Below are 121,896 nucleotides of genomic sequence, written 5' to 3'. Positions count from 1 at the left end.
AACATATCGTACGAAATGGATGATGGACGTCCACAAATGAATACATTCCAAACCAAACTTAACATACAGTACCATACTAATTGGAGTGTGCCTGATTTACTATGTTACGTCTAGAGCAGTCCTCTTAAACTTTACCCTGTCTCCCTCTCTCTCACACACACACACACACACACGCACACAGTATAATTGCAGTACACTAGTATAACTGCAGTATGCTGCAAACACTTCGTTCAAAAGAACACAGTTTTTTTTACTGCAGTAATTTAGCTGTGTAACTGCAGTACACTGCAGTTATTCTGCAATAACTGCGTCCAAAATACCACAGTCGACTGCAGTTACTGCACTTTTACTGTAGTTTCAAAACTGCAATCTTTTTTTGTAAAGGACACACACAGAGAGAGCGAGAGAAGCCAAGAAAAATGGTAAAAATGTAAAGATCGTTAGGTGTGGATACATACAAAAACTATCTTCTTGGCTAATGTAGAACTTAACATACCCAGTGATAGGCTATTCAATTGGGCAAACACTGAGCATCAGCTGAGAGGATTGGTTAGTTGTTGTTAGGCACTGTAGTGATTCGTTTTTATTATTCCAATAAATGTTCCATTTGACTTTAATTTTCTTTTGAGGATGCCTTGTCTTGCTCTTTTGGAGAACAATTTGATTTGCTTATTTGTCAGATCCTTCCCAACTGAAATTATAGGCTATAGACTAAACATAAAAGGGAAATCAATTAGCCTATAGTCAATCAAGGAAATATATACAAAATTGGTACATTTCATTGTATCTGAGAAAGGTATGCATTGAATGAGGAAAATCAGCAATTTAAATCAAATGTTTACTATAATAGAATGAAAGGTTAACCCAACCCCCACTCTACTCAGTCATTCCGTACACCCTCATTTGCATAAACATGAGTAATTTATGAATAATAAATATGTACTTGCCTTCAGTGAGAGCCAACCATTTGCATATCACCATGGCACTACAGTTGTATATACTGTGTGCGGTGTTATCATGAAGCCTTAAAGCCTGCATAAACCAAATCAAAGGAAATGCTTTAACAGGTAGGCCTATGTGAGACTCACTTTTCTACCTTTATCACTCTTGCACGCGCTCTCAAACAGCGGTAAATATTCAAACTTTAACGTTTGAGCGTTTTATTTACAGATATGGTTTTAGTATGGCGTGATATGTAGGTAGCTTGTATCTACTATACCCACTGCTCGTTTCCCCCCCCTGTGTATTGCATAAACATGAAGTGTAATGCATTATTGATGAGCCCGTAGCAGCGTTTTATAGTCTATTGTGTGTTTGCGCGTATGTCCGTGCATGTGTGTGCGCCCGCGCAAGCGTGTGTCCGTGTTCACTTCTAGGTGGTTATTCTGCTTTTGATAACATGCAACTATGCGTTTAGGTTGCATTACCCCTATTCAAGCACGATTCAGCAGTGAGAAATTAGAGGGACATTTTGATTGAATTCTGAGACATTTTAGCAGACTTAACAAAAACGATGAGCTTACTCTTTGTTTTGTGTCAAGTCATATAGCGTACATCTATACAGTTTCCTATTGCTAACATCGTGATGTAGCCTAGTTTCCCTATTTGTATTATAATTGTGTGTAACTTATTTTTGTGCAACAAAATCATTAATACACACATTGACTGACAGGAGGGTGTGTGTGTGTGTGTGTGAGAGAGAGAGTGTGTGTGTGAGCTATCACAGGGATTAATTGACATATTTTTATTATACAATTAAACTGTGTGTGTCTGTGTCTGTGTGTGAGAGAGACAGAGAGCGAGCGAGAGTCTTCTACATATTACTGTCTGTGTGACTAAAGGCAGTGTCTATGCGTTCTGACAGACTGTGTGTGTGTCTGTGTGACTAAAGGCAGTGTCTATGCGTTCTGACAGACTGTGTGTGTGTCTGTGTGACTAAAGGCAGTGTCTATGCGTTCTGACAGACTGTGTGTGTGTCTGTGTGACTAAAGGCAGTGTCTATGCGTTCTGACAGACTGTGTGTGTGTCTGTGTGACTAAAGGCAGTGTCTATGCGTTCTGACAGACTGTGTGTGTGTCTGTGTGACTAAAGGCAGTGTCTATGCGTTCTGACAGACTGTGTGTGTGTCTGTGTGACTAAAGGCAGTGTCTATGCGTTCTGACAGACTGTGTGTGTGTCTGTGTGACTAAAGGCAGTGTCTATGCGTTCTGACAGACTGGTGGGAAATCACGCAGGGTTGCTTTGGCATCACCAAATCAGCCAAATGATCTGAGCAACACCCTGATTGAGTTACTCTCATTTTGTCCGAAATGAACTGCGTTTGCTCTAGCCTGTGCTGCATGATGTAAAAATATTGTTTCATATAAAAAGCTTGAGGCAGTGACTGCTAGTTCCAGAGTCTTACATAGAGAATGAGATAGTCTTTTAGCACAAATTTGTGTATCAACTGACGACATAGCAATGATAGTGGGGAATGGGTAGTGCCTTGTTGGCTGTACTTTAGTGTGATGCTGCTTTTTGTGATCTTCTCATCGTGATTTAATTGTAGTGTATATTGCTATCCGAATGATTGATTGACATGTATTTTACTAGCATTATATATACCACAATACTGAATACCAGAGCCTAAAGGATATCTATTTAAATGTATGTTTTATATGATTGAAATGAGCACGTCAACTACTAGCCTACTGTTTTTTATTCTTTATGCATGGAGAAGCTCTAAGTGTTCTCGAAACAAGCTGCATGTCCTCTGTAAGGTGGTTACCATGCTCAAAGGGTCCACTAGCTACCTATACTCGACCAATCAGCCTCATGTTGTGGACCCAGTCAGTATTAGGGTTATTATGAGGAAACATATTACAGGAATGATGGTGGTGGTGATGATGGTGGTGGTAATGATGGTTATGGTGGTGGAGGTGGTGATGATGGTTATGGTGGTGATGGTTGTGGTGATGATGGTGGTTATGATGGTTGTGGTGGTGGCCGTGATGAATTCTGCATTTATTATGAGGATGAAGACCAGGATTTGACCAGGGTGATGATGATAATGATGATGAGAGTGCAGATGGAAAGGATGAGTTCCTATCTTCGGGTTTGTTGTTGTTGTTTACATGGTTGTCCTTCATTTTCCTCAGAATTATTGGATGCCATTCAATTATTTGCAGTGGTCATTGAGGCAGAATATGATATACAATTTTGTTTGAGATTGGTATGAAATTATGCTTTGTGTATAGTATGTATCAATTCCTAATCCTTAGACACACTCAGTTAATTCCTTAATTTCCTTATTTAAATTCCCTTCATGTGAATATTAATTTTTGCTCCCCATGATACCCACCCCTTTTTAATTTCCACACCCACCATTGATGCAGTAGTTGCCATGGTGACCATGAGGGGCTGTGGTGATGTCAGAAGCTCCCCTAAGGACAGGTGTTGTGTCAGGTGACTATTGGCATACAGCACCCCCAAGAGCAGAACTGACCACCACTAGAGTGTTTGTATGGAATTACACTGGCACAGTGTAAGCACCTGTGCTTGATCAATCATGAAACCCATTTGGGTGGATAAAATGTTTAATTTAGTTGTTTTATCCCACATACATTGTCTCCAATCTCATTGGTCTGAGAATGTACACACTATGTTGAATATCAGATTAACTTTGAGTTATTGTCAACATTGTGAGTATGCCTGTGTGTGTGTGTGTGTGTCTGTGTGTATCTGTGTGATGGTGCGTAATGCATATGTGTGTCTCTGTGTCTGAGTGTGTATGTTTCTCCAGCCAGCCAGTTTGGCATTAAACCCCCTCTCTCCCCTCCCCCTCTCCCTCAGACAGCCACCGCTCCCCCTCCACCCCTCTCCCTAATTGAGCTTTGTGTCTACCTCCTCTCCATTCAAATCAAGAGACATTTGCATACGCTGTGTGCCAGCTCCCCAGCTGTACAGTAACTAAATGAGGAACACAGACCGACTTTGTGTGAGGTGCATAGTAAATAGGCAGGAGACCAGCCCTACTCCTCTCTCCTGGAAACACATGCATTCATCCATCCATCCATTCATTCATACCTCCATCCAAAATAGCAGAATTAAATAGCTGGCTATTAATTTCTTTAAATGTATTGCGATACAGAACACGCACACAGGATGTACACACACACACACACACACACACACACACACACACACACACACACACACACACACACACACACACACACACACACACACACACACACACACACACAGAGAGAGAGTGAAGTCAGAGTCAGGAATTCTGGCTGCAGTAAGTGTTTATACAAGTACATTATTACTTTATTACAGAACTGGTCCTGAATTAAATTACAACCTCAATGCACCCTCTAACTATACATGAAATATGCATGCACATCCTTAAAGGGAATGTTAAGAACCCCTAGGCCAGCCTTTTATTTTCACATCCTAAAGGGAATGTTAAGAACCCCTAGGCCAGTCTTTTATTTTCACATCCTAAAGGGAATGTTAAGAACCCCTAGGCCAGTCTTTTATTTTCACATCCTTAAAGGGAATGTTAAGAACCCCTAGGCCAGTCTTTTATTTTCACATCCTTAAAGGGAATGTTAAGAACCCCTAGGCCAGTCTTTTATTTTCACATCCTAAAGGGAATGTTAAGAACCCCTAGGCCAGCCTTTTATTTTCACATCCTAAAGGGAATGTTAAGAACCCCTAGGCCAGCCTTTTATTTTCACATCCTAAAGGGAATGTTAAGAACCCCTAGGCCAGCCTTTTATTTTCACATCCTAAAGGGAATGTTAAGAACCCCTAGGCCAGCCTTTTCTTGTCCACCTATTGGCAGGATATTTCACACATTTCAACTCATTTCAGGATTCAATCAAAAGACTGACTTGAGGGTTTGCTGAAGTCACATGGTCCACAGTCTAATAGAAGTCTAATAGAGCCGTCCTTGGTTGACAATGGTTTGGTGTGCACTCAAGAATCCCCTCCCAGATGTACAAATGGAGAATTTATTGGATGGAATTTTTCAACACATTCACCCGGAAGACTAATTTGCTATGGCAATGTTTCTGCCTTTATTCTTGAATGGAGCCATAAGTGTGTGAATGTTAGCTGTAGACCTACTAGAAATGTTTGCGTAAGAGACCGTGGTTCAAGGTTGTATGTCTTTGTGTGTGTGTGTGTGTGTGTGTGTGTGTGTGTGTGTGTGTGTGTGTGTGTGTGTGTGTGTGTGTGTGTGTGTGTGTGTGTGTGTGTGTGTGTGTGTGTGTGTGTGTGTGTGTGTGTGTGTGTGTGTGTGTGTGTGTGTGTGTGTGTGTGTTGGCTGAAGACCCATATTGTGTTCTGTCACTCAGACTGTCTCCATCCCGAGTGAAAAGCGGAGAAAGATGCAATCCAATCCTTCACAGTACACAGCCCCTGCAGTCCAATCCTTCACAAAACACAGCCCCTTCAGTCCAATCCTTCACAGTACACAGCCCCTGCAGTCCAATCCTTCACAGTACACAGCCCCTTCAGTCCAATCTTTCACAGTACACAGCCCCTGCAGTCTAATCCTTTATAGTACACAGCCCCTACAGTCTCCCACATTACCCTTTATATCAAAGTGCCATGTCCGTACCTTTCCAAATAGCCAGCCCATTTCACAACATGGATGCATGTAGGCTGTTGCTTGATAGGATTGGGCGGTATCCGCAAGTTAGCAAACCAAATGCATAGCTGAAGCCCTGAGCTGGAGCAAACTTATAGTTAAAAGATATTTAGCTGGCACACATTAGTTGTGAATTTCAAGAGTAACTTAATCATCTCTCCTGTGCTGCTCAACAGTGGATCGCCACCATGTTTGCACCATGTGGTCTTTGTAAACATACTCAAAACAATGTTTGTGAAAAAATTTCAAGGTGGTACACCGCCCAAGTCTACTGCTTGAGTAATGTACGACCTGCTTGTGCAGTGCTCTTTGTGTGTGTGTGTGTGTGTGTGTGCGTGCGTGCGTGCGTGCGTGCGTGCGTGCGTGCGTGAGATAGAGAGATGGAGAGGATCCATTGGGAAGAGCCACAAGGTTGACTGAATGAAGATAGGTTGCATAGCCTACCTCTACTCTATGCCCTTTTCCTTGTGGTTTTGTTTGGAGGTTTTCTTCCCTATTTTGATTCAAAATAAATATAGGCATCTTGATTGGGATCCTCTTGTAGATGAGTAGCTACTACTGGAATGGAGATTGAGTCGGGATATAGGCTACTTGGCTTGCGCCATGAAGACAATAGGAATAGCCAAACCGTGAAGGGCATATCCAAGTGCAGAGAAAATCTATTCATAAATATATTATTTGAAAACCTCGGTATGCAAGTGTTCGAATAGAGCAGTTTCTGTGTTAAGAGATTGTTTGGTTAATTAATTACCTGATTAGCCTATTAATAACGCATAGCGATGATTGATCCCCCACCTATGCCAGGTAGAGTAGGCCTGCTGCAGGCTTATCCTGACATCATCCTTATCTGCATATCTACATGCATATTAATATAAAGCAAAACCTTTTGTTAGGGCTACATTTTGTTATCCTTATTTGAATTGTCATGAGAATAATTTGTATAGCCTTATTGCTATGACATATCAATGCTGCAAATTCCAGGCAATAACCAAGCCATATGTGTTCCATGTGTCTGTAGCAGTGGAGGCTGGTGGGAGGAGCTATAGGAGGATGGCCTCATTGTACTGACAGGAATGTAATTAATGGAACGGATTCAAACATGTGGTTTCCAATTGTTTGATCTGTTTGATACCGTTCCATTAATACCATTCCAGCCATTACAAAGAGCCCGTTCTCCTATAGCATCTCCCATTAGCCTCCACTGGTCTGTAGTGTAGGGTACTTCTGTCTGATATTGTAATTGTTGTATTCCATGTGGTGAAGCTTAGATTTATTTTTGTAAAAAATAAAAGACTAGTATTAGGCGTGTTCTAATACTATCAGTTTTAAATAGTTAGGCTAATCTAAGACATGACATGTATGCATTTGTTTTCAATATTTAGGTTACAGTATTTTCTAATATTGTATATGGAGGGTATACACTACCCCGAGTCTCTTCACGTTTTTTATTCTAGGTTTAGAAGCTGGGTGTTGATTGGCTAAAGTGCTGCACTATAATCACATAATTGTTTTTCACTCACATCTGAAAATAACCTCTCCCTCACATCTGAAAATAACCTCTCCCTCACATCTGAAAGCATTAAATGGTCAGTGTGTCATGTTTTGTCTTTGATCATCATGTCTTGTCCCTGTGCTTCCCTCTGCTGGTCTTATTAGGTTCTTTCCCTCTTTCTATCCCTCTCTCTCCTCCTCCCTCTCTCGCTCTCTCTCTCTATCGTTCCGTTCCTGCTCCCAGCTGTTTCTCATTCTCCTAACGACCTCATTTACTCTTTCACACCTGTCCCCTATTTTGCCCTCTGATTAGAGTCCCTATTTCTCCCTCTGTTTTCCGCTTCTGTCCTTGTCGGATTCTTGTTTGATGTTTGCTGTTCTGTGTCCTTGTTCCGCCCTGTCGTGTTTTTGCCTTCTTCAGATGCTGCGTGTGAGCAGGTGTCTATGTCAGCTACGGCCAGTGCCTTCCTGAAGCGACCTGCAGTCTGTGGTCGCGTCTCCAGTCGTTCCTCTCTACTGACGAGAGGATTTCAGTTTCCTGTTTTGGATTTACCTTTGATAATATCCAGGAGAATCATTGTTTGTTTAAGACTGGAATAAAGACTCTGTTTCTATTACGTCGCTTTTGGGTCCTCATTCACCAGCATAACACAGTGACGATTCCCCACTGAACACGTATGAAGGCTTCCAGGGACTTCAACAAAAAGGATCAGCCATCAAAGTCACCAGTTCCCTGTTTCACCTGACAAATGCTACGTTTAAAGAACACTTGAATTGTTTTAAAAACACTAGAAGTTTGGCAATTTTATTCGATAAATGTTGCAAATGCAAGTCCTAACCTTTTAGTGAACACCTAAAAAGATCGGAGTTTGACGTGACTGAGACGAGAACAGCATATGACATCCTGGACCAAGTTAAGCATATGGCCTTATAAACTGGCATATAATACAATGCATATTTTATTAAATCCGTTTTTAATTGAATGCTTCTATCTGAGGTCTGTTGCTCATGCAGGGATTTAGAATGATATTAATTTCCAAAAAGAGCACACTGAAGCATAATTCTCATAATTTTTCTTCCGATCATCTGGGAACGAAGGAATAAATGAAGGATTTAAATAAAATAAGGTATGTGCATATGCCATATTATTGTAGGCTTTGCAAGTAGGCCTATCCCTTTCACTAACTACAAAGACAATTTGATTTAACTTATGACACTAATGTCATAGGTTAAATTTAACCTATGACACCACCAATTCTCTAGAATGTCCTCTTAAAGTTCAATTCAACAATGCTCTGCTTAATTGCTTGATTTGGTTCAAACAATTCCAAGGTATCACAGATTGATTTGACCATATTTGAGACAATTCGGTTGTCCTGACTGGCCTACTACTACATTTAAAAATGTATGTTACACATTATTTCTGCATTTTGTAGGCTACATTGATACATGAAGTTAGGCAGTACTCATTCTCACACCACGTGCATGCTGTGTTTCTGCTTATTGAGGAGTGCTTATCCCTTAAATGGTATGCTATTTGATTCTGTAAGTAGTGCCCGCCCATTGGGACACCGCCACACTTGTGATTGGTGAATTGTTTTAAGATGGTCATACCAAAGACATTTAGCTATTTGATTTAGAATCGTACGACCCCATTACGGGATAAAAAATAACAAATAAATTATTTGATGAAATATTGAATTTGGCCTTACTGCTATTAGCCTATATGAACTATGTTTTGAAGTGTCTGTACTATATCTAATTCCCTGAAATATCAGGGAATTAGAATTATAATTATTTTTTACAAATATTGAACACATTTTTTTCACACTAAACTATTTCCATATATACTTACATCTTTTTTAAAACTGGTACCGGATAGTATTGTGAAGCTTGAGCGTCCTAGATCAAAACAACCGGCATGTACGTTTTCGTGAGAGTCTCATCTTTCAATATAGTGGTCATACATAGTTTGTAGGCCAAACCGTTCGGACACAACATACGTTTTCGTGAGAAGACCGAATTTCGGGAAGTCTCATGGTCTGACATCGGCGGATGCGGTGGATTGAGCAGCCAGAAATTGAGCCCTTACGGATACAGTATTTCTATTTTAAACAGACGATTTCAATGTGGATTTTTTTATTATGCTAATTCGATTTTCTCTGAGGCGGACATCGACACTATGGTGTTAAAATATATATATACAGTACCAATCAAAAGTTTGGACACACCTACTCATTCAAGGGTTTTTCTTTATTTTTCACTATTTTCTACATTTTAGAATAACAGTGAAGACATCAAAACTATGAAATACCACATGGAATCATGTAGTAACCAAAGAAGTGTTAAACAAATCAAAATGTATTTTATATTTGAGATTCTTCCAAGTAGCCACCCTCTGTCTTGATGACAGCTTTGCACACTCTTGGCATTCTCTCAACCAGCTTCATGAGGTACACACCTGGAATGCATTTCAAATGACAGGTGTGCCTTGTTAATTTGTGGAATTTCTTTCCTTCTTAATGTGTTTCAGCCAATCAGTTGTGTTGTGACAAGGTAGGGGTGGTATACAGAAGTTTGCACTATTTGGTAAAAGACCAAGTCCATATTATGGCAAGAACAGCTCAAATAAGCACTGAGAAACAACAGTCCATCATTACTTTAAGACATGAAGGTCAATCAATCCAGAAAATGTCAAGAACTTTGGAAGTTTCTTCAAATGCAGTCGCAAAAACCATCAAGCGCTATGATGAAACTGTCTCTATTGAGGACCGCCACAGGAAAGGAAGACCCAGAGTTACCTCTGCTGCAAAGGATAAGTGCATTAGAGTTAACTGCACCTCAGATTGCAGCCCAAATAAATGCTTCACAGAGTTCAAGTAACAGACACATCTCAACATCAACTGTTAAGAAGAGACTGCGTGAATCAGGCTTTCATGGTCGACTTGCTGCAAAAAAAACACTACTAAAGGACACCAATAAGAAGAAGAGACTTGCTTGGGCCAAGAAACACGAGCAATGGACATTAGACCGGTGGAAGTCTGTCCTTTGGTCTGATGGTGTGAGGATGGTTTGCTGGTGACACTGTCTGTGATTTATTTAGAATTCAAAGCACACTTAACCAGCACAGACATCCAGGCTGAAGAAGGAGAGTGATGAATCAAATCAAATCAAATCAAATCAAATTTTATTAGTCACATACACATGGTTAGCAGATGTTAATGCGAGTGTAGCGAAATGCTTGTGCTTCTAGTTCCGACAATGCAGTAATAACCAACAAGTAATCTAACCTAACAATTCCACAACTACTACCTTATACACACACACAAGTGTAAAGGGATAAAGAATATGTACATAAAGATATATGAATGAGTGGTGGTACAGAACGGCATAGCAAGATGCAGTAGATGGTATAGAGTACGGTATATACATATGAGATGAGTACTGTAGGGTATGTAAACATAAAGTGGCATAGTTTAAAGTGGCTAGTGGTACATGTATTACATAAAGATGGCAAGATGCAGTAGATGATATAGAGTACAGTATATACATATGAGATGGGTAATGTAGGGTATGTAAACATTATATTAAGTGGCATTGTTTAAAGTGGCTAGTGGTACATTTTTACATAATTTCCATCAATTCCCATTTTTAAAGTGGCTGGAGTTGAGTCAGTATGTTGGCAGCGGCCGCTAAATGTTAGTGGTGGCTGTTTAACAGTCTGATGGCCTTGAGATAGAAGCTGTTTTTCAGTCTCTCGGTCCCTGCTTTGATGCACCTGTACTGACCTCGCCTTCTGGATGATAGCGGGGTGAACAGGCAGTGGCTTGGGTGGTTGTTGTCCTTGATGATCTTTATGGCCTTCCTGTGACATCGGGTGGTGTAGGTGTCCTGGAGGGCAGGTAGTTTGCCCCCGGTGATGCGTTCTGCAGACCTCACTACCCTCTGGAGAGCCTTACGGTTGTGGGCGGAGCAGTTGCCGTACCAGGCGGTGATACAGCCCGACAGGATGCTCTCGATTGTGCATCTGTAGAAGTTTGTGAGTGCTTTTGGTGACAAGCCGAATTTCTTCAGCCTCCTGAGGTTGAAGAGGCGCTGCTGCGCCTTCTTCACGACGCTGTCTGTGTGGGTGGACCAATTCAGTTTGTCCGTGATGTGTACACCGAGGAACTTAAAACTTTCCACCTTCTCCACTACTGACCCGTCGATGTGGATAGGGGGGTGCTCCCTCTGCTGTTTCCTGAAGTCCACAATCATCTCCTTTGTTTTGTTGACGTTGAGTGTGAGGTTATTTTCCTGACACCACACTCCGAGGGCCCTCACCTCCTCCCTGTAGGCCGTCTCGTCGTTGTTGGTAATCAAGCCTACCACTGTAGTGTCATCCGCAAACTTGATGATTGAGTTGGAGGCGTGCATGGCCACGCAGTCGTGGGTGAACAGGGAGTACAGGAGAGGGCTCAGAACGCACCCTTGTGGGGCCCCAGTGTTGAGGATCAGCGGGGTGGAGATGTTGTTACCTACCCTCACCACCTGGGGGCGGCCCGTCAGGAAGTCCAGGACCCAGTTGCACAGGGCGGGGTCGAGACCCAGGGTCTCGAGCTTGATGACGAGTTTGGAGGGTACTATGGTGTTAAATGCTGAGCTGTAATCGATGAACAGCATTCTCACATGGGTATTCCTCTTGTCCAGATGGGTTAGGGCAGTGTGCAGTGTGGTTGCGATTGCGTCGTCTGTGGACCTATTGGGTCGGTAAGCAAATTGGAGTGGGTCTAGGGTGTCCGGTAGGGTGGAGGTGATATGGTCCTTGACTAGTCTCTCAAAGCACTTCATGATGACGGAAGTGAGTGCTACGGGGCGGTAGTCGTTTAGCTCAGTTACCTTAGCTTTCTTGGGAACAGGAACAATGGTGGCCCTCTTGAAGCATGTGGGAACAGCAGACTGGGATAAGGATTGATTGAATATGTCCGTAAACACACCAGCCAGCTGGTCTGCGCATGCTCTGAGGACGCGGCTGGGAATGCCGTCTGGGCCTGCAGCCTTGCGAGGGTTAACACGTTTAAATGTTTTACTCACCTCGGCTGCAGTGAAGGAGAGCCCGCAGGTTTTGGTAGGGGGCCGTGTCAGTGGCACTGTATTGTCCTCAAAGCGGGCAAAAAAGTTGTTTAGCCTGTCTGGGAGCAAGACATCCTGGTCCGCGACGGGGCTGGTTTTCTTTTTGTAATCCGTGATTGACTGTAGACCCTGCCACATACCTCTTGTGTCTGAGCTGTTGAATTGCGACTCGATTTTGTCTCTGTACTGGGACTTAGCCTGTTTGATTGCCTTGCGGAGAGAATAGCTACACTGTTTGTATTCGGTCATGCTTCCGGTCACCTTGCCCTGGTTAAAAGCAGTGGTTCGCGCTTTCAGTTTCACGCGAATGCTGCCGTCAATCCACGGTTTCTGGTTTGGGAATGTTTTAATCGTTGCTGTGGGTACGACATCGTCAATGCACTTCCTAATGAACTCGCTCACCGAATCAGCATATTCGTCAATATTGTTGTTGGACGCAATGCGGAACATATTCCAATCCGCGTGATCGAAGCAGTCTTGAAGCGTGGATTCAGATTGGTCGGACCAGCGTTGAACAGACCTGAGCGCGGGAGCTTGTTGTTTTAGTTTCTGTTTGTAGGCTGGAATCAACAAAATGGAGTCGTGGTCAGCTTTTCCGAAAGGGGGGCGGGGGAGGGCCTTATATGCGTCGCGGAAATTAGTATAACAATGATCTAGGGTTTTTCCAGCCCTGGTAGCACAATCGATATGCTGATAGAATTTAGGGAGTTTTGTTTTTAGATTAGCCTTGTTAAAATCCCCAGCTACGATGAATGCAGCCTCAGGGTGTGTGGTTTCCAGTTTACAAAGAGTCAGATAAAGTTCGTTCAGGGCCATCGATGTGTCTGCTTGGGGGGGAATATATACGGCTGTGATTATGATTGAAGAGAATTCCCTTGGTAGATAATGCGGTCGACATTTGATTGTGAGGAGTTCTAGATCAGGTGAACAGAATGACTTGAGTTCCTGTGTGTTGTTATGATGATCACACCACGTCTCGTTAATCATAAGGCATACCCCCCCGCCCCTCTTCTTACCAGAAAGATGTTTGTTTCTGTCGGCGCGATGCATGAAGAAACCAGCTGGCTGCACCGACTCCGTTAGCGTCTCTTGAGTTAGCCATGTTTCCGTGAAGCAGAGCACGTTGCAATCCCTGATGTCTCTCTGGAATGCTACCCGTGCTCGGATTTCATCAACCTTATTGTCAAGAGACTGGACATTGGCGAGTAGTATGCTAGGGAGTGGAGCGCGATGTGCCCGTCTCCGAAGCCTGACCAGGAGACCGCCTCGTTTGCCCCTTTTACGGCGTCGCACAGGGTCGCCGGCTGGGATCAGATCCATTGTATTGGGTGGAAGGCAAAACACTGGATCCGTTTCGGGAAAGTCATATTCCTGGTAGGAACGATGATGAGTTGACGTTAATCGTATATTCAGTAGTTCCTCCCGACTGTATGTAATGAAACCTAAGATTACCTGGGGTACCGATGTAAGAAATAACACATAAAAAAACAAAATACTGCATATTTTCCAAGGAACGCGAAGCGAGGCGGCCATCTCTTTTTCGGCGCCGGAAATTACAACATCAACTGTTAAGAAGAGACTGCATCAGATTAGCTGGCCTCCACAATCACCCGACTTCAACCCAATTTAGATGGTTTAGGATGACTTGGACCGCAAAGGGAAGGAAAAGCAGCCAACAAGTGCTCAGCATATGTGGGAACTCCTTCAAGACTGTTGGAAAAGCATTCCAGGTGAAGCTGGTTGAGAGAATGCCAAGACTGTGCAAAGCTGTCATCAAGGCAAAGGGTGGCTACTTTGAAGAATAACAAATATATTTTGATTTGTTTAACACTTTTTTGGTTAGTACATGTATGTAATTCATAGATTATGTTTTAAATGCTCATGTGTGGTAAATGTGGTATATGTGTACAATTTCCCGTTAAAAAAAATATTTGTTCAAAACAAGCTGTTTGGTTACTACTCTGCCCGTCAGTGACAGTCAGCAGCAGCAACTCTGCCTCTGTGGGTGCATAGCATATCTTGCGAACATTGCTTGGATTGTTTTGCCAGCTATTTGCTATGAGGAGGAACTGCCCCAATGAAATCGCAGGATTTCATAGTATAGATTATAACAGCACAAAGTAAATGGATCATCCTTGGGTGCTCAATTGTGCGTCCATTCAGTCAGAACTTCTGGGTCTGCTCTAGTCTCCCTCCCAATGAGTGTCTTGCGCCAGACGCCACGTCCTCATGTTAGACTAGATCAGCTCTATTAGATACAGATGGCGTGAAAGCAAAAAACGTATTGTAATTCACTTGTAAATAAATAATCATAACAGTCATGGGAGCCTGAGACCTGATAAACCAGACAACTACACGGAACAAAAATATAAACACAACATGCAACAATTTCAGATTTTACTGAGTTACAGTTCATATAAGGAAATCAGTCAATGTAAATAAATTCATTAGGCCCTAGTCTATGGATTTCACGACTGGGAGTAGCGACATGCATCTGTTGGTCACAGATATGCATAGTCACTTTAACTATACATTCATGTACATACTACCTCAATTGGGCCGACCAAACAGTGCTCCCGCACATTAGCTAACCGGGCTATCTGCATTGTGTCCCGCCACCCGCCACCCACCACCTGCCAACCCCTCTTTTACGCTACTGCTACTCTCTGTTCATCATATATGCATAGTCACTTTAACCATATCTACATGTACATACTTCCTCAATCAGCCTGACTAACCGGTGTCTGTATGTAGCCTCGCTACTTTTATAGCCTCGCTACTGTATATAGCCTGTCTTTTTACTGTTGTTTTATTTCTTTACTTACCTATTGTTCACCTAACACCTTTTTTACACTATTGGTTAGAGCCTGTAAGTAAGCATTTCACTGTTGTATCCGGCGCACGTGACAAATAAACTTTGATTTGATTTGATTTGAGATACCTTAAAAAAGGTATGGGCATGGATCAGAAAACTAGTCAGTATATGGAGTGACCACCATTTGCCCCATATAGTGCGACACATCTCCTTCGCATAGAGATGATCAGGCTGTTGATTGTGGTCTGTGGAAGGTTGTCCCACTCCTCTTCAGTGGCTGTGTGAAGTTGCTGGATATTGGAACTGGAACACGCTGTCGTACACGTTCATCCAGAGCATCCCAAACATGCTCAATGGGTGACATGTCTGGTGAGTATGCAGGCGAAGGAAGAACTGGAAAATGTTCAGCTTCTAGGAATTGTTTACAGATCCTTGCAACATTGGGCCATGCATTATCATGCTGACACATGAAGTGATGATGGCAGATGAATGGATCTCGTCACGGTATCGCTGTGCATTCAAATTGCCATCGATAAAATGCAACTGTGTTCGTTTTCTGTAGCTCATGCCTGCCCATATCATAACCCTACAACCACCCAGGGGCACTCTGATCACAATGGTGACATCAGCAAACCGCTCGCCCACACGATGCCATGATTAACCACAGTAAATTCATGATTTAACAAGGGGGGGCAATTACTTTTTCACATAGGGTCATGAAGGTTTGGATAGCTTTTTTCCCTTAATAAATAAAATGATCACTTAAAAACTGCATTTTTTGTTTACTTGGGTTATCTTTGTGTAATATTAAAATTTGTTTGATGATCTGAAACATTTAAGTGTGACAAATGTGCAACAAAAATAAGAAATCAGGAAGGGGGCAAATACTTTTTCACAGCACTGTATATAAGTTAGATCATGTGTTTTCACGTCTTGCATCTGCATACTTGTTGCGTCTCTCAAGTGCACTAGTTCTTTCATGACGAATCTGTTCAAAAATGAAATAGGTGTATTTATGGTGTTGTTCAAATGCACAGATCGCTTTATATATCTTCTCAAAGAAACTGCCGGCAGTTTGAAAACTTGGCATCATATTTCTGTCATGCTGCTTTGTTGACAACTCCAACCACCTCGTGCCACGGGTATTCAGCCAGTCAGTGACCACCACTGGATTCTGTAGAGTAATTCATTCAAATTGTGTGTGTGTTTGTGTCAGTGGAGGCTGCTGAGGGGAGGACCACTCATAATAATGGCTGGAATGGAGCAAATGGAATGACATCAAACAGACGAAACCATGTGTTTGATGTATTTGATACCATTCCACCACATTCCACTGCAGCCATTACCACAAGCCTGTCTTCCCCAATTAAGGTGCCACCAACCTCCTGTTGTGTGTGTGTGTGTGCATGTGTGATAATGCACCTCCACAAAGGCAAATGTCACCCAGCAATAGTGATAACTACATTACATTTAATAACCACTAGATGGTGTCACAGTACTATTGTGTGGGTGCCTGATGCTTTGGACAATACTCTTTGTAAAGGAATGCAAGGACGCATTTGTCAACTTTTACTAGAACATTTCTCCAGTGTGGGGTATATATGGTTATGGATCACATAGAAGTTAATAATGACCATCCAGTTAGTAGGAAGCTTATAGCTTACATCGATCCATATGTCTGCTATGAATGTCATGAAAACCCCAAAATATTTATGTTAAAGAATCATAGTGTGATAAGAATAGGTTTTACGCTTTTGATCAGAAATATGTCTTTCTATTTGTCAATTCACCATTGATCTCTCTCTCACTGCCCCTAGACGCCCCCCCCCCCCCCCCCCACTCTCTCTCTCACTCTCTCTCTCTTCCACACATTAGAGTAGCATATCATTAGCTCATAGTTATGTTATGGGCAGCCCTGTTGGTCTTGTCTCAGGTCCTCTGTGGGTCTGAATAGCCATGGGAAAGAGAGAGGGAAGCTTTCATAGATGTACAAACAGCCAGCACTGTGAGCCACTATGGAGATTACAAGTAGCCCTTCATTAAACCACAGTCCCGTCTAACGGACCCTTTTGCCTGTGGTCTTTATTCATTTCCCCTGTCCCTTTCTCTCCGAATAGGGCCCAGCAGGTGAATGTAAAGAAACGCCAGAGGACGGCCCTCCGACCAGCCTTTCACATGTGGACAATACTCCGGCCCACCTCTTGTACCGCCACATTAAAAACCTGATTAATGCTCTTCCTGTTAGGTATTGATTGAGGGTGAAAAACTAAAACCAACAAAAACCCTGTGCCAGAACCCCCCAAACAAGAATTACCCCCACCCCCCGCTCAGGAAAAGAGGAATTAACGATCTGTAGTTTCTTTCTTTTAGATATATATATTATTATTTTTTCATTATTATGTAGATTATTTCTCACAATCCAATGTCACACACAATGATTCTAAAGACAACGGGGTGTATATACCCTGAAAAATAAAATAACAAATTCACAGGAAGACCTTAATTTGTCTGTAAATAAAAAAAATGAATCCGTCGGCTCAGTTAGTATTTTGTAATCCTGTGTTTTTATGCAACACTCTCAAATGCACACGTTCATTGTTTGCTGGATACCAAGAGAAAGTGCAAGTTTAGGAAATAGCCATTAATAAGTGAAGCCAAGGATGAAAGATTGCTGAGCTTTAATTTGATAAGGTTTACCATAGGGGTTGTCATTGGTTGCCATATATAGGCATATATCTAAAAAGTGATTTCACATTTAATTTATACATTAATCAGCTTCTGTAATTAATGATTTCTGAAGCGAGCGGCTCTCCAGTTGGGCTGATCCTGTAAAATTAGCAACATTTGCAAATTGTCATTCATCTAACTCAACTGAAGACTGTTCAGGTTCTGGTGTGTTTTTCTCTCTTTGCCACTAAAGGGAATAGAGAAGGATCTGAATCTGAATACATACTGAAGATTATATTCAGTGGCTGCATCCTTTCAATTTAATTTCAGGGAAATGTGTGATATTTTGTATTTGCCTCCATTAGGATCAGAATTAGGATGATCTTAGACACCATATGGTGTTGCTTTGATGAAACTCACATTATGAGGAGATTACTTTAGAGGACTCTTGTCATTGTTATGCAAACAAGCATTTTTATATGTTAATACATTTATGCAGGACCATAGCTGTATGAAGACATGGAAAATGCAGTGGGGTAAAAGAGGAAAAAGTGGGAACATTTGCATTTTGCATATTTGTGAATATGTGAATCCAAATCAAATAACATTTTATTTGTCACATGCACCGAATACAACAGTAAAACAGTAAAATGCTTACTTAGAAGCTCTTAACCAACAAATAAACATTTGCTAAATAAACCAAAGGAAAAGCAGTTACACAATAAAATAACAATAATGTGGCTATTAACAATGATGTGTGTGTGTGTGTGTGTGTGTGTGTGTGTGTGTGTGTGTGTGTGTGTGTGTGTGTGTGTGTGTGTGTGTGTGTGTGTGTGTGTGTGTGTGTGTGTGTGTGTGTGTGTGTGTGTGTGTGTGTGTGTGTGTGTGTGTGTGTGTGTGTGTGTGTGTGTGTGTATTTATGTCTGTCTAGAGAGAGATTCCTCAAAAAGCCATAAATATTGCATTTCTTTGTTTGATGGAGGTTTGACAGATATTCATGTTTCCCCAACAAATACCAGTGTCAAATTTTTCCTTTTGTCAGTCGTCTTCCAAACAGTGAATCCTGACAATTATCCCAGGGAAATTCCTGATCAAAACCACCTTATTCTGTCTGCTGATCACATCCATCACATTCTGTGCTATAGCAGACCTCTCCCTTTATTGCACACAATCTTTGTTTTTGTATTTTATGTTGCATCACTCATCAATTTAAATGCTAAAATAGCTTTTACAAAATGATTAAATGATACCATTTATTTCATGCATTACTACAATGTGTCTCTGGATTGATAATATGCAGAGTTAAAATGCCATTCTGAAAACCTCGTAATTTGTGCTGTAGCCTACGAGTGAACATTTTCAACAATTAAATAGCTCCTTCCCTATTCCAACAACAGAATCCGATGTGCATTGACCTAACATTGGCCTACATCTCAATTGCTGGACCAATATGAATAATGTGAATTATAATCAACACATGTAATGGGACTATGATTTGTCTGTGTATGCTTTTGTAATAGTTTGATCACATTATTACTAATTATTAACCAACATCGTAATTATGCTGTTAGGAAATACATTGAAGTTAGTTTCATTTCACTAGACATTATTTGGATGGACATCTTATAAATAATTGGATATTAACTAGACAATCCCACTAGAGGATGTTTCCTCCTTTTAGTGGATTCATGTATTTTTCACAATGGCACTAGGCTGCAAAGGAATGCAACATACTGTATTGCAAAATAAAGTAAGGAAAGGAAAGATGTACTATTGAAAGGGGTTAGGCATCCTCCTTCTAAGGAAATGTACGTGTTTGAAAATGAGGTGAAGGAGGGAGAGAGATGGGGGGAGAGTCAGAAAGAGGCCCCTCAGGCTAAATCTTGTATGGTAAAGTGGCTGTGGGATGTGGCTGAAGTGTATTTAACACAACCTACGCAGTTATCAGAGAAGAGTTAGGGTACCACGCCTACACTCAGACCCTGCAGCTCGCTTAATTCAACACACACACACGCACGCACGCACGCACCCACGCACCCACACACACACACACACACACACACGCTCAGAGACATACACCTACACCAAGGCCTTGGAGCCTTTGTCTTACATCCTGTTCATTGAGTAAACAGAAGTAGCCCCAACCTGAATCAATGCAAATACCACAATCAATTATAGTCTTTAAAATAACTTGAGGCTACTGAAGCTGCAGGTGTGAGTCATGCATGCAGAGAGACAGCGTCAGGTGGCCTATGAGTCTCAACAACATGAGTGGGAGGAAGAGGAGCAGAGGGTAGATAGTTACAGTGTCAGGGAGGCTCCAAGGCCTTGGTGTAGGTGTATGTCTCTGAGCTGAACAGGATGTAAGACAATGTGTGTTAGCATTATGGTTGCAAAATTCCGGGAACTTTCAATAAATTCCCAATTTTTTCAATAAATTCTGTTAATCCTTCAACCAGGATTTCGGGAATTTATTGAATGTTCCCCGAATTCTACAACCCTAGTTACCATTATTTGTGGTGGTATGCTTGAATTAATCACCATTGATCACATACGTGCATGTACACATTTACACATCTTTACACATAGGTGTTATACAAATATCCACCCACCCACAATGTATTTATAAAGAGGAGTAGAACAATACAGCATTAAGCGACAGATACACATCCAACTAGCTCTCACACTCATGTCAAATTTGGACGTTCATCCGTGCTTCTTAAACGTTCAATTTCAAAGTTTTTACAAATGTCAAATTTCAAAGTGTTTCAAGTTAAGTTTAGGCAATAACTCAGAATTTTTAAGGTTAGGGTTAAGTTTAGGCATTAACTACGAAATCTTAAGGTTAGGGTTAAGTTTAGGCTTAAAATAAAAATCTCAAAAACAACTTTCTGTCACTGGATTCAAACATGCAACCTTTGGCACAAGAGACAGAAATACATTACACTAGCTCTCACAGTCTCACATCAGAATTAGACGTTCATCCATGTTTCTCAAACTTCAAATTTAGAAGTTCTTCCAAACGTCAAATTTTGAAATGTGTAAGGCTAAGTTTAAGCATTAACCAGAGGCAGATGCTTACACCCATCCGCCATGCCCGTCCACAACGCCCTAGCAAAACAGAAACCTACTTGAAGGTAACAACGCTCACTGTTGCCCCTAGTGACCCGTTTCCACGTCATCTCCCACTGTCCTCAGACATGGAAGGATGTCGAATACTGACTTGTATCGCGGGTGACCTGGCTGACACAGCTGTGCCTGTGTCTTTATCACAGTAATTAGCAAAATATGAAACAGGAAAATCTAGATGAATCAGAAATACATTAATTTCCCTCTCACTAATTAAGTGTAAATAAAGCTCCAATGTGTACATCCTATACGCACATGCTTTAACAATTATCAGCCAAATCAGCTCAGGTTTAGTGTTGTGAGTGACTTTTGCATCGGTCATGTCTCAAAGGAATTTACAGAATGCTGAGGCAAGATATTCTTCTTCATTCTAAAGCCATTGTGGTGGATGTGAAGTTAATTTGTATACATATACATACAGTATGGAAGCCATCCCTGTATCAAAAGAATGTTGTATGAGTTGTAGGCTGTAGGTTTGACAGTAGTAGTGCTTGTTGTGTGTCACGGTGAGTTAAACCAGTGCTTATTGCATAGCCTTAAAGCCTTATATGAGCCCCTTTATGCTTTGATTTGCTATTAGTCCCTGTTGAGGTGAAGGTGCCCTAAGGCAACAGTAGAGAGAGTATCAACATCAGAGAGAATAAGTATCTCTCCTTCATGTGCTCCCTGAATGTATCTCACTACGACATTCTTCTCCAATGGAAATGGACTGGTGCGGTAGCCAACAGGCTTTCGGTGAGATAACGGTGTGCGCGCGCGCTCGTGCGCTTGTGTATGTCCGTCCTTGTTGTCTTCGGGCACGTGTCTGGTCATGCACATATTTGGCCACCAGCTGAGGTGGACTTTGAGTAATGGGAGAGCCAGAGAGTAGGCCTATCACGGAGTGACTTGGGGCAGGAGGGGAGGTGGTGAAGAGAGGATGATGTGGTGGAGGTGGGGGAGTGTGTGTGTTTCCATCAGGCCCAACCCTGTATGGAGTGACTGGCAGCCAGGACATGGCCCCTGCCACCCCCTCCACCCCACTCCATGGGAGCACAAACAGGGACACACTCCACCCCCAGTGACAGCCGACGTGACACAGAGGGGGACGACAGGGTGTGGGGACCTCTGAACACACATGTCACAGTGAAGGAGTGTCAGGAGTGTCAGTGACTCCTCTCCTCATCACATACCCACATCCTATGGCCCAAAAACTGGGCCGGTATCCTGATCCGGGCTGACCCTGCCAGATACGGATCAGTGGCGCGGTCAGGAACGTCAGTGTTGGCATGCCGACACATCCGGGCATGGTGCTGATGAAATGAGGCTCTGAATTAAAAGTGTGGTCGACGCTAAAGAGGGGTTAACCAGATTTGACTAGCTAACTCGATTTGACTGGGCTCTGATAGTTAGCAAGAGAGAGAGGGAGAGAGCTATGACGAGAGAGATGGATTCTTGCCAGGTTTAAGCCGTTGATGGCAGCAAATGCAGCCAAATGAACCAAAGGTTTAGCATTAAGCTAATCTGTTATGTTAACGTGTGTGCATGTATTCAAACTCTGCCAAAGGTTATCATTATGATCATCCACTCCCATTAAGCTAACTGCACTACAGTGTGCAAAAGGTTTAGCATTGCAATCATTGTAAGCATATCCAAGGCCATTTTCAGTCATGTCTTATTAGGCCTACTGCTGACCATCAATTCCAATGAGGAATAAAATATCTAGCCTACATTTGACATTTTAAAGATAGTAACTTTTAAGATATGAGTTGAATGCATCTGCCATGCCATATTTATTTATTTTTTATTAATTCTTGAAATAGCTAGCATAACCCATATCGGCAAATTTTGTCATGAGAAATGCTTTTAACGATACTGAATTCCCGAAGTGTTTGGAAAGGTGAGGTAGTGTCAAGAAAGACGGTGGTGATATGCAAAACACACAAGCAACTGATTGAGCCCAGGTGGTTGGCGATGGATTGGGAGAGAAAAGACTTGACCATTAGGGGGCCATTTACGGCCATTAATATGAACTGCCACCAAGGCAATTTTCTTCCATGGCATTACTGTTTTTATAGAAAACAGGGTTTCTTTGCTTTGTCTGTAAAGTGTTGTTGCCTCTCTCCTGTCCTCAAAGAGCATTAATCAATGGCGCTCAAAGACACCAGCCTCTCTAAGGAGCCGTTGCTCACTTCGCAACGACGAGACACATGAACACCAGCGAGGGGTTTTAAAGATAAGATATAGAGAGAGCACCTGTTGAGAAAAAGGGGGCGGGGGAAGAGAAATTCCCCTCTCATTAAAGATCAACCGCTCAGTGCTCGACTAACGAGCCCTTTTTCTTGGAAGTGAACAAACACTCGGAGGTAACCAACCATAAGACACAGGCACAGGATTCTAGACATTAGCAGAGACGGCCCCAAAATGGACGCTTTGAAAAAGGTGTGACTGGCCGTCAGTCTTGTGGGGCTGTGGTGGGTAGTGTATTAGAGGTCAGAGGTCACAGGTGGGCTCAGGAGAGGGGGAAGATGGCTGAGCACCTCTGTCCCTTTTGAAGGTCCTGTCTGTAGTCTTCAGTATGGTGTATCTGTGGTCTCCGGCGTGAGTCCTGGCTCCTGAAGACCCCCCCCTGCTGGGCCTGTAATCCTGTTTTAAGAACCAGGAGGATGGCATTCTCTGCTCCGCCTTGACCTCTGGGTCTGCACGTGTGTGAGGGGATTAGCAGAGTAGGTCCCAAGAATCCCCACCGTCACAGTGTGTAGCTGACCCAGTGACTCTGTACCCTGTGAGGCCGGGTGTAGCTCCACTATGGGTGGGCACCGAAGGCTGTATTAGCCCCTCTGTTCCCCCTTAATGAGGTGTGCTGACAGGCACCAGGTAAGGGAGGTCGCCAGGGTCAAGGACCCCCGCGGTGCCACACAAAAAGAGCCGGAGGATCACCTGCCACTCTCCAGATCAAATGAGGTCTTAGAGAGGAGGCTCCCCTCTCACCAAATCTCCCCATGAATACTCAGACAGGCCAGGCATGGGCTACCGGGTGACCTCCCTCAGCTAAAGCTCCTGTCAGAGACCCTACACTGCTACACTGCTACACAGACCCACACTCCCTCCAGCACCAAGCCCCTCCCTGCTCCCATCAAGCTCTTAATTCCTACTCTCAGCCTGTCACTAAATACAATGGTGCATAATGGCCCTATAATCAACCCCATGGCCACTAGGCCTTTTCTCTACTTGCAGTCCCCATGTTGAGCAGGCCTGGTGAGCAGCAATGAGATGTTAATTAGCCCTCATATCCAGAGGGATAATCAGTGGGCACATTCAGGTGCACTTAGTCCTCTCAGCATAAAATCTCTAGGCACAACATGTTTTTTAGAAAAAGGTTGAAATACAGTACAAACTCTAGGTTTTGTATGAATAAATTAGACATTTAGAACACAAAACAAAGTCCTCAGACATGATGGAGGTAGCTTTGCGTTCCTGTTCTTTTATTATTCGTCTCGCACTGTTGGCGGTAGGTGCACCCGATTCAGCTGCCCTGTCTGACTGGTAGGAGAAGTGTTCCCGTTTTGAACCGTTTCATGTGTCTGAAGGTACAAACTTTGCCTTCCCGGCGGGCCCGGAGAGCAAATCAAGTGCATTATAAGCCTACCGCTGGCCAATCGGATGTCTCAGATTACCGTGTCTGCAGTAACATAGCAGGCGTACAAGAAAGCAAAGTTCATACTGTGAGATTTCAAAATGTTTAAAACCATGACTAGAGAGAATGTCAACGAAAACAGCAAAGAGCTGCTGTTTTTATGAGCGAGTTTAAGTTTTTACTCAGAACTGTCAACACTTTGTATTCAACACTTTTATAAGCCATAAAATGTGCGTTCTTCCTATTTCCACTCAGCGCTACGACAAGCACTGCAGCAGTAATGAATGAGTAGGAAAGTGTATCTACAGGCTTGCATTGTTATTATTAGCGGCTTGTTTAGTTTTTAATATCAAGGAATATTTCACTTTCTCTGTTCATAGGAGTAACAACATGAATTTGTCCAATAATGTGGTGCGACTCGAGTTTCGCCATCAGCTGGAAGACGGTGTACCTTTTTGGTCAATGTCAGTGGAGGAAAGAGAGAGCGGAGGGATGTTGAGGCGGACCCTCAGTCTGCTGCTCTCTCCCTACGCTGAGACTGACCATCAGATGCACCATCAGCCATCAGCCCAGTACCAACAGCCCAGTAAAATAAAAATTAAAAGTTAATTATTTAAATGTATGCTCACATCTGATCATATAGCCTACCTCAAATTGGGGAATATGTATCTTTTTTTAATTGGTCCCGAACAACAATGCATTGGCAAGGCAATTCAAGCAAAGCCAATTTGCAGTGATAATGTGTTGGGCCAATAGCCAACTACACAAACCTCATTGCTACAGTACTGTTTTTAATAGGTTAATGTTGCATAGGCTTACATTTTTTAAGTAATATTAAAAGTACATCTGAGCGGTAGCTCTCGACTTGCATTTTGGCTCAGAAAGTAATCTTGACTCAGAAAAGGTCGGTGACCACTGATGTAGATGGTTGGTCAGAACCAGGTTTCTCCTCCAAATAACCTCATCAAACAGGAGCATGTGACAGGGTAAGTAAGGGTTGGGACAAGCTGGGTACCTCACACAATGTCCCCTGTCAGTCAACCCCACTCCTGGGGGTGACGAGGGTTTAGGAGGGGGGCCCTTAGGGCTCTGGGATTGCCTTTAATCCGCAAGCTAATAAATTCAGAGCGGGGCCATATGCTCCTATGCCGTGTGAGAGAGGGGAGTGTGCCCCATGCTACTTACACCAGGCCAGTGCTTTCTCAGGTACCGCCCCCCCCCACGGCCAGACCCTTTGTACTGCAGGATCAGCCCTCTCCACACTGTGAATGGGCCCAATTGATTAAACCCCACCGTATAATTGTCAGCTAATCCCACCAAATCATTTACCATCCATTTGAAAAGCACAATGCACGCTTCTCCTTTTCTCTCTTTTCTCTCTCCTTCTCCACCCCTGATTCTCCTCCTCCTCCTCCTCCTCCTCCTCTTTTCACGGCGCCAGGTTTGTCCCCGCGCGCCTCAGCTCTCTATCCTCTCTGTGTGAGCAGAGGTAGAGGGAGGAGGAGGATGGGGTGAGAAAAAATCTAGAAAGCTGATCTGTCTCATGTCTGTGCTCTGCTGGAGAGCTGGCCGTAGATGAAAGCGGGCTGCAGGGGGACGTGTTCTAATCTGCCTGCTGAGAGAGCGGTGCGCTGCGCTAACCTGGCCTGGCCTGAGCCCCTACCTGCCTGGACACAGACAGGGCCTTGACATAGCACCAGCACCACGCAGCACCAACACCAGTCTGGGCTGACAACACTTAGGTAGGGGAGTGGCTACAAGACAGGGATTATTCAGTTTTTAATATTGCTTGCTTATATTACCACATTTAAATGATATTGCATTCAATTCTGAAAACAAACATATTGTTGGTGTCCTGTATTTATCAAAATAACCACTCAATAATTAGGACTTCCAACATATTCAGGTTTGATTAGCACAGCAATTGTCCACGTTCACAGCTCACCCGATGGCCAAACTCCCCCCGAAAAAAACCTACACTTGTCTCTATCCCAATTCGTCTCCCATTCTGAGTACACATGTTCAACACCCTTTCAGTGATCTAAGGGATCCCCAGACAGGGGGTCATGACCCTCTGACCTCAGCCATTTAAGCCTTGACCTCTGGATCCCCCCTGGCCACTCCTCTCCCTCATAGGTTGCTTAATGTCTTTCATACTTCTCATCCTCCTCTTTCATATGGGATAGATGTTACCTAAAGTCCATTTTATAGTTGTGTGCAAGGCCTCTCTACATTGTTTGCTAGTTCAAGTTCAAGTTTTATGGTCACATGCACAAGTACAGTGAAATGCTTAACTTGCGTGAGAAATAAGAAATAAATGAAGAAGCTGTTTACAGGGTCAGTGTTCAGTACCACATTTTAATGTGGAGGTATACTAGAGTAATTTGAGGTAGATATGTACATGTAGGCGGGGGATTAGGATAGAGTGACTGGTAGCAGGATAAATAATTATAATAGTAAACAGTATGGCAGCAGCACAAGTGGTGTGTGTGTGTGTGTGTGTGTGTGTGTGTGTGTGTGTGTGTGTGTGTGTGTGTGTGTGTGTGTGTGTGTGTGTGTGTGTGTGTGTGTGTGTGTGTGTGTGTGTGTGTGTGTGTGTGTGTGTGTGTGTGTGTGTGTGTGTGTGTGTGTGTGTGTGTGTGTTAGAGAGAGAGACTGTCAGTGTAGGAGTGATAGGTGGATATTATGTAAACAAGGCCGAAAAGTGACTGGTAGTAGGAATATATTAATACTTATGGTAACTAATATACTAGTGGTAATATATAAATGTGAACAGTAGTAATAGTGATCGGTAGCAAGATAAATAGATAGATACTAATGGTAATGGCAATCAATAATCAATGAACAGCAGCATAGTGGTAATAGTACATCTAATCAATAATAATTTTAGCAGCAGCGTTGGTTTGAGTGGGAGAAATAGTTGTTAGCCATTTAACACTCTTATGGCAAGGGGATAGAAGCTGTTTTAGGAGTCTGTTGGTCTGAGCCTTGATGCACCAGTACCGTCTGCCGGACGGGAGCATGGAGAGCAGGCCATGTCTCGGGTGGCTGGAGTCTTTGGTCATTTTTCTGGCCTTTCTCAGACACTGCATGGGATGTACGTTTGAGATGACTGGGCCGTCCGCATCACCCTCTGCAGGGCCTTCTGGTCGATGGCGGTGTAGTTGCCATACCAGGCGGTGATACAACCAGTCAGGATGCTCTCCATGGAGAAGCTGTAAAAGGTCCTAAGGATCTGAGGGGCCATGCCAAATTGTTTCAGCCTCTTGAGGAAGAAGAGGCACTGCTATGCCTTCTTCACAACTGTGATGGTTTGAGAGGACCATGTTTAGTCCTCAGTGATGTGGACACCCGAGAAACTTGAAGCTCTTGACCCTCCTCCCTGTAGGCTGTCTCATCATGTTGTTGCTCCTTAGTGGTGCAGTGGTCTAAGGCACTGCATCTCAGTGTTAGAGGCAGTCCCTAGTTCGAATCCAGGCTGTATCACATCCGGCTGTGGTTGGGAGTCCCGTAGGGTGGTGCAAAATTGACCCAGCCTCATCTGGGTTTGGCCAGGGTAGGCTGTCATTGTATATAAGAATTTGTTCTTAACAGGCTTGCCTAGTTAAATAAAGGTTACATATATAATAAAATACAGATTCCTGGAACATTTTCCAGTCAGTGCTAGCAAAACAGGCCTGCAGCATAGCCTTTGCTTTGTCTGATCATTTATCTGAACATCTACTTCTATAAATCGAACTCTGACATCACACATCTCATAATCTGACATTGGTCTTTAACCTGAACACTTAGGTTGGGTGACTGGATGAAGGGCGTTGTTTGCAAGATGGATCTTCATGTGAAATTCTTGTAAAGTCCCATATATATAGATTTCTGTCCATGGAGGTTCTAAGGCGACATAAGGCAACAAACCATCTGTGCTCGAGTCACTTCAACTGGGCACATCATAGGATGGTTTGGGGCATGTGATGATGATGGTGATGGGGATGATGATGATGATCCATAGGACCAGATTTTGTTCAACATGATGATGTGAGAGGGTGTTCCTCTTAATATAACGTTTTCCCATATCCAATCCTGTACAATAGGGTTCCTAACATATAACATGGTCTGAAATGTAGTGCCTTCAGCCCCTATTTACACCTGGCATCTTTAACCTTCTTTGAGATTAAAGTGTATTAACATTCACAAATAATACACTGTATTGTTAATGACTGTCCATCCATACCCTCTTCATTCCCCTCTACACAATGTTTTTAATATTCATGTTGTGGTGAAATCATACAACCAGCCATCAGCAATGCCTTGGGGGGATTTCTCCTCATCCTTGTCTGGGCTGAATGGTTTAATGATGTCCACAAACTGACCATGGAGTCCATAGCCGTGACACCCTGGGAACCAGGTCATGGTGGAAAGGTCACGACCTCTGACCCCCAGCCACCACAGTGACCTGACCCCGACATGTGCTGATGTCCAGATGAGGTTACCAATGGGATGTTGTCTGGGGCCGTGAGCAAACAGGCAAGGCCATTGTGTGTAAATGGGACAGCCAACCGTCATGCTGTCCAACACCATAATGGGCTGACCTCTGAACCTGGGTAGCTGACACGTGGCCTGCTTTATTGGGGTCTCAAGCCACGCTACTGGTGATAATACCACCATTAAGGGTCAATGGTTAAGATGCCTGTCTGTCAAATGCTCAACAAGAGGTGGGATACACGGCAGCGGGTAGCCTAGTGGTTAGAGCGTTGGGCCAGTAACCAAAAGGTTGCTAGATAAAATCCCCGAGCTGACAAGGTAAAAATCTGTCGTTCTGCCCCTGAACAAGGCAGTTAACCCACTGTTCCTAGGCTGTCATTGTAAATAAGAATGTGTTCTTAACTGACTTGCCTAGTTAAATAAAATACAGTTGATCATAACCACAATTTTCTTCAAGTTTTTTCATAAATTTCAGTACACAAAAAATGTGTATTGAAAGATTCCAACAAAAACCACCAACAGTACAAGTAATCAGTTAAACATTGCTAGATTTATTTTCAATTCAGTTAATATGAATAGTAGGACATATCTAGCCAAGCAGCACAGTAGTATGAAGGCTCCAACGACACGCCACTAAAACCACTATGACATCATACAATTGACCCGATATGAAGCTCTCACTTGAGCTTACCCCATCAACAAGACACAAGGTCAGAGGTCAATGAGGAAAGTGACCACCGCGCTTTCTGTTGACTGTTCAACCGTCGCACACCCCGGAGGCATGTCTATCGGTGTTACATCTTCCTCCTCCTCCTCCCCAACCCAACTGACTGTCCGGCCATCCCCATTTGACCTACATCTCTATCTCCCATATGGAAAGGGCAGTGGTCTGAATTAGTGAGGACATCCCCAAAGGTCAAAGGTTAAATGACCAGGACTGTTTAGAAGGAAATTAGATTGTAAACACCACACTGCTTTTGAGCTGTTCTCCCTCTATTAAATAGTACTTTCTTCAATATTGTAATTTGAATCCCTGCTGTTGACTAAAGCCTTGTTTTACCCAAATGAAGACTTCTCAGTTTTGATTACTTTTGATAGCAAATTAGTGTGTATAACTTTTATGTGTCAATAGGAAACATATTTGGCTCAGGGTTGCCAAGATCACTCTCTTATCGATAAATGGTCTGCAATTAGTGGAGTCTTCCACAGACTGGTATAAGGACATTCTGTGGTACATTCAGAACAGCTCTCTATCATGAGCTAGTAGGTGGTCCATACACAGCCTCACTCACCTCCTCAGCTCTACAGCTCCTCACAAGGGTTATGAATCTAATTAACACAGAGGCATGCTTTTGTTTGGCCAACCTCTGTTTACATAAAGGACCCACATGGGACCAGGCCTGGGGGTCAGGGGGTCGCACCGTCGCTGTCAGAGAGGCCTATGACATTTCTTTCCCACGTTCCCCAGCCCCCATTGTCCTGGGCGGGGAGCCCGCTGTAGCATTTGGCCCTGGGAGGTGGTGTGGCTTGAGAGGAGGGCCTGGGGGGTGCTGGCCCCTTTGCGGATCCCTGGGAAACAGGCGTAACCAGGCGCGGCCCAGCAGGGACAGCATGGGGTCATTTTACGGCTTGCTGCCTCTCTAAAGGGGTCTGGAGCATGGAATAGGCCCCAAGAGGAGAGCTGATGTGGAAGAGAGCACAAAGGGCTTTGTGTGTGTGTGTGTGTTTGTGTTTGTGTTTGTGTGTGTGTGTGTGCGTGTGTGCGTGTGTGCGTGTGTGCGTGCGTGCGTGCGCACGTGTGTTAGTGGAGTGGGGGGACTGAGTTTGTATGAGTAAGAGTATTTGTGTGTGGTCAGATGGTTATTTTATGTATGTGGGTGTTTGTGTGTCTACAGACATATGACTGAAAATAAATAAGTTGTGTGTAGGCGATAGAGAGAGAGAGAGAGACGGGGAGAAACCAGTGAAAAAACATGGAATAACTGCCAAGGCCCTAGAGATGTATGCTGATGACACTGCTGTGGTGATGTCATTGCTATTGTGAGGCATGGATCCGGATTAGTCTGGCACATCTTCAAGTAACCAATGGAAAACTGAGGGTCATGTTCATAGGAAAATCCATTTTGAAGAGGAGTCTTGGATTCAAGAATCTTGCCAATACTATTACAACAAAAACCAAGTGAGGGTTTCACGATCTTTGTATTATTTTATATTTGGATAATAATGAATCACTTGTGACTTACGATATGCTGTAGATTAAAACACAACTTTCGGTAACACTTTACTTGACACCCAGCGTCATAGCGATCATAACCATGTCATAATATGTCATAACAGCTGCCATAACCTGTCATAACCTATTATAATATGGTCATAACACTGTCATAACACATATATTTACACCTGTTGTGACATATATTGCATTATTCTATGGCTGGTAATGACCCCTACATAAGAGTGTCAAAACCCACAAAACCTACCACACAAGGCAAAACATTCCATTACACCATAGCCTACTTGTCAACAGTATGTTTATGCTGTATATTTTTGTGTGAAATTGACCATATTAAATTATCATTGTAGTTATGCTTACATTGATGTCAGACATGCACCTAGCCCAGTGCTCTGTTGCTGATGACTGGGATGAATGCAGGAGCAGGACTAGACACCCTCTTTTTGACTGATGACTGACATAAGGGCATGTATGTGATAGGCCTATCTGGCTTATATGATTATGATGGTCATAATGCTTCTTGACAGTGTCATAAAGTGTATTTTCTCAGTCCGACTAAAGGTGTATTTTCTACAAGTTATTTAAAATATGATGAAAAAAACATGATTGTAAAGAATTCATTACAACAACAACAAAGGATTTAAGAAACAGACTTTCAAACAAAAGGAAACTTCTTGGCAAGAAAAAAACTAATTTGAATAAATGTGAGTTTTGACACTATTTTTTATTTAACTAGGCTAGTCAGTTAAGAACAAATTCTTATTTACAATGACGGCCTACCGGGGAACAGTGGGTTAACTGCCTTGTTCAGGGGTAAAACGACAGATTTTTACCTTGTCTAACCATTAGGCTACCTACAGGATTCATAACCAGCTGTAAAATAATACAATATACAGCATGTCATGTGTAAATATATGGGTCATGACAGTGTAATGACCATATTATGACAAGTTATATCATATGTTATGATACATTATGACATTGTTATGATCATGTCATAATGTGTTATGACACTGGGTGTCATGTAAAGTGTTACCCATCTTTCAGTTTGGTGAAAGTAATACACTATTCTAATATGTGTGGTTGTGATTTGAAAAGAGGAACATGACTGAGACACGTTGCCTTTTTCAAGCTTATACTGTTTAGTTGTTTTGTCTGACATTTTGTTTACTAGCTGCCGGTCATAGCTCTATGACTCTGGTGAAACCACAAACTAAAAGAGTACATTGTTAGATTATTCTCACAATGTTTTATGCTATTATTTTTGCTGTGGAGTTATATTTATGTAAATATTATGCAACATGTCGATTGCTACTATACAGGAGAACATGATCTTGAAATATTAACATTGTGAGTTGCTTCTTTGTTATATTCAACCCTGATAAGTAGATGGGTATTTGCATTATGCCGCGTGTAATCTTGTAGGACATCATTTGAAGCTAACACAGTGAGATATTGAATTATGAATAGACATCAACAAATTAATAAAGAATTTTTTTTATCCTGCCATTACCACCTTTCATCTGTCTACATATCAGAAGAACATAACAGTTTTTTTTCTACCTCATGATAAGGTCATCCTTTTTTAATTTACTCGCATCTTTAGGGTCTCTGAGGTTTGCAGAGCCACGTAGAGCCGACACATAATACAGTATGCGACTGAGGCTTTGTTGATCTGAGAGCAGAGCGCACTCGCTAGCGTTGAGAGATGACAGCAGAAAACCTTGCTTCCTGCCTGCCTTCCACCCTCTCGCATTCCCATGGAGAGGAAAAAGGAAAAAGGAGTACAGTACTTGAGTGCGAGACACATTCCCATGGAGAGGAAAAAGGAAAAAGGAGTACAGTACTTGAGTGCGAGACACATTCCCATGTGTGTAAGGAGAGGTTCCTTGCCACGCCATCAGCCATTTCCCTTTAGAGCAGTAGTGCTTATTTCAACTGAAGAATGGAAGCCATTTTGTTTTTATGCATTAAAGATACTAGGATCTCACTACTCCCTCCAGTAAAAAGAGGTGTGAAAAATGTTTCACTGGAATATTACAAGTAAGCATTGCTCTGTATCCCAGGACGATCATGTTTTATCACTTTTTGCTGTCCTATTTCATTGGTAACATGTTGTATAATGTATCAGGCTACTGTATTAGTGAATCATAGGAAGTTGGAGGGTTGGGGAAATTGGGAATCTTCATTTGAATGACTGGACTATGATGTATCAGACTGAAGTTTGATGAAACTTTTGATGTAGGCTACAGTTTGTTTATCTCCAAGACCATGCTGACTTCTGAGTGTCATTTTATAAACCCCTAAAATGTGTTTTACATTTCCAATGTATCAGGCAATAAAGAACTGACTTGATAGAATGTTCCCACTCATCCAAATCGCAGACAAAACATTCAATCTGCTGATCTATTGCAGCTATTTACTTGGCTCTCTCTTCAGCTGAATTGTGGTCTTTCCAAAGTAAAACGAGTCGACTTAACAGGTCACAACTTTTACAAAAGTCAAAACAAAACTTTGTTTCAATTTTAAGTTCAGAAAATTACTCAAAACCATTGCTTCCTGTTCAACCCCCCATCCCCCCTGCCATAGCCCTTATCTCCCTTACGCGTGGGAGCGAGAGTATGAAAATAAAATTATGCTGACACCATCTAAAATATAATTTCCACCTCCAGAAATCGGCCCAATAACATATTCTTAAAAATGATGTACAAATACTAGTAAGATATTAGACCATGCATGGTCTATATGATCAGATATGCTATTAACAATAAGCATTATCACCTATAGTCAAACTGATGAAGCACAGTGGCTATAAAATGTACATAGGCTGAAGCATGGGGTTACCACATTGGACACAACATCCTGATTGTTATTATAATTATTATTATTAGAAACATGTACTGTATATAAATCATTGTATATAAATGTATATAAAATGTACATGTATTACAAAGTACGTCATTGCCCCTTAAGAGCTCTGTTGCGCAGCTGCACCTATACCATGCTTGAAACTCCGATTGTAATACTGCGTTTGTAAAAGCATGCCACAATTGAAGGAGTAGAACAAACGTGGTAGTAATGTAAAACTGGGATCGCCGTCCAAAAAAAGCTTTCAAAATACATTTTCCAAAACTGCTTTCAAAAGTGTTTTCCCGTGATTGCATTAAGAATAGCTGTGCATTGACTGCTTGTCAGAATACGTTTCCTACTATGGCTCTCTCAACTTGAATGCGCCTAGAGAGGAATATTTATCTCGCATGGAACACACAACAACAAGCCGACTAGGTGAATAGGTCAACTATTCTACTATGGGGTTGTCTGATATTATTTTAATAACAACATTACTTGGCAAAAACAGTAGCACTGGGAAGTTCCATCCTGAGTGATACAATAGAGGTTTTGAATGACTTTACCAGCAGCTACAGTAGACTACACAACTTTGTCTGAGTTGAGTGCTGCTGGCTGTGGTGCGCATTACTGACTATTAAATTCCCTTCATCTAAACATCGAGTGTCATCAACAGTTGTGCATGTCAGTTCAGTGCACACAGTGTAACAGAGAAATTAAAATACATTTATTTGGGAATATACTGTACTGTAATATAGTGTACTGTAATATACTGTCCTGTAATATACTGTACTGTAATATAATGTACTGTAATATACTGTACTGTATTTCATAGAACGGACATGTCATCTCCAAACCAGGATCCTGTTGGTTCCAGACTTGGTGCATCGGTACCGCTTGCCTTGCGGTAGCAGAGAGAACATGTGACTTAGGTGGCTGGAGTCTTTGACAATTTTTAGGGCCTTCCTCTGACACCGCCTGGTATAGAGGTCCTGGATGGCTGGGAGCTCGGCCCCAGTGATGTACTGGGTCGTACGCACTACCCTCTGGTAGAAATGAGGTAAAATGGATTTCAGTTTTCTTGCATTAAAGTCACCTCTGGGTGTCACGCCCTGACCATAGAGAGCCTTTTAATTCTCTATTTTGGTTAGGTCAGGGTGTGACTAGGGTGGGTGATCTAGTGTGTTTATTTCTATGTTGGCCTGGTATGGTTCCCAATCAGAGGCAGCTGTTTAGCGTTGTCTCTGATTGTGGATCATATTTAGACAGCCATTTCCCTACTGTGTTTTGTGGGATCTTGTTTTTGTGTTGTTGCCTGTGAGCACTCCAGTACGTCACGTTTCGTTTATTCTTTGTTGTTTTTGTGCGGTTCACTGATAATAAATATGTGGAACCCAGATCACTTTGGTCCGAGTATGCTTCCAACGACGATCATGACAGAAGATCCCACCACACCAGGACCAAGCGGCATGCCCAGGAGGAGAAGGTATCCTGGACTTGGGAGGAGATCTTGGATAGGAAGGGATCCTGGACTTGGGAGGAAATCCTGGCAGGACAGGATCGCCTTCCGTGGCGGCAGACGCAAGGAGAGAAGGGAGGACAGCGATGATGCCGGGGTTCGCGGCCACATAGAAAGCCCAAAAGACAGCCCGACATTTTTTTGGGGGGGGGGGACACAGGGTTGTCGGCAGAGCCGAAGAGTGAACCAGAGCCAGTCTGGGAGAAGAGGGAGAAATTGGAGGAGAGTGAACGGAGAGAGTCAGAGACCGTCAGTGAGTTGATGGAGAAATTGGAGGAGAGAGAAATGAGAGAGTTGTTGTGTTGGTGTATGATGCACGACATTCGCCCTAAGGAGTGGGTTATCTGTTTGATGCCACCTGAGTCAGCTCTCCATACTCGTCCTGAGGAGCGTAGCGTGCTAGCAGTCTGGTAAAAACTGCTCCACGCACCAGGTCTCCAGTACGCCTCCACAGCCCTGTACGTCCTGTGCCAGCTCTCCGCACTCGCCTTGAGGAGCGTGTCATTTGTCCGGTACCATGTGTGCCGGCTCTACGCACCAAGTCTCCAGTACGCCTTCACAGCCCAGTACGTCCTGTGCCAGCTCTCCGCACTCGCCGTGCGAAGTGTGTCATCGTTCCGGTACAATGTGTGCCGGCTCTACGCACCAGGTCTCCAGTGCGCCTCCACAGCCCAGTACGTCCTGTGCCAGCTCCTCGCACTTGCCCTGAAGTGTGTGTCACCAGTCCGGTACCACCTGTGCTGGCTCCACGCACTAGGCCTCCAGTGCGCCTTCCCAGTCTGGTACATCCTGTGTCTCCTCCTCGCACTTGCCCTGAAGTGTGTGTCCCCAGTCCGGTGCCACCTGTGCCGGCTCCACGCACTAGGCCTCCAGTGCGCCTTCCCAGTCTGGTACGTCCTGTGCCTGCTCCTCGCACTCGCACTGGGGTGCGTGTCACCAGTCCAGAGCTTCCGGCGACGGTTCACGGTCCAGAGCTTCCGGCGACGGTCCCCGGTCCAGAGCTTCCGGCGACGGTCCCCGGTCCAGAGCTTCCGGCGACGGTCCCCGGTCCAGAGCTTCCGGCGACGGTTCACAGTCCAGAGCTTCCGGCGACGGTCCCCGGTCCAGAGCTTCCGGCGACGGTCCCCGGTCCAGAGCTTCCGGCGACGGTCCCCGGTCCAGAGCTTCCGGCGACGGTCCCCGGTCCAGAGCTTCCGGCGACGGTTCACAGTCCAGAGCTTCCGGCGACGGTTCACAGTCCAGAGCTTCCGGCGACGGTTCACAGTCCGGAACCTCCTGCGACGGTCCACAGTCCTGAACCTCCTATGACATCCAGTCCCGCTCCATGGCAGGAGCCTTCCTCTGCGCCGGTGCCCAGTCCAGGCACGGTGTCCAGTCCCGCTCCATGGCCGGACCCGTGGTCTGGGCTGGGGCAAAGTCCCGCAAAGTCCCGTTTTGTGGGATCTTGTTTTGTGTTGTTGCCTGTGAACACTTGTCACAAGAAATTATGTTCTCAATGTTCATAAACCCAATTCAATTAACTACTCAGCCTGAAACCCAGAACTTGTAAGAAACTGGTTGAAATGAAACAGACGGAGGCCCAGCTACGATAGTCAGAAAGTTTATTTACGAGAGCGCTAGTTCGTTGTACAAAACCATTCATTTTATACTGGCTTCTCACGCACATACTTTTGCACACAAACAGTAGGTATCCTACGCACATACTGTATCAATACCCAGCCGACAAAGATTAGGGACCGTGAGAAGCACTCCCTGTCCTCCCTCAAATCTCTCAGTGGCCTCTAGCCAAGGTCGGCAGCGAATCTTGCTCAGACAGTTTGTGTTTTAGATACTATAGAGACACATTGTACAGATATATTGTTTTACCCTAATTCTGACTAAAACTACACACATCATATATTATAATTTTACTGACTAAGACTACACACATCATTAATAATAATTTGATGATTCTAATGTATTTCATTGATGATTCTAATCAATTACATACAATTATATAGTTTCAAGGTGGAATATTCTAATCGTTCATTTAAACATATAAATTCCATCGACAATCCACCATTAATGACTAAATAATACACCCTGATACATCAGGGAGCAGAGGGAGGATAATCCAAACCAATACATGTATGTACATTCGATATTCATCAATGACTGTTATAGGACTACATCCAATCATAACGCTTCCTGTTAGGATTTTTATTACAATCTTCATAAAAAAACAGTCTTAAACATTAAAAACAGCCTCATCCAACATTGGCTCCTCGTAGTAAAAAAAAACGGAGCCCTCTTTTGTAAGAGAATTATTCACCCCAGAGTTCTCTGCTAGGTCATGAGCTAATGTGGTTAAACCAGCCAGGGCCTTGGTCACTGATCCTTCTGGAGCTGTGTTATTAAAAAATAAACATACAGCAATAAACCCCAATCATTCTACATACCCTGCCCTTTTCTGCCAATTAACATATCGAGAGTCAGTCTATTCTACCAGGTCATGATGGAGGTGGCGGATAATTTGTCAGAGAACCCCTTTACTGCATCCCCAGTATCATTCACGAATCTCTGTTGATTATAATAGATGTCATTAATCCAATCAACATTTTTATTTATTGTCAACCACCAAAAGAACGTAGTGGCAAAGTCTTCACCAATTTGATTCATAGCTTTGTATTAATCTGTAACTTCCCTGAGGATGCCAATAGTATCCATCTAGACAAAGCTACTCCCATCCTGGTCAAAACTCCTCCTGTGCCTACTTTAGCCTCCTATAACTGGCCTCTGATGACTAACTCGAACTGGTTGGACCAATAACCCCGGGGCGCAAGTGCCTAACCACCCTTTCTGGTAGTTTCTGTCGTATGCGTCCTTTGCTGGTACGAGCCCACCCTACATCAGATATAGGTGCTGTGAGGTTAAGAATTGTCTCCTGTACTTCCAAACCTAAGTCAGTCACATTAACGATGACCTTTCAGCCATTAAAATCATCTAAGTTCTCAGTGCCATTCTTGTGTCTATAACCCTGGTACTCATCAGGAGTTAAAGTGAACCGAGGTGGGTTGGCCGAGTACTTCAATCTGGCCATCCCAATCCCAGTACAGTTATTTGCTTTCCTAAGGAATTGTTTAATGTATGTTTACCTTAAATCCTCCATCTTGATCTTCTTTGACTCCTTATTCTGTAAGACACTCATCAGTGTATTCTATAGTTTATCTTTACTTCTTATCCATGACAATGGCGTCATATAATTAGTACCGGCAGGTGGTGGATCTGGATGTATCAGAAAGGTTACCAAGACTATGATGCAGCTCAGAGCCCCTACTCTTCCCAAAAACCACCAACCCTCTCCTGCCCGTAGTCGGTCTACTAGGTACCACCCCATACTCACACTTCTAGGATCACCCACAGTGATGAAGGGTCGGGATAGGAAATCTTCGTTTAACTTCTTGAAGCACGGATCCCTTTAGCGGGATAATTTTCATTAACAACCGCTGAATTGCAGAGCGCCAAATTCAAAAAAATTGCTAAAAATATTTATATGAATGAAATCACAAGTGCAAAATAGCAAAACACAGCTTAGCTTGTTGTTAATCCTCCTGTCGTGTCAGATTTTGAAAATATTCTTTACAGCAAAAGCAATCCAAGCGTTTGTGTGAGTTTATCGATCACTAGACAAAACATTAAGAACACCTAGCAGCAATGTAGATTGGTCACGAAAGCCAGAAAAGCAATAAAATTAATCGCTTACCTTTGATGATCTTCGGATGTTTGCACTCACGAGACTCCCAGTTACACATAAATGTTCCTTTTGTTCGATAAAGATGATTTTTATATAAAAAAAACTCAATTTGTTTGGCGCGTTATGTTCAGTATTCCACAGCCTTAGGCAGGTCATCAAGGCTTGACGAAAATTCTAAATAGTATCCCTAAAGTTCGTAGAAACATGTAAAACGTTTTTAATAATCAATCCTCAGGTTGTTTTTAACATCAATAATCGATAATATTTCAACCGGACTGTAAACTATTCAAGAAAGGAGAGAAAGAAAATGTTGAGCAACGTTCCCAATGTAAGCTGCCTATTTCTCAGGTCCAGATGCTAGAATATGCATATAATTGACAGAGTAGGATAGAAAACACTCTAAAGTTTTCAAAACTGTCAAAATATTGTCTGAGTATAACAGAACTGATTTTGCAGGTGAAAACCTGAGAAAATCCAACCCGGAAGTGACTCTTATTTTGAAAAATCACTGTTCCATTGCCTGCCTTTCGTCCATTTAAAGGGATATAACCAGATTCCTTAAACTAATGGAAGGACATCCGTCTATCCACTGACGCGTTTTGATAAATCTCGCTAATTTTTCAGAATAAAATCTTGAAACTATGTCTAAAAACTGTTCACACCCTGAGGAAGCCATTGGAAAAGGAATCTGGTTATATCCCTTTAAATGGACGAAAGGCAGGCAATGGAACAGTGATTTTTCAAAATAAGAGTCACTTCCGGGTTGGATTTTCTCAGGTTTTCACCTGCAAAATCAGTTCTGTTATACTCAGACAATATTTTGACAGTTTTGAAAACTTTAGAGTGTTTTCTATCCTACTCTGTCAATTATATGCATATTCTAGCATCTGGACCTGAGAAATAGGCAGCTTACATTGGGAACGTTATTTTTCCAAACATAAAAATTCTGCCCCTTAGCTTCAAGAGGTTAATTAAGGAGGTAACCGCCGGACCCTGTTGGTACTCGGTTCTTCTCCTAACTCTGTGTGTGATCAGCAGTGCTTATATGGGTACATACCTTCTGGCAGTGGGTAATGTGGACCCAAGTGACTCTCTCAGCTGTTTTAACGGCAAAGGCGGTGGTTTAACAGAACCTGGTATGGGGCTTCCCAACGGGGCTGCTTCCAGTCTATTCTCCTCAGGGACTCGATTCACCCCCCGTCTCCTGGTTGGATTGAGTGAATCACCTTCTCCTGTAATTCACCTGTTGGACACAAAATCTTGGACATACGGGTTTGGTTAACAAACAGTCTTCTCATGTGTTCTGCTAGTATATCTTCAACTTCTATGTCTACCTGTTCTGGTCCCTAACTCTGGCCTTCTATTTGTTCTACCTGATTAGCTAAACTGTCATCCATTATTTAAAGAAATAGATCCTAGTAACCCAACTCTAGGGATAATATCTTGACCTAATATTTTAGTTACCATAATCGTGTCTGCCAAGTATGTTGGGAACGCTTCTACCCATTTGCTATATTAATCTATTATTTAAAAAAATGTTTTTTTAATTATCCAATAGGCCACAAAGTGTCCTAACCTATCCCCCCTATTGATACATGGATGTGCCCATGTATCAATAATGTCGCATATCTAAACAATGACAGGTAAGATTAGTAAATTATCCTTAGGTCGGACATTATCTTGTAGGATTGCCCTTTTCATTTTCCACATGTCCAATTCTCCCTGGGGCGTTAGTCCATGGCTATCCTGTAACAATTATCTGGCAAGTGTCTTATCTTCTTTAAGATTTATCTGTGCTGCCTTGTATGGTTTTAAATGCCTATGTGCCTGTCGGTGTAAATAGTAACCCTTCTCTCCTTTCTTATTTCGCAGGCCCTAGTCAATGCTACTATTTCGGCCTGTTGTGCAGAATAATTTCTATGCAATGGTTCAGTGTCTAACACCTTAGTTCCTGAAACGAACTACATAAGCTTTCATTCCCCTTTTATTTTCACTCAGTATCTGTTATCTACCCATTCTGTGTCCCTTCTATCTTCTCTCCTCATGCTACTCCCCAACCAACAAGGTCTCAGCAGTGCGGGGAGGGCTTCTCCGTCTGCCCTTACATTTACATTTACATTTAAGTCATTTAGCAGACGCTCTTATCCAGAGCGACTTACAAATTGGTGCATTCACCTTATGATATCCAGTGGAACAACCACTTTACAATAGTGCATCTCAGTCTTTTAAGGGGGAGGGGGGGTTAGAAGGATTACTTTATCCTATCCTAGGTATTCCTTAAAGAGGTGGGGTTTCAGGTGTCTCCGGAAGGTGGTGATTGACTCCGCTGACCTGGCGTCGTGAGGGAGTTTGTTCCACCATTGGGGTGCCAGAGCAGCGAACAGTTTTGACTGGGCTGAGCGGGAACTGTACTTCCTCAGAGGTAGGGAGGCGAGCAGGCCAGAGGTGGATGAACGCAGTGCCCTTGTTTGGGTGTAGGGCCTGATCAGAGCCTGAAGGTACGGAGGTGCCGTTCCCCTCACAGCTCCGTAGGCAAGCACCATGGTCTTGTAGCGGATGCGAGCTTCAACTGGAAGCCAGTGGAGAGAGCGGAGGAGCGGGGTGACGTGAGAGAACTTGGGAAGGTTGAACACCAGACGGGCTGCGGCGTTCTGGATGAGTTGTAGGGGTTTAATGGCACAGGCAGGGAGCCCAGCCAACAGCGAGTTGCAGTAATCCAGACGGGAGATGACAAGTGCCTGGATTAGGACCTGCGCCGCTTCCTGTGTGAGGCAGGGTCGTACTCTGCGAATGTTGTAGAGCATGAACCTACAGGAACGGGTCACCGCCTTGATGTGAGTTGAGAACGACAGGGTGTTGTCCAGGATCACGCCAAGGTTCTTAGCACTCTGGGAGGAGGACACAATGGAGTTGTCAACCGTGATGGCGAGATCATGGAACGGGCAGTCCTTCCCCGGGAGGAAGAGCAGCTCCGTCTTGCCGAGGTTCAGCTTGAGGTGGTGATCCGTCATCCACACTGATATGTCTGCCAGACATGCAGAGATGCGATTCGCCACCTGGTTATCAGAGGGGGGAAAGGAGAAGATTAATTGTGTGTCGTCTGCATAGCAATGATAGGAGAGACCATGTGAGGATATGACAGAGCCAAGTGACTTGGTGTATAGCGAGAATAGGAGAGGGCCTAGAACAGAGCCCTGGGGGACACCAGTGGTGAGAGCACGTGGTGCGGAGACAGATTCTCGCCACGCCACCTGGTAGGAGCGACCTGTCAGGTAGGACGCAATCCAAGCGTGGGCCGCGCCGGAGATGCCCAGCTCGGAGAGGGTGGAGAGGAGGATCTGATGGTTCACAGTATCAAAGGCAGCCGATAGGTCTAGAAGGATGAGAGCAGAGGAGAGAGAGTTAGCTTTAGCAGTGCGGAGCGCCTCCGTGACACAGAGAAGAGCCGTCTCAGTTGAATGACTATCTTGAAACCTGACTGATTTGGATCAAGAAGGTCATTCTGAGAGAGATAGCAGGAGAGCTGGCCAAGTACGGCACGTTCAAGAGTTTTGGAGAGAAAAGAAAGAAGGGATACTGGTCTGTAGTTGTTGACATCGGAGGGATCGAGTGTAGGTTTTTTCAGAAGGGGTGCAACTCTCGCTCTCTTGAAGACGGAAGGGACGTAGCCAGCGGTCAAGGATGAGTTGATGAGCGAGGTGAGGTAAGGGAGAAGGTCTCCGGAAATGGTCTGGAGAAGAGAGGAGGGGATAGGGTCAAGCGGGCAGGTTGTTGGGCGGCCGGCCGTCACAAGACGCGAGATTTCATCTGGAGAGAGAGGGGAGAAAGAGGTCAAAGCACAGGGTAGGGCAGTGTGAGCAGAACCAGCGGTGTCGTTTGACTTAGCAAACGAGGATCGGATGTCGTCGACCTTCTTTTCAAAATGGTTGACGAAGTCATCCGCAGAGAGGGAGGAGGGGGGAGGAGGGGGAGGAGGATTCAGGAGGGAGGAGAAGGTGGCAAAGAGCTTCCTAGGGTTAGAGGCAGATGCTTGGAATTTAGAGTGGTAGAAAGTGGCTTTAGCAGCAGAGACAGAAGAGGAGAATGTAGAGAGGAGGGAGTGAAAGGATGCCAGGTCCGCAGGGAGGCGAGTTTTCCTCCATTTCCGCTCGGGTGCCCGGAGCCCTGTTCTGTGAGCTCGCAGTGAGTCGTCGAGCCACGGAGCAGGAGGGGAGGACCGAGCCGGCCTGGAGGATAGGGGACATAGAGAGTCAAAGGATGCAGAAAGGGAGGAGAGGAGGGTTGAGGAGGCAGAATCAGGAGATAGGTTGGAGAAGGTTTGAGCAGAGGGAAGAGATGATAGGATGGAAGAGGAGAGAGTAGCGGGGGAGAGAGAGCGAAGGTTGGGACGGCGCGATACCATCCGAGTAGGGGCAGTGTGGGAAGTGTTAGATGAGAGCGAGAGGGAAAAGGATACAAGGTAGTGGTCGGAGACTTGGAGGGGAGTTGCAGTGAGATTAGTGGAAGAACAACATCTAGTAAAGATGAGGTCAAGCGTATTGCCTGCCTTGTGAGTAGGGGGGGAAGGTGAGAGGGTGAGGTCAAAAGAGGAGAGGAGTGGAAAGAAGGAGGCAGAGAGGAATGAGTCAAAGGTAGACGTGGGGAGGTTAAAGTCACCCAGAACTGTGAGAGGTGAGCCATCCTCAGGAAAGGAACTTATCAGGGCGTCAAGCTCATTGATGAACTCTCCAAGGGAACCTGGAGGGCGATAAATGATAAGGATGTTAAGCTTGAAAGGGCTGGTAACTGTGACAGCATGAAATTCAAAGGAGGCGATAGACAGATGGGTCAGGGGAGAAAGAGAGAATGTCCACTTGGGAGAGATGAGGATCCCAGTGCCACCGCCCCGCTGACCAGAAGCTCTCGGGGTGTGCGAGAACACGTGGGCAGACGAGGCGAGAGCAGTAGGAGTAGCAGTGTTGTCAGTGGTAATCCATGTTTCCGTCAGTGCCAAGAAGTCGAGGGACTGGAGGGACGCATAGGCTGAGATGAACTCTGCCTTGTTGGCCGCAGATCGGCAGTTCCAGAGGCTGCCGGAGACCTGGAACTCCACGTGGGTCGTGCGCGCTGGAACCACCAGGTTAGAATGGCAGCGGCCACGCGGTGTGAAGCGTTTGTATGGTCTGTGCAGAGAGGAGAGAAGAGGGATAGACAGACACATAGTTGACAGGCTACAGAAGAGGCTACGCTAATGCAAAGGAGATTAGAATGACAAGTGGACTACACGTCTCGAATGTTCAGAAAGTTAAGCTTACGTTGCAAAAATAAAATAAAATCTTATTGACTAAAATGATATAGTACTGCTGGCGGTGAAGTAGGCTGGCTAGCAGTGGCTGCGTTGTTGACTTTGTTTGAACATGTAGCTGGCTAGGTAACCTCGAAAATTTCTCAAAACTACACAATTATCTTGGATACAAGGACAGCAAAGACAACTATGTAGCTAGCTAACACTACGCTAATCAAGTCGTTCCGTTGTAATGTAAGTTGTAATGTGAGTTTCTACAGTGCTGCTATTCGGTAGAAGTTGGCTAGCTAGCAGTGTTAGCTAGCAGTGTTGACTAGGTAGGAGACGGCAGCGCGGCGCGGCGGACGAAAATAGCTGGCTAGTTAACCGAATACTCTAACCAACTCTAAGCTACACAATTATCTTAGATAGAAAGATAGCAAAGACAACTATGTAGCCAGCTAACACTACACTAATCAAGTCGTTCCGTTGTAATTCCGTTGTAATGTAATCGTTCTATCTTCCTTCTATCTGTCTGTTGCTCTCTCTTATAACAGTCAGTATCAAATATGGGTTGTTTCCAAATATTTACTAAATGTCTCACTGTCTCCCTGTCTGAACTCATGGATTTTAGAAAAATCACCTGTCTATGGTGGCAATCTCTAAGGTTATTACATAGTTTGATTAAGGTTACCTCGATGCTCTCAATGATCCTGAATCACCACAGCTGTCATATATCCCTGTCCGGTTGGCTTAGATTAGGTTCTAAATACTTAACATAAGTCTACCATTAATCCAAGGCTATGCCATTTCTTTCTTATCATTGATTGAAATTACAAATATGTCAAAGAACGTCACGTTTCGTTTATTCTTTGTTGTTTTTGTGCGGTTCACTGATAATAAATATGTGGAACCCAGATCACGCTGCGCTTTGGTCTGAGTATGCTTCCAACGACAATCGTGACACTGGGTGAGAATTTTCTTGTTTGCATATAGCCCTATACAGCTCATTGAGTGCGTTCCTAGTGCCAAAATCAGTTTCTGGTGGTAAATAGACAGCACAAATCTATCAGCACAATCCTATCATTGTGTTTCCCCATTACAAGATGAAAAGATAAGACAGTTTCTAGCTTTAAGCCAAATTTGCTCTATATTGTTGTTATATTATCTCTTACAATAATTTTACTTCACCTGCGATAACATCTGCAAATCTGTGTACGTGACCAATACATTTTGATTTGATTTGATTAGTGCTCCCTCCTACACCCATCTAGCTGGCTGTGCTTCTCTGAGTAATCTCTCCTCCATAGACAGCCATTGCCAGTTCATCCTTTCCTCCATCCTCCCTCCTCTCCTCTCCCTTCCCTAAAGCCTGATCCTGATTCTCCAAACCCGGGTGGAGATTTATATGTATGCTCCTTCTTTGATGACAGGTCAATATTCACACAGACAGCCAAGGTTCCCCTGCCATTACTGAAGCACTTGATGTTTTCCCACCAGTTAAATTCTTAGGGGATTGTTTGGTGAAATGAATGGGGTCTGAGTGCTGAAGGACATCTCCAAGTTTGGCAAACAAACTTATCGTGATTGGCTCAGCAACAGCTCGGTCCAATGAACATGTTGGGGGGGAATAGTCATCCTGGAGTTTTGCCTGTCAATTAAGGCAGTTGTGAAATCCAGTCAGGTGGAGAGTGTCAGGTTGTACTTACCGCCTCTCTGCCCACTTTGGATCTGCCGAGATAGCTGAGCTTGCGCTCACCTCGAATAGGAGAGATCCTGTCAATATTCATATATTTAATAACCCTGAATGTGCTTCTTAGTGTACCTTTTGAAGACTGTGGGGTCTGCATCCCCCTTTGATGTACATTCATTGTCTGCCTCTATCTGAGATCTTCGGGTATGAAATTGTTGACATTTTCATTTTTCATTCATTCAATCCAATCCCAGCTGTATTTCTCTGGCCCAAGATGCTTTGGTGTAAGCTAGAAGGGGCCGTTGAAGTTGGATGTAGTTACCCAGTAGGATATCTATCACACAGTAATGGAACACCAGTAGAATTGAGTAAGGATCTAACCCTAAACAGCATATACTTTTTACCCCCATCTTTGCACAGTATAACCAGATATCTACAGTGTACATACACACACACACACACACACACACACACACACACACACACACACACACACACACACACACACACACACACACACACACACACACACACACACACACACACGCACACACAAGCACACACACACACACACCCACATCACACACACACACACACACGCACACATGCACACCACACATTAATCTCCTTTGTGGAAAAAGTATTGGAAGTCCTAGGCTTTATTTACGAGGGCACATAAAGTTGTTCAGGTGGCTGTTTAATTTCCACTCTGAATATAAACGAATGACTGAGGGCCTTAAAAGCCTCACAAAGGACGCAGTGGTGTGCCTGACTTCCACCAAAGGTCATCACAAGGTTGTTCACTCAAACCCTTTTTCATAACGTTATCATGCCAATTAAGAAGGAATGTCAACATAATTTGCAGATAAAACCACCTGTTCTGAGCGAATGTATCTATTGTGCTCTACTGCACCTAAAGTCTGTTTGAACCGTTTTCCAGTGCACTTGTCACCATTATTTTTTGATCCGCATAAAACCATGATGTTGCCGAAAATGCCATCTTATCAATCAATCAATCAAATGTATTTCTAAAGCTCTTTTTACATCGGCAGATGTCACAAAGTGCTTATTCAGAAACCCAGCCTAAAACCCCAAAGAGCAAGCAATGCAGATGTAGAAGCACGGTGGCTAGGAAAAACTCCCTAGAAAGGCAGGAACTTAGGAAGACACCTAGAGAGGAACCAGGCTGTTCTGGCTGTGCCGGTGGAGATTATAAGAGTACATGGCCATTAAAGGTAGATAGTTCTTAAAGATGTTCATACGTCCATAGATGACGAGCTGGGTCAAATAATAATCACAGTGGTTACAGAGGGTGGAACAGGTCAGCACCTCAGGAGTAAATGTCAAAGAGAGAGTGGAAACAGCCGGTCCGGGATAAGGTAGCAGGTCCGATAAACAGGTCAGGGTTCCGAAGCCGCAGGCAGAACAGCAGAAACTGGATCAGCTAAAGACACCAAGCATATAACTAAATCTAACATCGAACTGATACTGTACAGACTCCAACTGAAATGACCTGGTTCCACTACAGTACCATAACATTATAAAGTCTCTCTCCGGGTCTGTCTGAAGAAGGAGCAACATGGACAGAGACAGGTAGAACTGAACGCTCCGACTCGCCAAGCACAGAGCTGTGATGTTGGGCCTCTAACAACTCACTGGAACTCTCCTTCCTAATATTCAGCTAATTTGGCTCTTCCGCTGTGTCCTCGGGTAGGTGCAATACATCCTCCCCCATCATTCATTTCCACCTTCCCTGTGCTCCCTCTCACCCTGGAGGATCTATACAGTGGGAGATAAGAGGAGATGGAGTCTCGTTGGCTTGATTTGAAGCCTTGCTTTGAAGCTGGATGTGGAATAGAAGCGGCACTGCTCTGACTGCTGGAATAGGGGCCCCCTCATAAAAAGCACTTTACCTGTGCTCTCTCTGTGGATCATTGCAATCATTAAAAGAGATTCTGGGTTACTTTCAAATCACAGCTACTCTGAGCCCCTCACTGTAAATGGGCAGAACTGTTGAAAGAGAGTGAGAGAAATGTTTCTGTCGTTTATTTGATATCTCTCTTTGAATAAGAGTGATGACACATCAGAAGGAGTAAAGCAAGGCATACACAATGTTAAAGTTAAGTACAATTAAGACTTGAAATGTATTCACAGATTTGAAAAAACCATGCCCTAAACTGTAAACTGTAATCTTACAATAAGGTCAATCAGTTTAGGTCCCTCTTTGAGTCTTAACTCCTACCCTACCATAACGATGTCATAACCGGTTATATTGCCCAGTGAGGGAATTTCATAGTTATAGTTATAGTTACTACCTGAAAACTGCAGATGTTTTTGAGCCAGTCTCCTACAGCAGGAAAATAATCCTGCAGCAACAGGAAAAGTGAATCATTATGTGGATTATAATTAGTTTACATTTTTGTAGGGGTTGATTCATTTTTGTAAGGGAAAATAAAGTCTGAAATTTAAAATTGGAAATTAGAAACCTTTTTAAACCTCAAATATACTCCAAGTTTTAAATCCCCTGCGTTGCAGTAAAGTTCTCCTGCAACAGGGTGATCAAATGAAGATCGTACATCTGTAGTGCACTGACGTGATCTTTGTGGGCTCATTGTAAGGCAGACTGTACTGTGTCTGTTTCTGTTTCCTGCTGGGAGACCCCCTGGGTCTTACTGTATAACGCCAGGGACACTGCAGCTGGCCTGCTTTCACGTCCTCAGACATGCCACGGGGAGCGTGCAGAGTGCGTGTGTGTATACTGTGTGTATATACTGTATATATATGGTTGGATAGGAGGAGCTCACTGAGTTGTTTTTCTTAAACCATATAAACAACTACAGTACATACATATACAGTATATATAATGACATAGTATGCACTTGGCCTATATATCAATACCTTTAAATCATCAGGTAAAGTAGGCCTATATCATAATATATCTAAATCATTAGTACCTCTAATAAAGCTGATTCTAACTATTATTACCCCACACAGCTTCAACATATCCTCCCGGAATCACCATCTGGCAATCTGCTTTCAAACTCAGTCCAACCCGACAGAGGAAAGACTCAGTGAGTTCTGTGTGGGTTTTCCCTGCTAATTTGCGTTTGTGTGTGTGTGTATGTGTGTGTGAGCAGCTGTGTGCCTCTGGTAGCAACTGCCTACGGCGAGAGCACAGGATGCTAATCCTGTATCTGCCTCCCGGTGTCTTGGCAGATGTGGGGGAACCTTTCAACCCTTGCAGTGTGCCGTGGGGCACAAACACTTGCCCGCCCGCACCGCTACCTCGGTCATGTTCTACAGTTCCTCCATACTATAACCTATTAGCTTTCATCTGTGTCAGTCTTTCTGTAGAGGGTGTCCATGAGGTAGCTTTCAATTGGCAGCAATGAGAGGTGGCGTAAGGGGAGAAAATAGCCTTTGACTGCCATTAGGGTTGAGCATGCATACTTCTACAAATGTACATCAATGTCTAGGGTGAAGAGAATTATTTCTCTATTATCTGCTTCATGTATGTGTTCATCATGATAGGCACTTGGTTATAGAATGGATTAAGCACATAGTTACCAAAACATCACTACATTTCCAAAAGTATGTGTACACCCCTTCAAATGAGTGGATTCGGCTATTTCAGCATAAAATCGAGCACACCGCCATGCAATCTCCATAGACAAACATGATTGGTACTTGGTTACAGAATGGATTAAGTATATAGTTACATATACTGACATCGGAAATAGCCCAAATATTGAAAAGAAAAATAGAGTTTATATGTACCGAAATCAATCTCTATGACTGCTAATCAAAATGAAATCAATTAATGAATAACCGGCAATACTTGCATACATCTATTCAGTGAGAGGATATACATCAAATCACATCGAAGTACGTCAGGAACATTTTCCAGGCTGTTACCTGTTAAAATGACTGATTCATCACAGGTAAAGTGAGATAGCTACCCCTCTTCAACAAACTGCTACATTGTATGGGAAGACTGAAAATACTAAATGGATTATGAAAGAAATATAAACGCATGTCAGATAGAAAAGTAAAATCTACAACCAAGACTGTCCACCACCATAAACATTTCATTTCAACAGTCTGGTCCCATTCATCTGAGGTCGGTGTCTGGCAAAGACAAGGTCTTAATCCTTGGTTTCATGACCACCAGTCCTGGGCCCCTGAAGTGTTTATTAAGGAGTCTGCTGAGGGGGAGTGGTGGGGTGACAGGTGGTCAATACTCCTATCCACCTCAACAACAGAGGGGTGGCCATAGAGCAAACAGCAGGCCAGTCACTACCACAATCCATCTGTGAGTACAGGAGGTCTTTACACTGTATGGTCTGTAACAATTGACTGGTATACCATTTGGACTTGTCAATTCTTCTGGTTACGCCTCTTTCTTTTGACTGCATCACAGCTGTGGCAATAATCCTATTAACACACCCCCTCTTCTGCTTTATTAGATGTAGGACATTCACCATGGAACCAGCGGGCCACCAAGACTCCCTCTCCTCAGTGGTTTCTGTAGCATCAGCTAATCACAGTTATTAGCTGATTTGGAGGGCTAGAATGAGAAATGTCTCTCTTGCTGTGGTGTTGTTTGACCTCCCTGGCCCTCCCACCTCTGACCACCCTCTCTCTGAGAATGTCCTTGTTAGGAGAGACCCAGTTCCCCCCTGCTGTATTCCAGGCACAGTCGTCCGCATCATTAGAGACAGGTAGAGACAGAGGTAAAGGACTGCCATGGCTACAATGCCACTGCTCATGGCTAGGAGATGTGCTGGAGAGTTTCAGACCAGCAGTCTTGAAGACAATTATGAACTGGAACAGGTCCTAACCTCCCCACCCGCCCATAGACTGGAGGTTGTTCCAAAGCAAACCCCAATCAGTTCAGATCTATGCTGCCACTATGGCACTGAGCTAGTATCAAGTATGTCTGGGCACAGTACTCTGTAGGGGCTGGGGGAAGGTTGAGTGGGTAAAGGCGATTCCACTTTCCTGCTTGTGAAAACAGGGCAGAGAGGTGTATGGCTGTGATGGTGTTTTGACCAGCTAGAGAGCTAGAGTACCATGGGTCCCAGACACAGTCCTCGTACATTGATCAATGAATCATTGATCTGCTGCTTCTCTGCTACAGGAAGGGTGAATAGAACAAGGAGGGATTATTATACTGTCAGACCAATAATTGTTTGTTCATAGTCTTCTGCTTTGCTCTTTGAGCGTAGAGATTATAGAAAGTTTAGCTGAAAATGTCACCCCCACACAATTAAAGCCATTACAGACAATTGCTTAAAATGATTGTGGATTCAATTCACTCAGTCCATAACATTCAACACATATTACAATTTCTCACTATGCTTAGACCTTTCAATTTCAAGTAGAAATACTATGTGGCATGGGAAGCCTACCACATTTTCATCTCTCAAAAGCTTTATTGTCCAGGAACTCCTCACAGAAACCCCATTAGAATGTCTCCTGCCCAAGGTGACTATGATGGCATGAAATTACTGTAGTCTCAGAAGACTCTCTCTCTCTTTCTCTGCGTCGAGTCCATCTCTCTCTTTCTCTCCTCCGTTCTCCTTTACCCCCCATTCAAACAGAATGTGTAACTGAATTTGAAATGCAGTGCCACGTCTTTCAAGGGCACCAGCTAATGAGACGTTATGCTCTGAATGGGGAGACCCTGTTGGGAAGAGCCTAAAGATGGAATCTGGGACAGGTACACCTGTCCAAATCCCCAAGACAGATGCATCCTGAGAGAAAAAGAGTACGAGAGAGAGAGAGAGAGAGAGAGTGTGTCAGCCAGCCAGCCAGCCAGCCAGTCAGTCAGCCAGTCAGCCAGCTGATCTTTGGAATGATCATCTTAAAGCAATTCCATTTATCTTCGTAGAACCCCCCCCCCCCCCCCCCCCAGCAGAGACAGGTCTTAGACTGTTTAGTGCCCACAAAAAAGGTGGATAAATAGAGTTGAAGTCGGAAGCTTACATGCACTTAGGTTGGAGTCATTAAAACTCGTTTTCCAACCACTCCACAAATTTCTTGTTAACAAACTATGGTTTTGGCAAGTCGGTTAGGACATCTACTTTGTGCATGACACAAGTAATTTTTCCAACAATTGTTACAGACAGATTATTTCACTTATAATTCACTGTGGCCTGCTGGAGGTCATTTCATTTGTGGCCTGCTGGAGGTCATTTTGCAGGGCTCTGGCAGTGCTCCTCCTTGCACAAAGGCGGAGGTAGCGGTCCTGCTGCTGGGTTGTTGCCCTCCTACGGTCTCCTCCACGTCTCCTGATGTACTGGCCTGTCTCCTGGTAGCGCCTCCATGCTCTGGACACTACGCTGACAGACACAGCAAACCTTCTTGCCACAGCTCGCATTGATGTGCCATCCTGGATGAGCTGCACTACCTGAGCCACTTGTGTGGGTTGTAGACTCCGTCTCATGCTACCACTAGAGTGAAATCACCGCCAGCATTCAAAAGTGACCAGAACATCAGCCAGGAAGCATAGGAACTGAGAAGTGGTCTGTGGTCACCACCTGCAGAATCACTCCTTTATTGGGGGTGTCTTGCTAATTGCCTATAATTTCCACCTTTTGTCTATTCCATTTGCACAACAGCATGTGAAATTTATTGTCAATCAGTGTTGCTTCCTAAGTGGACAGTTTGATTTCACAGAAGTGTGATTGACTTGGAGTTACATTGTGTTGTTTAAGTGTTCCCTTTATTTTTTTGAGCAGTGTAACTCCAAGTAACTCCAAGTCAATCACACTTCTGTGAAATCAAACTGTCCACTTAGGAAGCAACACTGATTGACAATATATATATATATATATACTTCAAGGGGTCTTACAATTCTAAATCAAATAGCTAAGTGATCCGTATTATGAACCTCTTAAAACAATTAAAACATTTCTTAAAACAATTCTTAGTAGACCCCCCCCCCCCTGTGTAACCACGTGTAATCACGCCAGCCCAGGACCTCCACATCCAGATTCTTCACCTGTGGGATTGTCTGACACCCGGACAGCTGATGAAACTTTGGATTTGCACAGCCAAAGGATTTCTGCACAAAATGTCAGAAACCGTCTCAGGGAAGCTCACCTGCTTGCTCATCATCCTCAACAGGGTATTTACCTGACTGCAGTTCAGCGTTGTGACTGACTTCAGTGGGCAAATACTCACCTTCGATGGCCACTGGCACACTGGAGAAGTGTGCTCTTCACGGATGAACCCCGATTTAAACTGTACCGGGCAGATGGCAGACAGCGTGCAACGGGGTTATGGTATGGGCAGGCATAAGCTACAGACAATGAACACAATTTCATTTTATTGATGGCAATTTGAATGCACACAGATACCGTGACAAGATACTGAGGTCCGTTGTCGTTCCATTCATCTTCCGCCATCACCTCATGTTTCAGCATGATATTATATGGCCCCATGTCGCAAGGATCTGTACACAATTCCTGGAAGCTGAAAATGTCCCAGTTCTTCCATGGACTGCATACTCACCAGACATGTCACCCATTGAGCATGTTTGGGATGCTCTGAATTGATGTGTACAACAGCGTGTTCCAGTTCTCGCCAATATCCACCAACTTTGCACAGCCATTGAAGAGGATCGAACAACATTCCACAGGCCACAATCAACAGCCTGAGGCTAATGGTGGTCACACCAGATACTGACTGGTTTTCTGATCAATGCCCCTACCTTATTAAAAAACGTACCAACAGATGCATATCTGTATTCCCAGTCATGTAAAATCTATAGATTAGGGCCTAGTTTTTTTTTCTTCAATTGACTGATTTCCTTATATGAACTGTAACTCAGTAAAACCTTTGAAATTGTTGGATGTTGCGTTTTAATTTTTGTTCGGTGTACATTAGGGCTTAAACTGAAAATAAAAACCACAAGGGTCTAGTGGGGAATATAAAGTGACAATTAGATTGAGCAGGAGGTGGTGGGCTGGATTAGACTGGCGTGAGGTGAGAGGGATGGAGGCTAGAGAGGACAGAGATGGGATGGGGGTGGAGCCCGTGGAAACAGGTACACTTGACAGTTGGCGGTCTGGTCAAGGGATCATCTGAGGGGCAGAGATGATGAAAGGAGTCGAAAGGTTTGTGTCCGAGGGGTTCTCCTTTTAATCAGGGACCCTGAGGAGAGAGCACTGCAGCCTGTGGGCCTTCAGCCGCTGTTAACCACTGTCAGACTAATGGTAAGGGGCTCTGGGTTTGAATAAATGGAGCTAGCTTGTTACCAGAGTGCTAATTAATGTATGCGGCAGGGGTGTGAGGGGTTCTGCATTTTAATGAGGGATATGAGAGTGTGCGTGTATGCGGGTGGTGAAAGGGTTTTGAAGCATGGGGCTGAGTGGGATGAGAGGATTGGGTAGGCAATAGTGTCCCAAGTGCACAGGGTGATAAACTAATATTTCTGTCTGATGTGACAGTTGTTTGTGTAATTGTTGACAAGCCGAGACACAACTTGCCACCAAAAACAGAACTTTTGACCATCTCTCCTCTCTTCTCTTCTCCTCTCCTTTTTTTTCCTCTCCATGCTGTTATGTCTGGGTCTCTGAAAGATTCCCCCTGGAGCTCTGAGCTAGGCCTCACCTTAGTCCTGGTCTAGGGTGGTCTAGTACTCAGCATTATTTTCTGCAAAGACACCATGAATGTCATACCACAACATGATTGATGAACAATCTCTTGTTAGTAACAATCTCATGTTAGTACAATCTCTTGTTAGTATCACATATCATGTGAATGATCATGTGAAATAGTCAATAATCAGGATAACTTGTTCTGAAACATTAAATGGATAAACATGCAAAACATTTGTGCTGTCAACGGTTTACCCAACTGCATATCAAAGCACTTTCAACCTCACAATACTCAACCTTTGGGCAGAGGACACATCTCTAGCTGCAAGCACAGCATATGGTCCGTAGGCCACAACATTGTCTGAGCCAGTCGTGTTAGGTTTGTGGAGTGGAGAGACAGCATTGTTGCATGTGTCATCAAGACTAGACGTGTGTCAAAGTAAAGAGATGGCCAATGGGGGGCGGGACCTTCCAAACTGCCCAAGCTCTCTCCCACATACCTCTGTGTCGCCTGTAAACACCCACTCCACAAATACATGAGTGTTTTTATCAATAGAATTGACAGGTATTATTATTATATATTTTTTTTTTTACAAAGCTTGATATTGATCTCATTATCATGGTCATCAAGTAAGTGTAAATAGTGTGCATAAACATTGTTCTAATATAGGTAGAATTACTTGGGCTAAAATGGGCTAAATGCTTTGATTCTTTGGTCTGTCATGGGACATTTTGTTTGAAATTTGAAATTGCTGACTTTGATCAATGGAAATTCTTTTTAAAGGTTGAAGCTCTGCCACATCAAAATGAATATCTCTCAGAGACTTACCCAGTGTGCTGATGTTCTGTGCTAACAAATTCTGTTCCTCTTCTGCAGTCCATACCTGTAAACTGTTGCAATCTATTTAGAAAATTTGACTTCTGCCTATTGTGTCACGAATTTAGACTGAACAACCATACCATAAAAATATACCTGGTAGAGCTCTCCGCAGAATTAACTAGACACTACTTCTAGTTTTGACATCACCTACAGTAACAGTCAAAAGTTTGAACACACCTACTGTACTCATTCAAGGGTTATTCTTTATTTTTACTATCTTCTACATTGTTTAATAATAGTGAAGACATCAACACTATGAAATAACACATATGGAATCATGTAGTAACCAAAAAAGTGTTAAACAAATCAAAATATTTTTATATTTGAGATTCTTCAATGTAGCCACCCTTTGCCTTGATGACAGCTTTGCACACTATTGGTATTCTATCAACCAGCTTCATGAGGTAGTCACCTGGAATGCATTTCAATTAACAGGTGTGCCTTGTTAAAAGTTACATTTCTGGAATTTCTTTCCTTCTTAATACGTTTGATCCAATCAGTTGTGTTTTGACAAGGTAGGGGTGATATACAGAAGATAGCCCTATTTGGTAAAAGACCAAGTCCATATTATGTCAAGAACAGCTCAAATAAGCAAAGAGAAATGACAGTTCATCATTACTTTTAGACATGGTCAATCAATCTGGAAAATTTCAAGAACTTTGAACATTTCTTCAAGTGCAGTCGCAACAACCCTGAAGCGCTATGATAAAACTGGCTCTCAAGAGGACCACCACAGGAAAGGAAGACCCAGAGTTACCTCTGCTACAGAGGATAAGTTCATTAGAGTTACTAGCCTCAGAAATTGCAGCCCAAATAAATGCTTCATAGAGTTCAAGTAACAGACACAACTCAACATCAACTTTTCAGAGAACAGTGCGTGAATCAGGCCTTCATAGTCGAATTGCTGCAAAGAAACCACTACTAAAGGACACAAATAATAAGAAGAGACTTGCTTGGGCCAAGAAACACGACCAATGGACATGAGACGTGGAAATCTGTCCTTTGGTCTGATGAGTCAAAATTTGAGATTTTTGGTTCCAACCGCCGTGTCTTTGTGAGACGCAGAGTAAGTGAACAGAAACCAAGCCTTGGTTTCATGCATGTTAACATCAGAAGCCTCCTCCCTAAGTTTGTTTTAGTCACTGCTTTAGCACACTCTGCAAACCCGGATGTCCTAGCCGTGTCTAAATCCTGGCTTAGGAAGTCCACCAAAAACCCTGAAACTTCCATCCCTAACTATAACATTTTCTGACAAGATAGAACTGCCAAAGGGGGCGGTGTTGCAATCTACTGCAGAGATAGCCTGCAGAGTTCTGTCTTACTATTCAGGTCTGTACCTAAACAATTCGAACTTCTACTTTTAAAAATTCATCTTTCAATAAGTATTGTAGTATTTGGGGGAAAATAAGACACACATCCTCAATATATATAAAATCATAATATATGATGTTACATCATCATGACCTACTATATTTATTTGCACTGTGACACAACAAGGGACAAATGGCAAAAACATTTCACATGACATTTGCCTTGATGTTGCGTATTATAATGCATTTATTTTTTTAATCAATTGAATTGTGTATTTGTATTGTGTGTCAAAATAGCAATAGTATATTGGTGTGTAATTCTAATGACAACGGTCAACAATAATAATCTATGATGCTATTTGTTATTTTCAAATCAATTAAAAGCCTACATGTATTATGATGCTCTGAGGGACAGAACTCAAATGTTACCTCAGAACAGATTTTCTACGCCTGTGTAATGAGTGTTTTATTGCGTAATTAATGGATGTGTGTGTGTGTGTGATTGTGTTTGTCTGCGCTCGCTTATGTGTTTGTGTGTTCGTGATTGTGTGTGTGCGTGATTGCGTGTGTATGTTTGCGTGATTGTGTGTGTGTGTGTGTGTGTGTGTATGTGTGCGTGATTGTGTTTGTGTGTGCGTGATTGTGTGTGTGCGTGATTGCGTGTGTATGTTTGCGTGATTGTGTGTGTGTGTATGTGTGCGTGATTGTGTGTGTGTGTGTGTGATTGCGTGTGTGCGTGATTGTGTTTGTGCGTGTGTGATATTTTGTGTGCGTGATTGTGTGTGTGTGTGTGTGTGTGTGTGTGTGTGTGTGTGTGTGTGTGTGTGTGTGTGTGTGTGTGTGTGTGTGTGTGTGTGTGTGTGTGTGTGTGTGTGTGTATGAATCAGAGAGAGTGAGAATGACAACGGTAATCAGGAGTAAACAAAAATCGCTACACAATTACAAAGCGTGTCCATTGTCCTTACTGTACAATTATACAAGCAACCAGAGACAAGCAGTATATCCGTCATACACAAGTCAGAGCCATGTCTCCCCTGCTTTTTGAATATGCTTCACTTTAACATGATTTTCATCCATTGATACCAGCTCTCAGAAATATCACACTAAATAGACATGTCCTTGCATGGACTTAACCTCTGAATTTGGTTTTTAAAAGATTTTCACAGAGCATACTAGATATAAAAGCATTACGTAGCTTTATCCCTTACAATTCTTAAACTCTCTCCGTTTTCATTGGCCTGAAGTGTCTGTGTTTGAATCAAAATGTCTGAATAGGTTTTGAGGTAAAATTGGAAGCAGGGCGAGTGTGGGAGGAGGTGAGAGTGGGAAACACAGTAAGAGGGAAGATTAGACTGTGGAGAAGGTAGAAGGTGGGCGTGAACCTGGAGAGCAGGTCAACCCCATAATATACCAATTTGGAGGGAGCATCATTAGAGCCATTTACCATGACTTTTCCCTACACTCTAGTAATCACACTGTAGGTTCCTCTCAAGTGCTTCGAAGAAAATGGTGTAAATCCTACAAAAGCACACTTACAATACAGTACTTTCAGAGAGAAAGCCTGGGCTGTTATTACATCACTATGGAATGCATAGGCGTCTCCATTATATCTGTAGGCTCTATGGGCTCTGTAGAGAAGAAGGGAAAATATGGAGATGTTCACGCTGGCAGCCCTGAGCCACATTTTCCCCCATTGTTTTATTTCTCTGAATAGAAGTGGTGGATGCTGTTTGAATGACATCACGGGCGATGAACGGCGAAGTGAGGACCTGCTTTACATTTCTACTTTTTGCTCCGCCCTGCTCGAGCCTGGCACATTCGTAGAAGGTGGTGAAAGGCATTACTTTTTAGGGTCAAGTGAGATGGCACAGTGATTTGGCATGCAGAGAAAGCGCGCGAGAGAGAGAGAAAGAGAGATAGAGGTAAAAGAGGTGCCTCATTGCTCTTGATATACGCAAGTAAAGGAAAGAGAGGTGAAGGCCTTGTTTGTAGTTCTCTGTGGCTCAAAGTCCTACACACACCGTTAAAGCCTCCTGCACCACTAACGTGCTGTTGGTGTGGGTATGACATCATCTGCATTCAATCAGATAGGCCTGTCAATGACGCAAGTATAGAGAGACGGTGGAAGAACTGTGGCCATGTTAGAATGGCAAAGGTAAAACAAAGCAACAAATATGGCAGGGAATATGAACGGTATTATACAGTTGCGGACGTGTCACGGTTTTGATTCACGTTGTGATGAAAAGCCCTGAGATTGGAGGAAATCCTGGGCTTGGAAGAAAAAAAAGCCCTATCCTTGCTGATGCTATTTTAATTAAATAGTTGCTAGGTTACACAGAGAAAGACGGCAGGGGTGAGTGGTGGCAGAGGCGCATGGCGAGGGGGGTGGTAGTGGTGGGTAATGGGGAGGGGTTTGTTTGAGCAGGGGACGTGTCCCAGAACATTGAACGCACATCCCTTTTTACAAACCCAATCTATAATATTAATTTCAAATGAGACGTATTGACATGTAATACAGTGCTCTCTTTCTCTCCCTCCTTCCACCCTTTCTTTCTCTCCCCATCTCTCTCTCTCTCTCTCTCTCTCTCTCTCTCTCTCTCTCTCTCTCTCTCTCTCTCTCTCTCACCCCCCATCTCTCTCTCTCTCTCCATCTCTCTCTTTCCCATCTCTCTCTCTCTCTCCATCTCACTCTCTCTCTCACCCTCTTTCCCATCTCTCTCTCTCTCCATCTCTCTCTCACAGATCAGAGGAAGGGGAAGTCCCCTTTCATCTTGGTGACACTGCTTTTCCACTGGTGACTTACTGGGGGCCCGTGCTCCTGTTGCACCCTGGGATACCAGATGATGGAGGATGCCTCTAGCCCACGTACCCTGGCAACCGTTCATGGAGCCTACAGCTCCACTCTCCAAACCTCCACCCCCTAACCCCTCCACTCCCCCAGCCCTCAACCCTCCATCCCTTCACCCAGCGTCCCCAGTCCAGGGCTCTGGCCACACATAAACCCCAGACAGGCCTCTGATGGATGGGGCTGGAGAGAGAAGAGAAGCCCTTGATGTTGGAAATAAATCTGACAGGCCTTACTGGAAAGGGCCAGGCCTAATCTTTCCCAGACTAAGGCTTTTTCCTTTTCTTATTTTTTATATCCTTCTCTCTCTTTATTTCCAACACCACTCTTTTCTCTTCGTCCATGTCTACAGAGATAATGCTGTAATTTACAGCCAAGCATTATGGAAGATGAATGATAGTTGCTTTTAGACTTAATACACATTAGCCTTTAACAGATAATAGCCTACTGGTAAGAGGAAAACAAAGAAATACCTTCAAAAGGAATTCGTTATTTGGTCATATTCTTCCCCTAATGTTCTGAAAGTTATATAATTCCTATTCTTTCATAAGACTCAAAGTTGCTACTGATCAAAGTACACTGATCAATCTTCTTTTCAAAGGTACCTTGCTTTTATTTTTCATATTCATGGTTAAAGTATGGTTGAGAATAGACAATAAAGCAATGCTTTTCCCATTTCTGTGACTGTTTGTGATTCTCCTGAGTGTATCCATGTGTGAAACTGGCTGTAAAGAAACACTGTGGATATCATTTGAAACACACACACGAACACACACACAGGTCAACAGCAGATCCACAACAGTGGTTTCAGGGCCACTGACAGTCACTCAATTAGCTAACCATTTTTAGATTGGTAAATTAGTCTAGCCAGCTATCTAAACTTGTAGTAGTCATGGCCGAATAGGGACCGGGCACGCAAGGCACGTGCCCAGGGACCCTGACCTCCAAGGGGCCACCCCATGGCAAAATGGGTAGAACTGCAGAAAACTTGCTTTAAACTGCAACAACAACAAAAAAATTCTCTACCCCATGGCAAAATGTGTAGAATTGGAAATTAACTTTAAACGTACATTTTTCTCTACCCAGTCAAGAAGTGGGCCACTAAAAATGTTTGCTCGCTTGTTTAGTGCCCCCAAAATGCTAGAGTGGTTTGGTTGTGCATGCATCAGCCAGCTCCGTGCAATAGCAGAGGATCAGCCTTGCGGACAGTGGAGTGTGGAGTGCAGGAATCCCAGTGTCTGTCCTCTGGCCAGTCTCCACAGTCTCCCCTGGGAACCTCCATTGACTCTTCTGAATGGCCCTAATGACCTGAGCTGCTCCCAGGCCGCCGGCCAACGCTATAACAGGTGGCATGCAGGGGTGAAAGATCAAGTCAATGTGTGTGTCAATATGTTCCCTAACACAGAGACACAATCAAAGCCGTAAATGGACTCTAAAACACGACCTTATTCATTTTAGTCAAACGGACTAATTTCAAGTTGTATTTTAAATTACATGAATTACCTCTGCAGAAATGACATTCGTATGTGTTTATTTTGGTTCGTTAGGTCAAGTCAACCTTATTGAAAATGAATGGATAAAACCAAACAAATACAGTAATCAGAATAAGAGCTCAACCATGCTGTACACGGAGCATGAGATTTGGACCCCACGTGTTTTTTTACATTATAGTGTAGAAATGAAAGCCTAGATTCAATCAGATCAGGCGTTAGCTGAAGATAGCCGACACCCGCATAGCTGATGTTTAGGTGGTGTCGGAGGTGGAAATGTGTTGGAGTTGAGCAGCTGCTATTGGGATCATTGTCACGCAGCCACATCCGTCTCACTCGTGTTAGAAGTTCATAACGAGAAAGTGTATCCTATATAGAAATAATGACGCTCAAATTTAAAAATCCTTAAACAAAATCATTATGATTTCTATCAGCCTAATGGAGGTGTAGATTACATCTCACATCCCAGAGTTCGAACTTGTAAACAAGGCTGCATTGGATTTCTCTTTTTGCGAATCCGTGCAACCAATGGCAATACTCGCTTTAGGTACAATGCCAGGAGCTGTTTGTGCATTTGACAGCTCTAACACAGTTCCACCTCCGACACCGTCAAAACAACCGCTATGTGGATGTCGGCTAAAGCGGATCTGATTGAATAGAGCTATAAATATGGACACATACTGTAAGAATTCTGTGTGTTCAGCATAATTGCCCAGATTAATAACTTCATAACGAAACATGAAAGAGTTGATGTGTGTGTACAATCCTCTGTATGATGACATTCTATTGTTCTCACTCTAATCAGAATTGAAATGACATTTCCTGAATGTATAGTACAGTGTTAAATTGCCGTCATGAGGAACATTGGTTGATCTTCAGGAACTGTGTGAAAGGACTGGGCATGTAGCACTCCAGGAATGTATTGTTCATTGTCAGCCTTAATGAAATACAGTGCTGCAAATTAACCCTTAAGGCATGCAGGAAACGTACCCTGTAGCACAATAATGCAGGCATCGGTCGGCTGTGTGTGTGTGTGCATGTGAGCGTGTGCGTGCGTGTATGTGTGTGTGTGGGTGTGTGTGTGTGTGTGCACGTATGTGTGTGTGTGTGGAGGAGGAGGGAATGCACAGAGGCCCAGGGTTCTGGATGTTCAAGTATTGGTGTTACACACTATATCAATCTATGACAGAGTCTAAATCCTATCCAACCAAAATGCAATCCAGGGACCGATATTTAATTGAGTTAGGACAGATTACTCATTGGGTAGACTTTTTTTCCCCCACTCTTCGATGCAATGTAATGATAGCACACAATAGGCTTATGGATGAGGACAGCAGCACTATTTCCGTGATCACAATAACAATCTGTCAATCATCCTGCTGTTCCATGTGGAACACTAATATCTCATGACAAATACACCCTCATTGCCCATCCTTAAATAGCTGAATTTCAGGGTATTCCAAACGTTCTTGTTATTATCATGATTGGAACTTGAAAGAAATAGAAGTGCCCCTACCATTGCCAAGGAGAAACCTTGATCTTATTCTTAGGCTGAAAAAAAGATGTACTTGCATTCTTCACCTGGTTCCATTGGATATGAACACTTTAATAAGCTGCTTTCTCATTGGACATTCTGAAGGTTGAGGATTCTGCTGCTGATTTTCAGGCTTACAGTGCAGTTCTGCCCAAAGACCACTAGGGGGAAGTCAACCCTGTTTATTCACCTCAGTGAGGCGATCCCTAGAAGTGATCAAATCTAAATGTATAAAAAAAAAATATATGTTTAAAATGATCAGTTGATTGGCATTGACTTTTATGATGTTTTCCTACATGTTGTAACAATTCAAGTACATTTCCCGATTTGTTCCTTTTCAGTGTAGAAGTCTCATGAAAGCCCTGTTTTTGTCCTTCTGTACTTCAATGATTTTTTAGAATATGTCCTACAGAAGGGTCAACTACCAAATCAAACAGCTATTTTGTTTTCATTTTAAAATCACATTTACTGTAGTTGTGTTTTATAAACTACTATGAATGATCATTATATTACTTGACTGATTACACACACATGTGCTCACACACGCACACGCACGCACGCGCACACACACACACACACACACACACACACACACACACACACACACACACACACACACACACACACACACACACACACACACACACACACACACACACACACACACACACACACACACACACACACACACACACACACACACACACACACACACACACACACACACACACACAGAGCTCAGACTATCAGGAAGCTTCTAATTAAAGGCCATGCTAGAATGCACCGTAGAGACCCCAGACGAGCCATGTTCATCTCAATGTGAATGAATGTAAGAGTACTGGTGATTACGAGGAGGGCAGCAAGACATTTCATATGGCTATGAAGAGCAAGCACACCCCAATTTGTCCATGAATAGATGTTACTATGAGCACTGTTCAAGATCATGTTTGGGCTCCCTAGTGGTGCAGCGGTCTAAGGCACTGCATCTCAGTGTTAGAGGTGTCACTACAGACACCCTGGTTTGAGTCCAGGCTGTATCACAACTGGCTGTGATTGGGAGGCCCATAGAGCAGTGCACAATTGGCCCAGTGTCGTCTGGGTTTGGCCGGTGTAGGCCGTCATTGTAAATAAGAATTTGTTCTTAACTGACTTGCCTAGTTAAATAAACATGTTTATCATGGCTTGTTGTAAGTACTGATGTTGCCATAGCTGCTGACTGTAGTATTCATATTTCCATATTTAATCATACAACATTTTTCAGGAATCTTTTCTGAAGCACTGTAATTATTCTAGCCAAAATATTTAGTCTATATTTAGTCAAATGTGATTGACTGAAATATTAAAGGTTGTACAAATACAATGTGGGTCCCTTTGCTGTACAGAACTTAGGTAAGATGAGATGGTGCGGTACATTTATGTCGACCAATGATATCATGAACATTTGGTAGAGAAACACTGCCACTAACTAAAACTTTGTTTTCTTGTTTATTCATAACAATAAAATGCTTAAATGTCTCCATTGTCATAATCAATGAATATGTCAATATTCAGCCACAATGGACCTGTAATGTTAATCCGACAAGCATTGTAACATGACTGAAAATAGCATAACAAGTCCTTCTATTTCAGGTGACTTCTGGCGGTAGGGGAGGGGTCTTGACTGGAGATGTTCATAAACCAAGTAAAAAACTTCTGACATGTTCTGACAGTGATGATGAAGGGATGGCAAATGGTGGCATAGCAAGAACCTTGGAATGCTGTGAACTGTGAGGTTGTGAGTTCATATCCCAGGTGCAGACATGTTGAATACTAATAACTGTACAAACTAACATGCCCAATGTCATCTAGTGTGTCAAAAGGTTGAAAACATAGTATGATAAAAGCACTGTGTGTGTATAACTAGTTCCGTATACTTGTTTTTGTTGTCAAATTGAGCAAACACATCATCTTAAGTTGATGGTAGTTGATGCCAACGTTTTCTCGTGTTGGAGCTAAGTTTTGTCACCAACAAAAAAATGTAAACTTCAGGTAGCACAAAAAAAAGGGCTGTGGAACCAGTTCCGTAATTATATTTAGTTGAAACAACTCGATTTTTTATATTTTTTATTACAGTTTACCCTTGTTCAACTGATAAAGATTTTGAAAATAGATTTCATGTTTGAGGAAAAAGCTATTGCTGGACTACAGCTATTAGAATGGTGCATACGATTTACCGTTTTTTTCTCTCAAAAGTACACTACCGGTCAAAAGTTTTAGAACACCTACTCATTCAATGTTTTTTCTTTATTTTTAATATTTTCTACATTGTAGAATAGTAGTGAAGACATCAAAACTATGAAATAACACGTATCATGTAGTAACCAAAAAAGTGTTAAACAAATCAAAATATATTTATATTTGAGATTGTTCAAATAGTCACCCTTTGCCTTGATGACAGCTTTGCACACTCTTGGCATTCTCTCAACCAGCTTCATGAGGTAGTTACCTGGTATGTATTCCAATTAACAGGTATGCCTTCTTAAAAGTTAATCTGTGGAATTTCTTTCCTTCTTAATGTGTTTGAGCCAATCAGTTGTGTTGTGACAAGGTAGGGGTGGTATACAGAAGATAGCCCTATTTGGTAAAAGACCAAGTCCATATTATAGCAAGAACAGCTCAAATAAGCAAAGAGAAACGAGAGTCCATCATTACTTTAAGACATGAAGCTCATTCAATACGGAAATATTCAAGAAATTTTAGCGTTTCTTTAAGCGCAGTCATAAAAACCATCAAGTGCTATGATGAAACTGGCTCTCATGAGGACCGCCACAGGAATAGAAGACCCAGAGTTACCTCTGCTGCAGAGGGTAAGTTCATTAGAGTTAACTGCAACTCAGATTGCAGCCCAAATAAATGCTTCACAGAGTTCAAGTAACAGACACATCTCAACATCAACTTTTCATAGGAGACTGCATGAATCAGGCCTTCATGGTCGAATTGCTGAAAAGAAACCACTACTAAAGGACACCAATAATAATCAGAGACTTGCTTGGGCCAAGAAACACGAGCAATGGACATTAGACCGGTGGAAATCTGTCCTTTGGTCTGATGAGTCCAAATTCACGATTTTTGGTTCCAACCGCTGTGTCTTTGTGAGATGCAGAGTGGGTGAACGGATTATCTCTGCATGTGTGGTTCCCACTGTGAAGCATGGAGGAGATGTGATGGTGTGGGGGTGCTTTGCTGGTGACACTGAATGTGATTTATTTGAATGTGAATGTGATTCAAGGCACACTTGAATGTGATTCAAGGCACACTTAACCAGCATGGATACCACAGCATTCTGCAGCGATACGCTATCCCATCTGGTTTGCGCTTATGACCTAAAATGACCTCAAATACACCTCCAGGTTGTGTAAGGGCTATTTGACCAAGGAGAGTGATGGAGTACTGCATCAGATGACCTGGCCTCCACAATCACCCAACCTCAACCCAATTGAGATGGTTTGGGGATGAGTTGGACCACAGAGTGATGGGAAAGCAGCCAGCAAGTGCTCAGCATATGTGGGAACTCCTTCAAGACTGTTGGAAAAGCATTTCTCATGAAGCTGGTTGAGAGAATGCCAAGAGTGTGCAAAGCTGTCATCAAGGCAAAGGGTGGCTACTTTGAAGAATCTAAAATATAAAACATGTAAAAAGTAACCACTTTTTTGTTATTTCATAGTTTTGATGTCTTCACTATTATTGTACAATGTGGAAAATAGTAAAAATAAAGATAAACCCTTGAATGAGTAGGTGTGTCGAAACTTTTGACTGGTACTGTATATATTTGGCATTAATGATTGTAGAGGATGTCTTCATTAATCACAGCTTTCATTACACATTGGATATATATTATGGAAATTATAGATTTCCTGTACATTTTGTTGGGTAATGTAAGTGTATTGCCTAATGTGAAAATTGAGTAATCTACTGTAATTTACAGTACTGTAGCATATTACTTTTAGCACTTCTAAAGGAGATATGAAACACGCATCTTGCATTGTTTACTATTGGCTTGACTGGTAGTTAAAATGACTCAATTGAAAACATGTATGTTGTGCTTTGGTGATTAAACCAATGTTCTCAATACATTTCACAAACGTAGATTTTGAATAAATGGTTGTGTGGTGAAACATGTTTACAATCCAAATGAATGTACAGTGACAGGTTTTGAATGAAAGGCATTACAAGTGTGACCAGTTTGTAGTTTTGTACTAAGAGTTGTGAAAATGTACCACATACTTGCAGTATGTGAGTAAAATCTCTTGGGAAGCAAAGCCCCCCCCCAAAACAAAGCCATATTACAACCTATGTGTTGTGATAATTGTGTTGTTTGCTCTATAACCTGTTAGTTCATATGAATTGCCACAGTGATATATAGTCCTAAGGCCGAGACAATAAGAAGACACAGTGGCAGAATAAATTCAACCACACCTTGTTTTTATCACCAAACCGGATAGCAACCTCTGTCCAGTGAAGTCCACAAAGCATATTGCATGTAACAAACAGTTACATGACCTACAGTATGGTCAAGCAAGTTAATGTTTCCGACATTTTCAAATCACTAAACAACTATTGATTTAGAAGTCGCCAAGAAAACAGAAGCTGCCTCCGCTATTCCAGCACCATTTCAACTTCAACATCATCAAATCACCTCTGCTTAATCTAATACAGTAAAAACTAAAAGATGCAAAAAACACTTTTTTTTGGTGCGCCAGAACCATTTACAGTTGAGCTCGCAAAGTTTAGCTCAACACTGATTGGCTAATACCTTTTATGTCAAGGGAGGCCAAATATTGCTGGCTTCCCTTGCCTTCAATGCTATGGGCGGCAACATTGTCATACTCATTTGGACCAAACAGCATCAGATAGATGGCCTACACGTAGAGAGACAGAGGGATGCTGTTTCACCAGCTCGGATGCTTTCTCCTGTGAGATACATGTATCCTCTTGTGAATTGAAGGAAAATTATGAAACACAGAGAGACGAAAGATAAAATGTATGTTTTTCAAATGATTTATTGGTACATTTTTGGGGGAAGCCTGGCTTCTCTTGGCATCCATGAATACACGCCACCGCATACTTGAGAAAATAGTACCAAAGCAGGCCACGTTTTTCCTTTTCTCAAATCTGAAGTAGAATTGCAAAAATTATCTACATGTATAAAAACAGGTCAGAGGTGTCCAGGAGAACCGAAGTGTCCTCTTTTGAGCCATTCATTCTACAAGGTCAGGTCATTCAGGGAGTAGCTCCTCTTTATAGCTACTTCTCCCAGTCCCAATAACACAATGGTTGAATTCCTATTCTCCCTCAGAGACCTAGTGATTAAAGGGACACCTCTCCAGAAGATTCCATCATTCTTGATGTGAGATGGGGGTCTGGAGGGGTACGCCAACCCCCCAAAGGGGTGCTCTGTGGCCCTCTGTGGTGAACAGACTGGTCTGAATGGGCCCCTTTCAAGGGAAAGAAAAGAGCCTCACCAGAGGTTGGTTTTGGGATCTGTCTCATTGATCCAGCTGCCTTTGAAATGAATGTATTGGCCCAGTTTCCCCTGTTCATATGGAGTATGGACAATGGCACTCAGCCTTTATTATAGCGCTGTACTATTCAAGGAATGCCTCATAATGCCTGAGTTTGAGTATGACTCCCCTGTCGTACAACTCATCACCTCACTCCAACATACAAGGACATCAGAGGACAGGCAAAGCAAATCAATAGAGAATGGCTAAATTATTTTCAGTCGGTACAAGGACTTCCATTTAGTCTAAAGTGTCACTCGAGGCTAAATAAAAAGATATGACGACAAAACAATATTGAATGCTATCTCGAGCCTCTGGTTTACAATGAAGCCGAAAATGTGTCCTCAAAAGTGACTAGATGGAGGCCTTGGAAAGCCAAAATGAACACAAGTTATTTACAGTGAGGGGCTTATCAGAGCAATTACATTATCAGTGTACTTGACAGGCTGATGCTAAGCCACACCCTGTTAGGAGCACAACCAGGACAGAGCCAAATGTGAGGAAGACATCAGGAATGAAAAGGCCAGTTACTAAAGTGAATTTCCTTATTTGTTTCTGTTTAACTTTGGAACTGTAAAATGCTGTTGCCTGTAGCCAGTTTACACATGCTACTGTAACTCCTGAAATAAATAAAAGCAGTGGTGTAGTGTCATAATGTAAACAAACAGCAATGCTATGTATTACATTCAAGCAGCACTTTTCACTGAGGTCTTAAAACACTCAAAATTGCATGGGGTTAATTCATCCCATCCACTGACAATATGTAGCATCCACCTGGGTGATGCACAGCAGCCATTTTGGATTGTAAATAACATGGTGGGCTTTTCAACACATGGGTCGTGTTCCCCTGCTCAGACGTTACATGCATCCACCAATGATTGTGTGCCACATCATCAACTGTGCCCTCGGGGACCAGATTGCTATAACACGATGTGGTTAGCTGATACAACACCTGGATAGGTATTTTATGTAAGATCTGGCATGCGTCAGCATGACTGACTGACTGTCATCAGATTCCTGCTTACCATATCAGAGAGTGAGTCTAACTTTCCTCCACATTAAACCAAATAAGTTAAACATAGGTTGTAATAATACATGACAAAGAAAATTACAAAACAAATGCCACTTTATTTAAATTCAAGACTCAGACAATGTATAAAAATCAGTCGGTTTTTCCTCTCAGTAAAAATAAGTAATTACTTGCCTGTTATAGTCTACAGAGAACTGTTAAATCATTGAGAATAATTTCACTATACACACACACAGCGTGCCAAACAGTATAAACTCACTGTTGTCAAAACCACATTCAAACAGGAAAGAATGGTTCTCCTGTTATGATTTTAAGAAAAGAGCACAGAGAGGTGTCGATACCGAGAGAGGGACAATATAGGGACACATGGTTGTGTTCCCCTGCTCAGGTGTTGTTGATGCATGCCAATCTTACAGTTCCTGGATTGGTATTTTACGTATCAGCTAACCATGTTATAGAAATCTGGTGCTAGACTCCACAGTCGATGTCATGGCACTTAAAGGAAAAATCCATTCAAAAACTATAATTTGGTATTTTTTTCCTTAGTCCACTTTTGATACAGTCCCAAAGAGTTTTGCATGTCAGCAGTAAAGTTTTCAAGATATTGGACTTTCAAGAAGCAAAGTTGTCACTTGAAACTTCATGATGAAGTGACACTTGGCTTCTTAAAAGTCCAATATCTTGAAAACTTTACTGCTGACATGCAAAACACTTTGGGACTGTATCAACAGTGGACTAAGGGAAAAAAAATACCAAATTATAGTTTTTGAGTGGATGCAACATCCACTCAGGGTAACTCAGCCCTTTACACAGGGAGTGAACACACATATCAGACAATACTGAATCACTAGGAAATAATTCAAATTGAAACTAATGTTTTTCACTGGTAACATATGGATTAATGAGTCTGGACACTATTCTCACATGGCCTAACTCTTTCTAATCATCATCCAACAGCTGCCTGAAGGTATGATCAATTTAGTTATAAAGTCAAATACTACAACAGATGCCATCGTAATAATAATGCTGATTATGGTTTGGATTTATATAGAGCCTTTCTACCGAGGTACTGAAAGCACTTTACATAGTAAGTGGGAAACTCACCTCATCCACAACCAATGATGACTCACTATATTAACACTTGTCCATTGGAAAATTGCTGCATTATTGAGTCAGAAACTGGCAACATTATCAGAGCTTTCGAGAAGAGGTACATACATGTATGCCATGCCTCTAGTGGCACTCTTCATTCCCTCCTACAGTGGGTCATTCCTACAGCGGGTCATTCCTGCAGCGGGTCATTCCTACAGTGGGTTATTCCTGCAGCGGGTCATTCCTACAGTGGGTCCCTCCTACAGTGGGTCATTCCTGCAGTGGGTCCCTCCTGCAGTGGGTCCCTCCTACAGTGGGTCATTCCTGCAGTGGGTCCCTCCTACAGTGGGTCATTCCTGCAGTGGGTCATTCCTGCAGTGGGTCCCTCCTACAGTGGGTCATTCCTACAGTGGGTCCCTCCTACAGCGGGTCATTCCTGCAGTGGGTCCCTCCTACAGTGGGTCATTCCTGCAGTGGGTCCCCTCTACAGTGGGTCATTCCTGCAGTGGGTCCCTCCTACAGTGGGTCCCTCCTACAGTGGGTCCCTCCTACAGCGGGTCATTCCTGCAGTGGGTCCCTCCTACAGTGGGTCATTCCCACATTTGCTTTTCCTTGTGCTGCGCTACAACTTGGCCAATTAGCAACCAGTAAGTCAGTAAATGGAAATTCTTGAGATCGAAAACAAATTCTAAAAAACACAAAATTATTTTAATTTAAAGACAAACTAAACCAGAAATAATAAACACATGGAAATGTAGAAACACTTTTGAACCCCAAAAAATATATATAAAAAATAAAATAAAAGAAATCGCAAATGGTGACAGACGAGACAAACAATGCATTTTTGGCCAATGCATTGTAAAAGTATCTCAGCTAATCCTTGATTGACATGTCATGGAACAAATTAAAGATACAATTTGCAATTGATTTGTCTTGAAAACATTTCTGAACTGAAACATTGTACAGTCCAATAACACATTGTTTGGTGTTAAGATGAGAAATTATTAGCTACAGGCCCTCAAATACTGTATATACTGAACAGAAATATAAACACAACATGCAACAATTTCAGTGAGTTTCCAGAGTTACAGTTCATAAGAGGAAATCAGTCAATTGAAATAAATGAATTAGGCCCAGCCATTGGTGGGCACAGGGCCACCCACTGGGGAGACAGCTTTTCCCCACAAAAGGGCTTTATTACAGACAGGAATACTCCTCAGTTTCATCAGCTGTCTGGATGGCTGGCCTCAGACAATCCCACAGGTGAAGATGCCGGATGTGGAGGTTCTGGGCTGGTGTGGTTAAAAGTGGTCTGCGGTTGTGAGGCCGGTTGGACGTACAGCCAAATTCTCTAAAACGTAATTGGAGGCGGTTTATGGTAGAGAAATGGACTTTAAATTCTCTGGCAACAGCTCTGGTGGACATTCCTGCAGTCTGCATGCCAATTGCACGCTCCCTCAAAACTTGACACATCTGTGGAATTGTGTTGTGTGACAAAACCGCACATTTTAGAGTAGCCTTTTATTATCCCCAGCACAAGGTGCACCTGTGTAATGATCATGCTGTTTAATCAGCTTCTTGTTATGGCACACCTGTCTGGTGGATGGATTATCTTGGCAAAGGAGAAATGCTCACTAACAGGGACGTAAACAAATTTGTGCATATGGAACATTTCTGGGATTTTTTTATTTCAGCTCATGAAATCAACACTTTACATGTTGCATTTATATTTTTGTTCAGTATACAATAAATGCATTTAAAAAAATTTTTTTTTTACTTCAAACGTGGTGTTCGTAGAGGTTCAATAAATCTTCTGTTGAACTAGTCACGAGGCATAGGGCTGGTAATAAGAGCCATGTGCAGCCGTTAACCGTTGAAGGTAACAATTTAAATCACGGACACCAAACACTTTCATCATAAGAACAAGCTGAAATGAGGCAGGATTGATACATTCATGGTGTGCACACTCCCCACCTTTCAAGAGAGGAACATGTTAAGGAAAGACTGACAGAAAGCCTTCACAGGAAACAAAACAATGATTTTGTCATCCGATATAATGCTGTGTAAACATGTTAAAGGTTGACTCAGCGAAATGACTTTGCCACGAGCAGCACCGCAGATATTGAGATGAGCGAGATGCAAGATTTCACTGTCACACAGTATCTGTGCATGTGTTCGCTTCACGCTGTTCACAGTTTGGTAGCCAGGGCACCAAAACAGCGAAGAAGTTGAGCTTCGCGCTTCAATGCTCTTAGTTGTTGTGGAAATTGACCAACTATGCTGTTTACTTTCTGCATCTACGTCACATCGCTGAGTCTACATATCAATACGGAGTTAGTGTTACGATAACCATTGACCAAAACAACCTCTCTGAACTCTGATGGGTATACTACAAAGATCAAGGGGGCTCCCGAGTGGTGCAGCGGTCTAAGGCACTGCATCTCACTACAGACACCCTGGTTCGAATCCAGGCTGTATCACAACCAGCCGTAATTGGGAGTTCCATAGGGCGTCGCACAATTGGCCCAGCCTCGTCCGGGTTTGTAAATAAGAATTTGTTCTTAACTGACTTGCCTAGTTAAAGGTTAATAAGATCAAAGAGTTAGCTAGCTTACTTGCCTAAATATTCTGAAATACATTTTTAGTTTTTTAGAAAGATATGCTTGAAATGGGCATAGTCTAACTGACCAAAAATACATATCTACATATAGCGTTCTTAATGATCCAGAAAATTGATTGTTGTTTATCAGTTAGCAGGCTAACTCATTGATCCTGCTTTGTAGTATACCCCTCTGGACTTCAAGTAGACATAGGCCTACAATCAGAGTAGTGTCCAGACACAACTGTCTTTTATCCCTGAACGGGCTGGACAATCATCCCTGTGTTCAAGCACATGACTCTGTGTGTGTGTGCATGCATGTCAGTAAGCCTGTGAAAGTCTTGCTGTACATAAAATATATGCACAAGCGTATGAGTACACACTTGTGCTCCATCGAGTCCTCATTGGGACTCTGAAGACAGAAGGCCGCAGAGTTGCTGTATGTTCAAAACTAGCAGACATCAAATCTAAAGCCCACTGGAAGGGTCAGTCTTACTTGGCATCTCTTTCAAAAAAAATATTCATAAATTCACAGATAATCATAGTTTCTCTACTGGCTCTACAATGGGTGGAGGAGGGGAGAAGAGAGTTGAGGAGGGGAGAGTGGAGAAGGGCCGAGGAGAGTGGAGGAGGGTCGAGGGTGGAGTTGGGTCGAGGGTGGAGGGGAGAGTGGAGGAAAAGAGTCTGTGGCTTATAAGTGGCAGTTGATTTAAATCTTCTCTTGATCAAAAGGCCCTTTTAGTTTTTAACCGCTAGGCTACCTACTGCCCACGGGCATAATGTATGCCAACATGACAGCAGGGATCTTACTCACATCACATAGATACATACACATGACACATACACACATGCCAATCTTAGTTAATCCAGAACTAAAGTCTTGTGTAATTGGTAAAATGCTCATTTAAGTTCTGGTTCCACACGTTAAGAGAAGATATCGAAAAAGGATCGGACCCGGAACGAAGACCTCCACCTTCTCTCTCTCTCTGCAGGTTACGGGCAAGTCTATGGGCCAAATGTCCTCTCTCCTTCCGAAACACCTGCGAAATCGTGATTTGTCCAAAGTACCGGAACTAATGCCGCTGGTTATTTCACGCATCCCATTGCATCATTACAGATCTACGATACATTTGTTTACTTTAGTCTGCACACACGAGTATTAATCTACAGGGCTCACCTGTAAAAGAGACATTGGTCTCCGTGTGATTTCCCTGTCAAACTAAAAGATTAAATAAAACATCTACAGATGCTATTCCCTTGAACAGGCCCTGTGTGCTGCCCTACCTGACTGCTGTCACAACTTGTCAGAAGGGGCACAAGTTTCTCTCAGCAGTTCCAATATGGCTCAGTTTGTACCAGGGTCAGTAAAATGGGGGGGGGTAATATACCTCACAAATCATAAGTACACATTGCACAGTTTGAAGTGATGGGATCTCAGCAGGGAATGTCCCAGTGAGGTTCCCCTCCTCCTCCAGCAGGAATAGCATTGCCTCCAGCTGTCCCTTCTCAAACCGTGACTTGCGAGCAGCGGTTTAGCTCTCATGTCCCATCACACAATCCACAGGTCCCAAGCCCCACCACAGTATGCAGAGACAAGGTCGTTTCTGCTGCTCTGTTTAAGACTGTACGCACACTGAGTGTACAAAGTATTATGAACACCTGCTCTTTCCATGACAGACTGACCAAGGAAATCAAGGTGAAAGCTACTGTATGATCCCTTACTGATGACACTTGTTAAATCCACTTCAAAATCAGTGTAGATGAAGGGGAGATGACAGGTTAAAGGACTTTTAAGCTTTGAGACATGGATGGTGTATGTGTGCCATTCAGAGGGTGAATGGGCAAGACCAAATATTTAAGTGCCTTTGAACGGGGTATGGTAGTAGGTGCCAGGCACACTGGTTTGAGTGTGTCAAGAACTGCAACGCTGCTGGGTTTTTCATTAACAGTTTTCCATCTGTATCAAGAATGGTCCACCCCCCAAAGGACATCCAGCCAACTTGATATAAATTTGGGAAGCACTGGATTCAACATGGGCCAGCATCCCTGTGGAACACTTTCGACACCATGCCCCGACGAATTGAGGCAACTCAATATTAGGAAGGTGTAGGGCTGTGGCGGTAATGAAATTTTGTCAGCCGGTGAAAATAACTGCCGGTCTTACTGTATTTGACCGTCAATTTACATAAACACGTTTAGCATCTCCTGGCATCCACGCATAGTCTACAAGCCACTGATGGAGAACTTTGGAACATCTACATTTTAAAAAGTCTAATAAATCTATGTAATATAGCCTACACCATCACGATAAATCCATTACAGGTCTAAAGAAACATGATATGAAGAATAGGTAGCCTATTTCAGAAGAGCAGAATCTGGCTATGCCATATGGCTCTGGGCGTACATAAGATTTGCTTAGAATTCCGTGGTATTATGAAGTATGAAGAATACAATTGAACATAGCTGAATAAAACACAAAGGACATTTTCTTCAAACGATTTCTGTGGGAGAGCGCACACATGGCTATTCTGTGTTAAGAGGTTAACAAAGAAACAAGTTCTCCTATATGCTTCATTTAGTTATTTCTGCAACCTTAGTTGTGATAAACGTTGGGCTATATGTTTAGATTTTTAATACATTCTAAGCCTGCATGATGCAACTAATGAGGATTTGAAAAGAATTGCATGAAAGGCATGACCTCTGCTTTGTTTCTTGTGTAGGCTGCACACACTTCATCAGTCTCTCGTTCACAATTTGACAAGCACTTGATAAAATGTATCACCAGGCCTCGAATTTCCCAGCGGCATCCCCCTTGTGTGGACGTAATGCCCCCTAAAAAAACCATGCCTTTTGCAGCCAAAGTGGACGTTATGCCCTTGGGCTGAATATAATAATTATAATTCCCTTCTCCCGGCTGCCAATCACCTTGCTCCAAAGTACCTCTCACTCACATGGCTCTCTCAGATATCTCAATTATTTTTAACCAGTGCCCGTCATGTAATCGTGTCCTTCTCACAGGCATCTCAGCTAAGTAGGCTACAAGTGAAGACAGATATATCGGGGACGCAACTGCGCTCGTCCCGCTTATCGAATTCCGAGGCGCATATTGAAGATGTTAGAAGAACTGTCCACATTTACTTTTCGTCAGCCAACAAGATGAGTAGGCCAAACGAAGGGCAAAAACACTAGCCTATGTCAATCTGCTATCCACCGTACCACAAAAGTTTACCTATTCTATTGGTCAACTTGCCCTTCTGTGCATAAATATTCTAAACATAGTCTGGGACAGTTGTGGGATGCGATAGATCCCAAATTAATACAACCACTCACATCAACATTTATTTTAAAAGCAATGAGGCTGATGCAACAGATCAGAACGTTTAACTTAAAATGTTGATAAATTAGGCTATTTCTTCACATTATAAGCTGAGCAATGTGCACACGGCAGTAGCCTATCAGCGCACATGTTCCTAAATATAATCAATTAGCGGGAAAACACTGTTCTCAAAAGTGACCGCAAATGTGATTATGCATGTAATGCTTTATTATAAAGTTTTATTTTTATGGTGAAAATGATCTTCCCCAAACTTAGGCTCTACACTGGTTGTAAAGAGGATTAACATGCTTCATTTGAAGAAGTTATCTGGCCACTCTAGATGTGATAAAACATACAGGCCTATGGGCTAGGCGACATGAGCAGTGCGACTATAATCTGAAAAAGTCGCAAAACCCCCCCGCATGTGCTATTTGCCTTACTGCATACACTTGGCATCATTCACAAGTTATAATACATCATTCACAAGTGATAGGCTAATATTGTCACCTATCAGACTATTCTTGATTTAATCTTGTCTTTACATATACGTGAAATTTGTTTTGATTTAGAATGGACCATTATAATGCACCTGTCACAGAACAGTGGCAGGGGGAAAAAACTACATGTCATCTATGCACTTAAATGCTTTTCCCGTGGTTAATTAATAAATAAATAATAAAGAGATACATGGACATGGTGGTGAATCGCATCTCTGCATGTCTGGCAGACATATCAGTGTGGATGACGGATCACCACCTCAAGCTGAACCTCGGCAAGACGGAGCTGCTCTTCCTCCCGGGGAAGGACTGCCCGTTCCATGATCTCGCCATCACGGTTGACAACTCCATTGTGTCCTCCTCCCAGAGTGCTAAGAACCTTGGCGTGATCCTGGACAACACCCTGTCGTTCTCAACTAACATCAAGGCGGTGACCCGTTCCTGTAGGTTCATGCTCTACAACATTCGCAGAGTACGACCCTGCCTCACGCAGGAAGCGGCGCAGGTCCTAATCCAGGCACTTGTCATCTCCCGTCTGGATTACTGCAACTCGCTGTTGGCTGGGCTCCCTGCCTGTGCCATTAAACCCCTACAACTCATCCAGAACGCCGCAGCCCGTCTGGTGTTCAACTTTCCCAAGTTCTCTCACGTCACCCCGCTCCTCCGCTCTCTCCACTGGCTTCCAGTTGAAGCTCGCATCCGCTACAAGACCATGGTGCTTGCCTACGGAGCTGTGAGGGGAACGGCACCTCCGTACCTTCAGGCTCTGATCAGGCCCTACACCCAAACAAGGGCACTGCGTTCATCCACCTCTGGCCTGCTCGCCTCCCTACCTCTGAGGAAGTACAGTTCCCGCTCAGCCCAGTCAAAACTGTTCGCTGCTCTGGCACCCCAATGGTGGAACAAACTCCCTCACGACGCCAGGTCAGCGGAGTCAATCACCACCTTCCGGAGACACCTGAAACCCCACCTCTTTAAGGAATACCTAGGATAGGATAAAGTAATCCTTCTACCCCCCCCCCCCCTTAAAAGAGTTAGATGCACTATTGTAAAGTGGTTGTTCCACTGGATATCATAAGGTGAATGCACCAATTTGTAAGTCGCTCTGGATAAGAGCGTCTGCTAAATGACTTAAATGTAAATGTAATGTAATTTTCATGCCAGCCAGGTAGGCTATACTCCTGTTGTAAAGAGAAGCAATGTACTTTATATTAGAAAAGTTGAGAAATAAATATAGCATGCATAGCCTATAGAAAAAGCTGATGGAATTCTCCTATTTTTAATAGAATAGGATGGTGCAATTCTAAGATGCCGTAGCAGTAGGACGTGTGTGTTTGTCTTATCCCGTGTCTTATCCAGTGTAAATAGCCGCTCTTTTTCGTATACATCTTAATCTCACTTTCTATCTACGAACTAAATATACTTTCCTGCAACCTGCCTCACCCAATGTGGTACGGATCTGCTATTTTTATTCCTTATAACTGGAACTTCCATCAGGAGGTAGCCAGCTAACTAGCTAATAGTCTTTGTTAGCCATGGCTAGCGGTCTTCACCTTTTTCTCAGTCACCAGCCAGCCAGCCAGCCTTAGCTCGGACAACACCTGCCTGTCTGCTAAGCACGATATGAGCCCAGAGCATACCGGACTGCTTCTCTCTACCAATCACCGGATTCCTGCCGCTCTGGATCATTACACCGGATCATCGTGGTTAGCTAGTTGCAAACGAGTGGCTACTGTTAGCTAACGCCTCTGTCCCGAAGCAAGCACCAGCTAGCCTCGATCTAGGCCCATATACCAGCTAATTCTAGGGCTACAACACCTCCTTTGTCAATTGGTCTGGACCCTTTATTGTCGACACGGAGCCTGCTCTTAAATACAAGTAAAACTAAATGCATGCTCTTCAACCGATTGCTGCCCGCACCCGCCCGCCTGTCTAGCATCACGACACTGGACAGTTCTGACTTAGAATATGTGGACAACTACAAATACCTAGGTGTCTGGTTAGACTGTAAACTCTCCCTCCAGACTCACATGAACTTCTTATGGCTGCAGGGGCAGTATTGAGAAGCTTGGATGAAAGGTGCACAGAGTTGCCCATAGTAAACTGCCTGCTCCTCAGTCCCAGTTGCTAATATATGCATATTATTATTCGTATTGGATAGAAAACACTCTGAAGTTTCTAAAACTGTTTGAATGATGTCTGTGAGCATAACATAACTCATATGGCAGGCAAAAACCTGAGAAAAAATCCAAACAGGAAGAAGGAATTCTGAGGTTGATCGATTTTCAACCAAGACCCTATTGAATACACAGTGGGATATGGATGAGTTTGCACTTCCTACGGTTTCCACTAGATGTCAACAGTCTGTAGAACCTTGTCTGATGCCTCTACTGTGAAGTGGGGCCGAAGGAGACAGGTCTATCATGACCTGACCATGCTCTGACCATGCGCGTTCACATGATGGAGCTCTGTTCCATCGCACATCTGAAGTCAATGTAATTCTCCGGTTGGAACGTTACTGAAGATTTATGTTAAAAACATTCTAAAGATTGATTTAATACATCATTTGACATGTTTCTGACTGTTACGGAACTTTTTGACATTTTGTCTGCTTTTAGTGAACGAGCTTCCTGACTTTGGATTTGTTGACCAAAAACGCTAACAAAAATAGCTATTTGGACATAAATGATGGACATTACCGAACAAAACAAACATTTCTTGTTGAAGTGGGAGTCCTGGGAGTGCATTCCGACGAAGATCAGCAAAGGTCAGTGAAGATTTATAATGCTTTTTATGAGTTTTGTTGACTGCACAATTTGGCGGGTAACTGTGGCTTCCTTTTGTGGCTGAACGCTGTTCTCAGATTATTGAATATTGTGCTTTTGCCGTAAAGCTTTTGAAATCTGACAGAGGTTGCATTAAGAACAAGTGTATCTTTAATTCTATGTAAAACATGTATCTTTCATCAAAGTTTATGATGAGTATTTATGTTATTTGACGTGGCTCTGCAATTTCTCCGGATATTTTGGAGGCATTTCTGAACATGGCGCCAATGTAAACTGAGGTTTTTGGATATAAATATTAACTTTATCGAACAAAACATATATGTATTGTGTAACATGAAGTCCTATGAGTGTCATCTGACGAAGATCATCAAAGGTTAGTGATTCATTTTATCTCTATTTCTGATTTTTGTGACTTGTTTTTGGCTGGGAAAATGACTGTTTGTCTGTGATTTTGCAGTGACCTAACATAATCGTTTGTGGTGCTTTCGCTGTAAAGCCTATTTGAAATCGGACACTTTGGTGGGATTAACAACAAGATTACATTTAAAATGGTATAAGATACATGTATGTTTGAGGAATTTTAATTATGAGATTTCTGTTGTTTGAATTTGGCGCCCTGCACTTTCACTGGCTAATGTCATATCATCCCGTTAACGGGATTGCAGCCATAAGAAGTTAAGCATCTCCAATCCAAAATTACATCTAGAATCGGCTTCCTATTTCGCAACAAAGCATCCTTCACTCATGCTATCTTACAGAACCTTGACTTCGGCGATGTAATTTACAAAATAGCCCCCAACACTACTCAGCAAACTGGATGTAGTCTATCACAGTGCCATCCATCTTGTCACCAAAGCCCCATATACTACCCATCACTGCAACTTGTATGCTCTCATTGGCTGGCCCTCGCTTCATATTTGTTGCCAAACCCACTGGCTCCAGGTCATATATAAGTCTTGCTAGTTAAAGCCCCACCTTATCTCAGCTCACCGGTCACCACAGCAGCACCCACCTGTAGCACGTGCTCCAGCAGGTATATTTCACTGGTCATCTCCAAAGCCAACTCCTCCTTTGGCCACCTTTCCTTCCAGTTCTCTGCTGCCAATGACTGGAACGAATTGCAAAAAATAACTGAAGTTGGAGTCTTATATCTCCCCCACTAACTTTAAGCATCAGCTGTCAGAGCAGCTTACCGATCATTGCACCTGTACACAGCCCATCTGTAAATAGCCCACCGAACTACTTCATCCCCATATTTGTTTTGTTTTTTTATTGCTTCTTTGCACCCCAGTACCTCTACTTGCACATTCATCTTCTCCACATCTATCACTCCAGTGTTAATGCTCAATTTTAATTACTTCACCACTTTGGTCTATTTATTGCCTTACCTCCCTAATCTTACTACATTTGCACACACTGTATATTTATTTTTCTATAGTGTTATTGACTGTACGTTTGTTTATCCCATGTGTAACTCTGTTGTTTGTGTCGCACTGCTTTGCTCCATCTTGGACTGGTCGCATTTCTAAATGAGAAGTTGTTCTCAACTGGCCTACCTGGTTAAATAAAGGTGAAATAAAAAATTAAAATAGAGGCCATCAAAACTGTTTTCTCACGCAATTGCATAGCATATAGAAATGTTGCACATGAGCTCACATGGAGTGTTTGATTTTCGATTTCTTTGCATTGATGTCAGAGTGACTAGAGGGACAATAGAGTGCTGAGTACCAGGCAGTAAGCAAGTTTGGTAGGCTACTAATGACCATCAGCAGCAGAGCTTGGAGAAGTCTAGTTACCGTGACTAAATGGTCACATGGAATTTGACTGCTGTCATGAACGCCAGTGTGGCGGTAATACGGTCACCATAACAGCCCCTAGGAAGGTGTTCTTAATGTTTTGTACACTCAGTGTATATTATCATTACTCTCATTTACATTAGTCTCTTGGTAAGGATTTGTGAATCCTGCTCTCAAAAATAAGGTTATAAAAAAAAGATTTAGAGTCATCCATGGAGGAAGCACTGGGGGTGAACGAGGAGCTCTGCTGATGAACGAGGAGCTCTGCTGATAGGATCATGAGTGACAAGGCTGTGGCAGGGGAGTTGTCATTAGGGCACCTGCCCCACACAGTCACTTCTGAAAGGGCCTGGAACAGAGCCTTGTGGGACACCACACTGACCCTGGGGCAATGCTGCTATGCCGCCATAAGATACTGATGATAGAAGAGGCCGAATATTGATGTGGAGAAGAGGCAGGCAGCGATCCACCAGGTGAAGAAGGAGAGGAGGCCGCGGAAAAGCAGGGGGGTGAACACTGTCCGCAGGCCCCCGAGAGCCACTGACAGGTGGGCCTCCACCTCCGGCCCTGGAGCTGCAGCTGGTGCTGCCACCATGGCAGGGTCAGAGTCCAGCGGACAAGGGAAGTCTTCCTCAGGGTACACCCCCCAGGAGTGTCCACCTATAACACAGAGTAGGGGGGTACGTTAGCAGAGTGGTGGGCTAAAGACTGCTGTTAAAACATTCAATATACTGTACAGATAATCATTTCTGATGATGGTACCAAACTCACCTAAGGTTTTTAGCAGCAAGGTTGTATGCAGCAACATCACCAAGGGTGCCACATACTGCAGTGCGATTACACATAGGTAGTAGAAAATACGGGCCACCTGGAAAGCACAAGAAAAGAGTAAAGACGGAGTCATCAAACCCAGCGATTTTTGTGCCATTGAAATCCTTGGGCGGGGCTCTTAAGTATTTTGTTTCCTAAAACACAAGGCCACATCTACACTGGAGTTACTTGCAAGAAGGCAGTGAATGTTCCTGTGTGGCCGAGTCACAGGTTTGATCAGCCAAGACCTCAGAAAAATAATTGTAGACTTCCACAAGTCTGGTTCATCCTTGGGAGCAATTTCCAAACGCCTGAAGGTACAACGTTCATCTGTACAAACAATAGTACGCAAGTATAAACACCATGGGACCACGCAGCCATCATACCGCTCAGGAAGGAGACGTGTTCTGTCTGTTCGAAAAGTGCAAATCAATCCCAGAACAGCAGCAAAGGACCTTGTGAAGATGCTGGAGGAAACAGGTACAAAAGTATCTATATCCACAGTAAAACGAGTCCTATAATCGACATAACCTAAAAGGCCACTCAGCAATGAAGAAGCCACTGCTCCACAACCGCCATAAAAAAGCCAGACTACGGTTTGCAACTGCACATGGGGACAAAGATCGTACTTTTTGGAGAAATGTCCTCTGGTCTGATGAAACAAAAATAGAACTGTTTGGCCATAATGACCATCGTTATGTTTGGAGGAAAAAGGGGGAGGCTTGCAAGCCAAAGAACACCATCCCAACCGTGAAGCACAGGGGTGGCATGTTGTGGGGGTGCTTTGCTGCAGGAGAGACTGGTGCACTTCACAAAATAGATGGCATCATGAGGACACCAAGCATACTTCCAACATTGTGGTTAAAATGGCTTAAGGACAACAAAGTCAAGGTATTGGGAGTGGCCATCACAAAGCCCTGACCTCAATCCTATAGAAAATGTGTGGGCAGAACTGAAAAAGCGTGTGCGAGCAAGGAGGCCAACAAACGTGACTCAGGTACACCAGCTCTGTCAGGAAGAATGGGCCAAAATTCACCCAACTTATTGTGGGAAGCTCGTGGAAGGCTACCCAAAACGTTTGTCCAAAGTTAAACAATTTAAAGGCAATGCTACCAAATACTTATTGAGTGTATGTAAACTTCTGACCCACTGGGAATGTGATGAAAGAAATAAAAGCTGAAATAAATCATTCTCTCTACTATTCTGACATTTCACATTCTTAAAATAAAGTGGTGATCCTAACTGACCTAAGACAGAAATTCTTACTTGGATTAAATGTCAGGAATTGTGAAAAACTGAGTTTAAATGTATTTGGCTAAGGTGTATGTAAACCTCCGACTTCAACTGTACACTACCGTTCAAACGTTTGGGGTTAATTAGAAATGTCCTTGTTTTTTAAAGCACATTTTTTTGTCCATTAAAATAACATCAAATTGATCAGAAAAAACCTGCCGTTTCCAGTTACAATAGTCATTTTCAACATTAACAACGTGTACACTGTATTTCAGATCAATTTGATGTTATTTTAAATGGACAAAAAAAAAAAAAGTGCTTTTCTTTCAAAAACAAGGACATTTCTAAGTGACCCCAAACTTTTGAACGGTACTGTATATAAATCGCAGGAAATTGGCTTAAAAATAAATCTTTTTTTTTTTTAATACAGAGATTCAACTGCGCAGACAGGCCGACCGCGCCATTACCACACCCCTGCTACACCCACCACTTAAGCCACTTTTAGATCCAGAAAAACAATGGGGTTTTAGAGTTCTCATACTCTGCCCATCTGTCAAGGCCAAATTATTGTCCAATTCAAGGTGCTAGACTTGGGACGATAAACCGAAAATTACAGACACCGACATTGCCTCCATTGTTACCGAAGCATTTTTCTTACGTCTGTAATTTTGCTACATAACGTTCCTGTAGATTGTTCTAAAACCATTATTTGGTCAACATTAATAGCCTATGCACAAAGATGTCGGCATTTCTCTGAAGAGCCAAAAATAAATCTGATCATTCTGGATCCTATTTTGACAGGTTGCACATTGTATTTTTTTGTTATTGGGCCAAATAGTTACATTTATCATGATATTACTTTTTGTCCATATTGCCCAAATCTAACAATTCCCCCCCAAAAACTTTAGCATAATGTATCGCTGATTTGTTATCGAAGAACATTGGTCAATTTAATTGCAAATTTTTTCCTCTCCATTTTGCTCAGATCTGCAACCTATCTCTCACCATCTTCTGCAGGTCGACAGTGCTGATGCGTCCCGCCTCCTTCTTCATCTGCTCCACGCCCTTCTGGGCCAGGCTGAGGTAGGCCTGGAGGTGGTGCCTCATCATAGCCAGGCGCAGCACACACAGCAGCAGGATGGTCCATAAACGCAACGTATCGTACGTCTCCTCAGTCATCCTGGTGGGGAGAGGAGAAACAGAGAGAGTCAATGTGCGAGAGAGAAAGAAAGAGTGTGTGAGTCAGTGTGAGGGAAAATGATTGGCTAAGTCAAGTCAACCCAAGTCAATAGCGTGAGAGGAAGAGAGAAAAGGTGAAGGTAGGAAAGAAGAGAAGTGGGGTGGGGTGACAGGGAGAGGTGGAAAGAGAGGAGATGGGAAGCTGCTTTACATGATGCAACTTATTACAAATATGTCAAACATTGGAAAGGCCTGGTCCTTTGACCTTGGATGTGCCGTGTCAACACCATACATGTGGTTGAAAAGCACTGGGAAAACATGAAATGACAAACGAAGCAACCCAGAGGTGAACTTACAAAGGCACACTCTCCTTCCCCAGGGTAGGGTTCAGGATGTAGTCCTTGGTTATGGGCTTGACCCACAACAATACCATAATAAGAGGGGCCAGGAAGTTGATATGAAGCAAGGTCCTGGGAGACAGGAATAACATAAATACGTCACACATTTTTGTCAGCAAAAGCCTTGCCCTATCCAAGAGTCCTTGAGAAAAGTGAATGAGTCCTCATAGGATGTCTCCCCACTCCAATATGTGTTAACTGCACTGATCTAAAAACAACATAACACTCACACAACTACTGCAGCAAACTCATAGATGAATGGGAAAACAGCAGCTGTTGAACTGTGGTCTGGTTGAGGAGGAAGGAAGACAAAGGAAGAGAGGAACTCACTGTGTGACTTTAGCTGTGGTCAGGTTGAGGGCGTCCAGGTGCATTTGGGCCAATCGTAGGCCAGGGAAGGTGAGAAATGCACCAATCAGAGAGCAGAGCAGGGCCAGGATCAGCTTAAAGGTGAGTTTAGATATGGGACCCCTACAGAAAAGAACAGAGACACAGTCATAATGGGTTAAAGTCTACTTTACATTCATGTGTCAAAACACACAGTCCAGGAGTCATTTAGATTCATGACACCATGCATACTGATAGAAGAAGCTCTTACTTACTGGGACTCCAACCCCTGGTTCTCTAAAAAATGTGTGGCACTTTCAGAGAAATTTGCAAAACCTAGAATGAAATAAAAACATCTCTATATTTTAATTTGTCCTACCAATACCAGAAAATCAACAATTACAGTATATTAGAAAAATGGATTCAACTATGGTCCTGGGGAACCACAGGGTTTGCATACTATTCTATCCTATCACTAACACACCTAGCTTGGGGAGTTTAATTGTATGTGTTAGCACTGGGCTGGAACAACAGCCAGACCAGCCTGTGAGTCCTAAGGGTTATATTCATATGGAAGCAACGTTTTGCACTAATGAATAGGTTCCAGGAGCAGAACCGAAGAAGTGCTATCTAGCCGTACTGACAGACGGTTCATGGCCCACTCACTTGTCTCCAGGCCAAACTCCAGGTAGTTCTCGGTGACGATGAGGATGGCCATGGCTTTGACGAAGAAGAAGAAAGCGAAGGTGATGCAGAGTGAGCGCTCACCGCCCTCCTCCAGCTTGAAGTAGAAGGCCGTCAGGGAGAACAGAGTCTTACTGTGGGGCACGGGAGTTAAGGAACACACCAGCAGAAACACACAACTCATGAAATATAGCCTACAAATCATACTTCTGAGCGCCAAGGCTGTGCAGAGATCAAAAATCAAAATCAAACTTTGTCACATGTGCTGAATACAACATGTGTAAACCTTACGGTGAAATACTTACTTACAAGCCCTTAACCAACAGTGCAGTTCAAGAAAGAGTTAAGAAAATATTTATCAAATAAACTCAAGTAAACAATTATAAAAAGTAACAAAATAAAACAACAACGAGGCTATATACAGGGGGTACTGGAACCGAGTCAATGTGCGGAGATACAGGTTAGTCAAGGTCATTTGTACATGTAGGTAGGGGTGAAGTGACTATGCATCCTACACATGTTTCTGGAGTAATGGTGGTGGCTCATTAACATAATATACCAGATGTATCAGAAGCACTACTGCATTGTGACCCGCAACACACACACAGTCTAGCGTCTGTCTCCCTCCTCAACAGTAGCTGTCATACATTACCCTGGGGTTCAATGGGCCAGGCTTCCTCAGACCTAGAATGGTATTTTTTTGCTGTGTCTGGCTGTAGTGATTCTAGTGGGCTAAGTAAAGACACATCGTGTTTCTAGAGCTGGCCTGGCTCTCCACGGAGAGGGAGCTCAGCCTTTATTTCACAAACCAATGTCTCAGGGCATTCTGAATGGGGGAATCCAATGGACTTTTTCTGTGGGGTCACAACCGGGATACTAAAGGCTGCATTTTAAAAAGTTACTTGACAATTTTGAGCTAGCCTCTCAAAAGAGCAATGCAGCCCCATTGACAGAGCTGTCAGTGAAGCTGCTGCTAACGTACCCCTAAACACGATCTGGGAAGCAGCCACAGAAAGTAAGGTGCAAATATTGCAGCAGCATTTCTGTAAGAGTAGCTTTTGCCCATTCCAGTTATACCATCACTGATTGTCTTGATAAGTCCAGGCTAACCAACGTCTACTTGATGTGTATTAGTTTGGATATTCAACGTTTATCAACATTTATAGAAACCCTTTCTGTTAGGTGCAAACTCAGAGCTCAGGAACAATCATGAGTTCTAATACTGAGCCACTGCCAACTGTGTGTTATTCCTAACTTGCACGAAAAAAATTTGATCTGCTAAATACATTCAAAGTTAGCCGTTTTAAGATTCCATTCCATGGCTGAGTTGCGTCAAGTCGAGGTTAACACAGCAGGTGCCTGGCTGCAGCCTCTGGCTCTTTACCACACCAAGAGGGTTGCTGGAGATGGGAATCTGAAATCAAGTGTGGCATTAACACACAGACCATCGCATCCCCATCATCATCTTCATCATCTTCATCATCCATCCAGCCGTGCTCCCCCCTCCTCCCACCACCTCAAAGTCTCTTATTTTCCCAGGCAAATCAATCTGGTGGGCTGTGAAAATTGGGCATCCAATCTTCCTCAGCAGGTAGGCAGGAAATGACATGCCTTCCAACCGCACTCAGCCAGTTCCGACAGGGAGTGTGGGAAAGATTGACTGTGGCGAAGGATAACGCGTATGATATAGTGACGTGTCAGTGGAAGAAAGTAACAGGTAGGGGGAGACAGGTGGTGGCAGGCAGTGGTTGGAGCCGTGTCTGTCAGTTTATGGCCACTAACTGCCTGCTCTCCTGATGCTCCCTGACTACTGAAATGGAGCCTGGAAACAATCAAGGCTCTCACTCAGGTTTTTTTCTGTTAACCAGCAACAGAAGGGATGATTCTCAGTGTGTGTGTGGGATACTACTGAAACGCTTTTACTACCGGTAGGTCTTTAACTCAGAAATGTTTGATTTGGCTTGACGGTGCTACTAGGTGAGATCAAATTGAACCTTCAACATCCTCTAGACAAATGTCAAATTGATTTGATATAAAAAGAGTGATTGAAAGAGAGAAGGATGTATTGACTGAAGGATACATGACAAAGGCAAGGACCAGCAGGCACCACACCACGCTGATGTTCATCTCTCCTGAGGGCTGGGCCACAGTGTAGTACAGCTCTGTGATCAGATACACCACTGTGGATGCCACCGTGAAGTCCACCAGCCACTGGAACTCTGGGAAGTAGTGCAACGCTGCAGAGACCAGGAGCAGGGGGAAGAGGAGGAGCAGGGGGAAGAGGAGGAGCAGGGGGAAGAGGAGGAGCAGGTGGAAGAGGATTAGTTTGTTAATTCATGACAGTAGTTCTGGATTGGGATGTTGATATTTTGGGGAAAATGTAGATGTGCACAAATACTGAATTATGAAGATTTGTTGAGGTTCAAGAGACAAAACAAAGGTCATAAAGATAAGATGATAATTGAATAGTGTTTGTAGATATGGCCTCATACCTAACGTATCCACTTCTGTGATGCACTTGGTCTCCAGCTGCAGGTCTATGTCCTTGGGAATGGTCAGAGGCTTGTAATCTATGTGGCCATTGTTCCTCCTGGGACAAAAGACAGTGCCAAATCATTACCAGACAGACATGTCCCATGTTGCAGGCAGGTGTACTCATGTTTTTCGTGGTCATTGTTCCACCTCTAATCAAGTGCACAGCAAAGACTGCTTCATACAAATATACTGCTATCATGTCAATTTACTGGCTGCCCTAAAGAACAATACATTAAACCCTGGACTAAATCAAACTAGATTTGTGTACAAGGTAGTGATGGGGTTTGAAATAATTCCACTATTCAAATAGTATCATTTTGCCAGATATCGGGATACATGTATTTAACCTGAGCACTGCTGCATGATATCATCTAACGTTAGCGACTTCCAGCGACAAATGATCAACCAACAGATAACGGTACTTTCCTTGAAAAATAGTTAGGCAACACTGAGCAGACGGAGGGAGAGATGCCAAGGCAACTCGGCTACAGCCAAGACTAGATAACTTGAAACAGCCACGTTATTTATCATCCCATAACATTAACAGTGCTTGTCTTGATTGGAGTAGCCTAGTAGTAGAGAAGATAGTAGTTTGCTAAACTAGCCAGCTATAGCTTGCTAGACTAATTGAGGCCACATGCTGTGCTTTCTGCCCAACCCCATTCAAATAAAAATCAGTCTACCTGTTGGTTACTCCTCAATTAACACACTTTAAATTACGTAATTTATTCCATCTGGCATTGCATTAGTGAACTCTCACTCCACTTGCAACACATTGAGCCTCTTTGCCACTGATTGGCCAACATAAACACATGAAGGCTAGTGGTCAGCTACCGGTATTTTTAAAATGGGGCTCACGTGCATGTCATTAAAAAAAAATACATTGACAATTTTGTTTTATTAAATTAATAATTTGAAATGTCATGGTATATTCTTGTATGTAACAATGTCACATGGATATTTTAATTTAGAAAAAGCATTTTCAACGTTAAAATAGGCCTATATACATTTTAATACTCGCATAAACAAATACTCACAAGTATTGAAATACTAATGTTCATTCAGATATTCAAATAACTGCACATCCCAAGTACAAGGTCATTTGGGCATCTGCTAGCATCAAACTGGCTAGCGTCATGGAGGGAGTCATCCTGAACTTAGTCTCTATTGTCAACATAACCAAGGGGTACTGAGCACTGATACTTTCTCTTTTGTAGTGCGGATTAGGGACCATATAATTCATAAATCCAATATTTTGTCATAGGGCTAAAGGGGGCGACGTGCAGGACAGGCTGCAAGAGCAGCACACGGCAGGGATTGGGCCAGCTGTTCCTGGGACCAACTGACCTTTCTAGTGGGCCTTCGGGACACAGGGCAGTGTTTGCTCAGCTCTGTGTGTGCTGGATTCAGAAGACAATACCTCGGCAAGACACTGGAGCCAAACATGCCCTGGACACATTTCAATTCTGTGGCACCTGACTGGAGAAAAGGGCTTCACAACAAAAGGAATGGACATGTGTGGAAAAAGCAGGCAAAAGGACAGTGATCCGTCTTTTGAAGCATAAGCAAATGTGTGGCGTTGTGCTACGACCTGCCTCATGGAAGCTTAAAGAATGGTCTAGGACTAACTCATGGCTCCCAGCGTGAATCTAGATAGCATCAACTTCATACACTTCAATTCTCAAATGTTCCAGAACATTTCACATTGCCACACCTTGCTTTCTGTGAGGCTAAAAGGCAGTAACACAGAATGTAGATATGGAATATGATCATTTATCACTGATGGCCATACAGATTATGAATAAAGACATTACATGGCATGCCTACTTTCAGAACTCGCCATAGCATCGCCATGACCCCTGACGTGTGGGGTTACAGCTTGTTTTGTTGGAGTCTGAAAAAAACTGCTGTTCATATACTACTGAGTTGATTGGTGACTTCAAGAAGCAGAGGAGGCAACATGCCCCAATCCACATCTAACAGCTGGCCCAATCCCTGCCGTGTGCTGCTCTTGCAGCCGGTCCTGCACGTCGCCCCCTTTAGCCCTATGACAAAATATTGGATTTATGAATTACATGGGCCCTAATCCGCACTACAAAAGAGAAAGCATCTGTAGTAGAGAGTCACAAGTTAAGTTCCTCTGTGTCCATGCTAGTAGATAACCATAGACTTCCTGTCAACACTAGTTAGCATTGGCTCGCAAAAATACCTCTAAAAACGTGTATTTTTCCATATATAGACACATCATATGTGTTTAAATCAAATCAACAATATGCACTGAGCTTGTATGATGCTTTAAGCGAACTGTTTGATTAAATAATTAAGACAAATGACTAGGAGTCCAACGCAATTGATTTCATTGTGCTGGGCATGGCTCAGATTACCTGCGCTGTGTTAAGAAATAAATAATAATCTCTCTCCTCCCTCCTGCAGCGACCACCACAGAATATCAACAGTGTGTATCACGCTGGCCGTGTTGCTGAAGCGGCAACATACAGTACCAGTCAAAAGTTTGGACACACCTACTCATTCAAGGGTTTTTCTTTATTTTTCCTATCTTCTACATTGTAGAATAATAGTGAAGACATCAAAACAATGGAAGAACACATGGAATCAGGTAGTAAGCAAAAAAGTATATTTGAGATTCTTCAAAGTAGCCACCCTTTGCCTTGATGACAGCTTTGCGCACTCTTGGCATTCTCTCTCAAACAGCTTCATGAGGTAGTCACCTCGAAAGCATTTCAATTTCAAGTGTGCCTTGTTAAAAGTTAATTTGTGTAATTTGTTTCTTCTTAATCTGTTTGAGCCAATCAGTTATGTTGTGACAAGGTAGGTGTGGTAAACAGAAGAAAGCCCTATTTGGTAAAAGACCAAGTCCTTAATATTGCAAAAACAGCTCAAATAAGCAAAGAGAAATTACAGTCCATCCTTAATTTAAGACATGAAGGTCAGTCAATCCGGAACATTTTATACAAAAATGTACAATTTCAGTAGCAACTGTCTTAGACTGATGGAATGTGCCATCCCCACAGCCTCCACAAAGGATTAGTGCACTCAGACGAATCAGACAGGTGTTTGCTACTGCTCGACTAAAGAAATCTCGGTCGACCATCAGCTTATTGACCAAACAATCGACCGGTCGACTAAATGGGGTCAACCCTAACAGAGACATAAAAATGGTATCCACGAGTTCAACGGACTCTGGGGCAGTAGATAAAGGGTCTCATTGCCAAAATCCTGAAGTATCCCTTTAACTCACTAGCACAAGATAGTCAGAGCCCATTCTAATAAGCAAAGGCTAGCTTTGATCACGGGCAAAAACAAACAACAGAAATACTTCAGGCCTTAAATAAGCCTCCTAAACACATCTGCTTCATCTCTCCGTTGTCGCACCTGTGTTCTCCACCCTTCCCAAATGTCTGCCACTCCTCTTTAAATTCCTGCCTGATCCAAAAGGCACCACTCGCTCCCCTCTGTGCCACTGCCGTCCCCACCCCTACCCTCCTCACCCCTACCCTCCTCAGTCTGCCTTCTTACCGGTCCTTCTTGCTCTTTGTTTTTTGTTGTTTTCCAGCAAGGCTCCTCAACTCATCTTCCGTAGGGTGCTGGTACCACCGAAGACTGGAGAAGGAGAGAGGAGACAAGTGAGTAATCTAGGTAGCTTTAGAACTACACCTGTGGTCCCCAGTCCTGGTTCAGGAGGGATACAGGGTAGGCAGGCTTTTACTCTGAAGCCTAGCAAGGAAACTCCTCAATCTATTAACCAATTAATAGCAGAGAGTCCTACATTTAGATTTTTTATCCCAGCCCCCGTAGGAGGCATTTTGCCTCTTGGTAGGCCGTCATTGTAAATAAGATTTTTTTCTTAATTGATTTAATTCCCTAGTTAAATAAAGGGTCAATAAAATAATCATCAATGACAGTAGTAATGTGGATTGGAGGATTTAGTGCTGTGCAATAACAATATAGGCCATTCTACATAGGCTGTGACCCTCCAGGAGCCAGTATTGGTGACATAATCCATCATCATACTCAAAAAAGGAAAATGCCTTCAAAAAGTAGGCGTTTATGATTTATAGGACAATGGTTTGTCGTTCCAGGCCTACATGATTGAACATGATTAGGACCATCACTTAGCAAATGAGCTGGATTTTGAGATCCTTTACCTAACAAAATACACACATAGGACAAAGACAACCCTCAAATCATCTTAACATATTCAAATCAACTAATACACTCCTGACAGCAAAGAGGCTAGTTATTGTGTTCCTTGAGGACCGGACTTAAAAATAAAAGAGCCAATTTAAGTGCAGCCTTTTGAAGACTAAGATTTCACACAACCTCTAACTTTGTTTAGAAACCCACTTGTCACAAGCTCTGAGAGGCATAATGGAAGGAGGGGTGGAGGGCTTGGATTTCATTTTGTGAACTGACTGTGGATCGGTCTCCGTATGTCCGTCCATCCATTTGTCTGTTCGTACATTCATACGTTAGTCACAAACGATATATCAAACACTACTGTCCTGATTTTCAGAAAACTTGGTGAATTTTTTTATTTAACCTTTATTTATCTAGGCAAGTCAGTTAAGAACAAATTCTTATTTACAATGACGGCCTACCCCGGCCAAACCCTAACGATGCTGGGCTAATTGTGCGCCACCCTATGGGAGTCCCAATCACGGCTGGTTGGGATACAGCCTGGAATCGAGCCAAGGTCTGTAGTGACGCCTCTAGCACTGAGATGCAGTGCCTTAGACCGCTGCACCACTCGGGAGCCCTAATGATGCATCTTGCCATAGAGATCCGGCATTTATAAAATTACACTGATTGGCCCAAGGCACGAGCTATAGTGATTAACTGAAATGTTTGAGTCACACCAGAGAGGAAGAGGCGAAGATAGAAAGGGATAACTGAGCCCAAAATATGTCTTATCCAGCATGGAGCGTTTTTCCACAAACACAGATCAATGAGCGTGTCGAATTTGGCTATCAAAACATTGAATGGCTTATTTCCTACGTATGGCTTATTTGATTGAATAGAAGTTTCGTAGTACTTAGGTTGTTACGAGTGTACTGATAAGTAAGACATCACATTCCGGCAACTTTTTGAAAAAATATGTTATATCGGAGTTGTGCCTGTTGTTCGCACACGTATCTGCCCCTCATTGGCTAGAATGGTCCTACCTGATCTTGCCTCCTCCCAGTCTCTTTTGCTAACATTCCAGTCCTTGTCACTGCCGACATCTCAACATTTAATATGCACTGGATTTATGGTGGAGTTGCTCATTGGTTGTTGGAAATAACATATGTTCCATGACCACATGTGGAGACTTGAAAATTGAATTGGAATTTATAACAAAAGTCAAAAAGGCTAAATGTATTTTGAGTCTTAAAACTAAGACATTTTGTGGTTGGAATTGCAGGATGTATTTACTTAGAAAATTTAGACTTGAGCTAGCAACTTTTGAGACTGGTGTTATCTGGACAAACAAAAAATGGTTGCTTAGCAACCATATACAACGTGTTCTGTGGAGAAAGTGATGAGTTCCAATATTTGCATAAGTGTTGTGATTGGAGGATAGCTGTGAGGATGATCGAATCAGGATCAAAGCCTCTGTTCTCCCTGAGCACAGTAATGATAGAATGTTCATATTTGAAGATGGCAGAAAGGCCAGCAGTCTCTTTGGCACATCACATGGCGTAAAGGGAGAGGATTAGCTAAAGCGACTTGTACCAAGGCTAACTGCCTTCCATTTTTGGAGACATTTATTTTCATTGTTAGAATGGCCACTTGAGTATCTGGTCAAAATAATGGATAATCTGTGGTTACACACGATAACTGAAATGTTTAAGTCACACAGGATACCTCAATTGGCCCAAGGGGGTTGCTGCATCATTTGTGGGGCACAACATGTTTACTGCTGCCTTGTTTATTAGGGGAAACTTAATTGCGGATCTCTCTGGAGGGACACTATGGGCCTCCAGCTTGCGTCAAAGTTTTTTCAAAGCCCCCTGAAAAAAGCACTGATGAATTATTAAGTGTTCTGAGGAGCTGTTTACTCAAAAACACATCTGGCGCTAATTATAGGAAACGAGGCGGGCGCTTTATTTTAATTCCCAGTCCTCTTGGGTCGTCCCAATAGCTGATGATGCCCTTTGGTCTATGCAATACGACAATTATGTTGTTTTTTAATGCTTTTTGTGTTTTCAGAAAATTTGCTTTCAGCAGACAACTTGTAAACAGAGAGACTGTTTATAAGTTGAGCAAACACTCTGTTCCACATTGTTAAGCATCCTTTTAAATGAATTGTTCTGAAGGGTAAACCAGTGAGGAGATGAAATCATGGCTCTTAAAGACACAGAAACAGCAGGTACAGACTTCTACATTACCCTCCGCTGCAGAGCAGCCATCTTGCGAAGGAATAATGAGGTATGATCTTCTGAATGACACTGGCCATTACCATGGTAACCACCAGCTGCAGACCGATCACACCCTAAGGGAGGGAAAACAAATCAAGTTATATTCTAATATGTACAAAACATTAGGAACACCTGCTCTTTCCATGACAGACTGACTAGGTTAATCCAGGTGAAAGCCGTGATCCATTATTGATGGCACCTGTTAAATCCACTTCAAATCAGTGTAGATGAAGCAGACAGGTTAAAGAAGGACTTTTAAGCCTTGAGACAATTGGGACATGGATTGTGTATGTGTGCCATTAAGAGGGTGAATGGACAAGACAAAATATTTAAGTGCCTTTGAACGGGGTATGGTAGAAGGTGCCAGGCACACCAGTTTGAGTGTGTCAAGAACTCCAACACCGCTGGGTTTTTCATGCTCAACAGTTTCCTGTGTGTATCAAGAATGGTCCACCACCCAAAGGACATCCAGCCAATATGACAACTGTGGGAAGCATTGGAGTCAACATGTGCCAGCATCCCTGTGGAAAGCTTTCAACACTTGTAGAGTCATTGCCATGATGAATTGAGGCTGTTCTGAGGGCAAAAGGGGGTGCAACTCAATATTAGGACGGTGTTCCTCATGTTTGGTATACTCAGTATATAGCACACATATACACTCTTCCAAATGGAAACGAGTCATTAAATCATGGTTATAATTAAGTCTATGATTTGATATTTGATAGAACAGTCTGACTGTGCGGTGGTAGGCAGCAGCATGCTCGTAAGCATTCATTCAAACAGCACTTTCCTGCATTTGCCAGCAGCTCTTCGCTGTGCTTCAAGCATTGAGCTGTTTATGACTTCAAGCCTATCAATTACCGAGATTAGGCTGGTGTAACCGATGTGAAATGGCTAGCTAGTTAGCGGAGTGCGAGCTAATAGCGTTTAAATCGGTGACGTCACTCGCTCTGAGACCTTGAAGTAGTTGTTCCCCTTGCCCTGCAAGGGCCACGGCTTTTGTGGAGGAACCACCAGCTTTCATATGTTCTGAACAAGGAACTTAAACGTTAGCTTTTTTACATGACACATATTGCACTTTTACTTTCTTCTCCAACACTTTGTTTTTGTATTATTTAAACCAACTTGAACATGTTTCATTATTTATTTGAGGCTAAATTGATTTTAACAGTCACTGACATTCACAGCCATTCAGACCATGAGTATGTGATCCAACCTGTGGCCTTCTCTTCTGATGAGCGCATCATTCACTTGGCTTAGTATGCATGTTCTCTTCCAGTATTGGCACAGCATGGATGATTTGGGCTTAATTATAGCCTAGCCAAAGCTACACAGGATGGAAGTGGTGGGCATAAGTAGGCCTACATGGAATAATACCCTTTTTGCAGTGTACCATTAACAAAACAGGGTGGTACTACTGGGCCCAGAGTTCCCACAATTTGGAGATAGTGGTGTGGCTGTTCATATTAAGAACACAATAGCCTATTATTCTTCTGTAACATGCAATATGTCTGATTAAAAGTGTTCACTGCAAAGCAAAGAATGGGAACACGTCTTTTGTTGACCTTTTGATTAGATTATATCAATTTGGGAAGGGTAGGCCGACTTCTACAGTGACCTTCAATTGAGTTGACACAGGGAGAGGGAAAAAGTGCTAGCTAGGTTACTTGTTCATCTGAATGTCAATTCACCTTCCTCATGACCACAACATGACAGTAAAGGTAAGATTTTTTTCCTAAAACCCCAGATATTGTAGTTCATAATGTTGCGCTTTCTGCTATGTATTGTGGAGGAGAGTTGTTGAACATTTCAAAAGGCTTTAGTAATTGTGCTTTGAGAGTATTCACTTCATCTATTGCCAGGACAGAGAAGACCTTGAACTGGGCTGAGTGGGAGCTGCCCTCCTGTAGGGGTGGGAGGGCCAAAAGACCAGTATGTGGCAGAACAGAGTGCTCGGGTTGGGGTGAAGGGTTTGAGCATAGCCTGAAGGTGGGAGGGCAGTTCCTCTTGCTGCTCTGTAGGCAAGCAACATGGTCTTGAAGTGGATGCGAGCTTCAACTGGAAGTCAGTGGAGTGGGCAGAGGAGCGGGGTGATATGGGAAGGTTGAAAACCAGGCAGGCTGCAGTGTTCTGGATAAGTTGCAGGGGTTTGATGGCACAAGTGGGGAGCCCAGCCAACAGTGAGATGCAGTAGTCCAGAAGGGAGATAACAAGTTCCTGGATTAGGACCTGCGCTGCTTTCTGTGTGAGGTAGGGTCGTACTCTACGGATATTGCAAAGCATGAACCTGCACGAGCGAGTCACTGCTTTGAGGTTTGCAGAGAACGACAGTGTGTTGTCCAGGGTCATGCCAAGGTTCTTTGCACTCTGGGAGGGCAAAACTGTGGAGTTGTCAACCATGATGAAGAGGTCTTTGAGCGTGCAGGCCTTCCCCGGGAGGACGAGCAGCTCGATCTTGTCGAGGTTGAGTTTGAGGTGGTGGGCCGACATCCAAGCTGAGATACAGTGGCAAGAAAAAGTATGTGAACCCTTTGGAATTACTTGGATTTCTGCATAAATTGGTCATCAAATTTGATCTGATCATCTAAGTCACAACAATAGACAAACATAGTTTAAGCACCCTAATAACACACAAATAATTTTATTTTTCTTGTCTATAGTCGTGGCCAAAAGTTTTGAGAATGGCACAAATATTAATTTCCACTAAGTCTGCTGCCTCAGTTTGTATGATGGCAATTTGCATATACTCCAGAATGTTATGGAGAGTGATCAGATGAATTGCAATTAATTGCAAAGTCCCTCTTTGCCATGTAAATGAAATGAATCCCCAAAAAACATTTCCACTGCATTTCAGCCCTGCCACAAAAGGACCAGCTGACATCATGTCAGTGATTCTCTTGTTAACACAGGTGTGAGTGTTGACGAGGACAAGGCTAGAGATCACTCTGTCATGCTGATTGAGTTCGAAAAACAGACTGGAAGCTTCAAAAGGAGGGTGGTGCTTGGAATCATTGTTCTTCCTCTGTCAAACATGGTTACCTGCAAGGAAACACGTGCCGTCATCATTGCTTTGCACAAAAAGTGCTTCACATGCAAGGACATTGCTGCCAGTAAGATTGCACCTAAATAAACCATTTATCGGAACATCAAGAATTTCAAGGAGAGCGGTTCAATTGTTGTGAAGAAGGCTTCAGGGCGCCCAAGAAAGTCCAGCAAGCGCCAGGCCCGACTCCTAAAGTTGATTCAGCTGCGGGATCGGGGCACCACCAGTACAGAGCTTGCTCAGGAATGGCAGCAGGCAGGCGTGAGTGCATCTGCACGCACAGTGAGGCGAAGACTTTTGGAGGATGGTCTGGTGTCAAGAAGAGCAGCAAAGAAGCCACTTCTCTCCAGGAAAAACATCAGGGACAGACTCATATTCTGCAAAAGGTACAGGGATTGGACTGCTGAGGTACAGGGATTGGACTGCTGAGGACTGGGGTAAAGTCATTTTCTCTGATGAATTCCCTTTCTGATTGTTTGGGGCATCCAGAAAAAAGCTGAGCGCTACCAAGGTGAGCGCTACCATCAGTCCTGTGTCACGCCAACAGTAAAGCATCCTGAGACCATTCATGTGTGGGGTTGCTTCTCAGCCAAGGGAGTGGGCTCACTCACAATTTTGCCTAAGAACACAGCCATGAATAAAGAATGGTACCAACACATCCTCCGAGAGCAACTTCTCCCAACCATCCAGGAACAGTTTGGTGACGAACAATGGCTTTTCCAGCATGATGGAGCACCTTGCAATAAGGCAAAAGTGATAACTAAGTGGCTCGGGGAACAAAACATTGATATTTTAGGTCCATGGGCAGGAAACTCCCCAGACCTTAATCCCATTGGGAACTTGTGATCAATCCTCAAGAGGCGGGTGGACAAACAAAAACCCACAAATTCTGACAAACTCCAAGCATTGTTTATGCAAGAATGGGCTGCCATCAGTCAGGATGTGGCCCAGAAGTTAATTGACAGCATGCCAGGGTGGATTGCAGAGGTCTTGAAAAAGAAGGGTCAACACTGCAAATATTGACTCTTTGCATCAACTTCATGTAATTGTCAATAAAAGCCTTTCACACTTATGAAATGCTTGCAATTATACGGCAGTATTCCATAGTAACATCTGACAAAAACTCTAAAGACACTGAAGCAGCAAACTTTGTGGAAATTAATATTTGTGTCATTCTCAAAACATTTGGCCACGACTGTATATTGAATACATAATTTTACATTTTTCACAGTGTAGGTTGGAAAAAGCATGTGAACCCCTAGGCTAATGACTTTTCCAAAATCTAATTGGAGTCAGCTAACCTGGGGTCCAATCATTGAGACAAGATTGGAGATGTTGGTTAGAGCTGCCTTGTCGTTTAAAAAACACTCACAAAATATGAGTTTGCTATTCACAAGAAGCATTGCCTGATGTGAACCATGCCTCGAACAAATTAGATCTCAGAAGACCTACGATTAAGAATTGTTGATTTGCATAAAGCTGAAAAGAGTTACAAAAGTATCTCTAAAAGCCTTGATGTTCATTTGTCCACAGTAAGACAAATTGTCTATAAATGGAGAAAGTTCAGCACTGTTGCTACTCTCCCTAGGAGTGGCTGTCCTGCAAAGATGACTGCAAGAGCACAGCGCAGAATGCTCAATGAGGTTAAGAAGAAACCTAGAGTGTCAGCTAAAGACTTACAGAAATATCTGGAACATGCCAACATCTCGGTTGACGAGTCTATGATATGTACAACACTAAACAAGAATGTTGTTCATGGGAGGACACCACAGAAGAAGCCACTGCTGTCCAAAAAAAACATTGCTGCACGTCTGAGGTTTGCAAAAGTGCACCTGGATGTTCCACAGCGCTACTGGCAAAATATTCTTTGGACAGATGAAACTACAGTTGATTTGTTTGGAAGGAACACACAACACTGTGTGGAGAAACAAAGGCACAGCACACCAACATCAAAACCTTATCCCAACTGTAAAGTATGGTGGAGGGAACATTATGGTTTGGGGCTCCTTTGCTGCCTCAGGGCCTGGACAGCTTGCCATCAGACGGAAAAATGAATTCCCATGTTTATCAAGACATTTTGCAGGAGAATGTTAGGCTATCTGTCTGCCAATTGAAGCTCAACAGAAATTGGGTGATGCAACAGGACAACGATCCAAAACACAGAAGTAAATCAACAACAGAATGGCTTCAACAGAAGAGTCCTGACCTCAACCCGATTGAGATGCTGTGGCATGACCTCAAGAGACATCCCAAGAATATTGCTGAACTGAAACAGTTTTGTAAAGACGAATGGTCCAAAATTCCTCCTGACCGTTATGCAAGTCTGATCCGCAACTACAGAAAATGCTTGGTTGAGGTTATTGCTGCCAAAGGAGGGTCAAACAGTTATTAAATCCAAGGGTTCACATACTTTTTCCACCCTGCACTGTGAATGTTTACACGGTGTGTTCAATAAAGACATGAAAACGTATACTTGTTTGTGTGTTATTAGTTTAAGCAGACTGCGTTTGTCTATTTTTGTGACCTAAATGAAGATTAAGCAAATTTTATGACCAATTTATGCAGAAATCCAGGTATTTCCAAAGAGTTTACATGTTTTTTCTTGCCACTGTATCTGCCAGGCACGCAGAGATGCGTGTCACCACCTGATGCGTTTTATACCGTTCCATTAATGCCCTTCTAACCATTCCAATGAGCCCGTCCTCCAATAGCACCTTCCACCAGCCTCCTCTGATTTATACATTGTACAATACAGAAGAGCACACTCCCCCCAAAGTCCGAAAATTCATCCATGTATACCATCGTTCAAAGGAGCAGTCTTCTCTTTACAGCAATAACTATTTGCTTTCCAAACTATTGCGATATGCCTGGCTTGGCCTCTACTTTTCACAGACAGTCACAACTCAACAATAATCTACCCATATTGAGCGTGCTGCTTTCCTTCCGACTGTAGGTAATACAATTGAAAACAATCCACAACTTATTTATTTTTAAAACAGGTAATGATCCTCTGTGGCCAAATCATGCTTAGTATTTTTAATTATTACCGTGTAGACAGGAGTAGGCTATATCATTTTGGCACCTAACCTCAATTCAATTGCAGCCTACGGATGAATTGTTTTTTTGTGGTTCATTCTAAATAAAAAATTATTCCACTCATTAGGCTATATGTAAAGCCCAGATTAAATTATGAATAGTCTAATGGGTGGGATTATCATCAAGTGCTTGTCAAATTATTGTGAATGAGACTTATAGTGTGCAGGCTGCGCAAGAAACAGAGCATGGTGCTATTTTCAAGTCATCATGCAGCCTTAGAATGTTTTAAAAATCAAAACATATAGCCTAAGGTTTGTATCACAAGTAAAGTTGCATAAATAACTCTAAATTAAACATCTAGGAGGACATTTTTCTTTGTTAACCGCTCAACACAGAATAGCCGCATGTGCACACTTCCTCAAATCTATGAGAAAATATCCTTTCTATTTTATTCAGCCATGTTCAATTGTATTCTTCATACTATAAAATAATGCCACGGAATTCTAAACAAATCTTGTCTGCTTAATGAACTAGTGTAGCCCACAGCCATATGGCATAGCCAGATCAGGGCCTAACAAGGACAACTCAGGATATGCTATTCTGTTTTTCTGAAATAGGCTACCTATTCTTCATATCATGCTTCTTTAGACCTGTCTAAAATAAATCATGTATTTATTGTGAAGGTTTAGGCTATATTAAATGGATTTATTAGATTTTTTAAATGTTCCAACTGTCTCCATCAGTGGATTGTACGCTATGCATGGAAGTCAGGAGATGCTAAACGTGTTTATGTTAATTAAAAGGTAAATTACCGTGACAGCCACAGCCCTACTTCTTCCCTTATGATATACAACTGCAGTAACAAAGACATGAGAGCATTTTATTGGCACGTTTGAGGCACTTGCACAAAATGCCCTCAGTGCAATACAAAAAGGAGTGTCTGACTCTCAGCACCCATGATGCTCAGCTGAGAACAAGCAGCAGTCAACAGTGGAGAGCTGACAGTGATAGCCAGCTTTAGCACAGGGGGTTCAATTTCAACCCTTACAGATCAATATTCCCTTAACAGGTTGGCTAGAATTGTGCTGCTACTTTATCCCTCACTGTAGGGTAGTCCAACTTTTACCCTAGTAAGTGGGCTTAGTGATATCAGCACAGGTGTGTTGGTGAAAATAGGCCTTTGAATAGCACACTTCAGAGTTTTTTGTTGGGCATATTACACAGGCAATAATCAAATGTATTTATAATGCCCTTCTTACATCAGCTGATGTCAAAGCGCTGTACAGAAACCCATAACATATTGCATAGCAGCTATAACTCTCCAATATGATTATAATTATCACCTCCAAAAGCAGAGCCAGACACCAAATGCCACCAAGATCCATCTTCTCTCTCCGTTCACCTAGCTGTCTGGCTCTGATTACACACGGGAGATAACCAACACCTCAGAGCTCAAACACCCAATTGAAGGCCAGCAGCATACCACCCTGCATACCACTGCTGGCTTGCTTCTGAAGCTAAGCAGGGTTGGTCCTGGTCAGTCCCTGGATGGGAGACCAGATGCTGCTGGAAGTGGTGTTGGAGGGCCAGTAGGAGGCACTCTTTCCTCTGGTCTAAAAATAATATCCCAATGCCCCAGGGCAGTGATTGGGGACACTGCCCTGTGTAGGGTGCTGTCTTTCGGATGGGACGTTAAACGGGTGTCCTGACTCTCTGAGGTCATTAAAGATCCCATGGCACTTATCGTAAGAGTAGGGGTGTTAACCCCGGTGTCCTGGCTAAATTCCCAATCTGGCCCTCAAACAATCATGGTCACCTAATAATCCCCAGTTTACAATTGGCTCATTCATCCCCCTCCTCTCCCCTGTAACTATTCCCCAGGTCGTTGCTGCAAATGAGAACGTGTTCTCAGTCAACTTACCTGGTAAAATAACGGTAAAATAAATAAAATTTAAAAAAAAAAGGCCTGCCATCTTGCCCCTGAAAACAACAAGAGCTCAGAGAGGGAAGCCCTGGGTGCCCCCTGCTCTCTAGTTAAGCTGGCAGTTGTGGGAAGCTTAAAGGTTCTCCTCACAGAATTTTTTTCTCACTACTAGCAATATGGATTCAAAGAGACAACATACAATCTCATCAAAAGTGGTCAAGGAATTCTGTGTAGGCCTACAGTGCATCTACAGTGCATTCAGAAAGTATTCAGACCCCTTCTTTATCCAAACTGTGTTACTTTACAGGTTTATTCAAAAATGTATTATATATATTTTTTCCTTCTCAACAATCCACACACACGATACCCCATAATGACAAAGCAAAAAACAGATGTTTAGACATTTTTGCAAATGTATTAAAAAAAAATATAAAAACTGAAATGTCACATTTACATACAGTACTAGTCAAAAGTTTGGACACCTACTCATTCAAGGATTGAAATGTTGTTGTTTTTTTTTTTTTTTTTTTTTACATTGTAGAATAATAGTGAAGACAACAAAAACAATTGAAGAACACATATGGAATCAGGTAGTAACCAGAAAAAGTGTTCAACAAATCAAAAAATATCTTATATTTGAGATTCTTCAAAGTAGCCACCCTTTGCCTTGATGAAAGCTTTGTACACTCTTGGCATTCTCTCAACCAGCTTCATGAGGTAGTCATGATGGATTTGATCCAATCAGTTGTGTTGTGACAAGGTGGGGTGGTATACAGAAGATAGCCTTATTTGGTAAAAGACCAAGTAAGCAAAGAGAAACGACAGTCCATCATTACTTTAAGACATGAAGGTCAGTCAATCTGGAAAATGTCAAGAACTTAAAAAGTTTCTTCAAGTGGAGTTGCAAAAACCAACAAGCACTATGATGAAACTGGCTCTCATGAGGACCACAACAGGAAAGGAAGACCCAGAGTTACCTCTGCTGCAGAGGATAAGTTCAATAGAGTTACCAGCCTCAGAAATTGCAGCCCAAATAAATGTAAAAGAGACATCTCAACATCAACTGCTCAGAGGAGACTGTGTGAATCAGGCCTTTGTGGTCAAATTGCTGCAAAGAAACCACTACTAAAAGGACACCAATAAGAATAAGATATTTGCTTGGGCCAAGAAACACGAGCAATGGACATTAGACCGGTGGAAATCTGTCCTGGTCTGATGAGTCCAAATTTTTGGTTCTAACTGCTGTGACTTTGTGAGATGCAGAGTAGGTGAACGGATGATCTCTGCATGTGTGGTTCCCACCGTGAAGCATGGAGGACAAGGGTGATGTGGGGGTGCTTTGCTGGTGACACTGTCTGTGATTTATTTAGAATTCAAAGCACACTTAATCAGAATGGCTACCACAGCATTCTGCACCGATACGCCATCCCATCTGGTTTGCACTTAGCGGGACTATCATTTGTTTTACAACAGGACAATGACCCAACACACCTCCAGGCTGTGTAAGGGCTATTTGACCAAGAAGGAGAGTGATGGAGTGCTGCATCAGATAACCTGGCCTCCACAATCACCCGACCTCAACCCAATTGAGATGGTTTGGATGAGTTGGACCTCAGAGGGAAGGAAAAGCAGCCAACATGTGTGGGAAATCCTTCAAGACTGTTGGAAAATCATTCCAGGTGAAGCTGGTTGAAAGAATGCAAAGAGTGTGCAAAGCTGTCATCAAGGCAAAGGGTGGCTACTTTGAAGAATCTCAAATATAAAAAACATTTTGATTTGTATATTTTCCAAAGGCACTGTATGCCACTTTTGAACAACACAATCATGGTGTGCTACACGTACATTGATTGATTATTATTAGGCTATTATCCATATTATTTACTACTGTGCAGCCATAGTGCATCCCGTTAAAACAGCTTACTACAGCAAACTTGAGAGCGAGCTCACAAAAGGCAAATCAGTGACTTTGAGTCAGTCCCACTGACTATCACAGCTTACAATTTAGCTTAATAGTTAATCTAAATGTCCAATGTGAAAAGCCTAGGCGTCATAACACACAAATTGCATTAGAAATGGTATCTCCATGACAATCTGTGTTATAAACCTCTTATAACTGGCATATTAACCACCAAATTTAGTGAGTGAGTTCATCCTTAGTGACACTGAACAGGTTTCCTATATCTCACACCTGTGCTTCCATTACACAAAAACATGAGTGCTTTCCTCCGAGTCCCTTTCTTAAATTGTCATGAATTACTTGCCTGGCTAACTACGCCACGCCCACGGACGTTAGTTTCTTCTCTGCAATGAGTCTGGATCGGAGTTCATCCCCGACAAATTCTAACCATTCTGATTGGTCCAGAAATCGATGTGTTGGGCCAGAACACATATGGGTGAAGCAGTATTTTGAAAATGTGTCATTTGCTTTGATATTATGATTGGTTAGAAATGATCCAATCGCTTATGACTTTGTGTTGTACAACAATGCTCATTTTGACATTATCACAAACGACTTCAATGATTGCAGTCTCAGAGTGATGTATGTAGCGAATCGTAGAGCAGCAGAAGAATTTCCGCTTGAGTCGTCAGGCAAATTAATTACAGACATTTCTGAAAAAAATTAAGGCCGCTTTGGTGTAGCCTACTAAATTAGGAATCTAATCTCTTTCAGCAAACCTAGGCCTATAGTCTAGGAGACCATATGATAACACCCAATTCACCTAAACATTAAATGGACATCAAGAGTCCATTTACATTTAAACCGGAGAGGGTAGGCCCATCTTCCCCTTCAAAATGTTTTAAATTGTACTGTTTTAGTCTTTGGTTGTGCATTTTACTTTTATAACATGCCAAGGGATGCTATGGCATCTGCTCCTGCTTTTATGTTGCATCTTTTGAACATCCAGTGCCAAACGTTCTTCTTAACAGGTTGCCCTGGCGATTTTGCAAACATTAGCAGTACCCTAACATTATAAGATACAAGAATGCGGGACAGTGTATGGCTCATCAAAAAGCAGTTTTACAGTGTATACATTTTGCTCTGAATAGATAGAAAATAACCCTAAAGCATACCACCTCACGGAGGGCAATCTGAGGTCAAAACGAGTCGTCTAGATGTGAGAAAAACACCTTTCCCTACTTGAACGTTCTCAATGAGCGACATAAACAAAGTGAAACTAGCAAACCAGCACGTTTCTATTTGCTGCGCATCACAAGCGCCAAATTAGCAATCTAAGCTGTTGTCAGAAAACGATGGATAAAAACATTGGTTAGTGATATTAGGTCATTTGCTTTACTACCTGTCGGTAGCTACCTACAGTAGCTAACGTTAGCTACTAACTAGCAAGGCAGATGCCAAGCTAACTTAGCTAACACAGGGACTGCACATTTAGCTAATATTACAACTGGTTGTGAAACACTATTATCATGTTCTACCTATATCAAGATGCGAACCATTGCTGAATTGCAGCTGTATTAGTTCTGATATCAAGCTAACGGCTAATAGCTAGCTACTGTAGCCATAGCAGGACACTCACCATGTTGATGCAGTGGTGCTGAAAAGGACTCAACGCCGACAAATGTTACATTAAGTTCCCAGAGTCGAAAATCGAGCGTCGCGGAGCCCATAAGCCTTTTCTGAAGTTAGTAATATTTAAGAGTAATGAATTTGTATAACAAACTGCTTCCCGGTTGCTGCAATTATATTTAAATGATCCATTCATTCAACCTCGGTTCCCGAGTGTTTTGAACGGTCGTCACCACGTGACACAGCCACAAAGTAATAAACCCCGACTATTTCTACAATTTATCTTCTTAAAATGTGATCTTAACCCTTACCTTGACCAGACTGCTAATCTCAAGCCTAACCCTAAAATTAAAACCAAAAAGCAAATGGTTATTTTCATACATTTTTACGATAAAGCCAATTTAGATTTTGTGGCTCGGGTAACTAGTGGAAACCGTTTTCAATTGGAGTAGAGGTTATGCTAATAGGCGTCACTGGATATGCCAGTTTACAGTATGACCGATGTGAGCGTTATTTTCCTTTAAACAAAACACTTGCGCATTGTATTTAAAACCGTATTCAAGAACAGTGAGATATTGCATACTTTCTACTGTATTGTATTGATTTTATTACGGCATTATGGACCCTAAAACGGAAAACGTAAAGGTACACGTTACTTTTATTTTAGAGCTGGGAGATGGTGTTGCCAATTTAGCAACTTTGTCGCTAGATTTAGCGATTTTTCAGACGCCTCTAGCGAATTTTATTGGTTACAGTCTATAGCGACAAATGTAGCAAATTTATAAGGCTGCCCCAGTGACTTTTGCTTGATTTAGCGACTTCCCTGTTTGTGTATGTGCCCGCTCTGCTGTGCTGCTCGCAGCTCCATCGGCTGCTGCTGAGTGTGTATGTGCATCCGTCACTTGCGCGCCTTTCCCCCGTATCTCTGTCTTCTATGGAATCAATATCATATCATATGTATTGTAACGATCCTGTGTTTATAAGCGCGGAAATCGACCATGCCGGTTGAGCATGCTTTTGCGACCTAGTCGATAGCGCGCCGGACTTCGGGCTAGAAGGTCGAGGGTTCGAGACCTGCTCCCTGCTGTTTCATCACAGTATTCACAAATGTAAATCACCAATTCTGAAAAGATTTTTCATTGGTCCCCAGATCCTCAAAAGGTTCTACAGCTGCACCATCGAGAGCATCCTGACCGGTTGCATCACTGCCTGCTATGGCAACTGCTCAGCATCTGACCGTAAGGTGGCTTCCTGCCATCCAGGACCTCCGAGGAAAGCCCATAAAATTGTCAGAGACTCCAGTCACCCAAGTTATAGACTGTTTTCTCTGCTACCGCACGGCAAGTGGTACCGGAGCGCCAAGTCTAGGACCAAGAGGCTCCTCAACAGCTTCTACCCCCAAGCCATAAGAGCCACCGGACAATTTACATTGACCACCCTTCCCCTCCCTTTTGTACACTGCTGCCACTCGCTGTTTATTATCTATACATAGTCACTTTACCCCCACCTACATGTACAAATTACTTCAACTAACCTGTACCCCCACACACTGACTCGGTACCGGTGCCCCCTGTATATAACCTCATTATTGTTATTCTTATTGTGTTACTTTTTAATTATAACATTTTATTATAGTCTACTTGGTAAATATTTTTTAAACTGTTCTTGAACTGCACTCTTGGTTATGTGTTTGTAAGTAAGCATTTCACAGTAAAGTCTACACTTGTTGTATTCAGAGCATGTGACAAATAAAGTTTGATTTGAATCCACAAATGTAAAACACTTTCCATAAATGCAATTCACTATCCACAAACAAACACCTTTTGAGTTGTATTTTTAAATTGATATATTGCATTACATTTTTTTTATAACTGCAGATATGCAGGTCATTTCCAAGGGCCTTAAGTAAAATGACTGCCATACAGATTTGCACGTAGGAGAGATATGCGCAAGCATGACAGATATGGCAAACCTGCAACTCCATATTTGGAAGCGCTTAGGTCACCTGACTTTTGACAGGGATTTGAGGACAAGAAAAAGACAAGAAGTTATCACGCATAGAAAGCGATTTGTATTCATAGAAAAAAGGTTTGTACCCATAGAAAGCGATTTATATAAATCGCTGGCAGCCTCTCGTTTGGTCATGTTGATCAGCCTGCCTTTCAAGGCTGCAGAAATTATAGTATGGTAACCATAATATGTTAACCATATGTGTAACCATAGTATGTCCAACGTCAATAATCGAAACCCTAGCCCTAGATTACTCCATATTTCGCCACACGATGAGCATTAAGATAAATATGTCCGAGGCCTCTAACCGTTTTCCCAGGAGAGGCATGCAAAAGGTAGAAGGAAGATGTGGGGGATATGGGATCAGACTTTGTAACAGTATTTATTCCACCCTTCTCCTCGCTCCAACCTTGGCTTGAATCAGGGATTCTCTGCACAGATTGATAACCGTCACCCTCGAAGCATTGTTACCCATCGCTCCACAAAAGCCACGGCCCTTGCAATGCAAGGGAAACAACTACTTCAAGTGCTTAGAGCGAGTGATGTCACCGATTTAAACGCTATTAGCGGTCACCGTTAACTAGTTAGCCATTTCACACCGGTTACGCTCAACCCCTTTGACCGCCTCCTTTTCCGCAGTGATACGGGTCAACAAAAGCATTAATGGGATCAACTTTTTTCTACGACTACAAATTGCTTTCTATGCGTGAGAACTTTTTTGTCTTTATGGCAGTCATTTTACTTAAGGCCCTTGGAAATGACCTGCATATCTGCAGTTATAAAAACAATTATATCGATTTACAAATACAACTCAAAAGGTGTTTGTTTGTGGATAGTGAATTGTATTTGTGGAAAGTGATTTACATGTGTGGATTGCTGATTTACATTTGTGGAAAGTGATTTACCTTTGTGGATTGGTGATTTACAATTGTGAATACATTCTGCATGATACTGATCCCACGTTCTCCCTGCAGCTGCAGCAGCAAATGAAGTGCATTTATTAAATCGGTTCCTTGTTGTTAAATGACACCACAGCTTTCCAAGGCATAAATATGAATAATAATACTCTGTTTTGTCTTTTCTGTTTCATTATTCAATCATTTTTGTTCTCCTTCAAACATCCTAGTGTAACCGATGTGAAATGGCTAGCTAGTTAGCGGTGGTGCGCGCTAATAGCGTTTCAATCGATGACGTCACTCGCTTTGAGACCTTGAAGTAGTGGTTCCCCTTGCTCTGCAAGGGCTGCGGCTTTTGTGGAGCGATGGGGAACGATACTTCGTGGGTGACTGTTGTTGATTTGTGCAGAGGGTCCCTGGTTCGCGCGAGGGGACGGACTAAAGTTATACTGTTACACTATTTAGTTTTGCTTTGGGGAATGTATCTTTCATCATGGAGTTAAGATGGGAAACTGGGATGCTAGCAAAGCCGGGAGAAGATTAGTTCTGGGACATGGATACGGAAAGTTGGATTTCAGAGAGGGAAGGATGAAAAAGAGGAAGAAGGGGAAGAAGAGAGTGAGGAAAGCAGAGGTTGATTTAGAATCTGGTGGGGATGATGATAGCGGGGGAGCTGGTGTGTCGAAGAAGAATGAGGTTAAGTACAAACATAGAGGGCCGTGTGCCAAACCCGAGTTCTGGAGGTGAAATGGAATTAAGGGACATTTAAGTGAGGTGGAAGGTGTGGTGAGGAGCTTGGAGCCCGAGCCTTGCATCGATAGACATAGTTATGATAAAGATGAGTTTGGTCCAGTGGGAATGAGATTATTGGAGAAAGTGGATCCAGACCTTTTGGCTGATCCATATGTGGCATCAGGTTGGGTGGAAAAGATGTTGGGCGCTGTTGAGTTGATGAAGGTAACCCGAAGTGGACTTGTGATGTTAGTTTGTGTTTCCTCTGTCCAGAGGGAGTGGGCACTCTGTGTGACACAACTTGATCTGTATCTTGCTTTTAGGAACAGTGCACCATTGAAGGGAGTGATTTCTGGGGTAGCGTTAAGTCTGGAGGTGGAGCAATTGAAGATTAAGATTCCTGGTGTTTGTGACGCTTGTGGGGAGCGTGGTGAAACAGAAGTGACACAGTCTGTTCTTTGGAGCATTGAATCAGTCTTTACCCAACAAAGTCATGTTAGGATATTTGAGTTATGCTGTTAAAGTTTTCGTTCTGAAACCACTGCGGTGTTACAGGTGCCACATTTATGTTCATGTCACAGCAGTGTGTAGGAGGGAGATTTCAGAATGTGGGAAATGTGCAGGAGGACATGGGACAGAGGAATGTGTAGTTTCGGGGGGAAAAGTTGTGTGTGTCAACTGTTGGGGTGCCCATGTTGCTGGGGATCGGAGGTGTCCGGTGCAGGAGAGGAAGGTTGAGGTGACAATAAGTTGTCGTATGCTGAAGCAATGAAGAAAGTAGAGAAGGATGGATGAAAGGGGAGGGATTCTAATAGGATCCCTGTGAGTAGTAGATCTATGCCAGCACAGAGGGATAGGCCAACTAGTGATATATGCTTCAGTAAGGTTGGCTTGTTAGCGTTCATAGCAATGGTTATCAAATGTACCATAGAGATGGAATGTTAGTCACATAAAAATAGATGTTGTGGTCAATGTGGTGGCAGCTGCAGCAAAGTACTTTTTTCCCTTTTCCCATTTTGAATCACAAAGTATAATGGATTTATACTATAGTTGCTTTTATTTTTTATTTCACCTTTGTTTAATCAGGTAGGCCAGTTGAGAACAAGTTCTCGTTTACAACTGCAACCTGGCCAAGATAAAGCAAAGCAGTGGGACAAAAACATCAACACAGAGTTACACATAAACAAACGTACAGTCAATAACACAGAATAAAATAAAAATAGAAACATCTATGTACAGTGTGTACAAATGTAGAAGAGTAGGGAGGTCGGCAATAAATAGGCCCAAAGGGCGAAAATAATTAAAATGTAGCATTAATACTGAAGTGGTAGATGTGCAGATGATGTTGTATAAGTAGAAACACTGGGGTGCAAAAGAGCAAGAGGGTAAGTAATAATATGGGGATAAGGCTGTGTACAGGTACATTGATTGGTAAGCTGCTCAGACAGCTGATGCTTAAAGTTAGAGAGGCAGATATAAGACTCCAGCTTCAGAGATTTTTGCAATTCGTTCCGGTCATTGGCAGAACTGGAGAACTGGAAGGAAAGGCGGCCAAAGGAGGTGTTGGCTTTGGGGATGACCAGTGCAATAACCTGCTGGAGCGCGTGCTACGGGTGGGTGTTGCTATGGTGACCAGTGAGCTGAGATTAGGCGGGGCTTTACCTAGCAAAGACTTATAGATGACCTGGAGCCAGTGGGTTTGGCGACAGATATGTAATGATGGCCAGCCAACGAGAGCATACAGATCGCAGTGGTGGGTAGTATATGGGGCTTTGGTGATTAAACTAATGGCACTGTGATAGACTACATCCAGTTTGCTGAGTAGAGTGTTGGGGACTATTTTGTAAATGACATTGCCGAAGTCAAGGATGCCGAAGTCAAGGATCGGTATGATAGTCAGTTTTACGAGGGTATGTTTGGCAGCATGAGTGAAGGAGGCTTTGTTGCGAAATAGGACGCAGATTCTAGATTAAATTTTGGATTGGAGATGCTTAATGTGAGTCTGGAAGGAGAGTTTACTGTCTAACCAGACACCTATGTATTTGTAGTTGTCCACATATTCTAAGTCAGAACCGTCCAGAGTAGTGATGCTAGTTGGGCGGGAGGGTGTGGGCAGCAATCGGTTGAAGAGCATGCACTTAGTTTTACTAGCATTTAAAGGTAGTTGGAGGCCACGGAAGGAGTGTTGTATGGCGTTGAAGCTCGTTTCGAGGTTTGTTAGCACAGTGTCCAAGGAAGGGCCAGATGTGTACAGAATGGTGTCGTCTGCTTAGAGGTGGATCAGAGAATCACCAGCAGCAAGAGCGACATCATTGATATATACAGAGAAAAGTGTCGGCCTGAGAATTGATCCCTGTGGCACCCCCATAGAGACTGCCAGAGGTCCGGACAACAGGCCCTCCGATTTGGCACACTGAACTCTATCTGAGAAGTAGTTGGTGAACCAGGCGAGGCAGTCATTTGAGAAACCAAGGCTATTGAGTCTGCCGATAAGAATGCGGTGATTGACAGAGTCGAAAGCCTTGTCCAGGTCAATGAAGACAGCTGCACAGTACTGACTTTTATCGATGGCATTTATGATATTGTTTAGGACCTTGAGCGTGGCTGAGGTGCACCCATGACCAGCTCGGAAACCGGATTGCATAGTAGAGAAGGTACGGTGGGATTCGAAGTGGTCGGTGATCTGTTTATTAGCTTAGCTTTCAAAGATTTTATAAAGGCAGGGCAGGTTGGATATAAGTCTATAACAGTTTGGGTCTAGAGTGTCTCCCCCTTTGAAGAGGGGGATGACCGCGGCAGCTTTCCAATCTTAGCAAGGTGGAAAGCATGGCCAGCCGTGGAAAAATGCTTATTGAAATGATTGATTATCGTAGATTTATCGGTGGTGACAGTGTTTCCTATCCTCAGTGCAGTGGGCAGCTGGGAGGAGGTGCTCTTATTCTCCATGGACTTTACAGTGTACCAAAACTTTTGGGAATTAGTGCTACAGGAAGCAAATTTCTGTTTGAAAAAGCTAGCCTAATTCATTTGGAGGCAGTATTGCAACATATTGGATGCCATCCGCCGTTAAACCCCACCAAAGAAGAAGAAGAAGCTCTTTTCACAGGTCTGTCAACAGTTAAGAAACCCAGTAGGATTGACATGTTATAACTACAGTTGTAGAATGTGCAGTGTTTTTGTACAATTTTGTTCATGAGGTGAACATTGTTTGGTATTTGCCAATTACAGATGTGAAATTGTCTTATGCGCTACAGTGGGTTGTACCGTATTCTGAGGCCTGATGGACTATGGATGCAACATTTCAATCAATGGTTGGAAAGAAAACCAGAGTATTCATATTGATTCTGTAGTACGTGTGACCTGATATTGGGGATTCTACTGTACCACCTCATAAGTTAGCCTATTAGTTCTGATATTTTAGTTGAGCTAATATGAAGGCATAGCCATTGTAAACACTAGGTCTAAGTCATTCTAAGACAAGTGCTGCCCGTAGTACAATTAAAATTAGAATAGTAATTTCATAGGATCTCTATGGTGGTGCCACAGTACAGATTACATAAAACATGACTGTTCAATTAATTTATTCATCTTGAGCTACTTGAGCCATTTAACAGACTGCTAAACTCACCCCCTTGCACCTTTTCCTTCTCTCACAGCCACCCCAGCAGACTGCGGATCCCAACTGTGTGATCCGGGTCACGGCAACCTTATACCAATGTAGCTACTTTCCATGTCTGCCCTGAACTGGGCTTGAACCAGGTACTCTCTGCACACATCACTCGCAATCTAACGCCAACCATTGTAGCTGGAAGATCAAGAGAATAATGTGGTCTGGCACTCTGTGGGAGACAGTTGACTTTTATAATGGGAGGTGACTTCACTAGCCAGTGGCTCTGCTTCCAATTCACCACAGCTAACTACCTAGACATTTTAGATCAGCTACACTTTCACCAGTGTCAACACTATGCTGGTATAGCGTAAGCTTTGACTTTGATTCTGAATGTCCGCAGAAATGGTTGCCATAACAAGTCATTGTTACTACAAGGCTATTCTTAAACAATGTTTTTAGCAACCACATTGTCCACTCCACATTGTGTTTACCTTTCACCACTTTTTGAGTTGTGCATAGCTATGGTGAGTCTTTCCATTGTCCCTTGGTTGTGAAGGATATACGTAGATGCTAATTGGTCTATAAACAGTTGGACAGGTTGAATGCCCCTCCCTCTGTTTATATGATACTGTATCAAATCAAATTGTATTTGTCATATGTGCTGAATACAACAGGTGTAGTACAATGAAATGCTTACTTACAAGCCATTAACCAACAATGCAGTTTTAAGAAAAATACCTAAAAAATAAGAAATAAAGTAACAAATAATTAAAGAGCGGCAGTAAAATAACAATAGCAGTCGCTATATACAAGGGGTACCGGTACAGAGACAATGTGCGGGGGCACCGGTCAGTCGAGGTAATTGAGGTAATATATACATGTGGGTAGAGTTGTTAAAGTGACTTATACATAGATAATAACAGAGAGTAGCAGCAGCGTAAAAGAGGAGGGGGCAATGCAAGTAGTCTGGGTAGCCATTGGATTAGATGTTCAGTAGTCTTATGGCTTGGGGTAGAAGCTGTTTAGAAGCCTCTTGGACTTAGACTTGGCACTCTGGTACCGCTTGCCGTGCGGTAGCGGAGAGAACAGTCTATGACAATTTTTTTTTTTTGTGCCTTCCTCTGACACTGCCTGGTATAGAGGTCCTGGATGGCAGGAAGCTTGGCCCCAATGATGTACTGTGTTGTATGCACTACCCTCTGTAGTACCTTGCGGTCGGAGGCCGAGTAGTTGCCATACCAGGAAGTGATTCAACCAGTCAGGATGCTCTCGATGTTGCAGCTGTAGAACCTTTTGAGGATCTGAGGACCTATGCCAAATCTTTTCAGTCTCCTGAGGGGGAATAGGTTTTGTCGTGCCCTTTCACAACTGTCTTAGTGTGTTTGGACCATGTTAATTTGTTGGTGATGTGGACACCAAGGAACTTGAAGCTTTCAACCTGCTCCACTAGCCCCGTTGATGAGAATGGGGGCGTGCTCGGTCCTCTTTTTCCTGTAGTCCACAATCATCTCCTTAGTCTTGATCATGTTGAGGGAGAGGTTGTTGTCCTGGCACCACACGGCCAGTTCTCTGACCTCCTCCCTGTATGCTGTCTCATTGTTGTTGGTGATCAGGCCTGTTGTATCATCGGCAAACTTAATGATGGTGTTGGAGTTGTGCCTGGCCGTGCAGTCATGAGTGAACAGGGAGTACAGGAATGGACTTAGCACACACCCCTGAGGGGCCCCCGTGTTAAGGATCAGCGTGGCGGATGTGTTGTTACCTTTCCTTACCACCTGGGGGCGGCCCGTCAGGAAGTCTAGGATCCAGTTGCAGAGGGAGATGTTTAGTCCCATGGTCCTTAGCTTAGTATTGAGCTTTGAGGGAACTATGGTGTTGAAAGCTGAGCTGGAGTCAATGAATAGCATTCTCGCATAGGGGTTCCTTTTGTCCAGGTGTGAAAGGGCAGTGTGGAGTGCAATAGAGATTGCATCATCTGTGGATCTGTTGGGGCGGTATGCCAATTGGAGTGGGTCTAGGGTTTCTGGGATAATGGTGTTGATGTGTGCCATGACCAGCCTTTCAAAGACCTTCATGGCTACAGATGTGAGTGCTACGGGTTGGTAGTGATTTAGGCATGTTACCTTAGTGTTCTTGGGCACAGGGACTATGGTGGTCTGCTTGAAACATGTTGGTATTACGGACTCAGACTGGGAGAGGTGCTATATACAGTATATAAAAGTATGTGTACAACCCTTCAAATTAGTGGATTCAGCTATTTCAGCCACACCCGTTGCTGACAGGTGTATACAATCGAGCACACAGTCATGCAATCTCCATGGACAAACATTGTCAGTAGAATGGCCTTATTGAAGAGCTCAGTGACTTTCAGCGTGGCACCATCATAGGTTGTCACCTTTCCAACAAGTCAGTTTGTCAAATGTTTGCCCTGCTAAAGCTGCCCCGGTCAACTGTATGGGTTGTTATTGTGAAGTGTAAATGTGTAGGAGTAACAAATGCTCAGCCACAAAGTGGTAGGCCACACAAGCTCACAGAATGGGACCGGCGAGTGCTGAAGCGCATAGCGTCAGCACAGGAACTGTTCGTCGGGAGCTTCATGAAAGGGGTTTCCATTACCGAGCAGCCGCACACACAAGCCTAAGATCACCATGCACAATGCCAAGCGTTGGCTGGAATGGTGTAAAGCTCACCGCCATTAGACATGAATCACACTTCACAATCTAGCTGTCCAACGGACAAATCTGGGTTTGACGGATGGCAGGAGAACTCTACCTGCCTGAATGCATAGTGCCAACTGTAAAGTTTGGTGGAGGGGGAATATTGGTCTGGGGCTGTTTTTCATGGTTCAGGCTAGGCCTCACTAATGCTCTTGTGACTGAATGAAAGAAAGTCCCTGCAGCAATGTTCCAACATCTAGTGGAAAGCCTTCCCAGAAGAGTGGAGGCTGTTATAGCAGCAAAGGGAGGACCAACTCCATATTAATGCCCATGATTTTGGTATGAGATGTTCGACGAGCAGGTGTCTACATACTTTTGGTCATGTAGTGTACATCAGAGATTGGCCTAGTGTTGGAAGTATCCATTAGGGTAAATTGTGTTTTTGTATTTCTGAATCGTAGGTCATTTGACTTAGAAATGGCCTTTATCAGCAGTGTAAATAGGACAACAATAGCCTATGGTCAATTAGCATATGTATGCTACACAGTGTTCAAGATAACAACAATAAGAAGTATTCAAATCTTACCTTGGGAGTCCAAAGTGCTGCTGGTTTTCTGTTTTACCTGATTAATAATCGCCCACCCGGTGTACCAGGTCTAAATCCGTTCGCAACACAAATACAATACTGCATGTTTCCACCTGTCCAGAGGATTTATTTCAGATATGTAGTAGGGGAAGACAGGATACAACCTAGTACAAGACGGTACTTAGTCTGATTAATCAGGCTGTAATACACAATTAATTGGTATATACAGCCTGAAACTAACAAATTCAAAATCATGTAAATGTTCTGTACAAACCAGAATGTTGAATACAATTACATTTGAACTTACTCTACCGGTTGTCCGTGGTGTTGGTCCTTCAGATGGTTGAAATTTGAGACAAAATAACCACGCAAAAGTATTGTCTGACTTTTTAGAGCGTCAGTACTGAAGTTGTTTCTACCCCTGTCACATGTGCAAAACCCTGTAAACACCTGCTTACTTCAGTTATTATGCATGCATTGCTGCATACCCATGCTTGCTCATGACCGAAGGCACGTGCACAAGACGAAGTACATACACACAATTGCGCATGTGCCAGGGGATTGAAATATCAACCGGTACAGTAAGTTAAAATGTAATTTTATTAAACATTCTGGCTTGTAAAGAACATTTACACAATTTTGCATTCATTCATTTCAGGCTGTATTTACCAACTAATTGTGTATTGCAGCCTGATTAATCAGAAAAGGCGGTACGGTAAGTTAGCCTAAACAATCTAGCATCCTGTCGCTAAAATATGGATTGATACACTGTGGCCTACAGTCATTGCGTATTGAGTTATCGACAAGTCTACATTTGTTTCTAAACTTCGCAATCTAAAAGCAATCTAAATATCTGTAGTGATTAATTGTAGGCCGCCTCTGCAGTCACAAAAATGACTTGTGTCATGCTTACCATTGATATGACAGGGTGGGGGATGGGGAGGAAGCATTGGGTGTGAGAATGTGCATCTGCATGGGTGTGTGCAGCCAGCTTGAGGGCACGCGCACGCCTGTGTATGTATTTGCACATGCGCATGTGTCCATTCGCCAGTCCAGAGCACTCCTCTCTCATTGCAGGGATCCCTACCCACATGATGCATCACTCCAGCCCCCAGTGGCATACAGATGTAAGTGCTCACACACAAACACACACACACAGGAGGAGTGCGTTTCTCCTCTCTCAATCTGAAAGATCGCTCATCGCCCCGTGAGGGCTTCAGGCCTGAAGTGAGCTCACAGAGAAAGCAAATTCATTGTGGAAATATTGTGATATACATTCACCACAAGTGCTGTGTACATATTTCATATATACGGTAGGGCATGGTTATTCAAAATGTAATACTTTTCTGACTGTATAGATGTAGGATCGTAATTTGATCGTTCTTTTGTTACTGATGATCTTCTTGCACCGCAGGAAATGCGGATGAACTCAAAACCCACACTAACACATGGTTATATTAACAGTATTGCACCTTTCATGTTGCCTACTTTTGGCCAGCTAATAGCCTAACCGCTAATCAAGCAACATTATGGAATAAACGTTAAAATCCTGTTGCTGCAGGATTATTTTTCTGTGACAAAATAGGTCAAATTGAGATCCTACATCTGTATATACTGTAACATGGTGACTCCGTACATTTTACATTTTACATTGGTAAATAAAAAGCCATGCTCTGTATTGTATTGTGTCCATATTGTAAGTGCCCATACATGCTCTATCATTGTTATAAACATGGACCATATTCTCTCTGGAGCAGAGGAGTTCTGTTCTGGAACTCAGCCCAAATCTCAACTGTAATTTTATTTTTGTCTGAAGCATATTAGTCAGCATCCAGTGTGTGCTGTTGAGTTTCAACCCTGATTCTAATCCATGTGTCATCTCCTCAGTGTCTCCTGCCCTGTTGAGGTCCCCCTCATGAGCCCTGCCAGATGAATAAAGATAATAGAAATATTACAGTAGAACCTCTGCATATTCAATCCAACACACACATTGCACAATGTCACACTTCATTTTTAATGGCAGGGCTTTTTTCGTTAATCAAATAACAGTTTGAAAAGCACTCTATTGATCTCAGCAATATACTAGCTTGGAGTTGAAGAAAATCGAACAAAAACACCCCGTCAACTGCTCACCGACGGCACTGAAAACGGTTTGTCTGGTGTAGCGCCTCCTTCCCCATTCGATCTAATCTACAAGAATGCAAATGACATGCAAATGAAAATACTACTGAATAATTTATGCATTGTGTTGCTTAACGCAAACCAAGAGCTTTTGACTTAAACAGAATAATATAGTAGTGCTGCATACATTTGATTTGCCATAGCAGTGCAGCACACACACACACACACACACACACACACACACACACACACACACACACACACACACACACACACACACACACACACACACACACACACACACACACACACACACACACACGGTTCTGCTTGACAATATGGCAGAAGCTGCACATGCAGAAATGTACTCTACATGTATTTTAGTAAGATAGTAAATACATCCTTCTAAATCATATTATTGTGTGACAGGCTGGGTTGTTTCTGTGCTGTGATCAACCAGACCTCCACCTCTACCATACCTGAATGTTAGTAGGACTACTGTAGTGTATACCAGTGAGCTCATATACAGGCCCTTCGTCTCTTTACTTTTCTTGCTGAACATTTAACTGTATTTCAAATCCATTGTCGTTGCTTGGAGATGGATGGAATGTTGCTGGGTTGTTGTTTTGACTGTTATGTACCAAATGTTTTCTCACAAATGTTTTGTGAAATTTTCTGAAGCTATAGGTTAGACATCATTAGCTAATTGTAGCAATTGAAACATATGGGTTATTTTGATATTATGAGCTGCTACTATTACTGTTGTTATTTTGTTTTGATCTATTTGTTAATTTTCTTACTTTTTAACCTCATTGTTGGGAAAGGGCTCGTAAAATAAGCATTTCACAGTAAAGTCTACACTTGTTGTATTCGGCCCATGTGACAAATAACATTTTATTTTATTTAAATGTTTATTTTATTTTGATTTGCTGCTATTTTAATATGTGAATATGTAAATATGCCTTCTTACCCCTGTTGACTTTAGATCATACAACACAGCAACATGGACCTTCCAATGCCTTTCCTTGGACCATATGAGATTCTCAATTGGATACATCTGTCCACTCCTCGACTCCTCTGTCCTCCAGTGGTCGCCATAAGTTAGTAGGAGAACGGAGGAGTTTGCTACTCTCCTCGATAGCCTCCTCCGATGGAGGATGCACAAGTGTATACTAGCGCGGAAGAGATTTGAAATCAGCTGGATTGTTTTTTGTTTTTTGGGGGGGTGATTCTGTAAGACTCCTTTTTATATGACTGAATTCTTTCTACGGGTGCTTTGAGGGGCCACCCGAAAGGGCCTGAAAAGGGGGAGGGCTAGGCCTGAGTGGGCTCTATGAGGGGTCCATTGGGTCAGAGCGACCCCGTGCTAGGATACACCCACACCTTTCACTCCCCTCACCTCCCCTCTCGCCTGCAGAACCACCTTCTAAAGTATCTAATGGAAGGGGAGGTGCCAGTGTGCTTGGAGCGAGGTCAGCCACCTTGTGTCCCGCTTTGACTGTTGTCTACCCACTCCAAAATGTGCAGGGTAAAACAACAACGGCTCGCTTTTACCAAGCAACATTTTCTAAAGATAAATAGTTATGAAATTAGCAGCCCAGACTCTAGTGTGCAGCCAACAGTCATTTTATGCTATTTTGAAGACAGAATTCTACAATAATATAAATATAGCCTAATATAGGTAGGCCCTAATTGTACTAATTGTAATGACAATGATTGGTGTGCTTGTGATTGACAGAGAAAGAGGGGGGAGGGGGGGGGGGCAGGGAGGGAGGGGGGAGGGACGGTGGAAAAAGGTTGGGAGGGAGACAGACTTCATTATAATCAGATAGTTACGCCAGTGGAATTAGAAGTGTCCTTATTTTCTTAGAGTGTGGGGACAGTCAGAGTGTGGGGACAGTCAGAGTGTGGGGATGTTGAAGTGATTCTTAAACCTTGGATAGAGCAGACTCTCTCTGGGCTGACTATGGGGAGCGGCTGTAGCTCGTTGTAAAACAACAGGATTTGGAGGTGAAAGCCTGTCCTCTCAGCGACCTGGGAGCGCTGGGTCGCAGGGTTCCCCAGGTTCTGGGCACTCATTTGCATTGATGAGGTTTTTCCACAGCCAGCGAGACAGGCATCCCTCTCACCAAACCCTCTGGCCTCACTGGTTGGAATTTAAGCTGCGTTTATACAGGTAGCCCAATTCTGATCTTTTTTTTCACTAATTGGTCTTTTAACCTGAAATATCAGAATTGGGCTGCCTGTGTAAATGCAGCCTTACACAACCACCCAAATGCCAATTCCATATTTATTTCTACATTTTTTTTTTTGAATCCAATGTAATAGTATAACCTCTGTGCTGTTTTGTAAATAGAAACAACATTTATGTACAGTGTCCATATGTCTTACATGTACGAATAGGCCTATTCAAATATAGTAAACCATGAATTGTGTTATTAATGGATTTATGATAATACCTGCCAACTTAATTCACTTCACTTGGCACTGATTGTATAAGGAGGAGTAAGTGCATGAGATGTGTGTCTGGTGTATGTCTGGTGTGTATCTGCTGTGTGTCTGGCATGTGTCTGGTGTGTGTGTGTGTGTGTGTGTGTGTGTGTGTGTGTGT

At 42.9% G+C, this 121,896-nt stretch overlaps 1 protein-coding gene and 2 long non-coding RNA genes across 5 annotated transcripts; 2 read left to right on the top strand and 1 right to left on the bottom strand.

Annotated features, from left to right (window-relative positions):
* The first annotated feature begins 973 nt into the window (after positions 1–973).
* On the top strand, positions 974–60,556 carry LOC139575246 (uncharacterized). The gene is made up of 2 exons (XR_011674928.1): positions 974–1,067; positions 59,777–60,556. It is a non-coding gene; the product is annotated as an uncharacterized lncRNA (long non-coding RNA).
* A 17,899-nt stretch (positions 60,557–78,455) lies between these two features.
* Positions 78,456–106,823, bottom strand: LOC139577158 (transmembrane protein 161B-like). Of its 2 annotated transcripts, XM_071404041.1 has the most exons (12): positions 106,684–106,823; positions 95,115–95,218; positions 92,263–92,346; positions 88,683–88,780; positions 88,271–88,427; positions 86,173–86,324; positions 85,782–85,842; positions 85,510–85,650; positions 85,138–85,251; positions 84,608–84,782; positions 82,331–82,427; positions 78,456–82,219 (listed from the first exon to the last, which is right to left on the bottom strand). In XM_071404041.1, exons 1-12 carry the CDS (start codon positions 106,684–106,686, stop codon positions 81,957–81,959), a joined length of 1,449 nt encoding a protein of 482 aa, XP_071260142.1. In that variant the 5' UTR covers positions 106,687–106,823; the 3' UTR covers positions 78,456–81,956. The 2 variants fall into 2 exon arrangements, with proteins under 2 accessions (XP_071260142.1, XP_071260143.1); XM_071404042.1 differs by lacking the exon at positions 85,138–85,251.
* LOC139577161 (uncharacterized) lies at positions 106,677–108,446 on the top strand. 2 transcript variants are annotated; one of them, XR_011675225.1, is made up of 2 exons: positions 106,677–106,788; positions 107,824–108,446. It is a non-coding gene; the product is annotated as an uncharacterized lncRNA (long non-coding RNA). The 2 variants fall into 2 exon arrangements; XR_011675226.1 differs by lacking the exon at positions 106,677–106,788 and adding an exon at positions 107,118–107,318.
* The last annotated feature ends 13,450 nt before the right edge of the window (positions 108,447–121,896 follow it).

This window comes from Salvelinus alpinus, chromosome 5 (assembly GCF_045679555.1).
Source record: "Salvelinus alpinus chromosome 5, SLU_Salpinus.1, whole genome shotgun sequence".
NCBI classification, from domain to species: domain Eukaryota; kingdom Metazoa; phylum Chordata; class Actinopteri; order Salmoniformes; family Salmonidae; genus Salvelinus; species Salvelinus alpinus.
This window is presented reverse-complemented; position numbering and strand designations above follow the sequence as displayed.

Bases quoted from the DNA above. Each gene is read 5' to 3' on its own strand.
- LOC139577158 (XM_071404041.1), bottom strand. The intron at 88,428-88,682 runs GTATGAGGCCAT...TGGTCTCTGCAG, and splicing joins CACAGAAGTGGATACGTTAG to CGTTGCACTACTTCCCAGAG. The intron at 85,252-85,509 runs GTGAGTTCCTCT...CCTGTCTCCCAG, and splicing joins ACCACAGCTAAAGTCACACA to GACCTTGCTTCATATCAACT.